This window comes from Pogoniulus pusillus, chromosome 19, assembly GCF_015220805.1.
Source record: "Pogoniulus pusillus isolate bPogPus1 chromosome 19, bPogPus1.pri, whole genome shotgun sequence".
Taxonomy (NCBI): Eukaryota; Metazoa; Chordata; class Aves; order Piciformes; family Lybiidae; genus Pogoniulus; species Pogoniulus pusillus.
The window spans coordinates 15,551,029-15,666,198 of NC_087282.1; the positions used below are offsets into that span (position 1 = coordinate 15,551,029).

Here is a 115,170-nt window from a genome sequence, read left to right on the forward strand (position 1 = left end):
CCTTAAAATAAAGACTGCAGCCAAGCTTTTAAAGTTAAATATGCTATAAACTATACACATATGTGATCCTGAGATAGTGCCTGCAGTAAGTCCCAAGGTAGAGAAGTTTCCTGAACCCAGAGCTCCTCACATGGCGTAAGCGCATTGTTGTTTTGTTTTGGCAGGCTTGCTAGCTTCTCTGGGAGCATGCTGCACTTCCCAATTCTCTTTTTTTTTTTTTTGGGGGGGGGGAGGGTGGGACTTGTGAAACAATCAGTTTGATGACTGCTACCAGCAATTCCAATAGCATTTCTTCTGCAGCTCAGATGAAAGCATTCTTGATCCTCTGCCAGTTCTCCCAAGACTTGCAGAAACAGGCTCACAGCTTCCCTTTCTATTTTTCAGCCAGCCAAGAGCTGTGTGCCTGCAGCCTCCTGCTAGAGGAGCAGCTGTGCTGTGCTGGAGATGCTCCTCAAGATAGGAGAGAAAACATCATCAGGAATCAGGCAGAAAGGCAACAAGCATGAGCCACAACGAAGAAAAGAAGCTTAATATGATGACCATCATTCAGTGGGTCAAAGACCATGTGTTCCAATCCCACTGGTACATAGTCCTGTTTGAGTTTCTGACAGCATCAGCTCAGAGTCAGACCTCTTAAACCTAGGGGAAAAGTATCTTCCAAAATTCTCTTTGCTTAAGCAGTATATATTCAAAAAGTTCTTTTTATTGTTTCGTTATTTTAGCCCTTAGTTGATTTGTCACCAATGCCTGTCAGATGCCTGCTGCCATAAAAGCACTCTAAGCACCTGCAGTATTTGTAGGAATATCAAAAACCAGTTGTAGCAACTAGGAATTATGCACCAGAGGGAGAAGGCAAGACTAACTAGATTAATGCAACATGTAGTGGATTGTTAACATGAAGTGTATGACTCATTGCAGAATCAGGCCAGGAAATGGTGGTACCATGTAGCTTACTGGTAAGGGCAGTAAAAAAGGTAATGCATTACTTCAGTGAACCACTCACTCATTCAACATACTATTTCCAGCTGAAATCAAAGGTTTCCATTAAAAATTATGCTCTTCTGTGGCTGTAAGCATCTTACAACTCTCTCTGCCTTTGAACTCTACCGTGATAGCTGCTTCATTAAGTGTGGTTCCAGTGCAAAAAAAAATCCTCCGTATCACCAACCTTCTTTCTTTAAACTTTTGATTGCCTCTCATCTGTCCATTCCTGCTTAGTGTTCTGTAAAGCTTGAGTCTTCTGTTCATCTACCTGGACATAGTCCACTCTCTGCTCTTCAGAGAGAAAAGGTTTCTGTGGGAGAGAGAGGAAACAAACAACATATTAATTTTAGAGTTGAAAATGGATGCTGTGAAACTTGGCTTGATTTTCTCTTTTCCCTTTCCCTTGTTTCTAGATTGCTTCACTTCACCTTGAAGCTCACAGTGACATCAGCTGACAAAAGCATTGCTTTACAGCCTGCTGTAGCTGTAATTATCCATCTGTTACCCTGTCGCTCAGCCCAGCAGAATGAGTGAGGGAAACGTGTTGTTTTGGCCATTTCCATGCAGATATCATTCTTTCATTTCAGTGATCTTGCTGCAGGCATAGCCTCACAGGGAGGGTTTCAATGAGAAAACTTGGGAGTCTTGAGCTTTTTGCACTCAGGAGTATTAGCTGATGGAGAAAATTATACGCAGGGCATAAAATGGACCAAACTGACAAAGTTTCATTGCTTTGTAGTGGTAACTACCCACCTGGGCATGTTATAAGCTCTTTGGAACAAGGAAAGTATTTTCTCAGCATTGCTAAGGCAAATGAAATGCTTTTGATGATGCAAGAATAAAGCAGCATTCTGCCATGCTACAAGAGATGGTACAGTTCTACTCCACAAATTTATCACAGGCTGTAAACTTGCCACTGCAAAGAGGTCTCTGGGCAAAACTAGCAGGAATAGGTTGTGGAAATTTGATGAAAATGAAAGAGCACACAGTGATCCTGCAAGCACCAACAAACCTACCCACAAGCCCTCATGGCTGCACTCCCCAGCACAGTCTTGTGCCCTCTGTGGAGCTGGTGTTAATGGCACCCGTGAGTCATGCTAAGGACACCCTGTCATCACCCTAAGAGCGGTTTTATTGTACTCATCTTGAGCCTGCCACCAGTGCAGTCAGCTGGAAACACGACTGGCTTTGTCATGGTACTCAGGGCACCTGGCAGAGTGCTAGGAGGCTGTGGGGTTTTTGAGATGACTCATACCTTCTGTACAGGGGATGGGGAAGCAGAATTAAAATCCAATGCTAAGTAGTCAAGGTTAGATTTTCTTGTCCATGGAAAAGCACCACTGTATGGAGATGCTGCCTGTCTGTGTTCCTGTCGGGAAAGAAGAGACTTTTAATGCTATTAAAACAGGATCCTGAAAGGAAGGAGGACTACAGCTGAGATGGGAGACTCATGTGGCAGGACACGAGAGGGGAGGGTCAGCAGCTGCCTAACTTTCTGAGCCGAGGGTGCATTTGGTGACTAATTGTAGGGCGACGCCAATTAAACTGTGGCATGGCATAAAGAAACTGGGGAGGGTTTTTTCCTCCTGGTAATTATGGCAAAACAAGCAAACCAGACTGACTTTCATTCAGTGTTATCAGGAAGGGCTTGTGTCCAGCTTCTCAACCCAAACCCTGGGAAAGCTCAGATTTGCAGGGGAGCCCTTTTAACCACCATCCATCCTTCTATGAATTTGCAGAAAGGGTGGTAACTCTTCAAATTTAGCAACTGGAAATTAACCTCGGGGAAATCCCAGCTGACCACAACCGTACGTACGGTTTTATTTTATTAGGAAAATCAAATGGATGTAGTTAGGACTGGAATAGCCTTCCTGAGCAGATTCTGACCTAGTAGTGGTGTGGGTTAAAACTGGGAGACTATGGTTCATGAAGATTGTGCTCAGTTTTGCAGTATATTTCTACAGACATTGCCAATGGGTTTTGAGCCTGACCTGTATGCATCGGCTCAGATTAAGGGATTTGAGATCCATTCCACCCAAAATTCAAAAGAAACTGAGGTTCTGGTCTTCTGATAAAAAGTGAATGAAGAAAAGGAAGCCACAAAGCCAGCTGTTCTTCTTTCATGGGATGGGAAGTGGGGTTAGTGCCACCAGCCAAAGCAGAAGCAGTAAGAGACTTTAATGGGAGTTCTGTTTCTGCACAATATTTGGTGTGTTCTTTAGGAAGTGCACTAATGGCTTTCTGTCATTTCCTAGGAGATTTTGCAGGGCACACTTTTAAAAGGTGAAAAGATTTGATTTTCCTTTGCCTTAACGAGTTCTCATGTAAATATGGGTGATCCCTGTGATCCCTTGGAACTGCTCAGCAACATTCGTGGGCAAACAGCTGAGTTCTGCAGAGCAGAAGAAGGGCTTCCCTTATCTCTCTGTAAATTGGTCTCACTGTCTTTGCTTTCAATCCATTTCATCGCTTAAAAAAAATACAGAAGGCAAAGGACAAACCTCTTCAACATTTTTTTCTTAGAAAACAAACTTCTGCATTCTCCATCAGTGTGACAGAGCAGAATAAAGCAAAGGATGGCTGTGTGAAAATGAAGATTACCATATGAATGTAACTTTCTTCCTCTTCTCCGGAAACTGAATTGGCAAATATTCTTGCTGAATTAATACCGTCTCTTTCTGGTGAGATAAAGCTCATTCGATTGCTATGAAGAAAAACACAGGAGAGGTTAAGGAAGCATCTTACAGATGCTCTGAAATGAAGCCAAAGCCTGACACAGTCCATATGGTGAATAAACTCACACTAATGGTGCAGCCTGTATGGAGAGGATGTCCAAAACCACTCCTTAGTTCCAGAAAAAGTGTGTTACGTTGCTACTAGCAAGGGGGGGGTGGGTGTGAGTGTGGTTGTTTGTGGTTTTGTTTTTTTCCTGGGATTTATGAAAATCTGCCATCTCTGGTATGACAGAAAGCATAAAACATTGGAGCTGTTCTCCCAGAAGAGGCACAGACACAGGTGGTGTTCATCTGGGTAGTGAGTGCTGCTGGGGCAGTTACTGAAGTTGTGCAGGTATCCATGTTTTGGAGGATGATGCAAACTAGTTAGCTGCTGGAGGTGCACATAGAGGAACTTGTCTGGCTTTAAACACAGTGTAGACATGTGCTCTCTTTGCTATGGAGATGGCTGTGACTCAATCCTTGCACAAGGAAATTGTCTCTACTAAGATAACTGTCAGAGGTACATTGTGAATAGATTATTGCAGGCTAGCACCACGGAGTTGGTAACTAGGAAATCAGATGGCCACGTTGTGCAGCATGAACAGTGTCATTCCTTTTGCTTTTCTAGTTCTGGGCATACTTCTCTTCTAGTTTTGTTAATGTAGAACATGCAAACTCCCTCTGAGCTCATTATCCTTCAGGACTTTGCACTGTGTCAGCACTAACTAACCACAATGCTCTGGCATGGATGCTCAGGAGCCAGGCTGCTGGGCTTCCCTAACAGGCAGCACGTGGCAGGCAGTGCCAAAGCGCTTACTGGGCTTTGGACTGTGTGGTTGAAAGAGGGGTCTGCAATCACAGAACCACTCACATGTCCCTTTTGCCCTCCAAATGGCTACCTGATGTGAGGGAATGGAAATACTCTGTTTGGCACTAACACTGATGAAAACACAAATTTTCTGGAGCGCCTGGGGTGTGCAGTGGAGCTTTGTGGGAATTCCTGGCTTTTGCAGGCACACTTTAGCACAGCTGCCTTTCCTGTCAGCCTTTCCCCACAGCACCAAGATTCCTTCAGCCAGTAGGCTGCAGTCCTCCCCTGCTGACAAGTTCCCTTTCACTGCCTTTGGAACTCAACAGTATTGTCTGTTCATACTACCTGGGCTTTGGGACCAAAAGCATTTTACCACATAACTAATTTTTGGTGAAGATAGGTCACATCAACAGATCAAGTCTGAATTATTGTGTGGCAGTGCAAATTTACATCCACGATACTGGTCAGGTAGATCTTTGATTTAACTGTTTCTCCTATGCTATATCAATTTTCAGGCATAAAAATGCCTCTATCACTTTGAAAAAACAGTAATTAAGGCATGCAAAGCTTTTAGCCATTGCAGCAGCCACACCATTGCAGACCAGCTCCAGACTTTTAAAAAGGGACCTTCAAAGCAAACTAAGTACCACAACATGATGCTGAATACACTGGAGCTGCCCATCATGAAAGGAGCCTTGCTTTCTAGAGGCCACAAAAGCCTCAGGCATGCTGGAAGGAGCCCTAGGGAATTTGTTTGTGGACTTTGCCAGGAAACTGTTTGTTGTGGGATAAGTTATTTTTAACTCTATTCCACAATATTAAGGCCTAAAAGATTGCAACAGTAGGTTTCTTGCTGACTTACTAAGGCACAGTCCACATCCTGGTCACAGCAGCATGCTCCCGGATTGTGGAGAGGTTCCTCAGATCCAGAGGAGGTGGTCGTGCTGCAAGTGAAAACAAAAGGACCTACATTTCCAATAGCAGAGCTAATAAAAAGTACATCTTGTTTAGAAAAAGAGTTCTATATTAACATCAAGAAACTAGCAGAGTATTTCACAGAACATAATTGATATAACAAAGACAGAAGTCAGTGCAAATGACCACTTCAGTTAGAGCTGGAAAGCAAAATCCCACACTTACCCTAAAATATCATAATAAATAACAATGGGCATAAGGAGAGCAAATGCCACACAAGATCTGTGTGCTTTCCTCAGATCTGCTCTGCGTATGCTGCCTTCTGAGGAGAGGCCAGGTCAGCCTACAGCTAAAATCACATTTGAGGCTCTCTTCTAAACAAGAGTCCTACCCATTGAGATCAAGATCATTGCTCATACCAGTCAATATTTCCACTCCATTCTCAAAACCCTCTAAGAAAGAACCTGAGCATGGCTTCCTGGCAATGGTCTGAATTTCTGTTCCCACTTGATCATAGCATTTCCTGAAACAGTTTCCGAGTAGCCCTGCGGTCCTGCAACCCAAAGAGCTTTAATGTACGCCAACCTTAGACAATTTCTCCGCAGAAAATCTGAACTTTGTCCCCAGTATGTACTCGGTAAGTGCATCCCAGATTCTGGAGATGCCATGAAAAGCAGGAGTGGAAAATTACCATTAGTGAAAGCATTTGCAGGAAATTCCTAATTAAACCAAGACAACTGCACCTACCCAACAGAGGTTTAACCAACAGCCTACAAAAAGTTTGAGTATTTGAATGCTTGTCTGTCTGTTCCTGGAAGGTCAGGGAACTGGTGAGGCAGCAGTACACATACTTCAGAGCTACAGGATTTAGTCTGATCTCTCCAAGGCTACATCCATTTGGGTCATTTGCAGTCAGAGCAGATCTGCCTAATGCAGACACTCGGTTCTCTGACTGCAAGAGTAGCCATGGATGCTGTCCTGTTGCTCACAAACAGCCCTGCAGATGCATCTTATGTTATAGTACTATTAGCCACTTACACAACAATTCAATCCCTCTTAAGAGCATGAAGCACTTTAAAATGTGCCACTATCAAAGGAGGTCACCTACATCCCCACTATCAGGACCCTCAGATGGCAATTGCACTTGAGGTCTGGGCTTACGTTTCCTGCGAGGCTTGAGGTCTCGGTTCACTGGAGGGGGTTCCAGGTCCGAGGGCAGCTCAGGTAAAGGGCTGGTGAGCTTTTCAGTGCTGCCGATAGGGAAGGTAAATGTGGCCGAGCCAGGGCTCATGGGGATGTAGCCGTCAGGAGAGCAGTCGGAGCCGGGCGCGTTGGGCGAGTTGCTGGGGCGCATGAGCACATAGCTGTCCTCTGTGATGTCTGAAGTGGTCGAGTAGAGTGGGGAGAACCGACAGGGCTTCAGAAGCAAAGGACAGAAAGAAAGAGAAACAGGTCAATAAATTAACAGCTAACCCCCCTGCAATCCAGGAGGTGCCATGAGCTGGCAACAGATACGTGCCAAGCCCCAAGCCAGGAGAGTCCTGACGTGACCTCTCTGAGAGGCACAAGCTGGAGAGACACAAGATAAATACATGAGTTCAGATGCACAGTCCACTTCTGAGCTTTGCAAGTCACTGCCAGAAACTAGAACCAAACTTAATTGGTGCCTTAAGTAGGTTAAATCAAGCCTTCATCAAGGCTGCACTAGCCTTTCCCAGCAGCAATTCTGACTTACAAAAGGAAGGGGACTCCTTCACACACAAAAATGCCGTAAAGGGAAACATCTGATGAACTAGACTTTTGCAAATGTGGAAGCAAAGAGAGCAAACCTACAAGTTGCTTCTGATTGCTACAGATCAACACCAGAAACTCATTTCAGTGCAGGTCAGTGTTGGCTGAGTGGTGAGAGGGGCTGACTGCAAAATTTGCAAGCTTTCAAAGGGGAGAAAAACATAAGCTGACAGGCACCAGAGCTTACATACGAGCAGCAATGGCTCTCCACACAAAAGATAGTATCCAGCACTAGACAGAAGACTGGTGATGTGTGATGGTACCAACATATAACCCTGTCTGTCAAAGGCTGAGTCAGGAAGCTTTGGATTGACAGAGCCCTAAATCACAGGCACTTTGAGAGCAGAGATTTTCCTGTGTTCTAAAAAGGAGCTATTCTTCAGAATAATGAGGTGATAGGCTTCTTCAGACCCTTTCTCAAGACATAAGCAGTATTCTCAAGAGCTTTTGGTCAACAGTTTAATTCTCAAGGCTCCTGGTATTCTTTTTCAGAATAGATTCTGGTTTACAAACAGGATGCTCAGTGTTGTGGTCTCCCCCTCCCTCCTCTCTCAAAGGCTTCATGAGGCCATGAAGTTGCCTACAGAAGCTGACCAAAGTCAAGTGCTGCTTCCATTTTTTTCTTTTGCTGACAATCACAGGAGAGGAATGATTGAGTATCAGGATGTGTAATGATTCACTTTCTGAAGTTTGTTGTATGCCAGTGTTTTAAATTTATGCAGGCAGAGTACTTACCAAATTCAAGCTAAGCCTCTTATCTCGACTTCTTAAGGAACTGCCTTCCATATCTGCTGCAAGTAAAACAAATCTGATTAAAAATCTGATATGAGAATGCAGTCAACTCTGGAGTAAAACATATGGCTCTAAAATAATTAAAGAGTTATAAAGGTCCTTGTGTTTATTCTAAAGGAGGAAATCAAATGACACTTAAGACCAAAACCAACTCAATAGTATTTCAAGAGATATTACATCTATTTTAAGTATGATAAAACCAAGGAACAAGTTCATGTATAATCCAGCTGTAACTTAGGCTTCCTGTAACACAATCAACTGGGTGAAAGACTGGTATGGTGTGGAGAGCAAGCAATCAAGTGAAAATACAAACCCGGCTCTTGTTCTAGTCCTCCTCTGTTTCCCCATCTGTGAAACTAGGGAAATTGCATGAAAAGGAACTGCAGAGAGTGTTAAATTCATTATTGTTTGGAAAGTTATTTAGGAGTCTCATATGAAGGTGAAGGGAAGCATGTGTTATGGTACAGAGGGTGCATGGGGGAGTTTAATGGCAGGAGAGAAATTGTCAACCAAAAATGCTGATAAGGTACAAGTGGCTAAAGATGGTGGGGAACAGTCAGCATCCGCTTGTGCAGAGTGACCTTTGTCTTTGTGTAGGTCACTTTTATTCTTGAAGCAAAAGACAAGAAAACTTAAATCCAGCATTCAGCAAACAGAAGATTCCACAGAAGCTGTGAGAGATGCTTACAATTACCAACGTCTTCTGGAAAATTATTTTCTGGCAAGAAAATGGCTTTTGTATGGGAATGCCTTAAAACTGTTCAACCTCATTATCCCAGTCCTGGGACTTAATGGTAGAGATGCCAGTACTGCACTGCAAATGGGGGTCTTTGTGGTAGTAACAACATAAAAGGTTAAAGTGCTAGACAAGAGCAGAGGAATAATGTTAAGTGTGAATATATGTTCAGACTGATGCAGTCACTGGCTTGGGACAGCTACATCTACTTATTTTGTTAACAAGACACTCAGGCACAAGCTCTGGCATATGCCAGGGTACAGGTGCATTACATGTGTACAGCTTGTTCCCCTTCCTGGCACTGTAATCAGTATATGCTGCCTTTGCACTGGGTTAATTACATCTGTTCAGCTTTTACAGGTTGCCAAGGACAAAAAAACCCGAAGTAAATCACTTGAGTGGGCTCACACTGGGAGCTGGTGAGGAACAGCTGCTTTTCGCCTGTTTCTTTTCCTGATCTTTTTTGTTAAACACATTTGAATTCAGAGTTTAACCTTTCAAATAGTTTCAGCTGCACTTAGGATAAGAAAAAAGAGCAGCGCTTATTAATTCATTGCTGCCCCCTGTCAGGCAGAGATAACCTTGCAGCACAGCAGCAGAACATGACATTTGGTCACTTAATCCTCTTAAACATTTTGGCATGATTTGGGTTGGAGGAACAGTAACTGTTTCAAGCATGCTGGTGGTGTTAAAGTGGCTCACATACAGATGCAAGAGCTGCACCTTTCAGAGACCACCCAAATGTACCTGATCATTAAGAAAACCAATTCCACTGATGGATGTTTCTCTAGAAACCTTCCAAGAATTATTTGTGCACTGATAAACAATCTGAAGAGAGATCTCCTTGCTTTAGCTTATGACCTTGCTATTGGCTCCAAACATGGACTCGTTCAAACAATAGGAGTCTAAAGGACACTTATCCTAACTCCCCTACATTTTCTCCTAAATAAAATGATACATTACTACAAAATCCTTGATGATTTCCAGCCAGGTATTCCACTTGCCCTCCTCTGTTCTATGGCTCCAGGAAATGAACATTCTCATATTCTGCATGCTGATTTTTGACACCTTGATGTTCTGAGCTTTTCACTGTTACTTGTGCTTGCAAGGATGGTGTTTCAAGAAGTAGAAAAGTCAACTCAGCTGCAGCAGAGCCTCTCTCTGCAGTGGGTTTTTAGGCTTCCCTGACTGAAGTGCAAGGCCAGAGCAGGATTTGCTCAAGGACACACAGAGTCCCCAGTTGAACCAGGATTACCACTCATCCACAGTGTCTCCCTGGCTTCCCATCCATTACTCTAAGCTGTTAAGAGACCTGCAGTTGTTTGAGAAAGGACTGGATGTAGCAAAGCAGCACAGCTACAGAGGCATTTCCCATGTGCAAGCCCACATTTTGACCTGCATAAATAGAGAGTTTGGCATTGCCTGATTCAGTGGTTGACTCTTTTTTGTTGTTCTACTACTTTTTGCTTTGCAGAGGGAGGAGGCATGTTAAATCAGCAAGTCGTGAAGCACCCTGAAGAGACACAACCAAATAGCTGCCCATGTGTACACACTGAGGAGCTTTTACAGAGCAGGAGCTGAATGTGAGGGACAGGTCTGAATCCTGCTTGCTAACTAATTTGAAACAAGCTGCTCAAGCTGCTTTGAGCGTTGTGTGAATTTGCAGGGGGGAGGACAGGAAGGCACAACTGGAGGCGGGCAGTCACTCTGTGCTTACGGGCAGCCCCCTCCCTCATACCAGTTTTGCTTTGCTAGCTCATGGAAATGCACTCACCTTTCCAGTTCCTCATGTTGTCTAAGCTGGACAAGGAGATCCTCCTGGGCACCAGAGCAACCTGAGCCCGGCAGATTGTGTGTCCATTCTGGAAGGCACTGCCACCCACCTCATCTCCTCTTCTGTCTGAGAAATGGGTTGGCTTGGGTGGCCGCGGTGGGGGTGTGTTGGACAGGACATCCAGCTGTGTTACACCATAGGGCAGTGCATTTTGGCTCTTGTCAATCTGAAAGGTTGGTGTCAGTGGTGTCCCCAGCAGTGGAGAAGAGGAGGAAAAGTCACTGGGTGGTCCGCTAATGTCTACATTCCTGGGCGTGGTGTTGGGATTTGCCAACGGGGCCCCGTCCTGGTGCACAGTGCCAGTGCTGGATGGCTGCACAAGGTACAAGGAGGCCTGGGACTGCAAGGAGTCGACAAAAACATCATCCGAAGAGGTTTGCTCCAGAGATCTGTCTGAATTCGACCAACTGTCACACCTGCAGAGACAGGAATTGTGCTTTCCTTTTCTCTTGGTTGCAACTGAGCAGTGCACAACAAAGAAAATAAACAGCCCCACAGTTCAGGAAAAAAATCTGTCCCTTCCCTATTGCCGTGAGAGCTCCCCACTAAGCTGAGCTGTGGGATGAGGCACTTTGTAGATCAGCTTGGGTGGCAGCAGCAGCAGCAGCAGAAAGGGTGTCTGGAGGGAGACCATATGTGTGGTCCTCACTGTGGAAAGGAATAGGGCCAACATATAAAGACCAACTGCTAATCTGCGCTATGAAAAGCCCCCTGGAAATTGGATTAGGCTGGCGGTCCCCTGGTGTGCTCAGAATGCTACCCTGAGTGGCAGAGCTCAAGGACCAGTTTGCCCCAGCTTCCCAGGGCATCACTGGGCAGGCAGAGGGTTGCTCCAGGCCAATCTGTCTGACAGACCCCAGACATACCTGTTGTGGCTGAGCTTGCCCGACTCGCAGTTGGAGAGGAAGAGGTAGTCGGGGAGGAAGACTGACTCCGACTCGCTGGGGGTCTCCTCTGCAGCATCAGCAGCAGTGTGATCGACTGAGAAGGAGGGGTCGGCAATGTGGGAGGCATGAGTGGAGGCAGCTGGCGATGGCTGTGGGGATGAGGTTGTGTGGGACAGGCTCTCCACCGAACCTGCAAAGGGAAAAGTATGGCCCCAGCTGAAGGACAGCTCTGAGTCACCATAGCCCACTGCCCCTCCTGGCCATCAATATCTTGGTTTTGCAGAGGGAATGTTTTATCCCAGAGCAGCAGTGGGTCAAGCAAAAACTGATTCTGGGCATGTGAAAGCCTGATTTTGAATCTGCTCCCCCTGCCCAGTCCAGCCCCAAACCCTGGGGCTGCAGAGGTGCAGACCCACTTTGCTGTGGTGTCCCCTACTCCTACAGGGCTATGGCCTCCCCCCTGCAGGCAAGAACGAATACAGCCTCTGCTGAGGAAAGTACTGAGGCAGAACAGTCTGTTTTATCAAGTATTTTTTCAGGATGGGAGGCAAATAATTAATTATTAATCTCCAACACTTCAAATTAATGGTGCCAAACAAAGGGATTGATTTCTTCCCACTTTCTAGATCTCAGTGGACAACACTGAGCTTTGCTGCTCATGGAGTAGCCAGATTTGTTGCACTCCTGGACATACTCCTTACGCTGGACACACTCCTTATGCTGGACTTTGGGCAGGACATCAAAGCCTTAAGAGCTGTAATTGCCCAGCTAGAAGCATGTCGATTCTGCTGAGCAAAGGGATGCTGGAAGCCACAAGACATGGAGGCTCAGTGACACCTTCCCTGCCCCCTCCTCCCCTAGGCATAGCATTCCAGTCCCTTGCGGCACAGAGAGCAGGGAGAGGAGCAGGCTTGGGCTGCAGGCGGCATGTGGCTGGCCCAAGTTGTGCAGGGCTGGCCACCTGCTCAGCTCCATGTTCCCCTCAACCACCAAAGCCACTCTTAATTGTCAGCATGTGGCCATGGCGCTTGTAACTATCTGGCCCTACTACTGCCAGACAGTAGGCACAAGCCTGGCTCTGCTGTTCTCCCAGCCTCCATCCCTGCTAGTGAGCCAGCAGATGTAGGAAGGAGAGATGGAGTGATGACTGACCCACAGAGAGTTAAGGCTAAGCACATCCTCTAGCCCTACTTTTGGGGCATTTCAAACTGAAAATTGACTCTTTGGTGCAAGCTGTACCTTCTGTCATGGGCAGCTGTGGAGTGAGAAGGGTCTGAGTACTTTTTGCGGAGCAGGTCCCCAGAGGCAGCTGCTGCTAGCAGCAAGCTCAGACAGTAGCACCAGGAGTACAAGCACTCAGTTAAAGAATATGATTTTTCTAATGAAGCTCCAAGCTGCTGCATGGCAGTTCTGTCACAATGGCTGTGTGGGGACCAGGCAGTGGTTGCTGGGTGCCCCAGCTGATCCAAACACCTATGAGGCTTGGCAGTGGGTACCCATCCCTCTAGCTGAAGCATAGACACCACACCTGAGCCAAAACTGCAAAACTCTTCTTCAAAATTAAAAACCCTGCAGCAAAAACAAACACAAGAAACCAGCTCCTGCTGATAAAAAGAAACCAAGCAAAAACATGCTTTCAAAGTGTAGCAAGATGGCAGACAGCTTTAATGCTGATATCCAGAACTTGCTTGAATTACTGGGGTCCAGCTCTGACCATCTGCATGTATGCTACAGGCCAGATCCTGCACTGTGTGGTGAGGTCCTGAGAGTCTACCTAGTTCTCAGCTGCACATAACAACAAGCCTTGGCACTTGACTGGGTTGTCGTTGTAATTTCTCACCCCTGGATGTGCTACATATATATATGCAAGCGGGTCAGGAGGGATGGAGAAGGCTGCCAAAGTTGGGTGGTTAGACAGCAACCTCACTGAACACAAACAAAACCCTCTAGTGACCCAATCTTCCACACCCCATCATCTCTCTGATCTCAGTCAGAAGAAAAGCAAACCAGATGATGGTCTCTCCCTGCACTTCCCCACAACTCATCCTTTGAGTGGGTGAGGCAGCTGCCTCTTTCCCTCCCGTCTACCATACTGACTCACTCCTGGTTCCTCCTCTTTGCTCTGGAGGTCTGGAGCAGCGGTGCACATAAGCACGTGCTTAAATCTGAGCTTAAGCAAAGCATTTGCTTAATGTTGGACAGGTGCTTGTAGCAGTGGGATTTCAGCAGTGAGCATCTGGAAGGAAGGGCTTTTGTAGGGTTTCACATTTGCAAAGCAGAGCTGAGGGCTGCGACCTTCCCATCAGAAAAAAAATAACTTTTCTCTTGCTCATTGTGCTGGCTCAGACAGTAACTCTGCTTTCAGATCATGGGCATGGAAAGCTGTCTAGCAAGCTGAAGATGATCAAATATGCACAGGGGTAACTCCACAGGGATCTCAGAAAGGCCTGTTCACATCACCATCTGACCACATTTTAAAAAAATGGATCAACTAAAAGCTGCCAATATGCATAAGAGAGAAATTAATGACATTCTGGAGTATTAACACAGAGAATGAACAGGCCTGAACTCCATCTGGTACTCACAACGTTTAGCCATGGATTATCCCACCAGGAAAGGCTGCGAGATGCAGACCACATGGCAACCGTTGTAAGCAGGAGGGAGGGGGCAGAGCAGACCTGCCCTCTTCCAGCCTTCAGGGGCTCAGGGACCTGTAGCCAGCTTCTAACAAACCGTCCCTGTCCCTGCCAGCTCTGCCAGTAACTGCAGTGGTGTGCATTAAAGTTGTACGTCGACAGCAGCTGGGTGGAATAAATTATGCATGGCCACTTGCAGCAGTGAGAAGGCAGAGAACAGGTTTGGTGCCTGCCCTTCCCTTTGTCAGAGACAGTGGGAGGCTTTAGCTGTCCAAACAACTACTTCGAGGGCAACTAACACAAAAGATCTGGGGAAAGTCACATTTGGTGATCTGAGGGTGCTTGACGTCATCTGCAGTGACCTTCCCGGTCAATCTAAGGCCACTCCTTGGAGAAAAAGGGCTTCTCCTGCACAGACTAGAGCCCATTCCCCAGAAATTGTTACGGTGTAGCAGCGGTGCAGAGACGTAGTGAAACTGGAAGGTCCTGCTCACAGCAACCCACCAGCAGCCCGCACGGCCACACTGCGGAGTTAGAGGTGCTACCCACCCTCCCTGGCCAGAGGAACAGAAAGAAGCAGCCTTGAGTTGGTGCAGCCAAAAAGGGATTTCCTCTGCTGACGGCTGAGTGTGGAGGGTGTATTCTGAGTGCCTATGCTCCATCATGAGCTGGGAGGAGCTGCCACACCTCCCCTGAAACCCTGTGTGGGGGCTAAGTGCTGTTGTGAGCAAGCCTGCTGGGACGCTGCCTGTCCCACTTTGTACAGGAATAGAGTGGGGAAATGAAGATACTCAAGAGAAGACATTTCAGCAAGGAAAGCAGTCCCTCCAGGTAGCCCCTCAATGCAGTAGTTCTGGATCCCCTTGCTCCCGGCTTGCTGCCCTGGCTGGCGGAGCTGCTCCGCAGTGTGGCTGCAGCAAGGTCCTGCGGAGTCAAGCTATCCTCATGCCACAAGGGGCAGGATCTGTGCATATCAGTGAAAAAAAAAACACAAAACCAAAACAAAAACCGAAGACATTTAAGGAGGCAAAGAAACCACCAGAGAAGGCAGAAAGAGATGGTCTCAGCAGTGTGAGTGTGAACAACAGAGCAACCGGTGGTGAAGGAGAGGTGGATGAGCAGTAATGCTCTAATCCAACTGCCAGCATCCAAGAGAGGCTCAAAGGTAACCTCCCACTTAGGGTGACCCTGACAGCATCCTGGTGCAGGGAGGGCACCAGTGAGGAGGCCTCCCCAGAAACATTGGGCTCCCCTGTGGCCCTGGGTGCTTTAAGAGAGTAGAGCAACAGGGGAGTAATGGAGACCAACATTGACCTTCAGGCATGAGCTGCACTCAGATGGAGCAAAACATTTATGCTGGATGTGGAACAATACCAGCATCCTGTGAAAGAAGTGAAGGGAAAACCCAAGGTTGAGAAGCTGCCTGCCAAAGCACAGCCTGAGGAGCATTTGATGCACAACTACAATCTGTAGAATTAAGACTTCCTATCAAAAAAGGCTAAACAACCTTCACAGCAGTTTCTCCAATGAACAGCTACTATATTACATTGTGTCAGCTAATCATGGTTTTGTCTTGCATATGGGATCAAGTGTGCCCATGATGTCCTGCAGCCACCTCACTCATCTCTTCCCCAGCCACTTGGTCATGGGTTCCATGGTGTTGGGACAAACCTACTCCAGCAGGAGCCTTCACCAGAGGTGGAAGCAAGAATTTACGTCAAAAGGGTAGGAGAAGAGTGAGGGAGGCCTCCTCCTCTCTGCTCCAGCTGACTCCCTTGAAGGTGCCAGCTCCCCTGCCATTTTCTGTACAGCCAGTGACACAGTTTCTTGTGGCAGCCAAGAGCTGCAGCATGATGATTGCTGCTGGCAAGTCCTTTCCAACAGCCACCCTGCCAGGTGCTTCCTGACATCTGCCTGCAGCTTGCGTTTTGCCTCCATCTCTCAGCCATTCTCTCTCTTGTCAACTCAAAAGCCGCCACTTTGCTAACTTCAGTTTGCATCTGGCTGCTCACATGTCAGACCAGAGGCCTCTGAGGACTAGGACCTGGGTGTTTGTCCAGCTTATTTGCTACTGGAAAGGACTAACTGGGAACAATGGGATGGTGTTTACAGCTGAGTCACTGCACAAAGTTGTGGCTGCACTTTATGCTAAGCAGAGAAAGCAGCGTATTTGGTTCAGTCCTCGGAATCACAGCAAGGTTTCAGAGATGTGAGGGTTAAGAGTGATTGATTGATTTCTCAACATTAATTTTAATACAAAGATTAATTTTAATACAAAGAACAGCATATTAAAATCTCCTGCAACTTATGTGTCTTTCTTTTGATGATTCATTTTGGGGACTATTATTCTTTTTCAACATAGTAGCATTCAAGTTTAAAAAAGGATATGGCATTTAATAGAGCTTTTCTCTTCTTATGTTAATTTTTAAGGGAAATTTATTTAAACCTGCAGGTATTGGGGAAATTTAGGTGCTTTTAAAAAGCTGAAGCAATAAGCAACTTGAAATGTGATGTGCAATCTGTGGAATTGTGGAGATATAAATCAGAGGATTTGAACATGCCCTGCAGCCCGACTGAAATGCACTCCAGACCTGACCTCACTGGCATGAGCTGCAGGATAAATTGGAGATTTTAGAAGCTATTTGCCATCACAGATACAGTTAAGTGCATGTCTGGAAGCTTATCTTACATGGTCCTTGATGATGACTAAGTTCAGGTGCCAGACTTTATATTGAACCAAGGCAAATGCTCTACACTGCTAAAACTCTTGGAGGATAATATCTGCCTTGAATGGAGTGGAAAGCTGGGATGTCATCTTTGCCAACTGCCACACCAAGAGTTGTCATGTCTCGTCCATCAGCCTCTATACTAGCAGTCTTTGCAGGGAGAGAAATACCACTGTGTAATTCTGAATACTGCCCATGTGTCAGTCTCACAAGCAATGCTGAACAGACATCTCCCAGTATAAATGCTTCTACCCTGGGGACAGCTGCTGCCTTAGCTCCTCTGGCACAGATCACGTCTCCTTGTGCACATCCTCACAGTGCCAGCAGAAATCTGCATACGTATTTGAGAGAGAAACTATTTTTCACTTTTCTGCCTTGCATGTTAAAACATACCTTCATTTCAGAGTTACCAGTAAAATTCGAGTAATGCTGCACCAGCAGAAGCAAGGCAAGACCAACATCTCAGTGCTGACAAGAGCAGATCAATAGGAAGGGGGTTACTGAATAGCCCTAATTACATCCAAGCTCCAAAGGGCTGTTGGCTCCGATTCCTCACACCTACCAGCTCTAGTTTGCGAGTTGCATACATGGGAAGCTTGTACTGGCATATTAGAATATGTCAGCATTTTCCTGGTGATATCTGAAGTGAATGAGAAGAAAGTAGATGTCTGATTTATAACAGGACCACTCTAGTGCTCTCTCCATGCCCATTTCCCCTCAGAATAAACTACTGAAGAGAAGGTTAAAGATAAATTAAAATAAAGCATATCACCATGGCCTTTTGTTTCCCTTCAATTAGAAGGCACTTGTGCAGCCATGAGGCTGTTGCAGACACCAGTGGCAGTCTGAGAGCAGCAGCACATGGACCATCTCAAGATAATCTGCTTAGCCACACCAGGATACCCCCAAACATATTACTGCCCTTGGGATCAAGCCCCTCCATTACCCCTCCCTTCTGCTCTTGCACTACCTTTTATCAGGCAAAGGATTTCATTCTGACTCACTTCCTATGAAGCTCTCAAATTGCTGCTGTATCTGCCCCTTGGAAATGTCAAGGGAAAGACAGATTGCTGTTATCTGAGCCCCAGTGTCTCATCTGAAAGGTAAGTTAATGATGACACAGGTCCCAACTTTAATTACTGGTTACATCCATCTTGGAGTGGTTATTTCTTGGAAGATGTCCAAGGCATTCACCCTACTGAATATACAGGTGTAGGTCCTGGCAAAACAGGCTGACTTTATGCTTCACTGACAGGATCAGCTCTCAAGTCTAGACATACACTTTTAACACTCCCCTGTCCTCTGCCTTTTCTTTATTTTTCTTCTCATTAGTAGACTGAGACAGCTCAGTATTTTTGCATTGATTTATGTATGCATGCATACAGCGAGGTCTGTGCACATTCCACATCCAGCAGAGCCTGAGAAAAATTCAAGTTTTGCAGGACAGTTTCCTAGAACAGGTGTCTTACATTAAGCCAAACTAAATAAATATAGGACACATCATGACATAAATGGCCCCAGAAGATAACAGTCAGTCAGCTTTCCACGTAAACTGTACCTTCCTTACTAAGAACTTGCTGTTTATTCTAGCAGGAGTTGCTTCATCAAAGCATGACCAAGCAGCCAGATATTCATAGAATGGTCTGGGCCAGAAGGGACCTCTAGAAGTCATCCAGTCTGCCCCCCTGAAGTCAGTAGGGACATCCCCACTAGATCAGGTCATCCAGGGCCCCCTCAAGCCTCAACTTGAATGTCTCCAGGGAAGGGGCTTAAACCACCTCCCTGGGCATCCTATTCCAGTGCTCCACCACCCTAATAGTAAAGAACTTGTTCCTAATATCCAATCTAAATCTGCTCTTCCCAAGCTTGACCCCACTGCCCCTTGTCCTGGCACTGCAGGCCTTTGTATACAGCTTCTCTCCATCCTTCCTGTAGGCCCCCTACAGGCACTGGAAGGCTGCTATTGGGTCCCCCCAGAACCTCCTCTTTTCCAGACTGAACAACCCCAACTCCCTCAGCCTGTCCTCATAGCAGAGGTGCTCCAACCCTCTGATCATTTTTGTGGTCCTCCTCTGGACCTGCTCCATCAGGTCCACATCTTTCCTATAATGAGGGCTCCAGAACTGGATGCAGTAATCCAGGTGTGGTCTTACCAGAGCAAAGTGGCAGAATCCCCTCTCTAGATGTGCTGGCCACACTTCTTTTGATGCAGCCCAGGATGTGATTTGCCTTCTGGTCTGCAAGTGCACACTATCTGCTCATGTCCAGCTTCTTGTCCACCAGCACCCCCAAGTCCTTCTCCATAGGGCTGCTCTCTAACACCTCATCCCCCTGCCTGTACTAATAGTAAGGATTGTTCTGTCTCAGGTGCAGGACTCTGCACTTGCTCCTACTGAACTTCATGAGGTTCACTTGGGCCCACCTCTCCAGCCTGTCCAGCTCCTTCTGGATGTCCGTCTGTCCCTCTGGTGTTTTGACACCACCACACAGTTTGGTGTCATCGGCAAACTCATTATGGTATCATGGTCCCACTGCCTATGTCACTGATAAAAATATTAAATAGCACAGGCCCCAGTATGGACTCCTGAGGGATGCTACTTTCTAAGACATTATTTCTATCCAACAAAAGTAATATCCCAAATATCTTTCAGACTACAGTTTAGCAGCATCTCAGTGCTGTGTGGAGCTACAGTAAAGAGAATTCCCCAGCATCTGCCCAGCTCAGCTAGCCAGCAAGGTCCGTGACTCCTCTCATCCTAGGTACTGCTGTGGAGAAGTCCAGACACAGACCATCCTCCCAAGCCCCAGGACAACCACGAGAAAGATCCTACCTGTACCATCTTCTAGATGTCCAAAGTTACAAATCTGGCTGATGTTGTGCACCCAAATCTGCATCTCCTCCTCAGTTTTGGCTACCAGGTAGAAGGTGCGGTAGGTGGTTCTCACAATAAAGACAAAGTTGTTCTGAAACTCCTTCTTGATGAAGGTGGGCCCTGAATGCTTCAGCACTTCGCACTCGTTGAGGTCGATGATGCGAATGGGCTTTTTGGAGTGGTTGTTCCTGTAGTACTCCAGCACATCTGGGTTGCCGCTCATGCGGCCCCTGCGCAGCACGAACCAGCGCTTCCGCCATGCCTGCAAGCGGTACAAACAGCACCCTGTCAGTGCCAGCCATAGAATGTATCATCCCACACACCCATCGTTTCCTTGAGGTTTTATAGTGGTTTTCATAAGATGGCCAAATTGTGACTTTGATCTGAAGTGCTCATTATCAGCTTCAGTTTGTGACAGGAAAAAAGGTAGAGGGCTGTCCCTGTGGAGGTTAAGGACAGCAAGACTTCTCTCCCCCTCACCCTGGCATCATGGTGCAATCAAAGTATTCTGACACTTCACCATCTCACCTTTAGAAGAGGTTATAACACAGTTTTCTTTGTGAGATGAAAACACCAAGAGCTGCGCTCTGTGTTACAGTACATGAGTTACTGCCCACAACTGACCTGTGCAGTCACCCTTCCACGGTTTTCAGTGTTAATAAAACTGTTAATGAGCTGCCAGGTACTCCTGGAAGACCAGAACAAACTGTAAGAGAAGCGCAGTGCTAAGAAATCAAAGAGGAAATCTTCAAACCTTCCAGAAAGACACCTATTTACACACACACAGCTTCCAGTGACTGTCAGCCTAAACCAAGCTGGTAAACAACAATGTGTTTTAGACCCTTGTAACTAAAGGTATGGATCCCATTCAGGTTTAAAAGAAGTCCTATAGGAGCAAGATACAGCATAACTTTATGAAGCTACAGGCAAATTTCTAGGAACAAAACAACATATTTTCCCCATTTTTCCAGCAGTTGTTTTTGTTCATCAACAGTGCAAGTGACTGTTGATTACAGCCATCTCTAATATGCTTACTTCGAGGGCCAGAAGAAATCCACCCTGAGCTCTGTTTCACAGAAAAAAGCTGAAGTAAGACACTAGGAGCTTCTTCTTAATCAAACTCCACAAAACCATGTTGCATGCCTAAACCAGCAAGGCCTGGGTGGCTACCAGGGAGCAGCTAAAGCTAAGATTAAAAACGGGAAAGGTGCAGGGAGGACACACACTGCCCAGGTACCTGCCACAGCTATACAGCCACTGGCTGTTTTAATCACCTTCATTAAGGTTAAAGGTCATCAAAGAAACATTAACAACGAGGAGCTCCCTCCCTAAATCTTATTTTGCAAAGAGTGGATCTCTTTAAAGACATGCTTAAGGTAAAATAACCAAGCTCAGGATGTTTCCACTAAGATCTAAGAGTTCTTACTGACAGAGCTGAGGATCAATACAGGCGCTACGGAAATTTTGCTGACACTGAGTTCCCATAGGCATGGTGACTGTTAAAATGGTCAACAAAAATAGCAGCAATCAGTTGTCAAGGAAAAAAAGATTTCTTTTTCTTCTTCTCCAAAGAGATTTCCTAGCAGTGAAGCAAGCTTTTCACAGTCTGCCGCTATTAATCCAAAAAATTATCTAGAATTGAGTCTGTTCATCCTGGCAGCACCTTAATCTATTTTGAAAACAAAAGATTCTTAGAAAACAATCCATGACAAGAGATCACAGACTAGAATATCATAGAGGGAGCTCTTGCAAGGCTGAACAAGCACCTAACAACCTCTGTAAAAGAAGGGGCTTCAGAGTGGAGTGTGGTGTCGTGTCAGGAAGCAGAGGTGAGGTGCAAGGTGCATAGCACAAAGAAATGCAAGTCCTGCCTTCATGATCTGTTGAGGTTCGAAAGTGATTTGGTCTCTGCTGAAAGTAGCTAAAGATAAGAGATTACTGAGACACCACATACAAGTCTGATTTTGTGGGGCCCGTGAAAAAAACACATACCCCCCCAAAGGAAATAGGAATAAGGGAAAACGTTTAGTGAAGGAAACACTCTCCCGGCTAACGAACGTAAACACTGGCACACAGCCCAGCAGGTACCTCACATGCATGAGCTCAGAAAGGGTCCACATCTCTGCCCCTGCAATCCAAGAGGCACACAGGCTTGACACACACTCCACTGACACATCAGGAAAGAAAGGTCACATCTCCTAACCCTAACCAACAAAAGAGAAATGCTTCAAGAGGTGTAAGTCAAACAAAACTTCCCTTGCCTCCCAGAGAGGCAAATTGCTAAAGCAGAGAAGGGACAGAGACATCAACTCCTCTCCAAAACTACTCACTCCTCTAAAGCTGCCATCCCAGCAGTTTAAACACATCTGTCTCCTTCTGATGGAAATTGCATGTAAATCACCTGCCTATGAGCAAGCTAAGGAGGGATGGGAGGGGAAGGAATGGGATGAGGGAGCAGCTGGGGACAACCTGCAGCTGTGGGGCTACCTGCCAGTGGTCTGTACACCGTTAGTCAGATAGTCCAGTACCAGTCCACATTTCCTTAGTGTTTTAATTTACCATGAAGCTAAAGAGATCAGTAGTTTCAGCACAACATGGGCAGCTTATGAGAAAATACTGCTGCTGTGCTTTACAGAGAAGCTGATGGTCTCTCCGTTCAGAGGCGAAGGCTGGCTTTGGAGTGGTGTGGACAGCTGTAGCTCTGCTGGCTTTTGTTTCGGACTGGCCGAGAAGCTGCCTGATAACCTGCTTCCCTGCAGACACACAGTGTGATCAGGCTTACCGTCTGGCTGAAGCTAGAGACGGAGAGGTGCCTGAGCAGTGCAGTATGTGATAGGAGGGAAGAGCAGGGCTAAGGCTGTGTGAGAAAACACCGGCTGTCACGGGCGGGTGGCCGTCAAAACAGGGCTGAGAGGAAATAACACCAGGCAGCTGCCCAGCTCTGCACTGCTCTTGGAGGGGTGGGCTGCCGCTCTTCACCTCCCGCACGACTGCCCTCGCTGCCCCCGCGGTGGCGCCTGCGCACCCAGCCGGCACCCAGCGGCACCCAGCGGCACCCAGCCGGCCGACAGCAGAGAAGCTTTTCCTAGCGGGAGCAACACAAAAGCTGTAGGAAGCATGCAGGAGGTGAGGGGTGGAGAGCGACTGAGGAACTGCCCTCTGGCGACACCGCAAGCCTGGACAAACTATCGGCCTTGAGCTGCTGCCGTCGATTGCCCCAGAGATTAATGCGCTCTGAGACCCACGGTGGCAGCTTGCTGTGAGCTGCAGGGACCAGAGCAAATCCCCTGCCCGTGCTGCTGACCTACCGCCGGACCTGGAGCCAAGGGGAGGGAGAGGCAGTGAGAGACGGCAGCTTTGAAATAGGCACAGCCTGAGTCAGCAGCTCGGGTGAATCAGCACTCGCCGCTCAGACCTTCAAAGGCCTTTGAGGACTCCACAGCCCTTGAAATCCGTGCAAGTGCCACAGCAGCATGCACCAGCCAGGGTGGAGGTGCAGCCTGGCAGATGGGCAGCTTGCCGGCACTGCCCGGAGAGCTTGCCCGCTGCTCCGAGTCGGGGCTGCCCCTTGCCCCCTGCCAAAGCGAGCTGTCTCAGGGAGCAAAATCAAAGGAAACGGCCTCATCCCACGCTGGGAAATGGGGAGCACAGCCAGTCTCAGCACCCAGCCTTGCCTGACCACGGGGTAGGAGGGTTGCATGGGGTGGGAACAGCTCTCTCCTGGGTGTTTTCTCTTTAACATCAGCTTTGTTGTACCATCAAACTGCATACACACAGAGTGCACTTGCACCTTTCCTCTTTGGGCTCCTTTTTATTCCCTCCAGTCTCTAGGAAGAAAGGCTTCAGGTATTGATATAGCTACCTGCATGCATGGGGTTTAAAGACCATTTTTTGTACCTCTTCTCTGGATACCTCTCATATCCAGACCTATCACTGTTCCTCTCAGTGGTTCATTTCTGTTCTGAAACTTGAACAGAGAGGTGCCTTTACTTGCAAAATGTTGTACTCCAAAACATTTTTGTTTGTCATACAATGCTGAGTGTACAATGCACTGAGTATTTTGAGACAGTCATAGCTCACCTGCACTAGACAGAATTTGCCACTGCCAATTGACAGGACTCACCCTGCTCCGTGGCATAGGCAAAGCAGGGGTTTTGGCACACCTTTCAGCATGAGGCTTTTATTTCCAAGAGTCAAATATCCTCTCCTCATTTTCCTTGCAGTTGCCTGCAAAGAGCTACTTGTCTCCTTTCCCCAGGGGAAGGGGTTGCAGCACACTGGAGTCACTGGGAGCCCAGCTGTGGCAGGCCCTGGGCAAACAAGATGTTGGCAGCAGGTTTTAGCTCACAGGGACCCAGGTAGCTCATGGACTGTGCAGTCCACTTTGCTGGAACAGTGGCTGATGCTCCTCAGCCCTGGTCAGAGGTGCAGAGTCTGTCTGTCACCTCCTAACTCCTGCCTTGCAAGGCGGGCAGTCATGACCCAGAGCAACTCCTCTCCAGTGCCTGCTCCAGCCCCATGGCAGAGCATGGTGGGGTTTTACAGTTGTATGCTTACTGTCTTTTTTTTTTTTTTATTACTATTTACCAGTCTCAAGGCTGTCTCCTCCTTCCCATTACCATTGTTCCCACCATCCCTAGTATTCTGTCTTTGCAGCATGACTTTCACCCACAGACCAGGACACGGTGTATGCCTTCCTCCCCTTCCTCATCACTCACTCAGAAGCTGTGTCTGTGCCAGCACCATGACTCAAGGTGCTGAGCATGGGGCCAGCAGGGGCTCCCCACAATTTGCAGACCCCTTGCTGGGGAAGGATATGCAGTGCCAGAACCCTGTGGTACAGCAAGAAGCCACTCCCTGCTCCCCCCAGTCCCAGACAGCACTGTGTGCGCCATCAACCTGCACCCTTGTGCTGCTGCAATACCTTCCTCATCACGGGCTATAAATCTCAAATCTGGTGGGGACATCCGAGGAGCCAGCAGTGCTGGAGTGGCGGAGCTGTGGCAGGGAGGGATTTGTTGCAGCTGAGCAGAGCCAACACTGTCTGACAGGATTTAGTCTGGAGCTGCACATGCTACCAAATTTACAAGAGAATCTGGATCAATTTAAGGGTGAAAGATTATGCTCCTTTGGCTGAGATGGAGTCACCTACATATTTAAATAGGAACTGATTCCTGGGATTCAATCTAAGCTTCTCACTTGCATTACAGAAAGGATATACACTTCCATAAGAAATAATGCATTTATTTAGGGGCCTCTTGAAATTAGTTCTTTCATGATGAAGAAATTATATAATGCTCCTATGCTTACACTTCCTGCAAAGCTTTGCTGACATTAGAGAGAAGGCTTTATCATAAAAGCACAACTACAATCAGACAAGAGACAACATAAATCTAGAACAATTTTCATCTGTCCTTGGTAAGTGGAATAGTTTGGTGCCAAAAGGAAGAAAGAATTTGCAGCAGCATTGGTCAGATGCCAGCACGTTGCTTTGTGTAACACAAGCTATCAGTGTTTTCATCTCACTCCTGAATTTTTTACTTTGGGAATCCCAGAGCCACTTCTGAAGGGAAGAGGAATAGCTCTGTTTTCATTTCAGTAGGGTTTCTAAGAACGTGATCGCGACTTCCACAATCTGACATCTCCGCTTCTGCTGAATAAGTGGTGTGAGGTTTAAAAAGGGCTGATATAACACACAAACATTTGCACCACCGTGGCAATGTCACATAAAACCAGTTACAAGCAAACCTATTCTGTGCTGAAAAAAAACCAGCCAGCTAGCAAACCTGTTATGTGCTGAAAAAACAAGACCAAAATAGAGCTAAGCACCTGTGTGGGAAAGATTTAGCTAAGGACTTTCATTGCTTACCTCTGTCTGAGGACCATGCTTTCATTTGTATGTACAAAATATCCAGTATCTGAGATCTAAATAATTAATTAGAGCACATACAAGCTAAGTGAGGTAGATTGGCCTGAAATATAATTTGTCCCACGGGGAGTTGATTTTTAAATTTATTTCTGGGTTTAATAACAAAACATGGAATAGCCAAACAAACCTGAAATTCTTCACCAGCTAAAGTAATGCTTACAACTCCCCCCCGAGGATAATCTTCAGTTTACAGAATGCAGTAAAGGGGATTGTAAGTGGGAAGCTGAAGGAAGAGTAGTCGTCTTGATTCCTTGCCTGCCTGGTGGCCTTGAAACATGCTTCTGGGCAGAGGACACCTGCTTGTTCCCAAGCTGCCATGGAGAAGTCTGATGCTCTCTTAGAAGAGTTTGACAACTCAGTGACGGGGAGGACTGTGAAACATTTGAACATCTGGGATTGCTTTCATGCCTTAAACTCTCTTAGAAAGACAAAGCAGCAAATCTCACCAAAGAGCTGTCAGACACAGTTACCTTCCTGTGGACAGCTGGGGGCGAGGGCTGCAACTACCTGTGTGCACAACACTCCTCCTGCTATTTGCTGTGGCTCTGCTGCCTTGAGCCACAAGGTATCCCTGAGGCAAGAGAACTAGAAGAGCTGCAGGGTAATAGCTGCACAAAAGTGCCTGCACTTAAGGCACCAGTGTTCAAAGCTTGTCTTCTTTTTAAAGAACAATTTAAAAACATATTTTTGGAGGGGGGGGAGGGGGATATTAGGCAGAACGTCATAGCATTTCCTATAAATTACTTAAAAATTTGTATGTAGACAGGTTTATAAACAACTGATGTCTAAACCCATTAACACCATGTATGTTAAGAAAGTCTCCTCTGTCTGCACAAAACAGGAGGCATTGGGACTGCATAATGTGGTCCCTGCAAGAGAGACGTGTGCATTGGGAAGGAGGAAGCAGTCAAGCAGTGCTCCCAACAAGCATCCTCATGTTCAAAGAGCTGAGAAGCTCTTTGTGTCACTATTTCAAGAGAAAAGGGCCAGCCCCACCCAGACTGCACTCCTCAGACTGCAGAAGGGCTCACACCTTCTGCTCAGTAGCCTGCATCGCTCAGTAATAGCACTCAATTAACTCACTCGTAGAAATCTGAGATGAAAAAGACTTCTTAAACCACCCAGCCCATCTCTCAGCTGGAATTATGGATTTGCTATTTCAGTGCTGGCTGCTAGTCTGCAGCTCCCATCAGCTCTGAATAATAAATCTCTCCCTAATGAGGCTGTCTGTCCCTTCCAGTGTGTCCCTGTGCAGCACTCTGGGAGCTGCCGAGTTCATTGCCCATCACTCACTGGTTTAATACTTCTCTAAGATTTCGTCTCCCTTACTGTTTGTTTTCCCTTATTTTCTACTCAGACAAACTTCTTCAGCAGTGAGGGGCTGAAACTCTTGCTTTATGGCTGAGAAAGAAAAATCAATAAATATTCAATTTCAGAGAGGAATACTTTTCCCTCAGGGCCTTCCTCTGTCTCCACAGCCATGTAATTCTGTTTAACTGAGAGAATAGAAGAAGAAATTTTCTGCAGCAAGTTTTCTCACTTTGCTTGGGTCCTGGAAGCTGAGGTACATTCTAGAAAGGCATCAGCTCTCCTTTTTTCTACCCGTTCATGCCCACTACAGCTGCTTTCTGAAGGTTAGGGCTCAGCTACTGTGAGAAAAAGCTCTGAGCTAACCAATGTTTCCATATAGAACAGCTTTCAAGAGAGACTAGCACCTGATCTAGTCAAAGACGACCCAGCTCACTGCAGTGGGGGTTGAATTAGATGACCTTGGAACGTCCCTTCCAAGCCGAAACATTCTATGATTCTATGAAATGGTTTGGCTCATCCTATGCAAAGGACCAACAAACAATGAGTTCCAGCCAGACTACATTCTGACGCTGTATTTCCATCTGCTAAGACATGAATCTTTTATTGAGTCACTTGTCTTTCTGATTGTGGTAGTTTCAGTATGACTCTGAATGAATCTTGATTCAAGAAAGTCAGCATAGGTCTTCCTTGGAGGAGATGCAATGGGTGTGTAGTGGAAGGGGAAATACCTTCTTCTTCTTTTCAAGGTGACACAGATACATGAAATGACTAAAAACACTAACCAAAAATTTTCCTGCCCTGTCAGTGCAATGAAAGCTTTGTCAGAAAGCATCTAAGGTGACATCCTGTAGAAGCAGAGAGGTTTCCTTTGTTTCTGTTTCTCACAAAAAGTAAACTGTGATTTGAGAAGAAAAAAATGACACACACTACATAAAAAGAAGAAAAAGTCCCAGAGGCCTGCTAACCTCCACACATTCCCACTGCCTGGTCTACATCCTAATCCACAATATTTATGGTGCTTTACATATACAAACAGCTGCAACAGAATGAGTCCTGCTATTTAATAAACATGCAGATTCTTTGTAAAACTAATGGGTTCGTTTGGACATGAAGGGTCAAAGTCATAGTGACCAAAAACCTGGGAGTTTGAAGTTCTTAAAAAAACCTGTGGGAGGTAAGAGAACAGATTCTGGAAATAATACTAGTAACAGCACCACTGGATTTTGGGGAGGGAGGAAGGAGGTGGGTGCTTGGATGAAGAAATGTCATTTCACTCATGTCCTCTGCCCTTTACTAAGAACCATAAAGAAACAAGAATTGTGCTTCTCACAAACATTTTGGTTAGAGGTTTCCTCTGAGGACACTGGCAAGTTGACAGAGCATCTCCTTGCTCTGCATATGAGTAGCAGCTGATGCACAAGATGTTGCTGGCTGAAGGGGAACAGAACTGTGTCCTCACCTCACTTTCCCCGTGGGTGCCAGCAGGTGGGTCTCATGGGTCCTGCATGGGTCCCTGAGCTTTGCAAGGGAAGATGCTTACATTTCATGCCACAAGATCTTGCTACAGGGGAAAATTCCCTGACTACAACAAACTCTACCACACCAGGAAAGCACCACGGCTCCCTGTCACCTTGGAGTACTGCAGTGTGTCAAATGGCATTGCAGTACTGCCTCCTTGCTTGCCTGTCTGCCCTGAGGCATATCGTGAAAGCAGGACCCAACTGTCCCCACCGACCTTCACAGAGGTCACTGGTTCCTAGTGTCCCATGCCTAACAAGATCCCTCCAGGCCAGTAAAGCCTTACCTGTAAATCCATGGCAACAAAATACTGAAGAAGAGATAGCAGGATGGCAATCCTATTGCAGGGAATTCATTTAACAGTGAACTCTAAGCATGAAGTTAATAAGCTATGCTTCCCACTGTCAGCCTAGGGCATGACTTCTCTATTATTTCTTCTATTTTGAGAGTGGTAGTGCTGAAAGCTTGGAGCGTTTCTTTCTAACAGCTGCCCTAAAAGTATGTGTGCGCCCCTTTGAACTCATTTATTGAAAGCATAAGGATCAGTCATTATGAAATTACTGCAAACTACCACCACAAGGCAAAAACCCAGCTGTGCCCTGGAGGGCTGCACCTCCCAGGGAGAGGCTTGTGGCTGAGTGAGATTTGTCAGGGGCACCAAGTGACCAGGGCTGGCCAGTGAGCTTGACAGCATCCGCAGGGTGCCAGTAAAATGACACAGTTGGTATTAATAAATACATAACGTAACTCTCCAGTGTGTTTGGCTGTGTTTCATTGGGACTAACAGGACAGCAAACACATTCCCACAGGCTTTCAGGAAGAAGCTGAAATGTTTATGACTCAATATCATTATAAAGCAGTGCCCAAAAAGATCTGGAGAAGCAATGGAAAATGAAGCTAAGGCAAAGAAAGCCAGCTGTGGTGTGAGATCCACAGGAGCCCAGGAAGCCTTCAGGTGAGGCAGAGCCCAAGTAGCCACAAGGTTCTTAGTACAGCCACCCACCACCTGGGCTGCCAGTGATGGCACTGGGCCACCGACTCTCATCACAATGATCATGCAGTGGGCAAGCAAAAGCCCCAGGTGGATCCCATCTCACATGGAACCCTGCAAGATGCAGCCCAAGCAGCCATGACACCCAGTGGGAGGCATCAAACTGGTGGGGCAGCCAGGGGTGGATGTCATCTCACACCCTGAGCATCCTCATACTCTCTGTTTCATTTTGTCTGTCTTTTTCATTTTTAATGGGGATATGAAATAGGTTACAGCTCAGAGCAGAGGTCCCAGCAGAAGAAGCCAGCGCTAAAGTGATTAAAGCCATTCAAGTTTCTCCTCCTACCCAGAGCCTTCCTCTCTTCTGTCACATTTTTTCCTTCCTGAGGGCAGGCACAGTGAGTGAAACATTGATTTCTCTAAGCTGCCCCCTAAATGACACTTTCTGACTGCCGCTACAGTTTTTCAGGCAGTTAAGCTCCCTGACAGTGAAGACTTACAGGCAGGACTCTACATGAGGATGTTTACAACCTCACCAGTTAGCCAAGAGTTTTACTTCCCTATTCCCTCACAGTATGATTACGTGTAGCATCTAAAATGACATTATTATCATCCTGATTGCATCTTAAATTTTTGGAGCCTGTTTTTTCACCTTTAAATCCCGCAGCGCTTGACAGCTGGTACATGAACATGCTGTATACATTGTGGTTCGTTCACCTGTCACAGTGATACATCTGCCTCTGAAGTTACGCTGTGTTCCCGATAATCAGGGTGTTTCTCATGTACCCACAGGTAGGCTCTCACATCTGTGAGTTTGGCTTCAACCAATCTTTGTTGTGACTTTCCATCTGGATATCCTTGTTTTCCTGTTTAAGATGGCAGAAGCTGATGGACAGAAAACTGCTGGTCTGGCTTACTGTCACTCCTTGGGTCATTTAGAAAACAGAGCTTTGTTTTCTTAGGATGTAGGATTGGGCTTTTTTACAGGAATAAGTTGTAAACAGGGAGAAAGTAGAAACTAACCCACTGACAGAGGTCTTCCTGGATTTAACAACATAACTTCATTTTCTCTTAGTAGGAAAAGTGCTGCTTGAAACCTCATGCCACACACCAGGGATTCCTAATGTCATATGAAAACTCTCTGTGTAAAATGTCCTGGAAGCCCTTGGTATCACTTTGGCTTGTTCACAACAAATTCTTTAATTACTAACATAGTAATAAAGTATAAACTTACAGAGGTAAATTTTGATTTCATAGAATCATAGAATCAACCAGGTTGGAAGAGACCTCCAAGATCATCCAGTCCAACCTAGCACCCAGCCCTATCCAGTCAATTAGACCATGGCACTAAGTGCCTCATCCAGTCTTTTCTTGAAGACCCCCAGGGACAGTGCCTCCACCACCTCCCTGGGCAGCCCATTCCAATGGGAAATCACTCTCTCTGTGAAGAACTTCTTCCTAATATCCAGCCTATACCTACCCTGGCACAACTTGAGACTGTGTCCCCTTGTTCTATTGCTGGTTACCTGGGAGAAGAGGCCACCCCCCACCTGGCTACAATGCCCCTTCAGGTAGTTGTAGACAGGAAGGCTTTAATCCAAAAGTCTTGCACGATTGTAAAGGATTTTTAGGCAGCTTTTCACAAATCATTGAGATCTTAATAAAAATTAGGTTTTAAAAGAAACAATAGCTCTGAAATAAAAATTCTGGATATAGTCATCTGTTGGATAAGTGAAGTAAGGTAAGTCACAGGAGTTTTCAGTCATTTTTGGAAGCCAGTACAGGAAAACATATACACCAAAGGGACTAGAGTTTGGACAAAAATTGAGCAAATTTGCTAAACTAATAGCTTTTATGGAAGGACTCCAAACCTGCTCCACTAAGGAAAGCAAGAGTTGAGGCTAATCCCCGCTCTTGTAACTCACAAGCACAATGTAAATACAGATGTGCAAAGCAGTTGGAGACCAGAAAGAGCTGCCTAGAGATTGCACCCTGCCTCGGCCTATTGGGAGTCCCTCTCCCTCTATTTTACTTGGAACTGGCAGTTTTCTCAGTATTCTTTATACAAACAGAGCAAATTTTGCTGTTTCACCTTGTTAACTGAACATGTGGTGTGAGGTCAGCAACAGTCACGCAGCCTATCTATAACTGTCTGTGCTCACATGATGCGGCAGCTCCGAAGAGAAGGAACATAAACAGGAAATTGGGCAAAGTGACTCTTAGTAGGGGACCACAACACTGCACTTCTTTTCTTTCAAAACTAAACCCTTCAACAGCCTGCTGTCAGACCCGATGAAGAAAACCAGAGTAGCCAGCAGGATAAGAATAAAAGCCACAAATGTTTACGCTGTAACACTTCTGCCTGATCATAATAGTGTGGGTCCATGCAGGAAAACCAACCACTGTGCAGGGTTTTGCTCAGCTGATGGACTGCTCAGGGCAGTAAAGAGACATATCCTTCACATCTACTTTGGGCCAAATCCGGACTGCGCTTTTTTACAGCCTATTGAATTCACAGCTACATGCGGCAAAGGCTTTGACCTTTGCACTTCATTTCACTCTGAAAATTGCCTGGAGAAAGGAAGTGTGCAGGAGGCAAGCAGAATAACAGGGAGGAGGAACACATGTGTGGGAGGACTTGTCTTGGAGAGCAGGTCACATGTGTCGAAAATAAGAACCAATCTTTCGGGACGTATGTACAAAGATAGAAGCTAAAATAGAAACAGGCCCAGTATCATAACAGCAACTCTCTAGTATCCAGATGAGCTCGGGATTTAGGCATGTGGAGGGGACATGGATTTCACTTAGCTGTAGACTCTGAAGATCTCTACTGGGATTTATGTATTGGCTTGAAATCAGTCCCACGGGAACCACCCGGCCTTTGCGGTGACATTTAAACTCCAATGATACAAATGGCAAAGTTCCCATTTGCTCTAAGGGGGCCAGGTCCTCCTCTTGACAGGAAGCTCTGAGAAATGCTGAGATTCCTAAAAATGGAAGCATGACATAAAGGAATTGTCAGAATAAATAAAATCTGGCCCTGGATTGATGAGGAGCCTTTCTATCAATTATATCAGAAGATTAACTCCTTCCATCAGTCTGGTCTGATTTTTGTGAGTTAAACACAGGCTGCTTTCAACACCGAATACTCTACAGCCAGAGAGTAAACTTCTGCTGCTGGTTTCAGGCATGGTGGAAAGCAAGCTGTGCTGAGGGAAGGCAGGCTGTCCCCATAGCTGTTAACCAGGCTGTGCCTGGCCAGTGCAGGCAGCATGCACCCCAAGCATCAACCAGCTCTTCTGTCAACATGGGACAGAGTCAGTGGGAGACTTCATCTTCAGCAAGCATGCACCCCGTGAGGCTGGGTGCTACAGGCAGGCTGCCAGGTGTCCTGCAGAAGCAGTAAGTCTCTGGCATGTTGTGATGGCTGCCAGAACATGACCAGAAAATGAAGAAATGATAAGGAAATAAAGCTGACATTTGTAAAGGTCTGTGTTTGTCATGGAAATGGAATTTAAAAACTGGCTCTTCCATGTCTGACTGCAAACGGTGCTGTGCGATTCAGGTGCTCAGGTGCAGTGTCAGTCGTCACTGGCCAGATTCCCTCACTGAATATTTACAGAAAACAAACCAGATAATAAAGTAAGAGTTATTTGTCAGATCTATTTAGTAAATGTCCTAACTGCATTAAAGTAATCTGGGTAAGACAGAGTACAAAACACACAGTGAAATGCATTGCATGAAGCCTGTTCCTATACTACATGCAGGTATGAATGTGTATCACTGGTGAGTATATTAAGTGGCCCATGCTACTATGTCTAGAGGGGGTTGAGCTGAACCTCAACAACACAGAAGGAGGCTGGAAGTGCTCAGTAGCTGGTTTTACACCCATTTGCTCATTTCAAAGTACAATATTGGAAAAGCAGCTATGCTAAGGAATTTAAAAATCTATTTTGATTGCAGTTCTGCTGTTTTCAGCTGTCTTCTCATCAACTAAATTGTGTTGCCTTACCCTTAAGAATTCTGCTAGGCAGTGTTACATCTCCAGAACTGGGATTTCTTCTTCCTTAAAAGCTGTCTTGTATTAATCTCTACTTTACACTTCACAGGAGGCTGGGCTGATTTTTAAAATGGTTTTAGAATTGTTCTTTCATTTTCCTTAGTTTGTGGAAAAGTGGTCATCACCCATATGGCTCATCATACACAGCATCCACTGCCTGCCATTTTTTATTTTAAAATACATAAATGTTAAGCAAAATATAAACAATGTTCCCTGTGCCAGGTTTTCTTTTGTTTGTTTAAGAATTCTCTCTGACTTGTCAAAAAAATTTTTTTTGACACTGTTGCGCCCTGCAGCTCATCCAATAAAACAGGATTTTAAGGGCTAGGGGGTTGAAGAAATAACACCCTGTGAGCAACTCTTTCCTTTATGTTTTAGGTGCATTTCGCAAAGTCAGCTGGTTAAAGTCAGCTTGAGTAGCCAAACATTCACCGTGTAAACTTCCCATGCTCAGGAGCTAACTGCAGTGGGAAGGCAGCACTGCCCATGAAATTCTGCAGACCTGCGCTTGTTTTCTCAGTGTATCCTTTCATGCTTTGCCTGCTTCACACGGGCTCGTGGAGCACAACACTCTGATGGAGCTGGGAACAAGCACCAGGGCACAAACCCAGAGGTCTCTGGCACAGGCTCAGGACTGTGTGCCCAAATCCTGAGATGTATCACTCAATAGGATGTATTGGCTTGGAAGGAACCCTGGAAGACTGTCTTGTCCAACCCCCCTGCAGTACGCAGGGACATCTTTAACGAGATCAGGCTGCTCAGGGTTCCATCAAGTTTGATTTTAAATGCCTTCAGGGATGGGGCCTTCATCACGTCTGTGGGCAAACTGGGCCAGTATTTCACTACTCTCATTGTAAAAAACTTACTGAGTTCTTTCTCTTTTCACCTCCAGAGATCAGTCCTTCCAGTCACATGTAGGTTAATTTTTTACAGTCCTCTGTTACTGCTGCAATTTTTTTCTTGCTATGAAGCCATCTATGTGCCCTGGGGTGGCATGCCCTTATAGCACTGCTACAGAAGAACCCAGCATGGCAAATAAAGTACTACCAACATATTTAGTGTTTATCTTAATTTGCATGACTTCTCAAACTTCCCTTGCTGAACTAAACGATGAAATCACAACATGTTCAGAAATATTAAATCATTTCCTCAACATCTGAATATAATAGGCTGCAAAGGGAAAACAATTACATTTGGCACATTGCACACTTCAACATTCCAAATTCTGGTATCCCTTCATAATTTTAGGCTTGCACTCTGATCACAGCAGCATCAAAACCAAATATGTACCATTATTTATTCTCTAGGAAATGCCTTAGACTTGCCAAACACCAGCTCTGCCTAGACAGCTTGGGTTTCAGGTGGCCACTGCACTGCGCAACCCCAGCAGCAAGTTCAGAATCCCTCAAATTAGCTTCCTACCTGCCTGGCTCTGCATTTGCCATTGCCACCTCACTATCCACCCCAATCCTGTGCCAGTGCCAGCGTCTGAACATTCTCACTCTGGCTAGTGAGAAAGAGAAGGGCAGGAGCCCTTCTCACCAGTTGGCCACAGTCCTCTCTGTGTTGTGATGGGACAGGTCCCACACTCATGAAATCTTGGGAAGGCTGCTGGGTGCCATAAAGGGCAATTATGGAAGAGTGCAAAAAAAGCACTTGTTTCTGCAGAACCCACAGATTTCACATCCAGAGTGGTTCATTGCTGTGAGGTGACTGATGTGTGGCTTGTCCCATAGTAGCCCAGGCAAGAGGTATCTGACAGGCTTGCCCTCACATGCTGTCTGGCTCCTCAGGCACAGACAAAATGCACTGGTTCCTCTGTGAAGCTGCAGCTTGCAAAAGGATGGGCTGGCTTTCCTGAGCAGGTGCTTTCTCTTTGGGGTTACATTCGGCCACTTGTCAGTATTTTGTAATGCAGATTTTTTGCGAGTACAGCAGGAGTAAAACTCTCTGCCAAACTCCGCAAATAGTGGAACAGTTTGGGAGTAAAAACAGATTTCAAAAATGAAAGTTCAGCTTGATCTATTGGGAACAACGTGCAATTAATGTGCTCAGCAGTATCTTAAATATGAGCAATGTGGGAGAAGGGTAATAGCTCCCTTTCTATCATTTTTCAACCTGTCAGCACACTAATCTGTGAAACACCAAAAGCCAGATTCTTAGTAAATGTAAATTGGTAAATGCAGTTGAAGGCAGTGTTGTTGTGCAGTTTATCCGGATCTTAATCTTTTTTAAACCATAGAACTCTCAGCAGTGTGTGCTTGTGGGATGGTGAAATGGGATCAATGTTACTGTTACAAAAGTGAGGATAATGAGCCAGCTGGGTTTTTCCACAGTCATTTTCAAAACTATGGCATTTATTTCTGCTTTTCTGCAACTTCTCCTCAATCTCTTCTCCTCCCTTCCCTAGCCCTGTTTGGTTTGGGGTTTGGGTTTTGGGTTTTAGTTTGGGTTTTGGTTTTGTGTTTTTTTTTGGAGGGGGGAGATGTGTATGTGATTTTCTGTGTGGTTTTTTTGCACTCTGAGCTACACCCAGAAAATGAGGTCACCACGGAGCAGTGAGGACATAGATACAGTCTATGACTGCATCATTTTCTGCGTGCAAGCTGCTGGCCGCCTCCAGTCCATACACCCCAGCCAGGGCGGGAGCACCAGGGCTCTCAGGAAACAGTGAGGGAGGAGAAGAGGTGTCAAGACCAGATTGCTGCTGTGTGTGGATGTCCCATCCATTCTGCTGCTGGAGGAACCAGCACCGGAGAAACACAAGGCATGGGTGTTCCTCAGTGGTAAACATGATACTGGTGCAGAGAGCATATCCACACCCTCCTGGTGTCTGCAGCTGAAGAAATGAGGGACCTTCAGACCCAGGCTGCTGTGTCCCACAAGCACGAGGCTGGTGGGGTCCATCATGTCTCCACCTGGCTGCCCTCTCCGACACCAAAACTGCAAGAAAGTTGGAAACACAAAGAGCTCCACCAGCTCGTTGGCCATTCCCTTTCCTCACCATTGCCCTGCTTCACCTGAGTGACTGTGACTGATGATGCCTTCACAGTCCCCTGAGTCTTGAGCACTGCCTTGTAGCTGGTCAGTGCCAACAGTTCTGTGTTGTGGTCATCTACACACCTTCTGCCCTGTTGTAAACAGCTGTGTGCCCTGAAATGGAGGGAGCATCTGAAGCACATATGGGGCATCTGAAGTACATCTGGCTCCAGCCCTGATGAGTCTTCAGAGCTCCCCAGGTCAGTGCAATCCCAAGTAGCTGGTGAGACCACACGCTGCACTGAGGTGAAGGACTCCCTCTTGACCTTGGTAATGACCACAAAGTCTGTGTTCTGCTTTCTTCTGATGGGAAGAGTTTGTCAATTGGTCTTAAAACCATAACTCGCCCATCCCTAAAATCTTTGAAACCAAAAGTGTACATCTGCTGCACAGTCTGCAGTGCTTGTATATGCTTCAGAGGGAAGCGAATGTAAGTGTGGCTGATGCTAATGCTGACACGATACTATCAACTTAAACTTCAAAACAGGAGTTGAAGTGAAATTCAGGCTTGCTTGGAGTTCCTCTATGATTTTTTAAATTTTTTTTTTCATTTTTTAAGTGGAATTTATTGCTTATAACCTGATGGAAGAGGTCCACGAAGACAGAGAAACTCGCAGCAGAAAGACAGCCTTATACACCAAGATCTGTTCAAATCACAAAGCGGACAGATAACATCTTTGAAATTCTCCACAGATATAACCATTTCCTGACCAGCTGCATATGCAAGCAGAGTTAATCTGCAGAGCTCTCCTGCTTGTGTGGAGGGCACCGCACTCCTTTCCCAGTCAATGCTGAATTCAGCTCTTTCTCCTACCACCAATGCCCCAGCCACAGAATGGTTAAACAACTGAAGCTTCATGCCCAACAATTCACTTTCAGCTTCAGAGAATGCTGATCGCTAACAGTCAATGCCTGCACTGGCCAAGAAACCACTGCTCAAAGTCAAAGCATTTGTCTTAGGGTGTGGAGACAGACAGATTTACAACAACGAAACTGCATGAAACACCCATGGCTCTGTGCTGAACAGTGTCCAGTCTATCAGAGAAAATAAATAAGCCTTTCCCTGCTGCTGCCCTCACTTGAAATGTGGTGTTTGGAGCTGTGTGGATCAGTTCAGTCCCTTCGTAAGGAATACAGCACCCTGGAGGACAGTATGCTGTCTGCCACTGCTGAGAGCACATCTCAGAGAGGCTTTTCAGCAAGTGGCTAAAACACATTTCCACGCCAAATGAGGTACCTGGGTGCCAAGAGGTGCTGGCGTGCATGCCCCAGCAGCAAGGCCAGAGCAGCTCACAGCTGTATTGGCACCAGTGCAAGCCTTAGCCAACACTGCTTTAAACGTTGTTCTCTGTAGCTCTGCACAGGAGTTACAGGTCACTCTAGGCCTCTTTTTAAAAAAGATATCAAAGCCACTTCTGTTTTGGCAGGCAGTATTTTGCCCCTGGCTCTGCTTTTTAAACTCCTGTCTGGTTCATTTAGGAGTGACAGTGTGTGGGTATCACTGGCTATTGGTGCCTGCAGGTAGCGACAGAAGGGATGAGGACTGTGTTTAAACAGGGATCATCTCAAGAGTGTGTCCTAGGAGCAAAGCAGAAGTAGAGCACTAATAAGTCTTTTCAAAGAGAAAGTTAGAAGTGAAGCTGCTAAAGAGAGAGTAGAGGAGCCCTAAATGGACAAGCAAATTGGAAGGACCGGAATGGGAGGAGCAGTAAAGCTAAAGGGAAAAGGACAAACAAAAAACCGAATTGTGGGGATGATGCAGGGAAAGGCCTGGGCTCTTCAGCTCAGCAGGAAGGCTCTCAGCGAGGCGCAGCTCCATCCCCAGAGGTTCACATCAGCAGACGCCGCGGGGCGCGGCCAGCAAGCCCTGCCCGGGGCTGCGGGCGGGAGGCAGGGCCGGCTCGGCAGCGCTTCCAGCTCCTCAGGCAAGGGCTTCTCAAAATCACACCCAAGGTTTTACTATGGGTGGAGCAGACCCATTGCTCTCTGAATCATCAGCCTGTAGGCCGGCGATTGTATGCATTGTTATGAGCTATCTTCTCTGCTAGTGCCAAGCAGAACAGCCAGCAAAGCAAGGGGAGGAGAGAGGCTGTTACTGAAACCATAAGAGAACAGTGAGGTATGCCGAAGGACTATTCCTCACGTCCCTGCTTTGACTGCAGGAGCAGCCACGGCCACAACCAAGTGTCCAAAGCACGGCATGGCAAGCACGGTCACGGCAGGGCAGCTCACAGAGCTAGCTCGGGAGCACCTGGCTGCTGCTAAAGAAGTGCAGACACCCCTAGAAACCACTTGTTTTGCTAGCACACTGTAAGCAGAGGGCAAGAGCTAATCAGGGCTAGTGCTAATTAAGCTGTCTATTGCTGGGCGAGGATAGGGATGTGGCTGGATGCCAACAGTAATATGGTAGGCGGGATCAGAGGGCTCTGTTGACTCCCAGAGAAGTCTGCTTTGGAAACCTGCTACCTACACTTTCTTCCCTCTCCTGGGGTTGCTTGTGAAGGGATATAGCCCGTGAAGCCCTTTCAGAGCCCCATGCACCTCCATCTCCTCACGGAGACATGTGGGCAGGAGTCTCCAGGCCTGCCAGGAGGGCAGAGCCACTTTGCGACACAGGCTCTCGGCTCGCACTCCCTCTGCTGCGACAGCCAGGGCTGCTATTGCTGGCAGAGCTACAGCCTGGTGTTTTTTGACCTTTTACTCTTCCAGAGATAGAAATGGGATTTGTCTGAGGCTTGGAATAACTTCCTGTGATTGTGCTGGAGAGGGCTAGTCTGGCTTGCTAGATAGCTGTGTCTGTCGGGCTGGTTTAGGAATGGAGAAAGCCTCCACGCTGTGACTAAGCTGAAGACAGATTTAAAGGATCCCAAAGACACCACATGTGCCTTAGAGAAAAATAAGCTAATAGCACTGTACATTGTCTGCAGCAGGACAACAGGGCTTGGGCTGCTTCTGGGTTTTGGCATTAGCCATTACTGGAGAACCACTAACAAACCTTAATGCAAATGGTATCTGTATATTGATACTTATTCCTCCAATGCAAACTTATAAATCCTCTCCAGATCAGTGAAGTATGCATGTCTGCTTGTGTGGGAAAGTAGGTAATGGTCTGAAAATTGATCCTTTGGGACGATGAGAGTGAGTAACTGTTGTGCAAGCTTTCCCCTTCAACCTCCTCCTGCTGCTTTCCTCTGCCTCCATAGCCAGCACAGTCAGTGAGGCTGGGCAGACACCGAGGCTGAGGTGAGGGAGGACTGCTCTGCCCTCCCTGTATTTAACATTCTCCTGCATCTTTAGGTACTTTTAACAACCTTTAAAAGTGACATTGCCAGGTCTGTTTTCTTCAGCCAACCTTTGCTAGGCTGATATCAGGCACTGGCAGTTGCTGGGGTGGGAGCACACCTGGAAAAAGGCACTGGACCACTCTCTTGTTGACCCTGAAAGAAGCTAATGCCTGCAATCTGACAAAGTTGTGTCCCTGGAAATGCAATAAAGGGCTAAATGCAGACATGGTATTGAAATACTCCCTGTTGTCCTGCATCCATGACCCTGTTGCACTAGACAAACATATTAAAACCAAAAAACATGAGTTTTGATTCAAGCAATTCACGATCACAACCAGTACACTGGAATTTGTAATGGCACTTGCCAGAGCTCCAGCTGCTCCCAGGTAAATAAAAGCCATACTGCACAACCAGGACATGCTCCATCGTAAGCTCGAGATAAAGCTTTCACATAACTTGGGCTGCTATTAATGTCCTTTCACACACCAGCTCTGGCACATGGTGCCACTGCTGCTGAAGGCAAGATTGGACCTAACCTCTTGCTTGGCAGATCTGTTGGGAGCTCACAGAGAATTAAGGATAAATGTACTTCAAACAAAGGCTTTTCAAAGTAAGCTTTTAGTTGTATTTTACTCACCAGTTCAGTAACCAAAATCACTACATACAAGTCATATGTGCTAGTGGTTTCCTCTGTGACTCACCTGCAGACTGTCTGCTTCTGGCTCTGTTTTCTTAAAATTTGGAGTAGGAATGATTTTAGCCCTTTAATGATATTTCTTTGAACAGTTGAGCATACATAATCTACCAGGTGGTCAGGATCCTAGTCTGGAAAAGGTAATTTTAGGTTCCCCTGGTCACAGACTCCAAGTAGTGCCAGGTGGCACTGGGGAACACTGAACCCATATCCAGGCTAGTGCCAGCTAGAAACCCTATCTCCTCTAGGCTAGCCCCAGCTAGAAGCCCTATCTCCTCATGGTCTGGGAGGATATTTGCTGCTGACATAAGCTCTCTCTGCCTGGGACTGTTTGGAAGGACTGGGATAACGGGTCTCCCCATCTCTGCAGTTGTTTGTTTTATCTGTGCTGTTTCTGATCATCAATGTCTTTCATAACAGGTAAGAAATACAAGATTTTCTCTTCCTTTCCAGCAAAGGCAGAGCTGTCCCAAAGCCAAGGTACATTTCTGTTGTTAATAAGCACAAGCACCCAAGTTCAACATATTTAACACTTCTATCCACAGACACTGTTGGCAGGCTTTCAGCTTCAAGAGAATTCAGGTCTGTTATCAACATGCATCCCATGTGCTTTATAACAGAACTGTATGATATGGTAAGAAGGATGATGTCATGCCTTTGAGCTTCAGTGCACAGCAGTTCTCTTAAAGAGGAGAAGGACATAATACTGGACTCTGCATTAAAGTTCTAACTCCCACATCTATTTCCCTCAACAATTCCTAAACGAGTCATGTCAAAGACACTGGAATTTTTCATTCCAATAAATTTTCTACCCCAAACAACTGCAACCAAAACAGGGTGAAAGATTTCACATTAAAAACCACCTAGCTTATTTGTATATAATTTCACACCATTAATTAATTTTAAATCCTTTTAAAATGTTTTGAATTAATTTGTATGATTTTACTGAGTTTCAATTCCATTGAAACACAGCTTGTTTCAAATCACATAAAATCATAGAATCACAGAATATTTATGGTTGGAAAAGATCTCTAAGATTATAAAGTCCAACCATTAACCAAACTCTGCCCAGTCCCCCACTAAACCATGCCCTTAAGTGCTCCATATACATATTTTTTGAACACTTGCAGGGATGGTGATTGCATCAACTCCCTGGGAAATCTGTTCCAATGCTTAACCATTTTTCCTAATACCTAATCTAAGCCTTCTCAAGTGCAACTTGAGGCTGTTTTCTCTCATCCTTTGCTTGTTACATGGGAAAAGTGATTTTCACCTCCATGCAACCTCCTTTCAGGTAGCTGTAAAGACTCTGAAGGTCCCCCCTCAGCCTTCTCCAGACTAAACTACTCTAGTTGCTTCAGCTGCTCCTCCTAAGACCTGTGCTCTTCTCTGCTTGGGGAAAGCAAAACTTCCACAATCATACCTCTTTAATATGAAAACTATAACACAAAGAACATGAGTAATAGTATATTAAGCTACACACATGCCTAGATGTTTCAGGACAGACATTAAAGAATCACAGAATCACAGAATTTCAGGGGCTGGAAGGGACCTTGAAAGATCATCCAGTCCAACCCCCCTGCCAGAGCAGGATCTTCTATACCAGATCACACAAGAATTCATCCAGGGGGGTTTTCAATATCTCCAGAGAGGGAGAACCCACAGTCCCCCTGGGCAGCCTGTTCCAGTGTTCTGTCACCCTCACAGGGAAAAAATTCCTCCTCATATTTACATGAAACTTCCTATGCCTCAGCTTTCACCCATTGCCCCTTGTCCTGCCATCAGGCATCACTGAGAGAAGCCTGGCTTCATACCTCCTGACACTCACCCCTTACATATTTATAAACATTGATGAGATCACCTCTCAGTCTCCTCTTCTCCAAGCAGCAGAGCCCCAGCTCCCTCAGTCTCCCCTCATAAGAGATATTTTCCATTCCCTTAATCATCTTTGTGGCTCTGCGCTGGACTCTCTCCAGCACTTCCATGTCCCTCTTGAACTGGGGGGCCCAGAACTGAACACAGTACTCCAGATGCAGCCTCACCAGGGCAGAGTAGAGGGGCAGGAGAACCTCTCTCGACCTACTGGCCACACTACACCCCAGAATGGCACTGGCCAGTACAGAGTGTAGTGTGCTAGTGAAAAAGTACCAGTGGAGAAAAAATATTAAGAATTCTGAACATTCCATCTTTGGATTTAAATTGTTATAAAAATCAGTGCTATCACTGCTCTTCATGAATTGATGCTCTATATGGGGAAACTTCCTCAAGGTGACTGGACTAGTTTGGACAAGTATCATGAGGGAAGCCACTGAAACTCAAAGTAAAACTACTAATATCTCCACACTGACAATTTCTTTTAGCCTGTGATCAAAGTGTTGCATGCAATACTCTTTCTCCACCTTCAGTCACGTAGGTCAAAAATGCAGTGACAGACCATCATAGCATGGGACAATTATTTACCCACTGTTTAAAAGCCATCTGAGAGCTAAGTCTTTCTCACCACACCTTAATTTCAATAAGACAACCCCAATTGCTTGCTCTACAGTAAGAAGGCACCATACATCCTCACAAGGACTATAAGAATAATGCCTGTTAGCACATTCTCCTGAGCTTCTCATATGCATGGGTATTTCCACTGATACCACTTTATCACAAAAAAAGACCAGATCATGGTCTGTATGTGATAGTTCACACCTTGGTGAGCAAGTGTGAAGATGAGGGTTTGTAACCAGGCATAACATCAATAAGTGTGTAGGTGTTAAAGCAATCTCGCCATGCCAGAATCAACAACCAAACCCCACAATAACACCAAAAGAAGATGCAAAACACTGCAGCTCAGTTCCCAGTTTCTCTATGCTGTTTCTCTACTATAATAGAAAAACAAAGTTCCATATGAAAGAACTTGTTCTTCAGACTTGCTTCAGATTTCATCACTTTTCATAGTCAGTTTCACTCCTCATTAGGAAGCATCACAGAGTTTGTTTATTTTTCTTTCCAGAACTTTTAGGCCTCTGACACGAGCCTAGGTAGGCATCCCACACCATATCCCTGTGCATTCTTTCTCCATTGAGATGTTCTCTGATGCTAACAGACAAATTTCATGTCAGCAAAAGTGTTCCATTATCTTGAATTTCTATATGCATTCTCATGAAGTTCCCAGAATTCTTTGCAAAAAAGGGTCTGCAGGTTGGCTACAGAGCTGAAAGCCCCCTGGACCATTCCTGAAGACATACATGTTCTCATGCTTCCAACAATTACTTGCTTTTCTTCTTTGACCTATTTCCAGGTTTACCCACAGAGCAGGATGCTTAATTACTGTAACACCCCGGTCCCTGGTATTGTATCTTCACACTGACAATGAAATTCAGAACAATCTGCTCTGTCTTATAGAGCAGTGATCATGCCAGGAGCTATAAGCAGAAGTATGAAGTTCACAGTCACTGGTTTTGCTAAGTGAGTCCCACAAAAACTGATGTGAGATAAGAGCAAACAAACACTCTTGAGCACTTTGATCCTGAGACTTCAGCATGGTTAACACCATTTGAAAAAACTCTGTAGTCTAAAAGGGTAGTGCAGTATGTAACCCCCCAAATTCAACCTGACAAACTCTTCTGTTGCAAATTGTTTCATGAAAGTACCAAAAAAAAAAAAAAAAAAAAAGCCAAATAACTTATAACCATATTATTTGCCCTCCAAGTTTAGATCCCAGTTTCAGAAGATAATTGAGCATACACTTCACAGCAAGATCAGGAATAGTCTTTGACCTCATTTAAACAAAAATGTTTTAAGGAATTGAACCTGCAGATTTTTTGGGCTACAGTCCAAGTTTTTCCTGCTGTTTTTGCTGCCCAAAATCTGAGCAGTGCCTGGCAAGATGAAACAAGAATCTTGACTCCTATTTAGTGATGTGCTCCTACTTAACCATCTTCCTACCTCAAAGATAGTGGAAACTTTCTTTCTGAAAGATGCTGTTTTTACACTATGTATTTGAAACACACACAGTGTGTGTAGTATGAAACTGAGAGGACAGTTACCCTTCTAATGCCAAAGCCATGCACTGTGGAGTGGCAAGGAAACACCATACACGAATGTGAGAGAGGTACATGGAAATCTTCCTGGGTATTGAACATTGGATGTCCACTAATCCTGATTTGCAAGTGGGCCATGCAAAACCAGCAGGCACTGTCAGGGAAGAAGGATCAGCAGCAAGAGCGAAGCAAGTTTTGCTTCTACAAGGCTTGCAGTGATCCCCTAGGTGGTTCCTTGGAAGTGGTTGAGTCATCATCCCCGGAATTATTTAACAGACATAGTGCTCAGCGACATGGTTTAGTGGAGGACTTGACAGTGCTAGATTAATGTTTGGACTTGGCGATCTTGAAGTTCTTTTCCATCTCAGTGATTCCATGACACAAGGATCTCTGGGTATAGGAGCTTGGATTGTATAAACAGAAGACCTGTTTGTGCTCCGAGTAGGGAGATTTAAACTTGACCTGCAAGGAGTGTGTAAGGCTGCACAGAGGAAGGGTTTTCTCCACCACTATACTCAGAGCAATCTGTCTTTTGTCTCAAAGGCCACTGTGGCTATGACTCACATGCAGCCATCAGACTATTAACACTTTTATTCCAACTAGTTATTTCTGGATTTCAGCAGTCAAAATACTTAAATGCCCAGAGTGCTTCCAGCGTAACTATAGAAATTACAACAACAAACAATAGCAGCTCGACCCATGGGTCAGCTGAAGCCAGACTCTGAATCACACTTATTTTTTACCTATAATTACGAAAACGAATTTAAGTCTGGATAACAAAGCAGTGCATTTCTCAGCTACCTAGAAGATACACAGCCAGACAAACTCAGTGCAGATATGGTTAGATGCTCACTCCTTCCACAAGAGATGCCATCTGAGGGGTGGATTCTCCACAGCTCCCTTCAGTAGCACGCCACCAGAACAATCAGACTTGCTTTGTAAATCCATTTCAGGCTAATGGACTGTATGAACACTGTGAACTGATCTTCTTCTGTGTATTCATAATCCTTGTTTCACAGAGCTCTTTATAGAGTTTCTCACTGCTGTTTTCCTAGGTTATGAGAAAAAATGTATTCAAGACCTCCTTTGCACTTTCAGTCTTCCTATGGCTTCAATAGTAATTATTGCACTATCAGCTGTACCAGTAATTAGAAACTTCAGGTCTGAAGGGGTAGGCTCTTTTACAAGAAGCCAGAATGCAGACAAATTAAGTACTTTGTGTCTCAAAAATTTTACATTTTAACCAAAATATATTTGCTTATGCAAGACTGCATTGTGTTGCTGCTTTCAGCACAATGGTTTTCTTCAACTAGTCTCTTAAAAAAAAAAAAAAGCCTGACAGCAGCATCAAAGCTAATGTGGTGGGTCCTCACAGGTCTTTAAAGCCATGCACTCAATCTTAACTGAAAATTATCTAAGCTGAATTAAATCCACAAGCTCAAAGTAGGCAAAGATATACTAATATGCTAAAGAGGAAAAGGAAAATTATAATGAAGTTATTGTTTTCTTTTGGCTTTCATTAAAACATACCAATGCAAAGTACTGTCTAAAGACTTGAAGCCAGAGTTGCACAGAAAAGAGAAATTCTGTCCTGCAAATTCTTGCACATGATATCCCAGAAGGGTGGCCCTGAATGAGAAGAGAGATTTTCTGTTAAGGTGTTACCCTTCCTGTCTGGGTGTTGCACACAGCTACAGTGCAGAGAATGGGACACAGAAGGAGCTCTGTAAAGCCATGGCATTTGGGGATGGGCACCATGTTTGAAACGTTTCCTCTGTGGATTCACATTTTGAATAACAGATCTTTTGCATGCTGTAGGGAAATACAAGGTCAGCCCTCTACCATTCCAGATGTCCTTGACGATTTTCAGGGGAAGGATACTGCAGGAGTGTCCTTCAAGGAGGAAACCAAACTAGTCAAATGCCTTTCTGATTCCTCCTACCCCAACAACACAGAATATTTGTTAGTAAAAATGGAGGCACAGTCACAGGCATTAGCAGATACAAAAGTGATATCTGAAAGCACTGGTTGTACACAGAAAGCAGTAACTGCTTTCCTTTTTTAGTCTCCATGGCTTATTTGTTTAAACCACAAAGAGACATTTGCATGCTACCCAGTTCTGGTCAGATACCAAAGGGGAAAAAAAAAAGTAGAAACAAATGTAGAGCAAGAAACACCTCCTGCTAACTTTCAAGGTTAATTTTAACTCATGAAACACTTCAGCAAAGGTCCGTCACTTAAAATGACATTTTTAAGAGGTGAAGAGTACAATCAAAAATGACTTTTCAAAGAAGTGGAAAGAAACAACAGAACCCCAACTATTATCTTTTCTTATTTTAAACTTCATCCCACACTTGACACAAATTTAGATCTGAATGCGGAATTACTCCTACTCTTCTCCTTCACTTATGACTCTTTTCTTGCCATGTTTTCCAGAGAAGCAGTTTGTAAATGTGACTTGTTAGGATGCAGTGCAAGAAGTAACATGTATGCCACACTCAGGAAATCAACCAGGTTGTGTGTTGCTGCTGTGGTTACTAAAATGTTAGATTTAACTGCTAGGTTCAAATGAAGCCAACTGGGAGGTAAAATATCCCCTAGTCAGGACAAAAATTTGTTATAAAAGCACATGTTGCTAAACCAGCCAGAGAGGTTCTAAAATACAAGGATTTGGGTATGTTTTTAGCCAAAGAGTAAGCGTGGCTGTGGCATAGATGCAGGCCCTTCAGAGGATGATAGCATAGTGCTGAGGTTTTTAGGAGACTTTTAAGACAGGCTTAGAGAGACAGTAGAAAACAATCATAGATGTGAACTTAAGACAAAACTGAAGGACAGAAAAGCTTTTTGTAAGTAGAAAAAAATATTTTTTTAATAGTTTACAAAGTCCAGGAAGAAGCATATGTCTTGATATTTGTGTTAGAAGTTACAGCAAAATATCAGGGAGTTGTTTCCAGGGGTATGCCAAGGGAAGTGCTTTTTGGGTCCCAAAGACTGATTTAGCGGGAAGAGCAGAGAGGGAGAAAACTGTATGCCACAGGAAGATGATGAATGGCATGCTGGCCCTAGTGAAACAAGGGTGAAAATTCCATTTCTGATTTCAGCAGGTTACGAGAATAATCAGCCAAAACCCATGCACACTGTGCATGATAAAGATAAGTGATACAATGCAATGTCTCAAACTAATTAAGTATGCTGAAAATTAGTCTTTCCAGAAAGCTGATGGATTGACTGTAAGATGTAGAGGGAAACTGAAAAAGCTTCCAAAGAAAGCAAGGGAGGTTTTTACAAAACAACTCCTCGCCTAGCAAAGTGTATTTGGGGTGTGTATGTATGTGTGTGTGGAATTTCAAGGATTGCAACAGACAGAAAAGCCTCATTCACTCCCTGATTTTGCACTCAACACTGCCTGGAATGTGTAGTTTCTGATGCTATTAGTCTATATCAGGTACAACTGAAGGAATGTTGCTTTGCTTTTGATCCTTCCTGTGGCGTTGCCACAGCTATTTTTGTGTGCAGTCAGAGCAGAAGTTGGACAGATGAAGACAAGGTGAAACATGAAGCATTACTCTTGACAGCCAGAAGCTCCAAAAGTTACTGTATTTGCTCTGCTGGGTTCCATGAGATTTTAAAGACAAAATAACCTTACTGATTTTTATGGCATTCCAATGTGCTTCTTGTGTTAGGTGGATAGTCTTGGTGCCATTATTTAATGTTCATATCAACAAAAGAATGAGTGCTGCTGAGTTTCATTCACCCTATCAGCACGGACTCTCAGCCTATATCCCACTTTTTCTTGTGGAATTAAACAAACATCAAATTGCTGACATAAAATGGATTTAGATGCTTAAATAACTTACACAACCTTAGAAATCTAACAATCTAGCCTGGGAGCAATGGGGTATTTGTACCAATATTGCTTAAAGGGGCACCTCTAAACCAATAATGCAGCAAACTAATGATTGCAAAAGTAAGAATTTGGATTATCTTCTCACTTCTGAAAAAAAAAACAAACTTGAAAACTGTTGTTCAATAATTTATTCGTGCAATGTAATCAAGCACAGAATCTGACCCAGCTCGGAAGAGGCATGATTTCCAGCTCTGTGGTTTTCAGCACTGAGAGTATTTACTATTTGCTTGCCAGTAATTACCACAACCATCTCCTGCTCTCAGTTCTACAAAAGAAAAAGTTTTCCAGTTTGTTTCTTTAACTTTAAATGAGACTTAATTTTTAAACTCAGGTGAATGGAGAACTTCAGGTGATAAAACCATTTTCAGATGTCTTCTTTTTCGTTCACCAAGTTAGGTGTTACTGGCTTCTGTCTGACATGCCCTGGCCAACAATTCTTTTCTGACCATAAAGTATTTTTTGTTGTTGTTGTTTAACACACACTGTGCCCAGAGGGACAAATGCTTGGAAGTGTTTACATTTTTCACTCATTTCTTGGAAATCATGACCCAGAGATAAAAAGAATACTTCTGCAACAATCACTTGGCACTTACAGAGCTTCTGGTCTTACTGATTGTTTCGAGTTCATTTTTTAAAACCCATCACAGATGTTCATATTTTATTCTGTGACTTTCTTATTAGTGAAAAGTTGAGAACTACAGTGCTTACTAATTTTATTGCACTGCTATGTCATGAAGCTGCAATATACATAATTTATGTAATCATTTATGTAAAATAAAATGAAGACAAGATTTTAAGACTATTTAGAAATTTAGAGATATTTGGGTACTCCTCTTTCAATAAATCCAGTAGAAGGCTACCTTGTTGGCATTTTTTAAATGCCATAGGATATCTGTGTCCATCTCTTTGAATCCTAATTTTGCTCCTGTAATGTGATTCTCTTCTTACAATTACAGTTCTTGCTAAAATCAAGAAAGTAATCCAATTGTGTTGAAAGAGGTCTGGATTAGGGCTGTGAATTGTTAATCTAAGACTTTCTCCCTTGCTGTCAACTCCTCTGTGTTGATTCCTATTTGACAGCTAAAAGGAGAACACAAGATTTTCTTCAGTGAAAAACAAGGTGCAAAATCAGACCCATAATGTACAACAAAAGTTGATGAATGAAGCACTGAAACAATCTCACACCCCTTCCCCATTCCATTTCTTGTGTCCAAAGAGAAAGTTTGGGGGTTTGCAGAGCTAGAGCTACAGTATTACTTGTTTTACTGTTTTCCATGGCATTTTCCTTTCCATTCTTTTGCTGTGAACATCAGTGTCATTAGAAATAGGGTGCTGCTATGAATACTTTCTAATCCACATCTAAACCAAAACTCACAGCATATACCTACAATCAATTTCACTTCACAAACTGCTTCAGCTTTGTGTTAGAAATACCATTTTGTCATGGCTTTATGTGACATCTGTCACATGCTCCATATCAGAAACATCTTTCAAGAGAAGCAGCTCTGCTCCCCTAGAGCTCCAGGACCATAGTAAAATGACCTCCCTCTGTAACCTGTTTAGCAATGTATGATTAGAGAAGCTGTAGTTCACAGGAGAGAAACAGCAATGAGAGAGCTTTCTGTTTGTTTGCCATTTCTTAAGCCTATGGCTACTTTGTTTTATTATGGGCTAGTGTGGGACACAGCCACCCAAGGAGACCAGGGAGGCACTTGTATGGATGTTGAAGGTTAGCCACGAAAACCATCAGAAGGAAGAATGTAGGAAACTTGGGTCTAGATGGATGTAGTCAAAAGCAGAAAAGCCAAAGGCATCTAAAGAACCCCAAAAGTCTTGGGCTGCACTAAGCATATATTATTTTGTGTGTGTGTCTTGCATTCTCACACCATAAAGCTGCTGCCTGTACCCTGTTCCAGAGTTCGATGTCTCAGACACAGCCTTGTCTTTGCACAGAGCATATAGCAGCACTGCAGTTCCAACAAGTAACTGGAAAGCAAGCTCCCCAACTGTAAGCCAGGCACCATTTACACAGATGCTTATTATCAATTACTTTTGATACCTAAGAATCTTCTCCAGAGTGCTCTGCTTCTGGACTGGTCCTTGGCTAATTAATGGCTTGACAATGAAACAGCATCACATTCAGGAAAGAACAATTAAAGCCACAGATTGAAACCCGTAAATGTGCTACATGTACACAGTTGGACTTATTCCACTGAACTGATTTAGTAATTAATGACATTTTCATCAAAAAGTTGAGCAAATCCAGGAATAACAGTAAGACAAATACATGACATAGTCAGGCATGAGTTTCAAAAGAACACGGGTCAAAGCTGCCAAGGCCTCATACAGTTAAGTAACTATCTGAATAATTCAACTCTTCTTTCCACCCAGCTCAGATGTCCCCGGCCTTATCAGAGTTATATTCCTGCCCATAGAAGCTGAGCACTGGAAGAATCCCCTTCTGATGTAGCAGGTTTTTCATCAGAATCAATATTTATATTTAATAATTGGATTGCCAACAGACTCCGGACATGTCTCTGTTCCCTGTTGTGGACTGCCTGCCCTGGGGCCCTGGTGTTGGCTTGACTACTGAGAGTGTCTGTGGCTCGTTCCCGGAACAGACCCTGTCTGTGGCATCCCCCTGCCCTAGCAGAATGGTAGCTGGCTGTTTCAGTCAAGGATTTTCAAATCAGTTGCTACACTGCAAGTGCTACAGGCAGAAAGCGTATCTGCAGCAGCAGAGCTGTGTCAGAAGTGGTCAGGGGTTCCTACCAGATCTTTCTACAAAAGGTTTTTTTCCCAGCAGTTGGGCATTTCTGTTTGTTGCTCTGGAGGTTCTTCAGTGCCTTTACCAGAAACACATCAGGCCTGCTGCCCCCGTTCCTATATGAGGACAGTCCCTGAACAAGTCAGGCTGCTTGTGGACTGGATCTGTGAGCAATGTTAACACTCCGGTGCTGACACCATCTCCAAGGAGAAATGGGCAAACAAGATTGTTTTGGTCCTCTTTATATTTCTTCCTGGTAGAAGTCAACTCACTGAAACACATAAAACTGATTTTAGTTTCCTTGGAAGTGACTTCCAGCATCAGTAAGTTTGCAGATGACACCAAGCAAGGAGCAGGTGTTGATCTGTTGGAGGGTAGGAGAGCCCTGCATAGGGACTTAGACAGGCTGGATGGGTGGGCAGAGGCCAACGGGATAAGATTAAACAAGGCCAAATGCAGAGTTCTACACTGTGGTCACAACAACCCCAAGCAGTGCTACAAGTTGGGGACAGAGTGGCTGGAGAGCAGCCAGGCAGAAAGGGTCCCAGGGGTGCTGGTAGATAGTAACTGAACATGAGCCAGCAGTGTGCCCAGGTGGCCAGGAGAGCCAATGGCATCCTGGCTTGCATCAGGAACAGTGTGGCCAGCAGGACAAGGGAGGTTATTCTTCCCCTGTACTCAGTACTGGTCAGGCCACACCTTGAGTACTGTGTCCAGTTCTGGGCCCCTCAATTCAAGAGAGATGCTGAGGTACTGGAACATGTCCAGAGAAGGGCGATGAGGCTGGTGGGAGCCTGGAACACAGCCCTGTGAGGAGAGGCTGAGGGAGCTGGGGGTGTGCAGCCTGGAGAAGTGGAGGCTCAGTGGTGATCTCATTGCTGTCTGCAAGTGCCTGAAGGGAGGTTGTAGCCAGGTGGGGGTTGGTCTCTTCTCCCAGGTAATGGGCAACAGAACAAGGGGACACAGTCTCAAGTTGTGCTGGGGGAGGTATAGGCTGGATGTTAGGAGGAAATTCTTCACAGAGAGAGAGATTTGCCACTGGAATGGGCTGCCCAGGGAGGTGGTGGAGTTGTTGTCCCTGGAGGTGTTCAAGAAAAGACTGGATGAGATAATTAGTGCCACGGTCTAGTTGGCTGGATAGGGCTGGGTGCTAGGTTGGACTGGATGATCTTGGAGGTCTCTTCCAACCTGGTTGATTCTATGATTCTGTGAATTCCTTGTTCAACCAATTCACTAAATATTGGTAGCAAGCAATTTTCCAGATGGCCACTCCCGTTTAAGCATGGAAAAAAAACACAACTTGATTATTACATTCTGGCTACTCTATTGCACAAGTATGTTATGAAAGAAAAAGTTATGTAAAAATCAGAGTGGATTTCACTATTTCCTATTTAACTGTTTTAGTGTAAGTACATACAATGCCTCAAAAATTCATATATGTAGAAAAAATGTGAGCCAGCATGGCAGAGTTTTTAACATCCTTCTGCTTCTTTACAATAAGACAGATGATGACGTTTAATTTTTCCTTGACTGACATAAACCCTTCCACTTTGACTCACAGTCTTTATGCTGAGAGAGATTTCAGAGAGTTTCAGTTTACAAATAGTGAATACAGACCTGGAAGTTTTGTTGTTGTCCATCTGCTGTACATACATAATTTTATTACAGAGGTTCAGAACATTCTCCTTGTTAAACACACTTTAAAGACCAAATAATGAAGTATTCTCAAGCACATATCCTAGTTCACTATGTTGTCCCAATGACTGGCCAACTCATGCTGGACGTGACAGTCTACCCTTGGACAAGGTCAGTGTGTTTGATCTTAGTATCAGCTCCAGGAGACCATAACAAAAATAAGAGGAATTAAAGAATTTCTTTGCTTGCTTTTCAAGTAAATACACCAAGGACAAAAGAAATACAAAACCTTAACTATGCTCTTAAGACTTGAAAGCTGGTAAAAGGCATCTGACAGGATGGCATGTGGGAAAGCAGTGGTTATCACTAATTGTGTTGCTACTTGAATCTAAGCGCTTGACTGCAGATTTACTGGCATCGCTGAGCTGCCATGAATCTGCTGGAATAACTATGCCGTGGGACCACTCAGGTACTGGAACAAGAGAACAGTGTTCCCAGTTTAGTTTCTATCACTTAAGAAGCGGTTCAAGACAAAGGAGAAAAGATTTCACTCATCCTCAGAACATCTGAGAAGATGTTTATCAGCCTAATTATAGTGGTTTGATCTCATGCATCATAACTCACGTATTGAATTTCCTGCAGATTGCATTAGAAATGGAGCTTCTTGAAACAGCTTATCAGGAGCCATTTAATCAATGTTACACGTAAACTGGTTATCCTGTATCAGAAAATATGGGTTATTGGAATTTCCCATATGAATATGTTGCTCTGGTTTGACAGAAAATGAGTGGAAAACCACAAAGCTCCTTATGCCATTATGCTGAGCACATTATGCACAATGTGACTGTGAGGTGACAATGACTGCTCTAAGCTACTAGTGGTGATTATGCTTTTTTTCAGCTGTAAATGCATAAGTGGTTTGCAAATGGAACCCCAAACTCTCACAAACAGTAAGCAGCAAAACAGGTCCCCTGGAGAAAGTCAGATGCAAACTGGTTTGTTCTTAAGAATGGATTTTTTGAGATTTTCTGATTTTTTTTTTCCTAAAATTCACACAGACCTGCAGTTATTAGGGAAAGTGGAAGTCATGCAGGATGCATATGAAACCTCCCTGGCTGCTGGACTTCACTGCTGGAGGAACTGGAATTGTAGGACATAAACATCGCAGTGAAGCTGTCCCATGGCCTGAAGCAGGTGGTTTTCTACCCTGAGAGATGTGCCAGCTCAGCCTGAGAGCTGCAGTCTGAGGCAGGCAAAGTTAGTGATTGGTGTTAAGTGTGGCTGGTGAGGGCCTGTGCTTCTGGGGATGGATCTTTCTCTGTTTGGAGAGGGAAGGCAAACGATGTGGGATAAAATTGCTTTAATGTGGAACAGCAATACAAAAGACTGTTGTGGAAAGTTTGGGTGTGCAAGCCGACAAAGCACCCTGATGGGAGATGGAAGGCCTCGTTGGGGTAAAGAACATGGCATATAATGCTACCCCATACCATGAAGAGGGCAGGGCTGTACTTCTGTGTGGAGCCTCTCCATCACTCGCATGTTCTCACACGTAGTGTGGTGCATAGCAACTCATCTGCTGGGCCATCTGCTGAGCTGCTGGCGTACTCGAATTAGGACTGCGACTCTTCATTCCTATGTGCAGCCCTTCAAATTTTACACCCTCCCAGCTGAAAACTTTCTCCTCCTGCTTGCTCCATTACGTCACCCATCCCCACCAGCTGAGACTGACTGCTATGATAGTAGGTGTTTAGCAGCCTTCACACTGTCTCTCACCCTTCAGATTAATAACCTCACCTAAGGGAGGAACATCATATGCACTTGCCTCACACTCTAGTGTGTTGCCCCATCAAACAGGATCACCATTTCAAAGATGGTACATAAATTCCCCAGCCAGCAGCCAGCATCTGCTTTTCTGTTATGTATTTGCAGGTTCTCAGCATGCTGCTGGCTCTGAGTCATGCAGATCTTATGCCAGGCAAAGCAAAAATGGCTGCACTATGCATAGATTTTATCTCTCAACTAGAAAGTGAGATTTTTCAGTGGCAGTTTACTCTTTTTAAGAAGTTACCAATTTCTCTGCAACTCTGCCTTTATTTTTCACCATAATTCTGTTGGGCTATAATCTCTTTGAATGGAAAGTTTTGTGCAAGAGATGCAACACAAAATAATGTAAAATTGTATATTTTAACATATTTTTATCCATTCATTGTCTTCAGTTTCCAGTTACAAGATGGTAAATGCAGCTCCTGTATACATATCACCTCTTCCACCACGGCTCTCTGTTTGACCTGCATCCAGCTAATTCATAAAGCATAAAGATCCTGCTCTAAACTGGCACTGTGAACTAGATCTTGAGTGATTCTGTGTGACCATGTTTCTACTCAGAGCAGGTAATTTAGCCACAGCAAACCCACATGCAAGTCAGAGATAATCAGCTGCCCTGCAAGAAAAAGATTCTAGAAGAAATTCTAGGACCATTAAAAGTACAAGGTGTTACACCTGACTGCATTCCTCTGCTCCTCATCCTTCACTCCTACACATAGATGCCACATAAAACTGTTGCTTTCTTAAAAAAATCTTGATCTCTTAAACCCCACAATGATATACTCATATAGAGATCCCAGTTCCATTGCCAAATCCAGTCAACTTGAGGAGCAAGTCAAACTGAAACCCACCTGTGGGTGCACAGTAAGCTGTGAGCATACGAGAATCAGGGCTGCTGCTGCTGAAGTCTTCACAAAGCTCAGGTTGTTCAACTACATGCAAATTATTTGCTTGGAAGTGCTCCTGAGACAATCTCTGGGGTGCACCTTTGTGACTACTCCCCTCTATCACTGTGTTCTGGAAGGACTGCACTGCTACTGCTTCATGCAAGCTCTTCACCTCTGGCCCTTCACCCCCCAAACCTGTGCTGCCCGTTCTTGAATGGCAAGTTTTGCTAAAGCATCTCTGAACCCACAATGAGGTAAGTGCCATGGTGAGAGGAGTCCTTAGGGATTTGAAATTGCAGTGTAAAGACAGTTAATCTCCACCTAGCTAACTACAGCTTCTATGAAACCTGGCTGTATCTGCCACCTTCTGCCTTGTCATAACTGCATTTAGCTCTAACAAACAAGCTGCTCACACCAACAAAGAGCAGAGGCAAATGTCATTGCAGCCCACTTGAAATACTCTAATGGGTAACCAGCTTTAATTTTTCAGCCAGCAAAACAAGTTTAGTTATAAAGTTTAGAATATCATTTCAAGCACAAAGGACCTAGAAATAGAATGAAAGAGAAGTAAGTCCTTTAAGAGGGTAACATAACAGAAGTGCAGAGGGTATAATTCATCCTTCTCTCTATTTAGCTGCTGCTGAGCAATTTGCTGAGCATGGGCAACAAAGCCCTGGGAAGGACAGGCTGTGGGTTGCACTTCTCCTGGCTGGAGATTTCTGTGTAGAAAATGCCTAGCAAAATCTTATTCACTCTGAAGGCAGATAAATCATAGCAATTGCTCTTTAGGGTCTGAAATAAATGCAGTCTTTGGCAAGGGTAAAGGACTTGACAAGAGCCCAAACGAGGGTTTGAACTCCACAGGAGACAAGAAAGCCTCTAACACCCTCTCCTTCAGTCTGGGACTGAAAACTGGCTGTGCTAGAAAACAATAAATGTCTCCAATTGCAACAGCAGTGAAGTCCTAATGCAAGTAAACAAACAACCCTGATGGATCCTAAACTGCTCACTCATCTTCTGACAGAGAACCTCAGACATTCTGCGGATTCTGTGGACATGTCTCAAGGTCTAAGGTATTATGGGTTGGCTTGTGGCTAAAAATGAGGAAAGTTTCTTATTAAACCAGCTATTGGCATCCATTGTGTTAGGAAATAATTGCTAGCCATTCAAATTCCAGCCCCCCATTTAAGTAGTGCTAACAACTAAAAAGAAAATACAAAACCCGCTGCAATTTGGGAACAAGAATAACTGTACTTAGCATCACTGTCTCTTGCTGTACCCTCTAATTTAACCCCCCACTATAGGTTTCGTGGTAAATGTGGCATTTTCTGGAATGTCTCAGATCAAAGAGTCCCTTGGGTAGGGGGCATATTTACATTGTTTCTTTGTATGAAAGAAACAGATCCATGGAACTAAAAAAACACCACAAAGACAGCTCTGATGAGATTGCATGCACTGAACTGGTTTAAGTTATGGCTGTGTCTTCCCTTACAAAGAAATGAGATGCCTCGCATTGTGTCACGTTGATTTGTTTGTGAGTAAACACAAAATTTAAAGAGAAGATCTTCCAGATTAAGTACAAGTTTTCTAGACTAACTCCCATATGAGTGAGCTCAGTCTGTTTCTGTGTCCCACCTCCTGCTAGCAGAAAGGCCTGACAGCTCCCAGCTGCTCTTGCTCTGCTGTGGGCCCAGGGCTGCCAATGCTCATGTGAAAGTGGCTGGGCCAAGGGCAAGGCAAGACTGACTTCTGCACACCCACAGAGGTGCCTCCGAGGAGCTGGGATGGAACTGAGGACCTTTGTGGCCTCCAGAGCATCCTACATTTGTGATAACGTTTGGTAAATCATATCAGAAGCCATTGTCTGCAATTGTCAAGCTTGTGGTGGTTGTTTCTAGCATAAGGGCTGCTTCTGCTCTGACTGACATGCATGGAGAGAGGACTGGGATCTAGTTTTCACTGAAGTGGCTTGCAGTTCCCACCATTTACTGACTCAGACACTGTAGCTTAAAGAAGAGCTTACTGTGCTATGGTCTGTGCACAAGGAGCACATCCAGGCAACAGAGGAGGGATGAAAATGACCCCCTTGTGCATGTGGACAAGGCAGGCTTATAAAGGTGTTTAGGTAACTGAAGGTGCAAGCAAGTACCTAGGGCTGCCCCCACAAAAGCATAAGCCTGTTTTTGTGTATCTGGTCCTTGGTAACCTGCCAGACTATCCGAAAAAGGACAATGAATTCAAATTTCCTGTTTCTGGCTTCACAGGAGCATAACTTCTCAAAGCTTCTTCCCTCGGATTTTCCCTTCTCAGTATACCTTTACAGACTGAATTTTCAACAGTTCCTCACGTCCTGGGATACCTCAAAGTAGCTATTTAATTCACAAGTGTGTGTGATGCCATGTTTTTCTCAGTTGCAATTTTTGCTTGCAAAAAAACAAAGCCAAAAGACTTAGCAGAACTCCAGAAGTGTAAGTTTTTAGCACTCTTACATGTCCAGAAATTCTATTGCAATTTCCTTCGAAGTAGTCTGGGGTTAATGAGGCCAAAGAGAATGATAGGAAGGAAAGAAATAATTATATATTCTCTTTTTTTTTCTCAACATGTCCCAAATGTCACCTCTGACCTGGCTTTCTATTTCTGGCATGGACTAAACTCCTTATATTTATTTAGCAGCCTACACACCACTACAGTAACATAGCAACAGTACTTTCAGTTGTGAATTTGGAAAAAAAAATGGAAAGGAAAGGAAAGGAAAGGAAAGGAAAGGAAAGGAAAGGGAAGGGAAGGGAAGGGAAGGGAAGGGAAGGGAAGGGAAGGGAAGGGAAGGGAAGGGAAGGGAAGGGAAGGGAAGGGAAGGGAAGGGAAGGGAAGGGAAGGGAAGGGAAGGGAAGGGAAGGGAAGGGAAGGGAAGGGAAGGGAAGGGAAGGGAAGGGAAGGGAAGGAAAAAGAAAAGAAATTGAAATAAAAGGAAAGGGAAGGGAAGGGAAAAGAAAAACAAATTTTTACTAAGAAAACTGTTAAAGCATTGCAGTCGAGTAACACTTCAATAAATGCCTTTACAAATCAGTATTATTAGGCTTCCAGTCTACAAAGTTAATGTAGAGGGATGCACAGGGGAACCAAAGCAGTGTCACTGTCACAGAGCTTGTTCTTCCTATGCCAATCAGACTGTCCCTTAACTTTTTGAGTTTTGTCTTGATGATGTTTCAGCTTGAGTATTTCTCAGGCTCTACACAGATGAAAGCAAGAGGTGGAGTGGATACTGACATAATGATGGGTTTTATCTGGTATTTTTCTCTTGTTTTTCAAAACCAGTTCACTGTTATTTTGTAACCCATAGCTCAAGGGTGATGTGATACTCAAGGGTTTTATGTTAAAAACGAACATTTAAAAAGCACAAAGTGAAGTTGAAGCAGCAGCCTTGTCCAGTTAACAGTCCAAATGCCACTGTCTGAGATGGGAAGTTAGCCAGTGAAGACCTGGAAAAACAGCCCTGGAGTCAGAGGAGTACCCACAGAATCCTGTTTCAGTGGGAGCAAAGCATCCAAATATCTCAATAAAGCAATTCTCTGAGTTACTTAAGTCCTTCTTAATTTTAACCTAAGGTCTTAGTAAGAACTCAATAGTTTTCTTAGGATAGGTTCAAAATGTTGAACTTTGTAAAAATAAAACTTCTTAAGCTTGCAAAGCTTCCACTGTAAATATTAGTAAACGATACAGACGTAATAGCTGGAACACCAGTGCGCACTTAATGAGGCAGGGTATGACTTCTCATGGAACTCTTTCTTCATTGCTACTGTAAACTCAGCTGGCAGGTCTTCAGATGCTTTCTCATCTCATAGCGATTTTATCAGCACCCAGTCACCTCTGAACACCAGTGGCTTTTCTGTGGAATTGGCAGCAGCTCTTGGAAGCATGGCTTTACAGCAAGCATACCTGTTCAGCTTTCCCAGCGTTTATAAACTCAGTACTTCTGTAAACTTAGTGGCTTTATTGCACAGTCTATAAAGTCAGCAAATAAAACATAGTTCATGCTTGCTCCAAACTATTGGCTTCTCCTTGGCACGACCAGTTCATGTCTGCTTGAAAAATATGGCTCCACAACTGTAAAATCCTTGAACTTCTACAAACAGTTTGCAAGTCTGGTATGTAAAAACAGATTATTCACAAACTATGGACTCTGCTGAGCTTACACAGTTGCAAATTTAGACAGGATCCAGTTATGGCCATTATTCTGTCCAACAGAAGTACAAACACATAACCCATAGTCTCAGACTTGTTAGTCACAGGGTGAAGAATATTTGTCACTAACAGGGCACACAAACAATTGTTTTGTGAAAAGCTCTGTCAAAAATGAGTCAAAAACTTCCAGATGACAATCGAAGTTCCATATAAATTAACACCTTCAATAAAGTAGTTTTAAATTCATAGTAATAATGATATCTTACTGCCTTTCTGTAAAATGCTCTGTGGGAAAGGGTATTGAATGAAGAAAAGACTGTTCAAGGCATTCAGGGAAAGCTACAAACCAATTTTGACTGCAGAGGTCAGATGGGGTTTCTGTCATCCTAAGGGAAGAGGATAACAAAATCTCCAAGAACAGTTGCCTCATTCTAACAATTACAAAGCTACAAATGAGCTAGCCTCAGAAAGAAAGTATTTTTCTGCCACGAAGACTAAGCATCAGTTTTTGTTTATTTTTAACAAATACTGAGCTGCAACAGATTTTAAAACTGAATTTTCCAAGGCTATATGATTGTTATTTTGTTTGCTTCTTTTTTTTTTCTGATGCAACACAAACTGAAACAAGTCAAGGTTAAGAAAAGAAAAAAAAGTTGAAGTACTGCATTTTATTCAACAATTGAATGAGAGAGAGGCAAATCTATTTTATCTGGCTGGACGGAATGTTTTGACATGCAAATTTCATTTCAAAGATTGCATTTTTTCCTTGTCTTATCACATTACTAATTCTTTTCCAACTTGAACAAAAAGGACAAGAAAACAAACAGAACACCCCTTTTTTCTACTGAGTCATGTTATAGGTATAAACTTGTCCCTTCCTCTAAAAGCCTATTAGCATTTTAATGCATTACTGATAGAAGTAACATGATTATCCATAATGTATTTTTCACGTTGCAACAAAAAGTTCACCAAAACACTACTTGTAATGTTTTTTCCTCTAAGACATGTTTGATTGCATCGCTGGTTTAATTACCACTCAAGTTAACATTTCCTTCTGTATTTCAAAGAAGCCTGGGGTGGTTTAGTGGGGGTTTTTTTGTGTTTGTTTGTTTGTTTTGCTTGGGTTTTTTTGTTTGTTTCTTTCTTTTTATGGGGAGGTAGGATTTTTGTTGTGGTTTTTTTTTTTTTTGGGGGGGGGGGACGTTGTGGGTTGTTTGGTTTTTTTTTTTGTTGAAGTCTGTATTTTTGAATGCCAAGACCTGATAACTTGTGGGTTTCTGTTTTGAATAGAAACCAATAGCTGGACATTCCCGTGCACTGAAAACATGTAGTCAAAGATTAAGCTGGGGCTTCAGGGCTATTACGGCTCCACCCAAACAAGTAGTTCAAGGGAAATTATTCTGTTTAACATTCTGATATGCAGGGTGCCAAGAACAGCAGTGTTTGTTAGAAATTATTTTTTTCTTAGAAGTCAGCCTATCTCATTTAAACCACCAAAACACAGTTAAAATGGCAGAAAATCCTCCAGAAAAAGCATTGCACGTAACCTACCAAAACAAGGCTAAGTGGTGCAAAACAGTCTGATGTGCACTCAGCTAATTACAAATGCTTAATCTCAGTGATGGAAACTCCTCCCTACCATAAATTTTCTACTGTTATTTTACCTGTGAGATCAATTTGTTCAGGATTTCACAGAGAAGGAAACATATAGCCTACAGCACAGGAGGTTCTGTATGAAAGTCTTCATTTTCTCAAAATTGAGTTCTTCCTTAAAATACAAACCAGACAGAATATACACTGGATTTTTAAACAAAGTAACAGCACAAAAAGTACAGATACATACAGCTTAGAACTAGAAACAGCTAAAAGGCTCTGTCAACTTCCTCCAACACATGGGATACCTCTTCCCACTCAGCCTATAAACTAGAGTTACAAAACTTGCACTAATTTGCTAAATAAACTCAGTGCTGTTGGGTCCTGCAGAGTACAAAAGATGGCTGTAACTGTTCAGGGCAGGGAGAGAACTCAAGCGGTGAGGCTTTGTAGGAAGCATTTGGAAATAAAAAGGCTTATGTGCAAAAATTCAGATTTCTCTTTGATAATTACTCTTTTTAAACTTTCCCCAAATTCCAAACCATCAGAAGTACTTGACCTCACCTAGTACTTGGGGATTTCCTTTAGGCAAGGGTGGCAATGTCCTCTTCTGACATCAATCCAATCCTAGATCAGAGAGCAGACTCTCTGCATCCCACACACCCTCAGCAGTGCTGTGGGAGTCTTGTTCCTATTACTTGAGCAAATTCTTCATAATTCTACTTTACTTTTTCTTCAGAGTGGCCAGTAACTTCCCGTTTGTTCTCCTGATAAATACCAGAACTTCAGCTAAAAATGGAGAAGTTGTCTAGATCCTTATATCTGGTAAAACCCTAGCAATGGAGTGCTGTGGTCAAGTTCTAGCAGACTTATCCAACAGTCAGAGAGTTTTGTCTGCAGCTACTGGATGTTGGATGCTATGGCACTTCTGACAGCACCTACTGCCCTCTCATGCAGAGACAGCAGGAACAGACCTGCTTAACTATTTTATTTTCCATCGGGTACCTTACTTTACACCTCCATTTGTCTTCCCAGATCAGACACTCCAGTAAGTGTAGGAAATGCAAGGCTAAATTTCCTAACAGGGAGTCCATTTTGGACTCTTGTTCTAGTGATGCTGACAAGGAATTTTGATTTTCAACAATGTTTGACGAAGCCAGTCATTCAAGTAAAGTGGGAAACTTGCCTTTTTTTGAGCAAGTGGTCTTCCCTCATCAATTTGTATAGTACTAGAGAGTAAAAATAGCTCTTCAGCTGGGGTACAGCTGTGCACCATTGACTTAGATGGAGCTGCATTGACTCACAAGCAGCATCTGTATATAGCTCTTTACTATTGCAAGACACATAAGCTAACACTGTCAGTAACTGCACAGCGGCATGGCATTCACTGGAGCTGGTGGGCATGTTGGCTAACTTCTGTTCCTCCTTCTCACTGATGAAACTACCAGCCAGCCATTTGAGGATGAGTTGAAATTAGCTCACATATCTTCTTATTAGGATATGAACAATGTTTCATAGAATCATAGAGTCAACCAGGTTGGAAGAGACCTCCAAGATCATCCAGTCCAACCTCTCACCCAGTCCTACCCAGTCATCTAGACCATGGCACTAATTGCCTCATCCAGTCTTTACTTGAACACCTCCAGCGAGTTTGTTATTTCATTAGACATCCTATGTGCCACTTTCTGTGTCTTTTACCCTCCTTGTCAGTGACTTTTTGCACTGGATGTAGTAATTCATTTGTTTTCTAGGCCATGAAACCACTCTCTCCCTCTCAAATACACAGAAAACAAGTATTACCAGTCAGCAAGTAGATATATTTCCATATGGAAAGCATCAAAAAGCCAGCTGCTCTAGGCTGACATTACAGAATTGGGATACATGAACAACACCACCCTTGCAGCTCTGAATTCCTATTCTAAATTCCTGGTTGGATATGTTCAGTACTAATATATGTTACTGTGAAATCCATCGGACCTAAGGCAGATTCACCTGTGACTTCTAATTTCCTACAGAGGCTGGTACTCATGATCCACTAATATCAATACCAACAATATCCACTGGGACTAGGTCTTCCTCCCACGGGATGAATGTCAGTCTGTGCCAGAAACTTAGCATGTTGTGTCTAGAGCAAGAGCGACTTTACCATCTAGATTTTCATAGCATCTTATTCCTCTCTTGCCCTTTCCCCATACCCAGTTCTGGGTTTCCCCAGCACCCCTCAGGTCCACACAGCCCCATCTGGTGAAGAAAGCTTGAACCAAGTGGGAAAACGAGAGCAACACAGTTTTCAGGTCACATTTAGGGGGCAAAGAACTGCAACACAGACCAAATGCTCTGTCCCAGGAGATTCTTTGCACAACTGCCTCTTTAGATAGGCTGACGTGATGGACTCACTGTTCAAGTATCAGACAGAGAAAAAAGCACTGCATGTGCTATTAAACTGCTGTGGCAGTATTTGCCTGCCGAAGTGAAGCTCCCCATGCTTTCTGATGAATTCTCTGCATTTAGCATTAAGCTCTCTGTTTTTACAGAAAGTTACACTTGGGTAATTAATCTCATGTTCGTTTCCTGCACATGTAAGAGAGCAGCCTTTGTTAGGGAATGATAAGACACTTCTAAGAATAGTGCTACTAAGAGCATCAGCTTTGTAAGATATCACAGGAAAAATAGAGACTCTCAACACCTGCATTTTGCTTTTCAAAGCTTGGAAAATAACGTTCTGCTTACCTAGAGCCAAATTCTGACTTGTTTATGTGTACAAAGACTAACTGCTTTCACCAGAGAACAAACATATATGAAGGTATACTTTGGTCTTTAGGCTCCAGTCTCATAAAGATATATTTGTTTAATTTTATAAACACTGTAAATATTCCCACTGGCCTCAGTGGGACTACCTGCAGTGTGCAGTCTCAAAACCTGAACTCATCATTTTGTCTGGTCTCTTAGCTGCAGATTCCATTGAAACTATTTGCATTTTATTAGTAATTGTAACAGACAGGATTAAGAATTTATCTGTGTGTAAAACAAGAGACCCTCAGGCCAGACTTACAAAGGCCGGATGCTGAACTCAGGAAAATGTAAACTGGGAGACAACCCTGTGAGAGCAACTCCAGTGTAAGAGAGATCCCAGTGGGCAGCAGATCAAGCCTGCATTTGAAGCTCCCTGGAAGCTTCAGCTGAGACCATGGGTTCTGCCAGCTGAACACAAAGGGTGGTGTAAAGCTTGGGGATTTATGTATGTTGTCAGTTCAGAACCAGAGCCAACACCATTCTCCTGTAAGCGGTTGACACTTGACACCTACTGAAGTCAGTTTAAACAGTCATTGTTTTAAAGCTTGTGTTGTTTTTAAGCAGTTGCTGTGGTTCAGCCTGAGCCATCTACCACCCCAGTGCAAGATGCACAAGCTTCCATGCTGATAAACTATATAAAAAGTGGGGGGGGGGGGGGAAAGAGTTTACCGCGAGTAACTGACAATTTCCATTTGGTTTGTAGCATCGACCGTGCAACCAGTCATATGAGAAAGGACATAAATCCTTGCTGTACTTCCAGCGGATTTTTTTCTCCTTCATTATGAACAAAGAAGTAGTTTATCCTCCTAACCACAAAACAAAGCCTAATCTGCAGAGATCTGGCTAATCTAGTAGTTGATGTTTGAAGGATAACATAGACCCAATTTTCTTACGTTTTGTAGTGCAAAATCTGAACAGAGCAGACTACAACTAGTCTTGTGAGTTGATCAGAGCCCCTGTTGTGACCATTATCTGAACTGTATAATGGGGGCTTTCAAACCCCATCTTTATCACATTCTGTTTTCTCTACTTTGCCCTTTTATGAATATTGAGTCATCAAAAATAGCTTCACTGGCAGAGTTACTAATGATACCAGCTGGGTGAATCAGTGGCTCTTACATTGTCTAGTGCCTGCTATACAGTGCTATTAGTGCACCCCTTGCAAAACACAACAAAAATTACACATCCATATTTTAGCTGCAGCTCCTTGAGACACATCATAGTGGTTATTGCAGATCTGGAAAATGAATGCTAACTGAACAAAGCAAATATTCGGCCATTTCCATGCAATACTGCGATCTAAAAGAAGTTCTGTCTTAGAATAAAAGTAATTTTTAGCATCAGCAAATTATCCTTTCTCCTAGTTTTTAGTGCAAAGAGAGAACACACAACCAAATACCTGCCACATTCTCCATGAGACAGTTACTCCTTCTATTATTAGAAAAAAGCTAACATCAGCAGTCCAGAAAAAATGCTGATAAACAGAAGTGAATACGACAAATGATGCAAGCAACTGTATGGCTCGGGAACGCGACAGATACATATGGTGGCATCTTTCAAGTACAGTGCAGTGCTCTGGGGCAGAGTTAGGTTAGAAGTGCATGAGTCAAGCCAGCATTACCGATTCCAAGACAGTAACAATGCGCCTGATGAAGAACCAGCACACACGAGGATGCAAAATGGCCCACGATGGGCTTTACATTTTTAATGCTGCCCAAGCAGTTTTCTAAAGAGTCATTTATTCCTACCCGGAGTGCCTTCCTTGCAGCCCTGCAATAGTGGTTCCCTGTGTTCGCAACACACATCCTTTTTTTTCCCCCCAGAAAACCAGGAAGGCAGATACAGAACGAACAGAGGGGCCCCCTTTGCACATAATGCAGTTGCAGTCTCCATGCAGGCAGTGCTCGCAGCTTCTCACCAGCCCCCTGCACCTTTCCTTTCAGCTACCGCCAACTTTGCAGCTCCGCATCTTCCAGCACCTCCTTATCACAGACAAAAAAAAAAAAAAAAAGCTTTCTGCTGAAGCTGCATCTGGCATAATAAACTGGCAAATAAAACTATTGCAGATGTTGCCTTTAGCAAGTGTCATAGAAATTAAAGAGCATCTTAACAAAGCAGAGCCTCACAATTTAAAGTATCCGGTTGGAGTTTTTTTGTTTGGTTGGTTTTTTTTCCCCCTTTGTTTCGTTTTGAAATGAGATTCTTGCCCTTCCCTGGAAAAGTGACATCTGAAATTCTGTTACAATTCTGTTAGTTACAGCAACATTAACTGAAACCGAAATGTGGTTTTTAACCTAAGATATGTTGCATAACAGCTGAGGTATTATAATCTTAACAAAAGGGAAAGGTTAAGTCTAAAGGGCACAAGAATATCGGTGAAAACTAAAACACTCCCCCGGCGCATAGATTTGGAAATCTTTTTGTTTTGGTCCAAGGCGAAGCTGAAAGGGGCGAAAGACATTTCAAAGGAAGAGTACGGAACCGCGCACATGCTGAAACCCGCTTAGCGAGAAAGAAAGACATCACCAGATCCTCTGCACTTACGTATCTCTTGAGTTTCTTCTCGGGGGGTGATTTAATGAGCCATCCAGTGCAAACGACGTCCCCTGAGCTCATCTTCCCCCCAGGCGCGGAGCGGCGACGCGGGAGCCAGGGTGCGGGCTGCGTGTGGGTGTGTGTGGGGTGTGTGTATTGTGTGTGTGTGCTGTGTGTGCTGTGTGCGCTGTGTGTGCTGTGTGCTGCGTGTGTCTGTGTACGCGTGTGAGTCTGTATGTGTGTGTGTGTATTGTTCCCAGCCAATTTGAAACCAGCAGTAATCAGCTTCCTTCAGCTGTGCTCTGACACTGCTCCAGCCCGAGGAGGAAGTCATGACATTGATCACTGACACGGCCAGCCCTCCCTCCGCCGCAAACACAATGTAACACATCGAGCACGTGATGGGCGCCCGGGGCTCGCCGCCACGCAGCCCGCGGCTGCGACACCCACCGCCACCGGCAGCGCCACCGCCAGCGGCCGGCCCCCGCCACCGGACCTGCTGCCCGCCGCATCGCACCCTGAGTCCCACTCCGCGTCCCGAGACCTGCTCGGCTTTGAGACCCGGGAACACCCCCACTCCAAGTCCCGGGAGCAGCCCCCGAGGGAAGCCGGCATCCCGGAGATGTAGCCAGCCATCTGCCCGCGGGAGCAGAGTGAACGAGCATCCCAGTTACACTCTGGGCGCTGCGGGAGGAGTGGTGACCCGAGAAGTACTGGTGCCCTAGTCATGGCTGACCTCAGACAGGATAAGGGCTTTAGCCTGCCGATGGAAGCAGGACTGGCACCAGTGAGGCAGTTGTAGGGGCAGCTTGCACATCTGCTCCGCTCTGTGCCACCAACCTGTCCACTTCAGCTTCCACTGCCTGCCTAGTCCCTTATTTCCAAACTTCCACGGTTTGTGGATTTAAAGTTTTCTTTTCTTGGCATTTGGTTTGGTGTATGCATTCACTAAGAATAAAATAGAGTTTTTTTGGTCACATCATTGCAGAATATTTTAAAACAGATAGTTCCAGAAACGACTGCAGGGAGGCAGGTTGCCATTCCACTGCCATTACTAAAAAGATGACCTTAGACTGCATAACATTGCTGATATCCTTGGAGTTAGTGCCACTCTTCAGGATGGGAAACTAACTTCTGGCTTTTCAAGGACAGGGGAGCTTGCATTCACTCTTAAGAAGTTACTTCTGGCTTTGACTTCAAGTGGACACACAGATTCTTCCCTGTTTTTCACTGGGCTGCAATTTCTGAGGAGTCTCATACACCCCTGCCCAGGCATGGCAGAGAGTGGAGCCAGGCTCTGCAAGGTGTGGTTAGAGGCATGGGGCCTGGCTGAGAGTTTATCATTTGCACAGAATTTTTCCCAGATATTTTTTTTCTCCCCCAGCAGCTGTGCTGGAGTTCTTTGGCAGGGCAGGCTGGCAAGGTATCACTGCTGGTATCTGACAAACTGTAAACCATGCTTGGGTTTTTGAAGATTATAAGTAAAAATGTTGTGGCAATATCTCTTTATTTAACATAATGTGCACTGTAAATGATATTTAATATATAAATATGTGCCCTCTGTACATTTACATAACTATATAAATAAATCTGTATAAACTCATAGCATCCCTGTTGCTGCTACTTTACTTTATATCTGGTCTTAAGGGTTGGACTTGATGATCTGTGAGGTCTCTTCCAACCTTGGTGATACTGTGATACTGTGATAAATGAAAACTGCTGTGGATAAACTACAACCACTTTATTTCACATGTGCTCTCACTTCTCTAGATAGGTTTTTGCTTAAGAGTAAGTGACTGTCATGCAACCATGCAATATTCCCAACCGACCTTCACTCAGCTCCATTCGTCCTTCATCCACAGTGATGTTTTAACAACTTCACGTGTTTAATAGTAGGCTTGTGAACAAGGCTTTGTAATGCTTCTTCCTTGGAGAGAAAAATCCAGCCATGGGACTTACTTAGGGAAGGAAAGTCACACTTTCCTTCCACATGTGACTTGACTGTGACACTCTGGCGGGATGGATACCATAGCCTTAAACCTGAAGGATTTGAAACGCTAGCCTGCCAAAATGAAACAAACTGTGATACACTTCATGTATTATCTCCTCGGTGTCCTAACAATACCCATATTTCACTGAACCAGTCTTCAGACAGATGGGTTCCTCTGTCGGGTTCCTTGTGCAGCTGCATAACCCCTTGTAACAAGGCAGCAGAGAAGGTGGGGAGGTGGCAGGACAGGGTGGTGAGGAACCTGGACTGCCAGATGGACCAAAACATTGAGCAGCAAACCGCAGGCTTGAAGAGAGCTCTGCCTCTGTCTTTGCTTGCACTCAGTGATAAGGCTGCTTAAGTCACTAGCAGTCCTCATCTCTTAAGCCACTTGTCCCTGTCCTTCTGCCATCTCCTCCATTAACCAGGCACAGAATTTTATTTGTCTACACGCTGAACTAAATCAGAAAACTGACAGGAAAAGAATGAGTCAAAGAAAAAGATTATTTTCCAGTTGGACCAGGACTAGGTTCCTTATCTGATAAGTGCTGTGGCCTACTACACACACACCTGTCCAACGGAGGGAGTGACACAGGGGCAGTAATAAGAAATCAGCAGTTGCTTAAATTGTCATTTCTGCCCAGAACCTGCCTGCTGAGTGGTAGCTATAGTGACAGGGAGTGGTACCAGGATTCTGTTCCCAGCTAGATGTGTCGCTTCTCTGTCAGACGGCTCCTGACCTCACTGCTGGAATGGCTCATCTGCTTGTGAAGCACCTGCCAAACTACTTGCATGTTGTAGCTCAGCATATTCAGAACAAATAAAATCTGTGCCAGTTTACTTATGGTGCCAGTACCCTGAGGGGAAATACAGGAAGCCAGAAATCATAATTAAGCAGAGCATGTGGGGGTTAACATGTTTGTTATGAAAGCTGCTGTGCCTTCTTGGTATTTGTGCTCCAAACACTAAAAGAGCAAATGAAGTTATTTTTTTACTCATAATGACTTTCATTGTGCTGATAATGTGTCAACTCATGTATATGTTTCAGAACAGCAGACTTAAAAATGAACAGTATGTAGCCCTGATGGAAGACGTGGGATTGCACTTTTTGTCTTGCTTCGTGTACACAATATTCTATTATTTTTAAATGATAAAATTATTTACTTCTATCCTTTGTCATGACAGTGAATGACAGGGTCTTTGTTTGAAAAGCTGAAGACAGATGTAGAGAGTGACCTCAGGCTGCAAACAGAATGGAAAGTAAAGGAAAAGATGAGCAAAGAAAAAATTACTTTGGTGGAACATTTCTGCAAAACCCTTGGGGTGTTCTACTTCCAGCTTTTGCATTTACCCATTAGAATTTAGTTTCAGACTTTAAATGTGTGCTGAAATTACTGGCAAAGCCCTATTAAAAAAAAAAAAAAAATTTTTTGCAGTGGCAAAATGTTTGAAAGTGTAGCACTACATATGCTTACTTAGGCTTATTTTTCTTTTTAAAGCTAAACTATTGCATAGTTACTTTGAAAGAGATGAGGTTTTGCCCAGCAAGAATGACACCAGGCAGTGGTGTCTGCATCTCCAAATGTGCTGCAGGCAGAGCTACAGGCGTGTTCTCAATAATGACTGACCATGAGTTGCAGTTAGGAGAAAATTAATTCTTTTTTTCTATGTGAGATCAGAGTCAGATGTAGCAAACCTTCAACGTCTCCCAAGAGATATTTTTTTCTTGCTATGACACTTCCCAGAATAGTCATAAGCCGAGAAGCCTTCATAGATATGGACTGTAGATGTGATTACAGAGAAAGTCAAAATGAAGAAAATGTAAAACATAAACCTGAAACACCAGAAGGTAAAATAATTCCTTATTCTTCACAGACTTTACAGGTCACTTGTGTTCTGATATATCTCAATCAAATGTCAACAGCCTGTCTTTGGATCATACCAGTGCTCATTCTCACCAGAATAACTTGATGTTTCACTAGCAAAGATCACAGTAAGCATGATCAGGTCAACCCTGAATGTGTGAGCAATTCACAATAGTCAGATACCTAAGAGAATGAATTCTCTGCTTGTCATGCATATATTGGGCTACTCCTTTTCTAGATGATGCTAGTGATGTTTCAAAGAACAACTCTTGACTACTAATAAACCAAAACAGAATAAATTGGCTAGTTGCATTTGACAGGAAATTCCTTCCTGTATCAACAGGCATCTGATTTAAAGAAATAAATGTGCTATTTAAGCTTGCCCATTTCCATGTGGCAGAGCAACTAGTAGTGTTACTATTAAGAGCAGTTGAAGTCCTTGGTCCTCTGTGCACAGAAGAGTAATCAGGATGGAGAGGATGGGAAGAATCAGGAGGACCGATTTAATTCACAAATTTATGTGTATCAAAGCCTGAAGAGACACTGAAGTTATCTAGACTGACAAGAATATATATTTTCCCCACAATCTTCCCCTATATTTAATTTACAAAACCCTGCAAAGGCTGCAAAGATTGAGATGCATGCAAGAGGCAGCCATAGCCCCGAGAGAACAGCCCTTTTCTGTCATTTAGTGACTGATCCCTGTTTACATATGGAGCTCACACCACACTTACTCAGCAAAATGCTAACATGCCTCTGCAGCGTTCCCACAGCAAGCAGAAAAGCCCAGTACCACAAAAGACATGACACAGCACATATGTTCCAGCTGTTTCTGACAGTTGCTATTCTGTTCCCCCCTGCAGACAAATATTTCACTCTCTCGTCACTCAGAAGGATAAATTTGGCAAAGTCACAGGGGATAATTCAGCCCCTTCTTTTCTCTTCCCCTTCTTTCAGTCGCCTGTCCTCACCCCACAAATAAGGTCTAACAGAGAAGCACACAGAGATCATCAGAGCAACATGATTTGCTGCTACTATTTAAACAATTAACTACAAAAATTGGAGCCTGACCACTGGCACAGAACGATGCCAACCATGTGTGTACCATGCTGCTTAACTGACAAATACATTTCACTCAAACCATGCTGCCTACTCAGTCACACTCAGGCTTTTGGTGGCAGTGGGACCCAACACTCAGATACCTGCTGCTAAAGCAGGAGCCACTGTGAAAATAAGAAAACAGACAGTTGAACATTGCTGTGGTTTTGCTCCAGAAAGTATATGAACTATTTAAGCTGCATGTGGGTATGGCCTTTATTATTATGGACAGGGCAGAATCTAATTTCACCTCTCTCATGACACATAGGGAGATGTCTGTCAATCTGTCTCAGAAAACAGACCAACGCCCTCTGGCACTAATCTCCTCTGGCAAGCAGCAGCAGACATCCAGCATTTCATCGGAAGGCCCCTTCCAGCGAAGCCACTGGTGGTAGAGCTGGTGTTCTGCTGAACGGGGCATTTATTTGCAATTGTACCGTTGCCCTTTTTTGAAGCAGGGGTTCCACTTTGTTACAGACCTCTGGCCTGGCACTTCTGCCAGAAGATAGGTTTCTCTTTTCTGCCATCCTTGGAAACACACATTAAAAACTGTGCTTTTGCTACTATTCAGCTTCTACTCATGGAATACTGAATGATCTCATCATGATGTCTACATGGCTGGACAAGCAAGTCATGACTGCTCCTCTCCCCTCAGTATCAATCTTCTTCTGACACCTTGATGTCAGCAAATAATCCTTGATGCTGAGGGAGGAGATAGAGAAGTAGAGAAGATGCCTTTTTTAAAAAGCAATTTTTTCCTAATTGTCTTAGTTACGTTTAGAAGCTAAGAAAAATCCACCTTTTTAATATACAAGAATGCTGAATACTCCTCAGCCCATGTCTGAGAGCCTGTTGATAAACCTATGGCGATATGGAGGAATCTACCTGTGCACAACTGATGGATTCTGGTGACATGACACAGTCAAATCTGTCACAGATAGAAATCTGAAACAATCTATTTGACATCAAGATTATAACATGCCTTTTCCAGACCAGAGACAGCAAAGAATTAATTTTTAAACAAGGATTTGCTGTGACCAAGTTACTGCAAACTATCCAGAGCAGCCTGAAGTTTAGATGTGAAGCTTAAATAAAGCTCTCAGCAAGACCTGCAGAAATGAATGGAAAAATAAGTCTGTAGTTTTATGTTTATGTGGAAAAATAGATCTACCTAGCTATTTTCAGACACACAAATGTGGAAGGCTCATCATGAAGTGCAGGATAGGTCTTGGCTTCCTTAAAATGTTCTGAGACCAGAGAACACTCCAGAGGGATGTGAGAAAGAATACAGGAAAATTAATGTGGGACACTGTCTACACTTCTGTGCTGCAAAAAACATGTTACTGAGAGTTACAAGAATCCCACTCTTACATTGTAATTTGTAAGAAATTTTCATGCAGAACAGTGGGTGAAGCAAGATTCCAACAGTGGGTGAAGCAAGATTCCTTCCCCTTCTAGGCAGCTGAAGGAAAATGAAATAGGACTTCATTTAATTAGGGTTGGGTAGAGGGTATTACAGCAAAAAGACCAGGTTTCTGAACCACATGTGTAAAAGGTTGCCCTACATGAAGAATGGAAATGCAGAAAATGGGGAATTGTTTTGATGGCAGCTGCATGCGTGAGACTGTTACAGAAAAGCAAGAATCATCACAGGATGAGGAAGGAAGAAGGCCCAGGCAGTCAGGGAAGCAAAATATATATTAAAAAAAAAAAAAATGGGGGGGGGGTGTGAGGCAGAGAGAGGAAAGGCAGAAACAGATTATTTGTGGACTAGGATAAACCAAAAACAGCTACTCTAGTTCAACATCCTTCAGCAGAAACAGATAGTACTCGAGAAACTGTAACAAATGCAATCTCTGGTCTTCCACAGCTGAGTAGATGTTGGCAAGTAAAAATGGATAAAAAAGACAGGATTAGAAGTATTTTCAGAGGAGGATAAAGCCTGTGGCAACTGAAGTGATAAATTCTGGGTTATGCAATGCATCTGCCACGTTTGCAAGGGTAATGGAGGCTGTTCTTTACAGCATCCTTCTACACACTTCCTGCATTTAAGGGAAATCCTGGAGCTCGTGAAAACCTTTCAACAAGAACTGCTACATTTCCAAATAACCTGTGATCAGTTTTGGAATAACAGTGTGAAACCAAGCCCAGAGAAACAGACTTTTGTTTAAGAATGAGATAATTTATTTGGGGCAGAGAACCTGTGGAGAAAGAATTTCAATCATTGTTAAAGAGAATTAAAGGTGTTACTGCCCTGGCCTGCTTGCTGAACACCTACAAATGTTCAAAATTTTGCAAGACTCTGTCTCTGCTATGGGCACGTTATTCACAGGTTTTCAACACTGCATTAGTTCGGGGAGAAGATGTTGCATATGCTTCAGATTTACTTCAGTTAGAAAAAGTCCTTTTGACAGCTTTTGTTTTGATCTAAAATCACTCCTAAACCGCCTTTCACTTTCAGCAAAACTAGTCTCTTCTGGTCAAGGGCTCTCTTGACACAACACTCAAGCTTTTGGCAAAGTCAGAGCTTATTACATCAGGAATTATTGCATGACCTCCAAAGGAATCCCTGCTATTGTTAAATCTGTATGATATTGTTTGTAGGTGGGCAAAATCTGGCATTTGGGACAGAATACATAATAGTAATGTTGTTTATTAAAGTCTGGTTTATGGTAGATTAAACTGATACAAATTAGCGTGGCTGCAATCCCACCTTCCATCTTGCCATGTATCTGTTTCCCTGCTGTACTGGCACTGGCCCTTGTGTGCGTGGGCAGTTGAGTTGTTTTGCTGTGCTAAGAAAAACAGTAACTTTTTTTGTTGAGCTCTGCTTCTGCTTCTCAGAACCTTGAACTAAACCAGTGCTCACCTGCAGAAATTCCAGTAACAGTGCAAAGGGTCAGGAGCTCAGAAACATGGTTTGGGAGGAAGGAGGCACTATGTTTTATTTCAGAGTTGTGAAGGACTGAAGGTATCCATACAGGCAACTGAGGTATCTTTGCAATAAGCTCCTGATGAAGCTCAGTAAATTAACACATTGTAATGTGATCACAGAAACCTGGTTCATCACATCCACAAAGAGATGACAGTCTTCTCACTTTCAGAATTTACTAAACTGTGAGAGATCCTGGCTCTTCCACTGACAAAATGAACACACAATTGAAAAAAAAGAAGAAAGAAAGAAAAAAAAAAGGATACCAAATGAAAAAAATATTTAGAAAAAAAAAAAAATGTGGTAAGGAAATATACCCATTTTAGGAGCCTTCGCAGGATCACAGTCAACCTTTTGTTGCTAAAACCTGGAATTCAAAATGCAATATTGTGTACTGTGAAAGAACAATGAGTATTGGTACATCCATTAGCTCTCTGAACAGACAAAAAGGACACATTTGCTATTTTATTGTAGTTTTCAAAGTTGAATGAGGTCTTCTATTTGTAAATGCTATTGTCAACTCCAGAGACCAATGGGCAAAATGAAAACTTGATGATGAATTAAAACCAATGCATGAATTAAAAACAAACAAAGAAAAAACCCCAAACCCCCCATCCTCAAACCCCCACTCCTTTCTACAAGAATACTTAAGGTCAAGCCTTGGATGTAACCAAGGCAGAATCAGGTAATCGCCTGTTGCTTCTAGCCCTGAACTCCATCATGCAGGGGCTGGACTGCTCTTATCTGCTCAACTGCCACAAAGCTCTGCATCAATGGACATTCTTGGAAATGATATCTCTCCAAAATTGGGGTTGGAAAAGAGAGACACACAAACCAAGAGGCCATTTTAGAGGTAGCTTCTATAGTGTAGGCTACAAAGAAGACCTAGGTTTATTTTGCTATCCTTCAGGGAGCAGCTGGCCCTTGCTGTGCTGAGTTACCTCAGACAAGCTCTAAAGGCCCAGGTCTGAACTTAAAGGGGTCTCCTGGCCCCCTGTGCTAGTTTGAGCCTAGCTAGAATGTTTTGGTGAGAAGAACTAGATTACTGGCTGTGAAAAGGAAACAATGGTGGTCTACTTCACTCACAGACTTGCTGAGATGTATAAGAACAAGAACATAAATACAAATAAGAGAATCACTCTCTGTCTCTCTGGGGTTGAACTTCTCTCTCTAACCTAACCTGCCATCTGTGTGACTAATCCAGATGCTTCCCAACCCTCTGGCCGACCCTCCATACCACCATAAACATAAGGCAAGATCTAGGGTAAGGGAGAGGGGTGGGAGGAAGGTGGAAGGGCGGTTGAGAGCCCCTCCTGGGGACTCAGGTTTCTGGGAGGGGAGTTGTGTTTCTGTATTACTTTTTAACTTGTATATTTCTGTCCATAACTGTATATATTGTAAATATCTGCTTGTATATTGTGCCAAGCTGTAAATATAAGCTTCATTCAATTTCCAGAGTGGCTGAATCTAGTCTGGGTGATTTTCCAAAGTGTGTGGGGGGCAGGTAACACTCAAACCATCACACCCCCATAGACAGGGAGGGTGGCTTAGGGTCTGTTAGCATTTCTGGGCCCTGAGCACTTGGTTCACAGTATCGTAGTATCACAGTATCATCAGGGTTGGAAGAGACCTCACAGATCATCAAGTCCAACCCTTTACCACAGAGCCCAAGGCTAGACCATGGCACCAAGTGCCACGTCCAACCTTGCTTTGAACAGCTCCAGGGACAGCGACTCCACCACCTCCCCGGGCAGCCCATTCCAGTGTCCAATGACTCTCTCAGTGAAGAACTTTCTCCTCACCTCCAGCCTAAATTTCCCCTGGCGCAGCCTGAGGCTGTGTCCTCTCGTTCTGGTGCTGGCCACCTGAGAGAAGAGAGCAACCTCCCCCTGGCCACAACCACCCCTCAGGTAGTTGTAGACAGCAATAAGGTCTCCCCTGAGCCTGCTCTTCTCCAGGCTAACCAATCCCAGCTCCCTCAGCCTCTCCTCGTAGGGCTGTGCTCAAGGCCTCTCACCAGCCTCGTCACCCTTCTCTGGACACGCTCAAGCATTTTGATGTCCCTCCTAAATTGGGGGGCCCAGAACTGAACACAGTACTCAAGGTGTGGTCTAACCAGTGCAGAGTAAAGGGGCAGAATGACCTCCCTGCTCCTGCTGACTTCAGATCTACCACAGAATCACAGAGTGTTAAGGGTTGGAAGGGACCATCTAGTCCAGTTATTCACAGTACCATGGTTGCTCACACTTGGGCTCATGTAAGTACAGAGATAAATGTGGCAACTCTGCAAGTCAGCTCAGAAACACCTTAGAGATAGCACTTCTCTTACTCCCAGATCCTGTTTGTTTCTAATCTGGAAAGCTGTTTATTGATTACAGCTAAACATGTCTTACACAATCATGGTATAAATTCATCATTAGTACATTTAATCTAGAAATGACTAGTGTAGTAATGTGGATTTTGGACTGGCATTTAACGGAGAGCTTTCTGAATGTGCACAAGGGAGCGAACAGATCCCAAAGGCAGAGGATACTGCCTACTGAAGTCCCTCCTTAACAGGACACTTTGCCGTTCTGGGGGAAGGTACTCAGTGTACACGATACAGTTTTAGGAGTAATTAAAGAACAGATAAAAGATGGTTTACGAATTTAATGGATACATTTTCCCCTACTTCTGATCAAATGCGTTTAAAGCCTGAGGAACACTCACACTAAACGGCACATCGGCTGCTGGTGTCGGCACTCCTGCAGCTGGACTCAGGCGGGCACAGGTCGGTGTTGCCACCTAGTGGCACCTAACGGCAGTACTGTCGCCCGTACGCTGGATCTTGAGTCAGGGAACACACAAATCACAACCATCGTTCACTGTTTTAGCTGCTCTTATCCATTGAATGAGGTTTTTACTGCTAACTGCAGATAACTATCCACACAGTCGTCCACATGACTCAATTATACAAGCACACACTAAATTACTTGGTTTGTGCAACAGCTGGGAGGCCCAACTGTAGAATCATTTGGTTATTAGGGGCCTTAATGATCATCTAGTTTCGATCACTCTGCCATGGGTGGGGAAACCTTCCACTAGACCATGTTGCTCAAAGTTTCATCCAACCTCGCCTTGAACCCACTCTGAGGTTTCTTGTCCTTCTTGTGTTGGGGACTCCAGAGGTGGACACAGGTGGGGACTCACAGAATCACCTCCCTTGACCTGCTGGCCACATTGCTTGGGATGCAATCCAGGACACTGTTGGTTTTCTGGGCTGCAAGCGCACATTTCCAGCTCACACATCAGACAGCACTCCCAAGTCCTTCTCCTCAGGACTACTCTCTATCCATTTTCTGCCCAGCCTGTACATGTGCCTGGGATTGTCCCAGTGTAGGTACAGGACTATGCACTTGGCTTTACTGAATTTCATGAGGCTATCATTGGTCCACATGTTCAGCTTGTCAAGGTCCCTATGGATGGCATCCCTCCCCTCCAACATGCAACTGCACCATGCAGATTGGTGTCAGCAAACCTGCTGAGGGTGCAGTGGATCCCATCATCCATGTTATTGACAAAGGTATTAAAAAAAGATATTAAAGATACTAATATGATCTAGCAGAAGCAACTAAGAGCATTTAGGCAAAGAGACAAATGTGAAAATTAAGAACACAAACAAAAAAAATCCAAAGGGGATCTTTCATGGAAGCAGCAGCTTGTTTTGTACAGCATGTAATGTTCCTGTGAACTTCAAGTAAAAAGCAAACTGTGACAAACACTTGAAAGTGTTTTGCATAAACAGAAGCTACAAGCATTTGAAACTCAAGTAGGAAAGTCAAATATTAAAAATGGTTAGTGAGCTATTTTCTGTAAAGGTTAAGAACAAGCACGTCACAGACTGGAATTTTCCCACCTTAGAGACTTTGCGCATCGCTAACAGTAACCTTCATTTTCTAGATGGCCCTGCTTGGAAATGCTATTTGGAGCACTTTACCAAAACCAGTCACGTCACTCTCCTCAATTGTGCTATGAAAAATGTACTTTCCCAAGCTTTTAAAAATAAACCATGTGGAAGATGCAGACACTGTGGGCCTTGCTTTGTTGCAAACCGTGTAACAGACGCAGAAGGCAATAGGGTGCTAAGTAATTCGGAACGTGTTGTTACTGTTCTGCAGCTATTTCACAACATGAAGCAGAAGAGGTTAGAGCCTAAACCTTCTATGTTGGATCATAATTTAGACCATGAATTTCAGACCAATCAGGCACTCATGGAAACGGTTCAGATCGATAGTTATGCTTCACAAAATGGCACCTTATTGGAGTCAATGCGTGGATGGAAAGAGTCTCAGAGGTTTTTCTGAATGCAGTGTATGTGAGCTGTGCCCATTTGCTCAGCTTAATTGTTGTGTTACACAAAAAGGTTTTGACAACAGCAACTAAGCTTTTTAGTGGAATGAAAATGCTTTTATTGCTCATTCTACCTCCTGAGCTATGGTTTCATCTATTTCTCTGGGCAAAATGCTCACAGTATTGCCTTTTTAAGTAATCACCAGGTAAAATGGCAGATTTTGAGCTCTCATTTTCTTAACTCTGTCATCTAGAGACTTGTTATGGTATGTTTTAACAGCAAGAGCAAAGTTGCAACTCAGCAGTTGAGAATCTCAACACCTTGCATTGACAATAACTCAATGGGGTAGCCTCATCAATACAATTTGCAATATTAAATCCACAAACACTGCTGAATTTGAAACGTCTTAAGAAAACCATCAATCTTTCCCTTGGTTTTGGAGCAACACTGGTACCTCTTACACCTGCGGATATGTGGAGATGCTTTTCTCTCTCAAATACAGCCTGGGCATTTAGGAAAACATACCTGTCATCTGCAACAGGGTTTGGAGCCAAGGGAAATGGAAGCTGAAGTAGGAAGTTTTCTGCCTCATATCACTCTGGTTTACTGTCTGGCTTTTGCAGCACCTTATCCTTGTGTAGCTCTTCACGACAGCACCCAAGTCTCCTTCTTCCACACGTCCACAGTCTATGTGCTGTGCATGCCTATTCCAAGGCCACGGGGACTCGTGTGTGAGAAGACGTGGGGAGGACCGTGTATCCCACAGGAGACACCGTCTGGCTGCCCTGCAGATCACAAAGTTGGCAGGTGGAACACGGAAAGAACCTCAGTAACGGCTGAGCCAGTTCATGCCACTCCAAAACAGCATTGTCTCTGAAACACACCGGAGAGAGGCCTGAGACAGCACAGTACATGGTAGCACTGCTCTTGGGCATGCCCAGAGAGATTGCTGCTTATGCAGCCACCCGGACCGCTTTCTACTCTGTAAGCTACGGTGCCACTCGAGAAGATGGGAAACAGCAAAGCCTGCGCGGGCGCCGGGCAGCACGACCCAGCCAAGCTAGGCACCGAGAGCGCCCGCAGCTGGCAGCCTTCACCCCTGCTCCGCCTCGCCTCGCCCCGCCCGCGCCCGGCGGGAAATACGCACGCCCCGCGCCGCCTCTCGCGGAAGTATCGCGAGTGCCGCGCGGGGCGGGGCCGCGCTGTGCTTGGGGGGTGCGCCCGGCCCCCTGCTCCCGGCGGCCCCGGCACCCGTCGCGCACAAAATGGACACCGGCAGCAGCCCTGGTAGCGCCGCTCGGGCGGACGGCGAGGTGCCCTCCACCTCTGCCGCAGCGGCCTCTGCACAGGAGCCTGGCGCCGAGGAGGTACCGCTCCCGGGTCGGGCGTGGGGGGGCCCTGCGGGCGGCGGAGCCTCTGAGGTCGGGCGAGTCTGCGCTGCTTTTTCTCTCCTCCAGTCGCATCTCGAGCCGCGCCGCTCCAGCCCTGAAGTTGCCCCAGTCTCTGGTATTGCACTGGTCCCTCTACCTCAGTCTGTGAGGGTCTGGTCAGGCCGGAGAGCCGCCCGGGCCCTGCAGGCCGACCCCTGTGCAGACCCGATGCCACCCGCGGGCCCGCCATGTAGTCTGGCCCTGCCGGTCTGTCCTTCAGCATCGCCAGGGTAGTTGTCGCCATCCGTACGGGCCCGGGCAGCACTGTGGTGCTCGCCTACCAGCTGTGCAGGCCGGGAACGCTTGTACTGGCCATTTAGCCCATTTTCCCGCGCTAGCAGTAGACGGTGATCGTGTCGATCCCCCGCCAGCCCGTCAAGGTGCAGGGCCTCATCTCGTAGTAGTTCCCGCCCTCTCGTTTGCTTGTCCCCAGGTGAAACTGTCCGGAGCGGGATGGGGTAGATGGGAGCCGAGGTGCTCCGGTGGGCTGAGGGGCGGAGAGAGTGACGGTGGCAGCTCGGCCATTTGACAGCTGAACCCGTCAGCCCCAGCCCTTGGGCTTCAGCCTTCTGGCTTTGCCCAGCCGAACGCAATCATGATGCGGGATAAACTCCTCAAAAGAGCAGGTGTAGCTGTCAGCCTCCTCCCGTGGTTGCTCTTATTTTAAAAACAACCTTGCAGGCTAAGGTACAAGGAATGTAAAAAGGAATGTATTCGGGTATTCGTGGAAGCTGAACAAGATCTAACCTGAAGAACAAATGTTATGAAAACTTTACAGGAATGACGACAGTTTTGTATATTTATGATGTCGAGACACGTGCAGAAATAGCGGTATTACTGCAGTTAGAATTTTAATTCCAGTTGATGAACATTCATTTTTGCCAGAAAAGATTGCTTGATTGGTTATTTCATTGCTTCTATACGTAGGCAGCTACGAGGTACGGTACAGTGTTGATTCGAAACATTACCTGATTGTTCAGGGGGAAGAGTTGAAGGGTTTGTTTTGGTCTTGGGTGCAACTTACTCTACAGCATGTGGTGCATATCAGCTAATACAAGCTTGTTGCTAAATGCTTGGAGAATGCCTGCCTGGAAAAGTGATTCAAACCAGTGAATTATTTCAAATATTATTAACATTGTGCTACTGGTCAGTGTATTACTTTAAAAAAAAGATTTTGCTGTTTGCTTTTTTTTATTCAGTCTGGAATTTTACTTCTCACTGGGCCACAGGTGATCCATTACTTAGCTGTATGATTTGCTTAGTAATAGTATATAATACAACCTGTTGCGCTCTCTTCTCGTTGTTTTACTTCACTATAAATAGCTTTTCTTGTAGTAGTAATGAAACGATGTCTTAATGGATATTTGGAATGTATTTCTCCTTTGTATATGTGAGTTAAAGGCAAAAGGAGCCCTTCTAACTGTTGTTAATGCATCTGTTTGAAGTTTTCAATATCACAAGAGTAAGGTCAACTTAAACAGCAGAGTTCTTATTACCAGTCATTTATTTAGGTGTTCATGTGAGCTACTCAGTTTAAGACTATTGCTTTTAATGGATAGAGATATCTCTCAGATTGAAGTTATCAGCTCTGTTTGAGCCAGTTGGTAGAGATTTCAAGGGGAACTATTTAGGGTCCTTAGAATACTCAGGGTGTTATTTTTGAACTTGATGCATGTTCATGTTTTTTGAAGGGTGTTCAAGTGAGGTTTTCAGGGTACTCTCTCATCTAGAGTTTAATCTTTGATGGAAAACTTTTCCAGGGTAGAGGAAAGCAGCTGGAATTGTTAGCAGCTAGCTCCTTGAGTTAAAAATGAAAGTACTATTTTTGCTGGTTGCTTAATTGTACTGGGGCTTCTGCTTGCTCCTCCTACTTCCTATTAAGTCACCCCCCTAAGTGATGAAGATTCATTGTGTGAAGTTTCTGGGGTGAATCTCTCAGAATTTGATATTTTGTGGTTCTCTGTCTTACTCGGTACATGGACCAGATGCTACTAAGAGCAAAATGTTCTTACTCTCAAAATCTCATTGTTGACAAAGTCTAGATTTTTGTAGCCCAAAATATTATGCAGAAGCAAGCTCAGATGACGTTTATTTCTATTACCTATCTACCTCCTCCAGCATGGAATAGTATTTTGGTGAAACTGGCATATTTTGTAAGTTGTGAGAGAGAAAGAGTATTGGGAAGTCTGAATTATGTTTGCCTCTTTCCTCAGCTTTTGACAGTCTTGTATTTGTTATATCTAATATTTTGGGGTCATCAGTGTTTGACAGCAGTTAATTTCACACGCTACAAAAGTAATCCGTTTTTGTTAGTTTCTTAAGCATCTTCCATTTATAATAAAGTAATTCTTCATTAACTGTTTTAAGAGGATACCATACTCATTTACTGCAAGATCTCTGTGAAAGATTAAACTTCCTCTCCTTTCAGTACTTTGATTCTTTTAAACTTGGATCAGATTTGTAGAGATAGACATGAGACTCAAACAAATCTTCAGCTTAGATTTTTGTCTAGTTGCATCTTCTCATTAGTTTCATCTTGGCAATCAGGTTCTGCTTTGGGGGAATAATTATGTTTTAGATGTAGAATCCTTGTAGTGTACAGGTTAGTTCAGTTAGATTATTTTTTTGCTTAGTAGATCAAGAAGCTGATGTTTATAAAATGTTTAAAATTTGAATTCCAGAAGAATGATCCCCCGTTTCAACTCAAACTTCCTCCAAAGGCAGCCAGACCTGAAAAAGAAATTGACCCAGAATATGAGGAAAAGATGGTGAGTGTTTTCACAACAAAATATACTGCATTTTTAAATGACACTTGTTTGTTTGCTTGATCTAGATCAACACAGTAACACAGAACTATTGCAAACTGGATGTGTTAGCAAAGAAATGGCTCATCTGGTATGGTGTTTCTCACAGTGGCTAACAGTAGGTATTTAGTGTAGGATGTAGGAAGCAGAGAGGAATACTTCTTGTTTGATAACACCTTAACTCACGTTAGAAGCATCATTAAGGTACTACTTAAATGAGAGAAATGCTGAAGCTGTCAGTTTCTTGTATGAAAAGATAAAGTTTTTAAATGTTGATATGTTCTGTGTGCTATAACACAGCAAAAGAGAAATTTGACTAGGAAACAGAGAGCTTGTAGTGCCGGAGAGGAGAGTTTAACAGTGTAACTTCTGTATTACAAAGAGGCAGAAATCAGAAGGATATAAAACTTGTTCTTGAACAACACGTCTAGTAAATTGTTAGTTGAGACTGAAATGTGCGTTTTTGCTTAAAAGCTTTGTTATTAAATGAATGCCTTATAATTACATTGTAGTTTGAAAGGATTTGGTACCATAGGAGCCGGGAAGCATCACTGTTAGACATTGAAAAATTGATGTCTCCTTGTATGCATACTCAACTTTTAGGGAAAGAGAAGACACATAAGTAAATCTGAGTTGAGTAAACAACTAAACTTGGTTTCACAGTAATACACGATGAATTTACTTTTTGCCTTTCTTTAGTTGTGCTGCCATGAGCTAGGCTGTTGTAATTTCTCAAGGCATGCTGCTTACACCCAGCTGATGAAGCTTAGAAGGATAAATAAACATTGTAGCATTCAGTATAGACCCTTTTCATTGGCCAAACCCACTATATATTGCTAGTTGAATATAAATCCTCTGAATGAATTTGTTCTTACCCTTTAAGAGCAAAAACATCAACATCTTTACTCCCCTTTTTGGATTTCTTTTCCCTCTGAAATTTCTACTTGATACCTACAGTGTATTTGTTTTTTAGATTATTTACACAAATGGTCCAATAATGCATGCAAGGGAAAAATAATAGTTTTTTTTTTTCAGGAGATCTTTGTATAAAGATGTTTGTTTTGTGGCAAACTGTACACTAATAGATGAAATACACTGCCCTCATGTGGCAAGATCGTGCATTGTCTGTCAGCCTCATTTTTGTGGTTCTTACTGTTACAGGACTTTTACTTGTGTCTGAGTTACCTGCAGAAAAGCACACTTTGGTGTATTTCTTAGAAAGGCTGTGCTGCAGAACTACAATATCGCTTTAGTGGTTCATCTCAATATATATAAACTAGATTACCTAGGTTACATGAAAATTCCATTAAGTGGTAGTACAGTGCTACTTGATGCTTAGAAATGGCATAGGATCTGCTAGAATTTCATTCCGTCAGATAGCATTTTGATTTTTATTATGTTTCTCTTGAGAGGCATGTAAGAGCTGTGTTTATATAGTGGAGTGCATGTCTCCTTGGTGTGGCAAAACTGAAATAGTTGACATTTGAAATCTGGCCACGAAAATTCGCCAACTTTAATGAAAGCAGTATTGAGCTGGTGTATCCATTACTTTCTAAACTCTTATAAAAGCAGAGCTACCATATTGTTGTCTGAGATCAAATCCCTATAGTCCTGAAGCTGATGGGAGTTTTGTGACTAACTTGAGCAAGGTTGGGGGTTTGTTCCTTTATTGTAAGTCAGAACCTTAGTCTTCATCTTTTGCAGGCAGTTCTTTACAGCATCCCTTCATAGTTGGCTGGTGTGCCATACAAACAGTCTATACAAGTACACTGGTTTTGGATAGTTTTACTAATCTTTGGGTTTCAGATGGACATGACTTGCTGGGATGAGCTGTGTCTACCAGATTGCTGTGGTGTTTGTGAAAGATTGTTTGAACTACCAGATGTCACAAGGGGTGCTCTAAAGCAATTCATCCTTATCTGTTAGCTGAAGCAACTCAAGAGCTATTTCATGATGTTAACTTGAGTAATATTGGGCAGATAGTTTGTCAGTCCTTTCTCCATGTAAGTTGTACTTGTAAGAGTCTGAATTCTGTCTTCCTTAAAATATTTGATGTTGGGTTTTGGCTTATTTTTCTGAAGAAATGTTACTGATTTTCCTTTCTTTAATTCTCTTTGCATTTTGTAAACTAGAAAGCAGACCGAGCTAAAAGATTTGAATTCCTCCTGAAGCAGACAGAACTTTTTGCACATTTTATTCAGCCTGCAGCACAAAAGTCACCAACATCTCCATTGAAGGTGAAGCTGGGACGGCCACGGATGAAGAAGGATGAAAAACAGAGTTTGATTTCTGCTGGGGAGTATGTTTGATTTCTGCTTTACTGCACTTTCAAACAGATTTTTGCATTTTAATATATGTTTGGTTAGTAGCATAGAGATTGTGTTCTAAGTAAATCCAGGGCTTTTCTTGTTACTGGTGTATCGTAATTTCTTTACAAGCTGGTTGGTGTTTGAATTCTGACCCATCAACATTTCTATGAACTGAATTTCTTTTGCATGATGCTGAACCAGATGTGCTCCAGAAATGCACCTGTGGTGTGCGAGCTGCAAGTGGACATGTCAGGGGGACCAGCATGGAGCTAGGCCAAGTTAAAACAAGACAATATGATGTCTTGCTCCACCAGTCTGGCATAGTCTATAGGTAGTGTTTCTGAGGGGTCTTACAATAGGAAGCAACTAATTTCTAGAACATCTGCAAAACGGCATTTCTATTTTTTAATTATAAAAAAAAATCAATATGTAATTCTTCTTATTGGTATAGTTATCAAATAATTGTGTCACAGAGGTGTGTGCTGCATTTCTATGTTGCTCATCAAAAAATACCTTATAGAACACATGATACTTCTTTTCCGAGTGTAGTTAGTGCTCTTTGTATCAGCCTTTCTAATTGAAGCTGGAATGGACCATATGGAATAATTAACTACCAGGATATGATTTTAGTTAGTGTACTAGAACACATACATTGTAGATCAACGATTGTTTCTGTTTGAATTTGTCTCCTTTGATTTGACAGTTAATAGTGATAGAACAAGAGGGAATGGCCTCAAACTGCAGCTGGGTGGGTTTAGACTGGAAGTTAGGAAACATTTTTTTTTTTCACAGAAAGAGTGGTCAGGCATTGAAATGGGCTGCCCAGGGAGGTGAGTCACCAACCCTGGATGTGTTTAAAATTGTTTGAATGTGGTGCTTGAGGATATGGTTTAAGGATAAGCTTTGTAGAGTAAGGATAAAGGTTGGACTTGATTATCCCAGGGGTCTTCTCCAACTGGAATTTTTCTATGTGTTTTGAAATGATTTCATGTAAACACAAATCTTGGCTTTTTTGTCTAGCTATCGTCACAGGCGCACAGAACAAGAAGAGGATGAAGAGCTCTTGTCAGAGAGTCGGAAAACGTCTAATGTGTGTATTCGATTTGAGGAGTCTCCTTCATGTAAGTATTGTATTGACAGTTTTTTAGTTGATGTCGTTACCATTTGAGCAGACCGCAATTAATTTTTTTCTATTTAGAATTAGTATTTTTCTACTTAGAGGAATCTTACATTTACAGATGTGAAAGGAGGAACACTAAGAGATTATCAGGTTAGAGGTTTGAACTGGATGATCTCATTGTATGAAAATGGTGTTAATGGCATTCTGGCAGATGAAATGGTAAGCAGTAATCTTTTGGAATTTTTGTGGTAATTCTTGAGCAAAATTCAATATTAAAGTGCCTGTGCAGTAGTATTCATCATTTTAAAGCAGTTAGGTATTTCACAACTGGAATTGTAATGCAGTCAGAGAAATTGTATTGCAAATATTTGCTGTGTAATTTGCTTTAAACACTTTAATGACAGAATTATGTAGTGCGAGAATGGTTTGAAACTCATTCTGTATGGTATTCTATCTCAGCAGGTTTCTTTCCCCCCCCTCTTTGTCAATGCAGGGTCTTGGTAAGACTCTGCAAACAATAGCATTATTAGGCTATCTGAAGCATTATCGAAACATTCCTGGGCCACATATGGTCCTGGTTCCTAAATCAACTTTGCACAATTGGATGAATGAATTCAAACGCTGGGTTCCATCCTTACGTGCTGTTTGCCTCATTGGAGATAAAGATGCCAGGGTAAGTGCTCTACATTTTACGTATTATGTATCATAAAGTAATATTTGGGTATGTGGAATTCTCCTTAAGCTACTTCCTTAATTACAGTATTTTTTAGTAATCTTGAACTATGTTAGTGCTGAAAATGCAGAATGTTATGTTTGTGACTAAGAAGACAAATCAAATCAGTAGAGGAAACAATAGACAGATCAAGGTATGGGTGTCTGACTTACTGCTTTTTCTGTTGTCTCCGTATGATACTTGCACCTTTTTTTTCCTCTCTTCTGTGTTTTCATTGTGAGTGGTGATTTTTCCTTTATTGCCCTCACTTTGTTACCTCTTTCTTCACATTTTTAGATGTTTTCTTGTGTGTTTATGTCTCTGCCTTGCCTTGCTAATAGAATTCTGTTGTAGAACTTTTCATCTTTCATAATGAAGGCCTTAAAATAGATGTAGAGTTGCTTTCTAACTTGAAGGGTATCAGTGAGCTGGATGTTCTGTGGAATGCATGACTGCATGTTACTGCTTGAAAAACTCCTCAGGATGATCTGGAGAGACCTGATTGATGGTCCAACACCAGTTACATGACACTCAGCAAAGCCAAGTGCTGGGTCCTCCACTAGTATCACAACAACCTAAGGCTTGGCAAGTGTGTCTGGAAACTGCCCAGAAGAAAAGAAACTGGAAGTACTGGTTGACAGCTGACTGAACATGGGCCAGCAGTGTGCATAGATGAGAAGACCAACAGGATCCTGGCCTGTAGCAGGAGTGGTGTGGCCAGCAGAAGGAGGGCAGTGATTATGCTCCTGTACTCAGTGATACTTGAATACTGTGAGTTTTGGGCCCCTTACTAGAGGGCAAGATACTGAAATGCTGGAGCATGTCCAAAGAAGAGCAGTGAAGGTGGTAGAGGATCTGGAGAACAAGTACTATGAGGAGTGGCTGTAGGACGAGGAAGTGTTTGTTCTCCAGTTGCCCCAAGGGATTGGAACGGAAGAGTTGTCAGAGTGTCAGAACAGGCTGCCCAGTTAAGTTGCTGTCTCTGAAGAGATTTAACAGATGTGTAAGCACAGTGCTTAGGAACATGTTTTAGTGGTGGCCTTGGTAGTGCTAGGTTAATGTTTCGACTTGATGATCTTAAGGGTCTTTTTAAGCCTGAGTAATTCTGTGAGAAGAATTTGACTCTGCCAGTGAGTTGGTCAGTTCCTTACAGTGCTGCAGTCGTTGATTTGTCTGCACTGCTCTTTGCAGGTTATTTTCATTTGAAATCTGATAATGTTTGTACCACAGAGTGTTTGTTAATGCCGTGTAATGAAATTGATTGTATTGAAGGGAGGTGTGTACATTTGCTTTCAGAGTCTTAGGTTTGTATTGTCTTAAATTCTCATTTCCTTGTTTTTGTCTCTGTTCTGTGGTGGCTAATAGACTTCTGAGCTTGCATTTCCGTTTACAAGTCAGTGCATAGTGTTCTACAGAACACTCCTTAATAAGACAGCTCTCTAAGGCCATTGATGAGCAGTGTTGTCAGTCCTGCTAGCTAGGGGTGATCTCTGTACCCTGATAAATAAGTTATTGGGGACCTATGTGTGTGGCTTTTCCTTAGGGTTATTTCCTTCATGTGAAATGATTTATATGCCTAGATATGTATCCCTTACAAGGTAGAGATAGGACAGAGGAGGGAAATACTTAGGAAACAGATAAGATGGAGTGAGTTGTTTTAAAACACTATTTTCTTGTGGATTGTGTCTTTGGACCAGTTAGTTTGAGTTTATTTTCCATATTGATAGTACAAACTATGTAAATTACAGAAAAAATATGCTGTAGTTATTGAATTTTGAACAGGAGAAAACTTGTTTTGCTTAGCCCCGGACAAGGACCTGTCTGTGCCTGAAGCAGAAAATATTGAAGGCTTCTGTCACAGTAACTTTCAGTTACTGAAAAGATATTTCAGAGTCATCTCATGCATGTTATCTTAGCACATCAATAATGTTGCTGGAGATAGATTTCAGTAAATTCCTTATGAATTGTTCATATTTAGAAATGTTTACTAATCCAATTACTCTGCTTTTTAGGCTGCTTTTATCCGTGATGTCATGATGCCTGGTGAATGGGATGTTTGTGTTACATCATATGAAATGGTAATTAAAGAGAAATCAGTCTTCAAAAAATTTAACTGGAGGTACCTGGTCATTGATGAAGCTCACAGAATAAAGAATGAGAAGTCTAAGGTAAACTTAGAACTATTTGATGTTCTGCGCATAGTTTGAGACAAAAAATTCTGTCTGATTTTAGCAGATTCTAAGTATTAGATGTGATGTGTTTTTAGAATATGACTTGTGAACTCCTGGGTGATAAATATAAATTTCTTAAGTAGCTCACTGTCTTGAAATTTAGTTAGCGTTTTTCCAGGTTTCAGAAGCTGATGAAAATTCATTATGCTCGCATGTACATGCTAATGGCAACTATTTGTTGTGTTTTTAGCTGTCAGAGATTGTACGTGAGTTCAAGACAACAAATCGATTGCTTCTTACAGGAACTCCTTTACAGAACAACCTCCATGAGCTGTGGGCATTGCTCAATTTTCTTTTACCCGATGTCTTCAATTCTGCAGATGTAAGTTGAAGTTTGAAAATACAGTCTTGTTGTTTTGCTTCCCAGGCTGCTACCTGCGGAATAATGACGATCCTAGTAGGAGACATAGGATGTAGAAGCTCTGTGGCTCACTTACCTGTAGACTAATTTTTTTGCTCTACCTGGGTAAAACAGTGAATTCTGTTAGTGGAGATAGGGCCTCAGACCAGTAATAGTAAATTTAATACTTGAAATAGTTCAAGAATGATGTAAAGTGGAACTGAATTTGGGAGAGCAGTGCAAAATGAAGAATATGAACCATCCAAATAGGTATAAGCCTTTTTCATGTAGAATTTTAGTCAACTTTCTCTTGTTTTACTGTTTCCTTGTACTTGAATTACCTGGTTCCATGGTTTTTGGTCTGTTGCCCATATCATTTACTGAAGGATTTTGGTTTCTCTTTCTTTTTTTCCACCTTATGTGATCTTAACACAGACACTGAGAGGAAGAACTTGGACATTGTCGTGATGATCATGGAAAACCATTGTAAATTAAGCAGAGTGATAGTATCTTGTTTGCAGAGTTACTCAGTTGACTTGAGTGCTACAACTTGCTGGCGCAGAATTGGCAGAGTGACTTTTTTTCTTTCGCTTGGGGAAGTAATTTGTTTCAAGATTTATGCAACTCTCAGCTGGAGTGAAAGAGTCAGTATATGTCTGTTAAAACTAGAGATGATAAACTGTTCATACTAATGGTGCTGTTTTTCACCACAGGATTTTGACTCATGGTTTGACACTAAAAACTGTCTTGGTGATCAGAAACTTGTAGAAAGACTTCATGCTGTAAGTAATTAAAGCTGTAATTGTGTCATTGTTAGCATACAGAGTGTTTAAAAAGGGTTATTTCCCTCTTCGTGTTCATCTCAATTTCAAGATGAAGGTACTTAATTACAGAAATGCCCAGCAGAATTTTCATGAATTAAATATGAGAACTGACTGTTACAGATACTGCTTTTTGTATTTGGTGCAGACAGCATCTGTACATAAAATGTGAGAATGAAGACTTTTGAGATGTTTTTGAAATCACTTGTTACTGTGAATAGTATAGACATGTTGTGCTATTCTATGCACACCTTTATCTTTGTTGTGCTGTGCAGGAGATAAAAGACACTTTTCATCATACAGAAACAAAACAAATCATAAGGAAGTACAACTTAAATTGCTTATCTTTGGAATGTTGGGATATTTTGTGTATACTGTTAGTAGAAATGAAACTGTTTATGTTAAAAAGTAATAAATAGAGTTTATAAGCTTGTAAGTGTGGCCCTTTCTTAGGATAACAACTGGAATGAACATGACAGTCTTTACATAGCGTTTCATACTTATGTGTGAACTTAGCCTATTAGTGGACAACTTTGTTCTACGGAGTTTGGAATCATCATGGTAGCAACAGATACTGATTAGTTCTGATTAAACCTGTTAACTGGTCAATAGGGCAGAGTCTAGCTGGAGGCCTGTGACTAGTGGAGTTCTCCAGGGGTCTATACTGGGACGAGTATTATTCGGTGTATTCATTGATGGCCTGGATGAGGACATGGTGTGCACTGTCAGCAGGTTTGCTGACGTCACCAAGCTGGGCAGAGTGGCTGACACACCAGAAGAGTTGTGCTGCCATTCAGAGAGAATTAGACAGGCTGGAGAGTTGGGCAGGGAGAAATTTAACAAAGTTCAACAGGGGCAAGTGTAGAGCCTTAAACCTGGGGGAGAACAATCCCATGTATCAGTATAGGTTGGAGGTTGACCTGCTGGAGAGCAGCAAAGAGGAGAAGGACTTGGGAGTCCTGGTGGATGGAAGGATGGCCATGAGCCAGCTGTGTGCTCTTGTGGCTAGGAGGGCCTATACCATTTTGTCTATTAGAAGGGGTTTGGTTAGTAGGTCGAGGGAGGTTTTCCTTCCCTCTACTCTGCCCTGGTAAGGCCACATCTGGAGCATTGTGCCCAGTGCTGGGCCCCTCAGCTCAAGAAGGACAGGGAGGTGCTGCAGAAAGTCCAGTGCGGAGCCACAAAGATGATTAAGGAAGTTGAACATCATCCTTATGAGGAGAGACTGAGGAAGCTGGGGCTTTTTAGCTTGGAGAGGAGATGACTAAGGGGTGACCTCATCAATGTTTATAAATGTGTAAGGGGTGAGTGCCCGGAGGATGGAGCCAGCCTCTTCTCAATGATGCCCAGTGACAGCACAAGGGACAGTGGGTGAAAGTTGAGGCATAGGAGGTTCCTTGTGAACCTTGAGGAAGAATTTTTTTCACTGCAAGGGTGGCAGAGCACTGGAACCAGCTGCCTGGAGAGGTTATGGAGTATCCCTCTCTGGAGATATTCAAGAACTGTCTGGATGTGTTCCTGTGTGATCTGCCCTAGGTGATCCTGCTCTGGCAGCAGGGCTGGACCAGGTGATCTTTTGAGGCCCCTTCCAGCCCCTGACATTCTATGATTCTATGAACTTTGTATTTGAGGTAATCAGTACTGTATATTTATTTCTGGAAAACATCTTAATTTGTGTAGGTTTTGAAGCCATTTTTATTACGTCGCATAAAAGCTGAAGTAGAAAAGAGTTTGCCTCCAAAGAAGGAAGTAAAAATTTATCTTGGGCTCAGCAAAATGCAGAGGGAATGGTGAGTTTTTTTACATGAAAGCAAGACTCTTTCCTGGTAAAGAGTATTGCAGCTTTTCACACTTTATTTCTTCTAGTTGCATGTTAAGAGTCCAATGGAGAATAGCTGTCTTTGGGGCTTTTTTAAAGATGTCCAAGTTAAATTGCTCAGGAAGGCTAATCAGATGGATTGGGAGGAAGAAAGCAGGAATTTCTTTTCCTTGCTTAATTTTATTTGAAAGAATATATGCCTAGGAAGTTTATTCCTTTGATTCAAGTATGCATACACCAGTAAAGATCTGAGCTGAAATTAAAATAAAATTTTGAGGAGCCACATCCCCAGAGGAGATGTGAGAAGAGGAACCAAGGCAGTGTAGCAGCTTCAGTCAAATAAATGGTATCTTTAATCCACTTCATAGTCCTGAAATGAAATTGTAATAAGATAACCCAATAAATGATGGAAGACTGTCACTCACAGACAAATTTGCTTTCATGATTAGGTATGGATTTGTGAATCCTTATTATCAGCCAGATGTCTTCACCATGTCTCATAATAACATAGCTCATTATTATAAAAGCAAAATCCCGCATCCAGAATTCAATAACTGGGATATTTCAGGATTTCATTTATGTTTTTTAAGTACCATATTAAAACTGAGAGTTCAAAATTGCTTGTAAAACTTCAGGTATACAAGGATCCTGATGAAAGATATTGATATTCTGAATTCAGCTGGGAAAATGGATAAGATGCGTCTGCTGAATATTCTGATGCAGCTGCGGAAATGCTGTAACCATCCCTACCTGTTCGATGGTGCTGAGCCTGGCCCTCCTTACACTACTGACACTCACCTTATCACCAACAGTGGTAAAATGTTAGTTCTGGATAAACTGCTGACAAAACTCAGAGAGCAAGGTGAGTACAGTTCAAAAACAGTATGCAGTAAAACTACTTTTCATAATTGCATAGATTGCTTCCTTTTTGCCTCCAGTGAATGCATTCATTATGTTCAGCAAGAGTTTTGGCATTTTTTTCAGTAAATCTTTAACACAGAAGGAGGAAAGTCTGACATGACAAGGAAGACTAGTAATATGGGGAAATAGAAAGGAAGAGCAGAACCTCCCTTTTGTTGTTGAAGAAAAATTGAGATTAGTTTCTCTATGCCCATCAGTTGTCAGCTAGTTCTCTTGCCATAGTTTTAAGTGTTCTGTTTCTTTAACTGTTCCTTCTGTATAGACTATCAAACAGCTTGTCTGTAGGAGTAGCTAAATAAGTACTGGGAAAATAACTTCAGAAGAAAGGCTTATTTATTTAAGTTAGACATTGTAGAGAATATTTTACATGAATTCTACTCATGCTCTACAATAGGCTCTGTGAAAAGATCAGTGTGAAAACAAAACCACCACCAAAACCTTCTGTGTTCTCTCAGGTTCCAGAGTCCTACTTTTCAGTCAGATGACTCGCTTGCTGGATATTTTGGAAGATTATTGCATGTGGCGTGGATATGAGTACTGCCGACTTGATGGACAGACACCACATGAAGAAAGAGAGGTTAGAAAGTTGCATATAAGCGTCTTTGCTTTCTGTATTAGGTTATTGAGAAGTTAATATTTGCATATATATGTGTAGCTACTTCATTGTTTGAAGTAGAGCAAAAGTGTTGCAATTTAAAATAGCTAAGGGTATATATAGTTTTTTCTAACCCAAGTCCACAGTAAAGTAGATTTCATTTGTTCCTCAGCTAAATGAAAAAATACTTGTGGACTCAGAATGGATTTTTCTACCTGTGCAAACCCACAATTTCCAACTTGTTTAAAAAATCCAGTTTTTGCATGCTGGAAATTTCAGAGATTTCATTAAAAAGCCACTGACGTACTGGGAGCTTGTTTGAAAGCTCTGATTTATTTTTTTTTTTTTTTTAGGAAGCTATAGACACATTTAATGCTCCAAACAGCAGTAAATTCATTTTCATGCTGAGTACCAGAGCTGGAGGTCTTGGAATTAATTTAGCAACTGCTGATGTGGTTATTCTGTATGATTCAGATTGGAACCCTCAAGTAGATCTGCAAGCCATGGTGAGTTAATTCCCTTATACACGTTTATTTGTTCTGTGATTTGTGGTGTTTGTTGTTTTGGGGAGAGGTTATACACTTAAACACATTAAGTATTTACAGTAATGTGCATGCTAATTACTGATAGCAGACCAGCTTCCTGGAAGCTGAGTGATTTGTGATTTTTGGTAGGATTTTCAGGAAGGTAGTCATATTATGCAGGAGAGCAAAAGATTTAATGACTCTTATTTAAAGGGCAGTCAGAAAATCCTGGTACTATCAGCTTAAAGGCCAGTTGTTTCATTCTTTTTAAGAGAACAGCTTTTTTTTTTTATTCAGAAAGAATAAACACAAGTTCTGTTACAAATAAGTGCAATATGTTAGTGTTATGACCTCATTTGCTGCGTATTACACTTGCACAACTTGTGAGGTGCATATTGGTACTGTAGTTAATCTAGCTTGGGACAACTATGGCATTGAAGCTCTGGCTGCATGGGTTTTGGCTGTGGAATTAGTGTGCTCAGTCCAGGGATGCAAGTTTCAATACTTCTGTTAAATGAGAGAGTTTGAAAGCAGTACAGATAGGTGTGTATCTCCGCTTCCCAACTGCAGTCGAGAAAGGCATTCAATTATCTTCATTACAATGAGTTAGATGCTTTTATTATATACTGTGATCCAGTATTGAAAGGTGTAGTAGCCAGGTATCAGTAAATATTACTATACTGGCTTTATTTTTTTTGTATACCCTTGAATAAGCAAAGAGTCAAGAAATAAAAGCTAGTGTGTCTGCTGTTTATGCAAGCTAACTGTTTATTGCTTGTGAGGTTTTGTTGCTGAACTACTGATTTATGTTTGTTAGGATCGTGCGCATCGTATTGGTCAAAAGAAACCAGTACGGGTATTTCGACTAATCACTGATAATACTGTTGAAGAGAGGATTGTAGAAAGAGCTGAAATAAAACTGAGACTGGACTCTATAGTTATACAGCAAGGTATCAACTGTTATATATGTTTGTCTGCAGCACAATTGTTCAGTCCCTTGCAGTATGGGTTAATAACTACAGATGTACAGGCCTTGCGTTTAATAGAGGTATACTAAGTCGACCTAAGAAATGCAGAACTTGCTCACTTTTTCAGCTGAAAAATTAAAATCTGTATTCCTAAAAAATGTGGGCAAAGACTTAGTCTAAGACTCTAAGGAAAGTCAACTACAGCTCACTAGATGCTACTTCTTCTTGTCACATGTTAAAAAGGAAAAGAAGAGGAAAAGAAATAATCCATGACAGATAAAAATAATTATGTAGATGTGCTTCTTACCACATACAAATTTATTGAATATTAAAACTGCTTTGTGTGTCTTTGTGTGGAATACTTTGTCAAAAAATAAGGTTCTTCATAAGTTTTGAATGTTGGTTATATTTGCAAAAGGGTGGGCTACTGAAATGATCATGGTCACAATTTTGATGGGAGTCTAAAGAGTCTGTGAAAAATATTCACAGATATAGGTTGAAATTAGTCAAATGAGTGTTACAAATCTGAAGTACTTCTTAATGGCCATTACAGAATACTTGAGTTTTCATCTTGAGATAAGATTTTGATCGTAGAAGTTTGGTTAACTTTGTAAGAGCAAGATTTTAAATGGAAAATTTGAATTATCCAATTATGAAACATTCTATGTTATGGCTTGGTCCAAAGTTGTTGTTTTATTGTTTTCCCTGAGGTTCTCAATTTTTGTTTATTTTCTGCTGAAGCAAAATGTAATTTCTTCTGTATGGTTCTTCTTTTCCTTTCTTCTGTTTGCATGGTTTTGCTAGAACTCTTGTATTGTAACTTCCAACATGTTTCTGCTAATTTTAGGAAGGCTTATAGACCAACAGTCTAACAAACTGGCAAAAGATGAAATGCTGCAGATGATCCGACATGGAGCCACACATGTTTTTGCTTCCAAAGATAGTGAGCTGACAGAAGAAGATATAACCACGATTTTAGAAAGAGGTGAAAAGAAGGTTAGAGAAGTTTTTTTTTTGTGTGTGTGTCTGCAATTTGTAATGTATGAAATGTGAGATGTTTATGCTCAAAGCAGAAAAGAAATCTGATTGTGTGAATCTGTCTTTATGCCCAATTATTACTTTACTCTTCATACATATTTTAAGGTTAATGGAAGAGTTTGAAAATTTAAACTATGTGCACCAGATCTGAAGCACTGTTTATTTTGTGTACATATGTTGGGAAACGTTTGGTGGAGCGCTCTGGGAAGATGACTCTTTGTTCACCAATTATGGTTAGATGGTCAAATCCACTTTATTTCCGTGATACAATGACTTATATGCACTTCTAGCACTAGGCGTGCTCCACCAAGATTGGTTACAGTCAGAGGGTCCAGAGTTACATGTAAGGCGTGCATAGGTTAACTTACCACAACATTCTAAGGGTCAGCCTCCATCACCACCCACTCCAGCCCCTTTGGTTATCTAGTCTCTGCCCACTGCAGCTGTGTGTGAGGTGCTCAGCTGTTCACAGCTCGATTTCCTGAGCTAGCTGGCTTCCAAGGACATTCTCAGCTTGGGTTGCTCATGTTTATCAATTTATGTCCTCGACTGGTGAGAAATTCTTCTACATACATAGAGAAAGATGTAAATTTCATGTCCGCATTCCAGTAGGCACAAAACCTTTATGGAACTTTTTTAGGGAATAGGTAACTCTGTGGAGGAATGACTACCATTTCAGCTCTGAAGACCTGGGTATAAATTTCAGTTAAATTTAGAAGTTAAATCATGCAGTTACAGGGCTACATCCCAGCATAATGTATTTGTTTTAGTGGAAAATCTTGAGTCATTCTGTTTGAAATTGAAAAGCACTATGGGTGTCTCACTTTACCAGAAGAACATAAGTAAAAGTTTAAAGCAAAAAAAGACTGAGAATGTTTTAATGATGATGAAAGCTGGTTTGATTTCAAAAAAGATAAAGCACCTTGAGTAAGCCTAAAGGTATCTTTCTGTGTTTTCAGACAGCTGAAATGAATGAAAGATTGCAGAAAATGGGAGAGAGCTCATTACGAAATTTCACTATGGACACAGAGATGAGCTTATACAACTTTGAAGGTGAAGATTACAGAGAAAAACAAAAGGTACTTTTTCTTAGATTTTGAGACTTCAGTTTATAGGTGCAAGCATAAAGACCATACTAGAAATGGTACAGCTGTAAAGGTTATTCTAGAGTAGTAAGAAGTTACTGAGAAATTCACTTTGCTCTACAGAACCATCAATACTCTGATTTTTTTGTTAAATTAACTTTCAAACCCATTCTAAAATCTGATAATATTGCTCAAATTTTATCATTTCTGCAGCAAAATACTATGTAGCATCCTACTATAGTACTACAGTTGGTATTATTTTACTGCCACATCACTGAGAATCAAAAACAGGCCTGACAAAGATGTGTGGAACAGGGATTTAAGCCTTGTTTTTTGCAGTGGAGCTTTTAGTCACAAGCATTAATGTCAACTGTGCAACGATTTACCGAATTGCAGGAGCATCCAAAGAAAGAGGTAGTACTTGAGGTCCTGTAATGTTACCTCTGAATCTCTGTTTTTTTACTGGACACGTAGTCAAGATCTTTTTAATGTTTACTTGGAATCAGACATGTGATTCTGTGTTAACTACAGAGTGCCTTTCTAACCAGTGTTTCCTATAAAATTTGAAAACACATTTAGGAAAAATTACCTAGTTAATGAGAAGAGCGTTAGGGGGGTGTGTGTACACAAGATGCTTTTTTTGTGTTCATAATTGTGTTTCAAGAAGCCAACAAGATATGGCACAGGCTTGTAACATGCTTTAGTAACTTGAATTCAAGTAGTTTAGTTTGCTGCTAATGGATTTTGAATTTTTTTTGGCAACGTTGTAGCCTCTGTAGAGATTATTCATGGTTTCATTGTGATACTTGCAGCAGAAGCAATTAGTTGATATCATAAAATACTACAGAATCAAGACTCCAAATCCCCAGACCTTCCATTGAGTTTTAGTAGATGGATTCATAAGCTTACTTAGGTGTCTAAAAGTAAAATAATCTGTGTCGCTGCACTACCTTACCTGTGAATTGCCTCTTAAGTTTTAAGATGTTATAATCAGTTACCATTTCTAGCTTATTTTTGGGCTCTGTCGTACAGTGCAAATTGTTGAGCAGAACCATCAGATTTGCCACACAGAAATACGTTTGAGTTTTGCAGTGTTACATTAATCACTATGCCTGTGACTTCAGGAAGCATGCAGTTACTTCAATATCTTTTGATTCTGTTCTGTGTGTAGCTGAGCATGATGGAATGGATAGAGCCTCCAAAACGAGAACGCAAAGCTAATTATGCCGTTGATGCTTATTTCAGAGAAGCTCTACGTGTTAGTGAACCAAAAGTCCCAAAGGTAATAAGCTGGGAAGTATGGGGGAGTTTTTATGTTTTCCTTTTGCCTTTCTCTCCCGTATTCCATCTCTTGCTCTCCCTCTATGCTGATAATAAAACGAATGTATTTACAAAGTGACAGGTTGCCACTGCTACTTAATTATGGCAGGTTAATTGCACAGAAGTTAATCTTATATAATGCATCTGTGTACTTTTGAAGGCCCCACGACCTCCAAAACAACCAAATATTCAGGATTTCCAGTTTTTCCCACCACGGTTATTTGAACTTCTGGAAAAAGAGATTCTGTATTATCGTAAGACTATAGGATATAAGGTAACGAGTTTTTTTCTCTTTGGATTAATAAAATGTATTTCTGTGGGTGGATTTACAGCAACTGTCACAGTAGCTAAATTAATTGAATGGAAGAGCAACTGGAAAATATTCTAGTCTTGTTTTTAGCAAAGTGCTTCTCATTGTGAAGGAAGTGTCTTAAAGCCTCTCTCCTTGTTTCTGTTCCGCTGCAGAACAGAAAAGTAATCCATAATTCCTTTCTTCATTAAAAATTTCATATCTGTGCAGCTGTGTTTTGTGGTGGGTTCCAAACAATAAAATAGAATAGGAAAGAGGCAGTTCTGATGCTTCATATATACTTCTCAAAACCAGAAGTGTGATTTGTGGTCCTAGGTGAGAAGATAAACACCTGCCAGGGTGCAATTCTTTTTTTTTTTTCATTATAGCTTTAAAATATCCTGTGCAGAAAGTAACTTAAGGTAATGTTTAATTAGACTTTTTGTTGATGTGAAGGTAAATAAAGTGACATCAGTTTTCCTTGTGCTTTGCTGGATGAAAAATGTTTAAAGCTATAGAGGGTTGTGAATGTATTACAACTACAGAAAGAAAACCAGACAACAGACTTATTTTTTTCCCTGCAATGCCTTAGCTGAATTTTTCCTTCTCCCTGCTGACATTACAGGCTGAGTAGTAAACACAGATTCTATTTTGATGCTGATTTTCATTACTTGTGCCAATATTGGCTGAGTAAATCAAATAGATCCCCTACTTTCAGACACATAACTTACTTTTAAAAAGCCCCATGTTTCATGGCAGGTTGCAGCAAGAAGAAATCACATATAAAATGTGCTGGAGAACATAAACTTGTCATACAAAGCAACGGGTAGGAAATTGGTGTTGCAAGAGAGCAGAATTCATACTAACAAAACATTTTTGAGAAAAAGCAACTGTCTTAGAACCTAGACTGAAGCAAAAATAATTTTATGTGGTTAGTGAGGTAGAATTAAGATAAGAATTCATGAAAGTGTATTTAGCTTAGGGAAAGAAATTACTGAGTTAATACTCCAACAAATAAGGATGAGAGAATTGCTGACACTGACAGTATGCATCCAGAAAGAGAGGTGTTTTCAGTCCTGCTAATAAAATCTGTCAGACTGGATAGGTTGAATGTGAATGCTTCTTATGTTAGTATATACTGACTCTTTACTGGGGGTGAAAGTGCTAATTATGATTTTTTTCTGCTTTGAAATGGAAGTATAACTGTCTATTTGGTGTGCTTGTTTATGGCAGTCTTCACTTTTAATAACATCAGAAGGTATCAAATAGCTAAAGATCATGCTTTATGTGCCAGTCTTAAACCACCAAAGCAAAGATGTTAAAAACATCTTTTAACTTCCTTTGCCTTGTGCTGCAGAAAACTTTAAAGTCTACAAAGTCTTTACTGGATGCTGGTTTATGGCGTGTTTGCTGTTGTGTGGTGTGGAATTGCAATACACAGTTTAAAGGTCACAAGCATTAAATTGGTGTTGGTGTGGAGATGGACAGGTAAAATGTTGCTAGACCTTGTCTACATCATGTTTGTCTAGTTCTTACTTTGACAATGTGCATAGCTTCATAGTAAACCTGGCAGAACTCACATAAATTGTAAACAGAGATTGATGGAGAAGTGGACAGTCTCTTGAAAAACGTGGCTGTGTTACTGGTTATTGATACCCTTGATTTTAGGTCCCCAGGAATCCTGATCTCCCAAATGCAGCTCAAGTACAAAAAGAGGAGCAAAAGAAAATAGATGAATCTATGCCTCTGAATACTGAGGAAACTGAAGAGAAAGAAAAGCTTCTAACACAGGTAAAATAAAACCAGCTTAAGTATTTATTTTTTTTTAATAAGTATAGAATATAAATCCTAAAAAGATAAATGTGCAGAGAAAAGCTACACTGATGTTAGAGAGAAAAGAAAGCACAAGTTATGCAGTGGTTTTGCTTGGCTTTGCTTTGAGGGACCTTTAATGTCCTGCAACAAGTTTGTGTCCTAGTAAGTCACTATTTCGTTCAATGTCTGAAACATTTCTGAGGCAAGAATAGTAGACACACTATTGAGCAATACGTGCAGGAATCCAGTCAGTGAGTTTCTTTTGTGTGCATCTACCTTACTTTTTAAAAATCTTACCTTTTTCAAGAAGTATTTGAATCAGGCTAGACGAGCCTCTATTAACATATGCATCTGCGTAAATACTGTTTAAGACATCTCACATCCATTAATTTTGTTCTGGTCAGGTTGTTAGGCATGTTTCTTTTATACTGGGACTGAAACCCTGTTGCTGGCTAGTTTCTTGACTTTTTGCACTGTTACCCTGCTAAGTAGGCTTACTAAAAGCTACCTGTTGTGGAGAAGGGTATTTGTCAAAAGATAATAGGATGTTTTGATTTGGAAGATGTTCAGTGAAGCAGTTGGGCATAGTATACCTCAAGAAGAAATTCGCAAGGGCACAATTTGACTGTTAATTTCACCTCTTCATAGCAGAGAAAATATGTGTATTAGACTTCTTGTAAAGATGCCATCTAATTGTGGAGTTGGCTTATTCAGCAGGAGAATTGATGGAGTTCCTTGTAAATGTATTTATGTGATAAAAGAAACACAGTGCACTACAGATTGCTCTTAAGGCATGATTTTCTGGGTTGTTTGTTGTTGATGTTTTCTCCCTTCCCTGTCTTTAAACTGTAGTGTCTCATTCTTGGATGATATATTTGTGTATTGCATCTCACTTAACTGTTCAGTTTTGGATTAATTTATTTGGAGCGTAACAATTTTTCAGTTTCACAGTGCTATGGAACATCCATTTGAGTGTGTCTCCTTGGACTAGAGATCATTTCCTGAAATGACCTCTACTCTGGTTTGTCTAGTTCAAGGTTTGTAAATGTCCAAAGCTGAAGTGCTTGCTTTAGATGCCTGCTCTCCCCTAAGAACTTATAAGGACACTGGCATTAGTGTGCCCTGTACTCCTAAAAATGATGCATGTCTTACCTGCTGAAGGGTGGCTTAGAATGACAGCAACCTTTGGAGAAATACCACTTAAAAAGTTTTAGAAGAAAGAAGAGTAATAAGCTCCTGCTAATGTCTGTGGAGTCATACACAAAAATAACTTTTTAGACTTTTCAGATTCAGTAATAAACTCGGGAATATGAGTTTATGGAAATCCTGAAAGACCATTAACCACTATAATTATGTGAGGGCACAGAGGCACTACCCATTAGAGCAGATGATACATACCTAAGACAAAATGCCAAATGCTTCCTTTATACCCAGTAATGCCTTCTTGCTCCCTTGCTGCTTACAGGGTTTTACAAACTGGAATAAAAGGGATTTTAACCAATTTATTAAAGCTAATGAGAAATACGGTCGTGATGATATAGACAACATTGCCCGTGAGGTAGAGGGAAAGTCACCTGAGGAGGTCATTGAGTATTCAGGTTTGTGGCATTTTGAAAGATGTTTCTTAATCTCATGGTATCACAAAAATGGTGTCATTTTTTGCTATATTCTCTTTTAAAATTCCGTGGTATGGCATTTGGATATGTATAAGAATAATTCTGTGGTTTTAAAAGTACATGATGGTTATTTTAGAAGACCCAGTTCTGTTCAGAAGGTTGAATTTGCAGCATAGGTAAGTCTTCACTTAGCCTTTATCCCTCCTTGGTCAGAATTGAGAACCTGGCATGGTTAGTTCACGGCGACAGCACGGTCTCGTGGAATCACAAGGTTGCCTTAGAGGGGCACCGTGGTTCTTTATGCTGTGAGTATATATGTCCCGTTGCAGCTAGCACACTGCTTTTCACACAGTGCTTTTACACCTGTACGGGATTCTTCTGCTTTCATCGGCATACTTAATTTTTCTAAGTGCCTTCATAAAATTAACTGTAATGTTCTTCCTATAGCTTAAAAAGGAAGACCTCCACAGCAGTTCCCTTCAGAGTGTTCAGTTTATTTTGGGTTGGCTGGAAGATGCTATTGGAGGAGCCACAAATTGCTGGCTTTTATGACAGGTAGACTGAATAGTCCCTGACAGTAGAGATAACCTAGTGAAAACTGAAATAGGAATGTTTCACTGCTGGAGCAGCCCTGACCTGTTTCACCCTTGTTACAGAAAGTATTCTTAAAAGTAACTTTTTCAGAGTCTTACGTGAGGATGATTTATTTTCAACATAATTAACATTGTTGCAGTTGTTACTACAACTTTGCTTATAGTTGACTTTTAAAGTACATAGAATAAAGGCTCTGTGCAAGTTTATTTCTTGGCTATATAGTAAAAGGGAGAGTGTTAGTGAATCTTTCTAGATTTAATGGAACCATAAACTGCGCTCCTCTTTGCTGGAGTGCTTCAGCTGAGTAAAGTAGTAAGAGTGGAGGAAAAGATTTCATTTTACAATTTATATTTTGTGTCTTTAGCTGTTTTCTGGGAACGCTGTAATGAACTACAGGATATTGAGAGGATCATGGCTCAAATTGAACGAGGAGAGGCAAGAATTCAACGGAGGATCAGTATCAAGAAAGCCCTCGATGCAAAAGTAATCAGTTCAGGTTTTTGGTTTTCTGCAGCTGACATCTTCTAAATTCCTTCTGAAAAGGAGTAGTTGGGGCTGGGACTTTTTATATAGCATATGTACTATACCCTGTATCAATTTACACAAATATAGAGTAAATCCTGTAAGTTGCATAGTGCTTATTTTTGTTTTGCCTTCAGATTGCCAGGTATAAAGCACCTTTTCATCAGTTGCGTATTCAGTATGGAACAAACAAAGGGAAAAACTACACAGAAGAGGAAGACAGATTTTTGATATGCATGTTACACAAGATGGGCTTTGACAAGGAAAATGTGTATGAGGAACTAAGGCAGTGTGTGCGCAACGCTCCTCAGTTCAGATTTGACTGGTTTATCAAATCTAGAACTGCAATGGTAGGTATCAGTTATGTGGTTTAAGTCATTCTGTGAAGTATCTTATTCTTCTTTAAGCACCATCAGATAGAATTTGTATTTGTGCCAGAATATTGGAGTCTAGGAAAGAAGAGTGCAGAACAAATAACTTTGTTTTTTAGTCTTCTAGTTTTTAATGAATTAACCTTTTCCCTTAGTACAGCAAGCAACACAATACAGCTGAAAGAGATTAGAAAACCTGCCAAGCTGAAATCCCATGTTACCCAGAGGGATTATCACAGAAGTAGACTATTCTTACAAATACCCTTGTTGCTTCTATCACAAAAGTTTTACTAAGCAATGTCTCTTAAAATATAACTGCCTTTCACAGTTATTGGACAACACTGAAAACATCTGGTTATATACTGGGAGAACAGCTTTTCTAGTATTTGTAGTCAATTTGTATTGGTATAAGAATTGAGGTTTAAAATGCACTTTGTAGTTGTCAATAAGGATTATTGTGTGGAAGTGTTCAATTTTTTTTCCTGAAGATTCGGTTCGTACTATGAGAATATAATACAAGCTTGATAGCAAGTAGTTTAATATTCTGAATTTCAGCTATATATTTTTTCCTTTCTCACTCTGAAGAGCAGAGCCATTCTTTAATTCAGTCATTAAGTGGGAAGTGATAACACTAACAGAAGCTTTGGTGATTGCAAACAGTAAGTTATGTATGTATTGGCTTCAGAATGTGGGTGTTATAAAAAAATCAGTTAGCTGTACCCTGGGGATTTTGCTCCTGATTCACTTAATTTTTCTTACAATTAAAATGTTAAAGTCTGTGCACCTTATGTAAAAGACAAACAGGTGCATTTTCATGTGAACATATTCATGTGGGAAAAATGTACTTCTCAAGTTACTACCAAAAAAACTTTACTTGCAATGAGTGAGAAATGAAACGTTTTTCTCTGCTTGATTTATCATGGCTGATAAGAGTGGAGCACACTGTCATTTAGACAGCTGTTTTGTTAGAAAGCTCCTAGTTAAATACTGTACTGCAATCATGTATCTTAAATGCCATTTTGTATACAAATCTGGCTTTTTCAGTAGTTTAGTCTAGCAACTGCAGAACCACTTGTGTATTATTATTTACTGTCTGTGTTTCCTGGCTTCAGGATTTGTTTATAAAATGTTCTTTCAGAGTTGTGGGTACTGTGCTGAGAACAAATAAAACAAAATAAAATGTTTAAAATGTGTGTTTGAACAGGTGGGAATATTTGCTTTTCCCAGTGTTTCTTATAATTATGCAGTACATTTTCTGCTTGATATTTCAGCAATTAAAGTTTCTCGATAGTGCAGCTGTTAGCCCCTAATTAAAAGGAATTACAGGCCTTACTTGCTAAAATGACTGTCTGAAGATATAGTGGATTTTAAAATGAAGCCCATAAGGAGAGAAACATCCAGTATTCAGCTTGTAACTAAGTTTCTTTTCAACTGTCTGTGGAGGAAGCCTTTTAAGTAAATCACAGAAGTGGGCACTAGAAATTAAAAATGTAGCTTGACATTTAATATTATTTGATATGTAGTTAAGTCAGGAATTGAGTTAAATATGCCATTTAAATCTTGCAGATCCTCATCTTCCATATAATTTTTTTTAAAGGGCCTAGGAGTCATTTGAATTATGGAAATACCTTCCATGATGTCTAATGCTGAAACTGAGACTCTGGGAATAGAGTAAATCTTTTGTCTTCAGTTTTCTCTTAAAATTGTATCCATTAATACTAATAATGTTAGTATTAATGCTTTTACACAGTTGAAAAAGCATAGTACAGAAATACAAAGCTCACATAATCTTTCACTTTTCACCACACATATAATTTTCTTGCATGTTTTTAATTGATACTTGTAGTTTGATACTTTATAACTGCCAATCACTGGTAAGTATTTAGATATCCTGACCTTTGTGGATTTATTAACCTCTGTGGGTCAACGTTTAGACTGCTGAGAAGCAAGATAAAGAAGGGCAGCGTGATTCTGAATAGGACTTAACAGGCTCTTTGGGAAAACTGTGCTCTACTAACCACTAGATGTCTCTTGAATTCCACATAAATAGCTAATTCATCTTCCATCTTAGTCTTTTTGGTTTCTTCTCTCTCTGAAGATTTCTCTTTGGAAAACAATTTCTGCTTCACTTATTCCAAAGCCAAATAATTTACCTAAAACATAAGTTTTAAAGAGACTGAGAATGCCTAAAAGTTAAAATTTCTTTTTCAACTGAGCACAGAGGTTTAATTTTTTAGAGTTGTTACTGTTCTTTTATTTCTGTCCATGCAGGAAGAATGTGAAATATGATTGCAGTAGAGTTATGTATCTGTTTCCTGAAATCATAAATTATGCATGTTTTCTTTTTCCTTTTTGCAAATCATACTCAGCATAAGACAAATGACTCCCCTGTAAACACAGGAATAGATGGGCCTGTTGACAGAGCTTAGGACTACTTTCACTCCCAAGTCAGCATCTATGCCTTCACTCACACAGAAGGTGATGGTTTGGTGCTTCTACCTTGTTTATTGGAATAGTAGTCTTTAGAGCAATGAAGGGGTGAGCAAAGTGCATCTCGCCGCTTTCCATTCCAGAAAGTGTCAGGGCCATGCTGAATAAAAGCTCATCTCTAAATGTGTCATCCATCTAAAACTCTTAAGTGTATTTCTATCATATTAAGATGGAATGGATCAGTCCATATTGAAATTTCAGTACCTCAGTTGCAGGATTTGTCATGCAGATTCTTTCTGGTGGTAGATACAACAGAAACTTGTGCACACATCACATCTTTCTGTCAACTGCTTCTCAGATTTTTCCAAAGAATATTGATTGTTGAGTCCATTTTCTGTCCATATCATGTTCTGAACTAGAGGTCCATCTGGAAAGTAACCATGAACCTGTACACTTTAAGAAATGTAATACAAGTGTTTTTCCTCAGGAAAGTGGAGGATTTTTCTTTGTGCTTTAGGCAAATAGATAAAGGTTACTTTTTAGTTCTTTGAAATTGATTGTCTTGAATTTAACACAAAGCAGTTTCTCATACACTAGAAGTGATCCATCTGATTGTTACTAAGGAGCAGCTTGTCTTCATTGTTTATCTAGGACTCCTGATTCTTTCAGTGCACTATACACAAGCTTAAACATAAAATGCTTCTGGCGTATTGACAATGATCTTTCTACTTCTGTCTTTTTATCATGTCTATTCATCTACAGAATACAGGTTTTTGAGACAGGTTCTCTTTTGTTCTTTGGGATTGCAGTGTATGTTGACATGGCTTGCACTCAAGTTTTCTCAGACTAGTTGCCTTTTTATCTAAAAACTCTGGCTGGAATTTGAGTGATTTTATTGGTTGAAGTGAGAGATTTTAACTCCAGCAGGGCTGGTTGCATTCCATGGCACAAGCATGACACTCTGATGTATGGTGGAACCTGCACTGGGAAGTGTGGAGTTACCTTTACATGGATTTGGTAGAAATGGCTCATTTTAATACTTTGCAAAACTGCTTGTGTGAGGCTGGAACATTTTTCTTAAGAAGTTGTGGAGGAAAATGCCTGATGACTTTTTTTTTTCTTAATTGGTAAAAAAAAAATTACTTGCTGACAGGTCCGTTGTATCTGTTCAGAATTGCAGAGCTTTCACCAGGGTCATGGAGCACCCTCCATAGAGGAGTCTGTGGAAACTAGAGAGCATAGAGAATGTGGTTAAACTTCAGGGTATTACTGACTAGAGATGAGTCATCTCCTTGGCTGTTTGAGAGCATTGAAGATCAAAAAAAGCATTCAGGCTGTCACTTTCCATTGTGTAACATGATGGCTGAGGCAATATACAGGTTACAGATGCTGAGAAAATAGAGACTAATTTTCAGGCAAAAAGGTCACCCATTCTCTTCATTGCAAGAAGATTTATGCTACTGGGTAGTTCTCAGGTAGTTTGTGGTTCAAAAAGTCCTTCATTGAACTCAGAAGTGATAAGACACATTTTTCTGTTTTGTTTTTCCTTCAGGAGAAAGCTTCCTGATTTGAGTTGGACAGAAAAACCCATGCTATCATAGTTCTTATTGTACATACTGAATAATTCTAATGAAAACAAGTACTGCTACATGCCCAGTAATAAAAATTATAGAGCTAAGATATAAGAAACTGTCCAAGCCAGTAAGTTATGTTAACCAAGCCAAGATGTTATTAACTGCAATGCAGGTACTTGTAGAGTTGCATTGGGAATATCTTGTCAGTGTATAAATGATCAGATGGCATTTAATCTTGATGACTTCTTCAGTTTGAAAGTCTGGGTGCTGGAAGCATTTAAGACCTGCTACCTTTTGGGTGCTGTTTGGCTGAAAATACAACAGAGTTCATGATTTAGGATGAAATAGTTTTTGCCAGTTTGGAGCTTGAGAGTATCTCACCACAAACGGGTCTGTGTGTCGCAAAAAAATATTGCTCAAGATGGCTTTGATTTCTTTTCCCTCTGCTTTAAGGATACACTTGATCTCTCTTTTTCTGACATCTGACACAGTGTGTTGGCAGGCTATAATTTGTTTCATCTAAACAAGATGAAAGATCAGATCAGCCTTTTGGGGGGTGTCAGTTTGGAAGATACAGACAATCCTGGAAAAATCCGTGTTTGGAAGTTGAGCATTTCAGTGAATGTGACTGTGTTTATAGAAGAGGGTACAGCAAGGTAAAAACTGGTAAACAGTAACTAAGCCAATGTAATTAGGACACGAGTATTGAGTGTTTTTGGAAAACAAGCATTTTGAAATTCAAATATATTGAACATATTTCTGTACACTAGAAGATTTGTATTATTTAGAGAATTTGATGTTTTGTGTTTCCTTAGGAGTTCCAGAGGCGCTGCAACACACTCATATCCTTAATAGAAAAAGAAAATATGGAAATTGAGGAAAAAGAGAGAGCTGAAAAGAAGAAAAGAGGAGCGAAGGCTACAGCAGTATGTTTAGCAGTATTTACTTTACTTCCAATGTGGCAGAATTCAGTTACATTTTGGGAAAAAAAAGAACAAAAAAGGATAATTGTAGCCACCAGTCGTTTTAGAATAAAAGCTGTCTGTGCTCAGCTCCTAGATCTTATGTAGATATTCCAAATTTGCAGGATTTTGAGGCTTTTTATTTGAGAAGAGCCTTTTAAGTAGCAGGGGAGGAGTCTTTAAGAAAATGTAGGACTCCCTTCCTACCTGCATATTTACACCACATGTCTCTTTTAATTTGATCTCAAATTGTTATTCCCCTGCCTAGAGGTTTCTGGAAGAAGAAACTATAAGAAGCGACTCTCTTATTTTGAGGAGTTGTCATCTTTAGAACAGAATTGTTTATAAGTCAAGATCCTGATCTTTTGATCCAATTGATGGTATGATTGGTACCTGTACCACTGAAACCATGTAATGGTTTCCAAAAGAAAAAAGAGTGACAGAATTAAACATCTAATGCAGGGTTTCTTTTTTTTTTTTCTTTGCCCTTCCATTACATCCTACAAGTCTGAATTGAAATGTAGAATACATTAGGGTAACTCCTCTTTTTGACTAATTACCCCTGTACTTTCTTCCCTTTTAATTTTAGTGCCAGTATTTCATTGAAATTATAATTATTTTCCTTCTTTTTAGTCACAGAAGAGAAAAGCAGATTTGGCTGCTGATAACTCTGGAAAAAAAGATGCTAAGAAGGTGAAGTCATGAACCTGAAAACTGAATGTTAAATGTAAAACTGCCACTTTCTTCTCTCCATCTACAAGTATTAATTGCCAACTTGTTTGTATTCATGGTACTCTCCCCTAGATCACGTGGTTTAATTTGGCAAATTTTGTATCCTTTATGATGTCTTTCTCTACCTAAAATGTGTAGCTTTATATCTTATGCATTCCAGTATTTTTGTGTACTGTATTTTGTGAGTTTCATGTCTTTGGCAAAATCCACTCAGTCCTTGGTTTTTTTGAAGCTTGTGCTGAGATTTTAGCTTTTATATGTTTTATATGCTGCTGCTTTGAAAGAAAACCTAGATTCTATAGCTGTATTATTGTTATTTCATATCTTAAATTTATATGGCTGTTGGAAAATAAACTGACTTAATTATTTGAAGAGAAATATACTTCACCTTCATTTTCCCTGCCCTCTCTCCCTTTTTTGCATAGCTGCATTTAGAGTGAATGTTAAAGTTTGTATAATTGTGCCTTCATCATCAGATTCTTGTTTGTTGTTTTTTTTTTTTTCCAGAGGAGTACTTAGATAGGATTAGGAGCATGACAGAACGAAAAAAACAATCTAATTAGACTGACATCCTTGTTTGCTGTCAGCATTAAATTGACATTTTTCTCGGAAATGTTCAGAAGGAAAGCCAGCAAATACTTACACATTTTTTTCCTTTATCACTGGCTCCTGTGAGGCTTCATTCATGCTTAAACACAAGGTGAAGTGTTTGTCAGTGTGACCTCTAGGTGAAAACTTTTCTATCCCTAATAAACTGAAGTAGTCAACTAACAGCTTCTTTTTCAAGTAACAAACAAAATTGTTAAATCTTCTTGTTGGTAGGCTGCTTAGCTATGCTGCCTTGTGCTAAAAGATCTTTGTTGCTCTAATTATCTCTGCTAACTTTCTGCTTTTACCTTTGATTCAACGTGTCAGTCAGAAGCAATGGGGATATGTTATGGAGTGCTCCTTTTATATTATTGTTATTTTAATGAAGGGATGAAAATGTTGGATGTGTGATTTTTTTTTTTTTTTTATTTTGACTTTGCAAGAATGGCCTTTATTAAGCAGGTTCATAGTTTTTGCTCACCTTGGAGTCTGCCTTTTTCCTGGATCAGTAGAACAGTGACTGTGACATCTCATGTTTTACTTTAATCTTCAGTCTCTGATCTGGTGTTTAGTATGGACCTTGTTACAGTGAGACATGCCCTCATAATGTCAAGTCTAGATTAATGCAGTGTGCTTTACATGGTACTTCCCTTGAAGACTGCTTGTAAATTTCTTCGAGTGCAGTTTGCTTCCTTCTGTGGTTAGAGGTGTTTGGAGATGAAAAAAGTCTCTTTAAACTTTGTGTTTCATGCTTTACATTGGCTACTTAGAAAGTTCCTGAGTCTTAGGACAGAATTTTGCGCATATTCCTTTATGTAATTTAAAATACGTTGGAATGCCTTTGAAGTTTTCTAGGATTATTCTCTGTAAGCTTGATGAGTAATTTCCAGCCTTATTTTGAAAGTCTATGTTTAAGGTTTGGGGCAAAATGAGTTTGTGGCTTGGTTGAACATGTTGAAAGATAAATTATTTGATTTTTGTGTTTTGGAATGGAGCTTTTTTTTTGGGGACCAAGTTGTTAATTATTGAACTGGCCTTTTATTTAAAGATACTCATCTGCTGAGATTGATCTGATGAGTTGAGAGCTACAGCTGATAATGATGGGGCACAACTTTCAGGCAAGAGGTTAGTGATGGATGTCAGAATGTGCTTTTAAGTCAGTATTCAACCCCTGTGGGATAAGTCTGCTCAGAAAAAGGGAGATGACTTTTCGAATAGTATTTTTGGTGTTGGAGTAGTTGACATTCTGCTTTGTCCTTGGGATAAGGACATCCTATGTAATTATGGGCTGGAAAAAGGCTGTGCAGCTACATACATATATAATCATAAATCCCTGGAGCATTGCTATTAATAGAGAGGAAGATGCCTTATTTACATTTGCTTTTTGGCTCCTGTGTCACTCAATAAGTTTATTAAATATAAAAATAAGTAAAAAGGAGAGAAATAAAGGGTGGAAGAACCAACCAAATATTGAATTACGTGGCTAGATCTAGATCTTTTTCCATTGCTCCTGTTTAGCATTGGGTGAATATTTAATGTTTTAAGTCTTGGATTAAGTGTATCCTGGTTTTGTTTATTGTAGATTAGCTTTGTTTGACTGGCATGGTTTTGTGTATCCAACTGCTCTGTGTTGCAAAGTGTATGGAAAGTCTTCAAATGGTAATATCTCAACTTGTTCTTCTATGTAGTTTTCTTGGTTTGAATTACCACTTGAGTTAATGCTCACTTTTCTCCTACTTCAATGACATAGTATACCAGCTGTATAGCAAAAGATCATGCAGTTGTTCTTTCAGATAGTGTCCTCTTGATCAGGCAGCTTTTCTGAAGGATGATAAATACTTCCAGGAACATCTCTTTGAGTTTGTAGTTCCTGGCTGAACTCAATGTGGTGTTGAAGGACAGTCCTTGAGAGCACTCATATGCTCTATACTAGTTCCTCAGCATATTTAGTCTCCCTATCCAGTACGTCCCACAGTGATAACTTAGGAAAATTGCTAACAGCTGCTGGTCAGGACTAAAGTTAAATGGATCTTTCCTTTCCTTTCTTGTTCCAGTTGCAGATGTGCACACAGTATATGCCTAGCAGTATCTAAACGGTACGCTGCTGTGACTCAGAATTAGATGGACAGAAACAAAGGAATCTTCTGGTACTATTTTCTTAGGTGAGGAATATTCTTAGTAAGAAATTTTTAAACATTGAATGTAATGTAGTACAAAACTTTTCAAAAGTTATGACCTTCAGGTGATTTGATTGTTGCCAAAAAATTACATTAGATAGAATTTTGAAGCAACTTGTTTCCTTTTAAGTAGACAACTAAAATTTGATTGTGTCAGCACTAGGCTTGAAGAAAGAAAAACCAGGCAATCTAACATCGTGGGAGAGGTCACAATGGTTGTGTTCTTTTTCTTTTCATTGTTTTGAATTTATCAGTCATTTTACTTTTTGAGGGGAAAAAAGTGACACAACTGACCATCTTCATTATATTAAATTTCAGTTACAGAGAGAAGGAAAGAAGCTGCTGGTAATTAGTCCATCTTTAGATACTGTTTGCACAAGTAGCATTACTGTAGTAAAATATTAAGTAAGATTTTTTTTCTTGCAGATGAGTATTGCTGGTTTGATTTAGTGCTAGTGCTGGTTATAGTTTTCAAATAAGTCTATCCTTCAGTCTTGGAGATCATAAGCAGGGAGTACAGTATGTGGAAATGAATCAGAATCTTTCTAAATGCCTGATGGAAGTAACTCTGGTTACGCAGCTCATACAGCACCTGCTGTGCATTGCAAAGATACAGGCACTCTGTGTGCCTTTTCCCTGGGGTCAATGGAGGGATCAAGTACTTGCAATGATCACAAATTAAGGCCAAAGCTAAAAATTGTGGGCCTTACAGGTTGGAAGTGACAGAGTTTTGCAGGCAGCAGCAGTTTGTGTGAATGTACAGTGATATGGTTGGTGCAGATGCTGGCACTTGGTGCTTGTAGGAAGGGATTGGTCACTGGCTGTAGTTCTGATCTGGTTAAGACAGGTTGACAGTTGTTACGTTTATCTAGTCTGCGTACTTAGCTTCAAGCATGTATGTAAGTGCTTTAGTGGGTCACAGTTACAATGTTATGCTCTCTTTCTGAAAGAGTTAAGTTGAACTTGGTTTGCATATTTTGAAATGTAATGTACTCTTTAATTGTGTTTGCATGATAGCCATCCTTTCATAAGAGCCTTAACTGGAGTAATATTTACTGCCTCAAAGGTATGTCTACGTTGTGTTGAAAGATAACTTCTGAACTTTTTCAGACTGAGATTTGTTTCTTAAGTTGTACATATATGAAAATAAAAATTAATACAAACCTGCTGTCTTCTGGTGATTCTGTTTCTGGTACAGATGGTCCCATGCGCTTGAATAGTGTTTGATATTGTTTGATTTGTTTTCATTGCTCTTGTCTGCTCATAACTTCTAGGCTGTGGTAGCTGAATGTGTGACTGTTCCACACGTGCTTTCAAACTTCATAATTTCCTTTGATGTAAAATCAAATACTCGTAGTGCCTGTGTTCTTGCGACAGCTTTGCCTGCATTGTCTCTTAGTACAGTGTGATACAAAATTGATGCCTCCTTTATTAAAGTGTATTACTGTTTTTTCTGTTATTCCATAATTCTGTGTAACTAAAATACTCTGGAGCTTAATTCTGAGAGGCATGGAATCATTAAGGCTGGAAGAAACCTTTAAGATCTTTGAGTCCAACCATAACCCAGTTACTGTGACAACTATACCCTGATGCACCACATCTACATGCTCTTCAACTCCTCCAAGGATGGTGACTTCACTACCTTCCTGAATAGTGCTTCACCACCCAAAGAAATTTCTTCCAACTTCCAGTCTCTGCTGTGTTTTATTTCCAGGAGATGCCTGGTAAATTGAAGTCCCCCATGGGCTGGTAATATGGAGACTTATGCCAGTCACCTGTAGAATGCCTCTTCAGCTTCCTCATCCTGGTAGCGTACTCTGTTAACAAACTCCCAACAGGCTATTTGCCTTGTTGGCCTTTTCCCTCAGTCTTTACCCATATGCAGTCAACCTTACCATCACAGTTGTCATGTTCTGCACAATCAGAACACTAACATACAGAGGCACTCCACCACCTCCCCTTCCTCACTTATCCCTTCTGAAGAGCTTATAGCCATTCATTGCAGTACTGCAGTCTTGACAAATCATCCCACCACATTTCTGCTATAGCAGCTGTCATAGCTGTGCTGCTGAACAATGGCTTCTAGTTCCTTCTATGTGTTGCCCATGCTGTGTGCATCAGTATAGATGATTTCACCCCAGACATGGGCATGCCTCCCAAAGCCTCATCTCTTGTGAGCTTGGGTTTATCCCTTCTCCCTTCAAACCTAGCAGAAAGATGCATATGTACGTGTGATGCTCTTAATAGAAATGTGACTCCTGGTTGAGAGTAAGCATTTGCTTCTAAGCCTGCTGGGTCAGTTGACATAATGGATATTTTCATGAGGAGGTTTCTTGGAAGCGTGTCCTGATGAACAGATTGGGTGTCCTGGCGTGGTTCCCAGTTGCTACGCAAACACCACTCTTGCAGCAGGCTCCTCTTCTGACACTTGAAACACAGAGGGAAAAGGTTGAATCTTGAAAACTATCAGCCAGGCCAGGATGAAAGCTGAACTGGGAAACTGCATAATTAACTGGGGATTGATGGCTATACGTATTTTTAGTGGTAGTAAACAGAAATGTATAGCAAA

General features: G+C 42.4%; 2 protein-coding genes across 5 annotated transcripts; one reads left to right on the forward strand and one right to left on the reverse strand.

Moving 5' to 3' along the window:
* Positions 1-216: 216 nt before the first annotated feature.
* Positions 217-66,964, reverse strand: GAB3 (GRB2 associated binding protein 3). 4 transcript variants are annotated; one of them, XM_064159448.1, is made up of 11 exons: positions 66,689-66,847; positions 19,661-19,964; positions 11,447-11,657; positions 10,521-10,996; positions 7,954-8,009; positions 6,589-6,844; positions 5,375-5,456; positions 3,586-3,688; positions 2,240-2,353; positions 1,169-1,294; positions 217-450 (listed from the first exon to the last, which is right to left on the reverse strand). In XM_064159448.1, exons 1-10 carry the CDS (start codon positions 66,758-66,760, stop codon positions 1,178-1,180), a joined length of 1,791 nt encoding a protein of 596 aa, XP_064015518.1. In that variant the 5' UTR covers positions 66,761-66,847; the 3' UTR covers positions 217-450; positions 1,169-1,177. The 4 variants fall into 4 exon arrangements, with proteins under 4 accessions (XP_064015518.1, XP_064015521.1, XP_064015519.1 ...); XM_064159451.1 differs by lacking the exon at positions 217-450 and having other exon boundaries at positions 684-1,294; positions 66,689-66,964; XM_064159449.1 differs by lacking the exon at positions 217-450 and having other exon boundaries at positions 684-1,294; positions 7,954-8,006.
* Positions 66,965-80,122: 13,158 nt separating this feature from the next.
* SMARCA1 (SWI/SNF related, matrix associated, actin dependent regulator of chromatin, subfamily a, member 1) lies at positions 80,123-111,166 on the forward strand. The gene is made up of 24 exons (XM_064159452.1): positions 80,123-80,261; positions 83,006-83,092; positions 85,261-85,427; positions 86,458-86,558; positions 86,676-86,776; positions 87,051-87,230; positions 89,282-89,437; positions 89,691-89,822; positions 90,554-90,622; positions 92,342-92,451; positions 93,116-93,342; positions 93,857-93,978; positions 94,350-94,502; positions 95,338-95,470; positions 96,336-96,484; positions 97,486-97,605; positions 98,783-98,893; positions 99,092-99,205; positions 100,889-101,011; positions 102,501-102,633; positions 103,610-103,728; positions 103,905-104,117; positions 108,958-109,068; positions 109,738-111,166. Exons 1-24 carry the CDS (start codon positions 80,160-80,162, stop codon positions 109,807-109,809), a joined length of 3,105 nt encoding a protein of 1,034 aa, XP_064015522.1. The 5' UTR covers positions 80,123-80,159; the 3' UTR covers positions 109,810-111,166.
* The last annotated feature ends 4,004 nt before the right edge of the window (positions 111,167-115,170 follow it).

Coding starts and splice junctions, on each gene's coding strand:
- SMARCA1 (XM_064159452.1), top strand. CDS start 80,160: ATGGACACCGGCAGCAGCCCTGGTAGCGCCGCTCGGGCGGACGGCGAG. Junction 87,231..89,281: donor TTGGAGATAAAGATGCCAGG/GTAAGTGCTCTA, acceptor TCTGCTTTTTAG/GCTGCTTTTATCCGTGATGT. Junction 92,452..93,115: donor AGCAAAATGCAGAGGGAATG/GTGAGTTTTTTT, acceptor GTAAAACTTCAG/GTATACAAGGATCCTGATGA.
- GAB3 (XM_064159448.1), bottom strand. CDS start 66,760: ATGAGCTCAGGGGACGTCGTTTGCACTGGATGGCTCATTAAATCACCC. Junction 10,997..11,446: donor GGCAAGCTCAGCCACAACAG/GTATGTCTGGGG, acceptor CTGTCTCTGCAG/GTGTGACAGTTGGTCGAATT. Junction 5,457..6,588: donor CCTCAAGCCTCGCAGGAAAC/GTAAGCCCAGAC, acceptor TTTCACTTGCAG/CACGACCACCTCCTCTGGAT.